Source organism: Callospermophilus lateralis, chromosome 9, assembly GCF_048772815.1.
Source record: "Callospermophilus lateralis isolate mCalLat2 chromosome 9, mCalLat2.hap1, whole genome shotgun sequence".
In the NCBI taxonomy this organism is placed as follows: Eukaryota; Metazoa; Chordata; class Mammalia; order Rodentia; family Sciuridae; genus Callospermophilus; species Callospermophilus lateralis.
In genome coordinates, this window is record NC_135313.1 from 68,539,413 (window position 1) to 68,683,591 (window position 144,179).

A 144,179-nucleotide genomic window follows, 5' to 3' on the forward strand; every position below is an offset into this window, starting at 1 on the left:
AGGGGCCTGCTCAAATCCCCCCATTCCAAACCCTCCAGTTTAAAACATTTGCTTCATGAAGGCTTAAATTTCTATTTGAGAGCTGCAAATCAATGTTTGCTTCATAAAATGGAAGCTATGCCTCATATATTTTTAAAAACCAGGGGAAAAGATAAATCCCCAATGCAAGAATCATAGGGAAGAAAAAGGAAAGGAAGCCTTATTTTAAACAATTTTGCAGAATTCTGAATTTGGTATCCGCTCTTTCAAATGTCTTCCAGTGGCCATCAATCAGGCTGCTAACAATGAATAACAATTTTCTCAACAAGAATGTTAACGTTTCTAATCTAAATTAATCTAAGTTAATAAATATGGATAGTCCTCACAGGCTTTTATATTTGCTCCCATTAAAAGCAAATGTTTCTTTAGATATTCAGTTTGAAAATGATTTTAAAATTCAAAGTGATGTACCATTGTAATACATGCCATTGTATGCGGTCATCACCCTTCTATCAGGCTAATAAAGAGAAAACAGGATTTTTATAAACTTCCCACAAATATGACTTATTTATTTATTTACCTCAGGAACAAAGAACACTTTAATGATCATAACATAAGTAACTCTTTTAATATTTAATTCATTTCATCATATAGGTATACACAGCAAAAATTAAAAACCACATATGTTATTAGAAATAATCTAAAGTGTTTAAATAATTATCACTGGGCATCGAATTTCTTGGATTTAGTATTAGATTTTTATTTTGTCTGCTATCCTCTTACAGATTTACTTAAAAGAAATTACTTGTAGTATAAATAATGTAATATTTTAAATGAAAACAAAACAAAATCCCTTAAGATTTACAACATTTTCAAACTCAATAGCTCTCACTAGAAATTCAAGCAATAAGCTCAGACATTTGATATAACATAAATTATGATTTTACAACTTTGTTAGCCACATCACTTTGAATTGTGGTAATAATACTGTAAACATGAATACAATGAATTGGTTTTTTTACAAGATGATCTTTTAAAAGATAATAAAAGTTACAAAATAAGTTTAGAAAAAAATTCAAATAGCTGTGATATTAGATTTTTCTATAAATGATTCTGAATTTAATTTACAATCAAGTATTTGTAGTATTAATAACTCCAAATCATCACACAACTTGACATATCTGTTTTTAAGTGTGCCTTAAGTTTCCCCATTAAAGTGTGAATTAAGATGCCGGAGGAAATCCCCCCTGGATGTAATGGATGGTGGGAAAACTGCTTGACAGAATTCACATACTCGGGGTATATGCAGTTCTGAGTCTGAGCCACTTAGTACCATTAAGTCAATGTCTTGATTAGGAAAGGGCTTCCAAAGGGGCTGCAGGAAACAAACAAAAACATCTTCTGTTACTTGTACTCAAATCAACTTGCATTGAATTTCAAATTTAAGTATTTGAATGATTATGTATGAGATTATATACACAATTCCCTAATATAAAAGCAAATTACCTTTCCATGGAGTTAGCACAAGGACATGACTCAATTCTTTTTCATAAAGATAACCAAACTCTGATTAAAAATCACTTGGGCTGGGGGTGTAGCTCTATGATAGAGTGGGCTCCATCCCCAGTACCGCAAAAAACAAAACAAACAAACAACAACAACAACAAAAAAAACAGAACTGGGAACACACTTCCAAATTTTATCTTATTTAAAAACACTGCAACTGTAGCATGAGCAAATTTTAATACTCAATTACGTCAACAGTAGTAGTTTAGGAATAAGTCAATATTTAATAGGACATTTTAATTAAATTAATTCTATTGTATTTTATAACAGAAATCTTAAGTAATAGGGCTTTTATTAACACATGGCACACTGCACATGTGATTACACTGCTTAATCCAAAGCAATGTAAATTTCCCTACTTTGATAAGCAAATACTTAATATATACATACATACATATATATACATACATATATATGAGAAACAGCATTTTGATTTTTAAAAAGAAAATTTTTCTTTTTAACTACTAAGCAGATTCTTTGGGTTCAGTATTTTGGGAAAAACTTAAATATTTGAATTAATATTCAACAAAATCTACCATCAGATACATTCTTTCTTCTTATTTTGCTTCTGTTAGTTAATAGTTTGGTTTTATTCTTTCTGAATAAAGTGAAACTTGTCAACATTTGTCCAGTTAAAGAATTATGGAAAAAATATAATTTAATAGAACAACCTCTATTACAACTACCAGCAAATAAATGCCTTTCAAAAACTGCATTTATCTCAAAAAACAAAACAAAACAAAACAAAACAAAAAACTTCTAGAAAGAGGAGATATATCATTTAGCTTAATAGTAGGTGCCTTCAGGTGTTGATGGAAAAATTTCTTACTATCCTTAACTGTATAGATTATTTAAAAAAAATCTTTCTTACCTTGACATACATAAATTACCTGGACATAGCTAAATTCTGGTATTTTGAGGAGAATCATCCCATGAAGCCAATTTAAAAAGAATTCTTTATGCTCCTATTACTAATATGTTTGTAAAGGAAGACAGCATAGTCTAGCATCTGACAGTTTTCATTCCCTTAACTTCCTTCATTTCAGTTAAACAATTATTTACATAAATAGTATATCACTAATTGAAAAAAAGCATGGCCTGTTTTCTTATAAACATCTTACTGGACAGATATACACTCTGTAAATACATAAAATCTGTCTATGCAGCAAGATTCAGTATAAAGGGCTTATAATAACATGGACTCAATTCTTTTCATAAGAAATATAGTAATATTTAAAATGGAGATTATGTAAAATTTGGGGCAAAATAATTTTTTTTAGAAAAATATTTTCTATGAAAAAAATTGTCATGAGTATATAAACAAAAATTTAGTTGAGCTAATTAAGAAACAAATTTTCCTATCTGCATTTTAAACAAAAAAAGGTTTAATGAAAAATTGATATGGCTACAGATAGAAGATTTAAAAAATTTAACCTAGAAATAATTTAGTTTCCAAATTTGATAAACCAATCTTCCACTGCCAATTTATCTTCAAAAATCCTTCTCCAGTAGGATCTATAGTAGGAACTATCTAATAGTTCAGATTTAGTCTCTTCATAGAGTTTAGTTAGGAGCCCAATCACTGACTCAACAAAAGTTAGAAATATCACATGGAACAAAAATAAGCTGATTCTTTTAAAATCTTTGCTATGATAACTGCATGTATAAAATAGGTGTTTAGTAGTACTGATTGATATAAAGTAAAAACTTGTAATATGTAACCAAAATCACTTCTATTACTATGAACAACTCAAGAATTTTTTAAAAATATTTTTATTAGTTGTTGATGAAATTTTTAAATTATTTATTTGTATGTGGTGCTGAGAATTGAACCCAGTGCCTCACACATGCTAGGCAAGTGCTGTACCACTGAGCCACAATCCCAGCCCCACAACTCAAGAATTTTGTATTCATCATATGAACTTTATTTTTTTAAAAAATTTTTGATGGACCTTTATTTTTATTTATTTATATGCGGTGCTGAGAATCAAACCTAGTGCCCCCCCCCCCACGAGACAAGTGCTCTACCACTGAGCTACAACCCCAGCCCTGAACTTTATTAATACGAATAAAATACTAAAATGTTTTTAAAACCCATTTTAAGAACTATTCTTTCAATCCGAAACTGTAACATGGCCTTCAAATCATACTAATTTTTTTTTTTTGCTTTTTCTGCTAAAATATCAATTGTCTAACCTTATGCCCCATGTCTTGTGATAGCTCAACACCAATTCTCCTGCATTTTTTAAGTTGAATACTTTTCCATCAAGTTGTAATCACATACCAGCTGTTTCCCTTGCTGCAGTATAGAAAGCAAATGTACAATACAGGGTGCCATCTACTGAAACATGCATGCACAGACTAACTAGTCAAAGAACAGGCAAGAGAGATAAAGGAGAAAAAAGTAACAAGCATTAGAACTGATACAGTTCACAGCTCTGCAGGAATTCTACTTGCAATAAATGAAATTGTTTAATTTGTTTCATTTAGTAACAACTATAACTGAGACTGATGTGAAATAAGGTACAATGTAGAACATAAGTGAGTTTAAAATTAAGGCTTGTCAGCAATGCCTAGTTTTTCGTTACTAAAATACACTACTGCTTGACTACTGCCTTCTTTGCATGTTGATGAAAAAGTCTATAACCTATAGGAGTACTTAAAGCCAAAGGATATTTAATCAAGTGTTTAAAAAAATTAAATATCTCAAAGCAGAGACCATCAAACAAATGTTTGCAAGTTATATAGATATTTATGTCAATCTGTATTTTTATAAGCTTCTGTTTACTGTAATAATTATGTATTTTTAATTTGCCCTCAGGCATTATAACTTTTTTTTTTTTTTTTTTTAAACAAATAGAATCATTCTGTGGTAGAATCTGAACCTACAAGGGAGAGTAAAAGTGGACTGGTAGGTATAAGTAGTTTTCAGGCTTGTTGGAAACATTAAATATTTGATTAAAACCATACATATGCAGACACTATTTAAAAAATGTATTAGGTGGTGATATTAGTGACAGATTAGCAACCAAAACAAACATTAAACCTTACAGATCTATGTACTGTAAAACTGAGAATATAATAGAAGTATTAAATGATAATTTATTTTGATAAATAGGAATATATTATGCAATAATTTACTTATAGATAACTGTGTTCCTATGAAGATTCAGTATGATATATACAAACTTTTTAATAGATAAACACCATTTATTTCACATTATGAAATTTAATGATGAATTCTGTTAGTACAAGTAAACAAGCTTTGAATAAGAGACTAAGAAACTGGTACCATGCTAGATATGGATAAGGTTTACATGCATTTTAAAATCTGTCATAAATTTTATGATAGAGCTTTAGCATATTCATCTTTTAAAATTTCGTGTCCTTTATCACAGGACTTGCATGTTTTACTGAAAGCTTTTTAACTTTGGCTAATTATTAATTTCAAAAGGATGTCCGATAATATAAAAGAGAGGCATATCTGTGCACGTGTGGCAAAATGTGTGTTCACACATAATAAAATATGTTAATGCAAAACAGTTACCTGCTGTGGTCCTCGGATAGCTTTTCCTGGGGAATCCAGTGAGGAAAAAGGTGCATCTGTTGGGTCCTGAAGTGGGAATGTTTTTACATATAACGCATTTTGGTCTCCAGGAGGAAAGCATGGAGCTCTATCCAGAGTTGTCCTGATACAAGTGTTCACAAGATTTGAGGGTTTTGTTATGTCAGTTGTTTTAAGGTTTTGTATAGCTGAAGCTATGGGGTCAATTCCCTGAATTTTGAACAGAGTTTCTTCTGTCTTAAGAAAGTTTCCTGTGTTGTCTCTGAGCTCCATATTAAATTTGTCCTGGCACGTTGCCTCGGATGTGCTAGGACCAAAGATGTTGGGTCTCTCTGGAGTGCTATGCAAAAAAGTAGAGTCACTGTCCGTAGGTGGAAACTTGACATTGAATTTAGAAAGTGATTCAAAAGAGGTGTCTTCCTCATCCTGGCCCAGTCCTCTTGGTGTGACAGATGTGATGCATGGTGCACCTCTATTTATATCATCTTTAGCCTGAGGCTTAAACATCGCTTCTTGTTTATCTGTTTTATCCGTACACTGTATAGGCACAGAGCACTGTGTTTCTGGGGGGGGGGGGGGGGGAAGAACACAAAAAGGAAACATTTACATTCAAATCATTCTTAAAAATTTGTTCAATCACCTTTGAACTTATAAGTATTATTTTTTCTTTTGGTTATTATGGCAACTGAAAACAACTGGGGTTTTTACATTGCTACCATCTTGCATAGGAATATTATCAGCCTGCAGCAGGTGAAGTAGAACAAGCTTATTAGTAACAGTTTAACTACTTTGTCTTTTCCTAGGTCTTTTGCTGTGAGCTTTGCATTTTTGTTCACAGTTACACTGCTCCACACTTAAAAAAACATTTGCTTATAGCGCATACATTTAAACATTTTGTCAATATCGGAAACTGCAACTGTGAGCTTGCTTAGACAACTAAGTTGTTAAAAGGGGAAATCCTTACTAAGTATATATATGTAAATTAAGTCATTTATTATTTACTACATGAATTAGATGATTTATTCCCCCCAATATCACTGTGTAACTAAGTATCTCATTAATCAGTTTAGCCTTTGTCTACTCTGAATAATCCTGCTCTCAATAATATGAGGGAGCAGTGATGGAGGCTGGGAAGAAGGAAGAGGATAGAAGCAAAAGATGCAATTTGGGGATGCATGTAAAGAAAACCGCATGTGAATGTATGATTGTCTCATACAAAAAAGGGGAAAGGGGTTGCAGATATCAAGTAGGCACCAGGGCTGACATAGTTCTAAATAAAACCCTAGTTATTCAACAAATTCAGCTATATAGGACATAGTCAAAAGCTAGAAAGAAAGAACTTCTGAGGAGTCAGAGCTTCAAGTCCATAGATAAATGAATTAAGTTCTATTCTCACTTTAGATTTATTCAAATGAGCTTGATGTTTCTTTAGCTCATAGCTGGTTTGAAATAGCAAATTAAAAGGGGGTATGAGTTGTTAAAGCAGAAAAGAAATCAATAAGAGCTGGAAGCATGGGAGGCAAGAAAAACAAAAATGCAGATGTAAGATCTCAGAAACCACTACTAATAAAATAAGATCAAAAATAGTTATATTTTGCAATACAAAAAGAAAAAAAAGATCAAAGCATTTCCCATGTTAATGATATTCAAATACTAGAAAAAGTTAACTTATGCTCCACAATGTCATTTTAAGAGGGCAGTGAGTTTGGTAATGTAAGTATTCTTATTCAGTGGATAAATAGTAAAAATTTAAAAATTAGCATCATAAAAAGATTGTTACCAGTGAAGTTGTACATCACTGAGTACAGTCACAGTGATATGGGTTTAAGTGAATAGGGTGCACTGAGCACCTTGCATGGTTTCTATCCATGTTTGTAGCCATCTAACAAATGTCAGTTCCTTTGTATTCCTCTGACTTTTGTAGTTTCATGACACCTCTCTATCCTTTGCTAAAGCACATTTCTGACACAGGATATCTTGTCTTTGGATATGATGTGCAACCAACTTCTTTAGTCATCCAGTCATATACCTACTACTTCTCTTTTGTCCATACCATCGCCTCTTACTAGATTATTACAACCTTTGAGATGCTTCTATGCTTCTAAAGTCGTCTCATATTCAATTTTTTCTCTATATTGCAACTTTCCCTTCTATCTTCTTTCTAAAAATAATTTTTCTAAAGTTCAAATCTGGTCATTTTATCTTCCTAATAAAACTCCCCAAACCCTTAGTCCTTAGAAAAGCATTTGTAACTGTTCAAAACTGGCCCCTTGTTCATCTTTTCCATCCTTACCTTTCACCATACCCACTTTACTTCATACTCCACATGTAATGAATTTTGTGCAGTTTTCCAAAATAATCATACTCTTGTCTCTGGACCTCACATGCTGTGCAAATTGCCTGATTTGTCCTGTCTTTTCCCATTCTCTTTGCCCAACTATTAATTTGCTCCTCGAATCTTAGCCTAGACATTAGTTTCTCTGGATGGTTCTCCCATGACTCTTAGATGCCCTGAGGACTGAACACTGTGTGTTATATTTCTATGAATGCCTCTCTTTCTCCCATTACAGAAGATTTTCTGAGGTCCTAAATTATGTTCTGTTTCTCACTTTCCTGTCCAGTATCCTGCCCTGTGCCTGGCACACAGTATGTCCTCAATAAATGAATTCTGAATGAATCTGTATTCTTTTCTTCACAGAGTCTAGAATAATAACCTACTTTACTACATACTCTGTGACTAAAAGTACTATAATTGAAAACAAGCTCAATTGCTTAGTTGGATTTCTCTGACTCTAAGGTTCTTGAACAGTCCATTAACTCTCAAGTAGTCATTTTTCCTGAAAGTAGACTTGAGGGTGGCAAGAAATTCTAGGAAACAATGATCAAATTCTGTAACACCTGAGAAGGAGGAAAGACTTATTAAATGATCTTCACAAGATCAGGGTGAATGCTTTAGAATCTGCTGTTGCTGCTAATGGCAACAACTATTAACATTAATTGCCCTTTCATGTGCCATGCACTGTTATAATTGTTATATGTGTCTTAATTCATTTAGTACTCAGAATAATCTCAAGGTAGGCACTATTATTATCCCCAATTCATGTGTGAACAAACCGGGAGATGGAAAGGTTAATTCCAAGGCTACACAGCTAGTGAGTGGTGTATCTGGCACTGGAACCCAAGCAGTCTTCAACTTGAGTCTGTACTAACTCGGAACCATTATGCTAAATTGAACATGTTGGTTTCTATATATAGAGAGGAGTCCTCAAATTGACAGAAATGTGCTTGGAATTACTTTCCTAGCAGTTGACCTATCCCCCTTGCAAAGAAAACATGGAGAAATCAAACAGCTGTAATAAACCTGATATTTTCTTTTAGCACAGATAGCTGGTATACAACTTCAGCCACATTAAAATAATTTGAATTAATCTGCTCATGTGATGAGAGTAAATATCTATTGAAAGGAGATTTAAACCCAGGATTCCTAAGGCTACTAGAAATCTGAGCTTAGAAAACTTAAAAGTCAAATGAGCTGCATGAAAATACTTGTCATCCTGACACCATACAGAGAACCATGTTGAGGTGAGCAAATAGTTTTTCTATTTTGTCTGTTTCAGAGAAGGAAAAGCAAGTAAGATGCAAAAAATTTCCAAATTCTGAGTACAGCTACTCATTAGATTACTTCTCAGTCTAATTACCATTAATACTGACAAAAAAATTTACCTGATTGTAATCCCTAATCCTATATATTCTTCTTTCCTAATTGCCAATGAAATAGGATCCTCCCTTTGGATCAAACAGCAATTTTTCCTTAAGATATATTTGCTAAACATACATTTCTATCTTTATCCTTTCTCAAGACTATTGCCATATGTGGGTGAATAGAAAAAATAAAGTAATAAACAGGAAATGTACAATTCTATTAACTCATCATTTTAAAACAAATAAATATTCAGTTCTTTTAAAGTAAAAATCAAATTTTAACAAAAATAACATAGGGACAATGTTGTTAAATATACTGTTTTCCAGATTTATTATACAAATCATTTTTGAAATACTTCCTCTATATTTTCATTCAAAGTAGAATACATATTTGAAAACTCTAAATAGGTATCTTTAATTCCTATTTCTTTCTTCCCATTTGATCTACTACTGTTAGGGCAAAATATTTGATGTTTTGGTTTCTATTTGGACCAAACAAAATGTCAGTGAATTTTCTAGCATAAAATATCTAAAATATTTCAAGAATAATGTTGTATTTATTATTTGTGACATAGTTATATAAAGCATAAGAATAATGCTAGGAAGCATAAGTTTTAGTAGGAAAGAAATTGAAGTTAAACACCCAGTGTTCTAGTTGACAGATACATACTCAGATTTAGACCTGTGCAATTTAAAAATGGTCAAAGTATTAAGCCATTGATAATGGGGTATGTTCTCTGTGTAGCAAAGAATATATCACCATTGCAATGTTTTGATAAGATGTTGATGTTCACAAAGCATATTTATGAATTCTAGGTACTACATCTCCATGTAGCTAGCATATTTTAAATAAAAATATTTGCTTCAGACACTATATCTTTAGTCTGTCCAAAGATCAATTTCTCATGAAAATGTCAAAAGTTAAGATGAAGAAATTGAGTTCTTTTGGGGGATGTAGGGGTAAGGAAGGGGAAGAAACAAATTATGCCTATTTATAGAGATTGTTTTGTTTCTTCCTCACTACACTGTATAGCTTTTCTGAAAACAAAATGTAGTAGTTGCAGAAAGCAAAATTTGACTGTAATATGATTTTTCAACAGCTTAGATGTTAGAGCTATAAGAAATGAAATGTGATCTTTAATTAAAGGGGTGCTAGTCAGTATTGCTGCAGTATCGTTCAGAGTGAAAACTGTAAATCACATCACTTGGGAATTATCTGCAGAATAACTCACAAGGGTAAAAGAGAATTTATCATTACAAATGATCAGTTTACTTTCCTTTTGTTTACAGAAGTGCTTGTTATCAGACTCAAACCGGTCTGGGACTTCAGGGAAGTGCAGAACTTTTAAATAATACACAGCAACACATATGTAAAATAGATATTCCTTTTAAGCTGTATTTAATACTAAGTTTATATTTTGTGCCTCCAATAGAAATGGCCCTTAGGAAATGTGCATACTACATTTTCATTCTTGAACCAAATTATCAGAAACTATCCATAGAGTTCAATGTAATTTTAGGTAGAAGTTAAAAACAAACACTACCACATATGAGCTAAGTAAAATGCTTAGCTCATATGTGGTAGTGTTTCTTCAAGGCTGCTTACTAACATATGAGTTAAAGTGCAATATGATCTCTAAATAGCAACCAAAAACTTTGAGAGGCATATTTTATACTTATTTTGTATTTTTTTAAGATGGGATTTCTAATCAAGCTGACTAGTAAATGGGTCATTCTATTCAGTCTATACATATCATGTATAATGAAGATAGAGAGGAAAAAAAGTCAATAATTACAGCACATAATACATTACAGAACTTAATACAGCACAAAATTCAAGTATAAGTGGGTGTGGGGTAAGATGGAGATCCTTAGCACTTAAGAAGCCATTCACAAATATTTCACATTCAAAACGAATTCAACCAACATAATCAAAATGACTGAAAGTTAAATCAAACCTTACCAGTTGCAATGTCTGGTATGTTAAGTTTGCTTAAGTGGTCTTTTTGTGCTTTTGCTAGAATGCATATTCTATGGAATTCTTCTTTGAGATCCCAGAAAGTCTTCTCTATACTACCCCTAAAAACAAATCAATATTTTAAAATGTAAACTAACTCCAAATATTTTTTATCATAATAAAATTTACATACCACTATTTTATGTACTACTAGATTAAAAAAATGTTAAAAGTTATTTTAAATTTGTAGAAAATGTTACCAAAAGCAACTCTAATGTTTGGAGAACCAGGCACAAAATAAGTGCTAAATTAAAAGTTCTAATACATAAATGTAGTGTAGATCAGAATATCTATTATTCACACATCACATTAATGCTGGCTTATTCACACATTAACTTCAATGTACAGACTTTTTTTCTCTGTAAACATCATAAATAGAATTATGAAATAGTCCTCACTTTGATAAGGTTCACAATAGGATTCATCCATATAAAATAATGTGACCACAATACATGGTCTATTGAAATAGTAGAACTTTAGAAAATTCAACTTTTACTTCTAGCTCTGCTATTAACTGTATGACTTATTTTAGGTCATTTTAACATGTAGGAGCCTTGGTTAGTTTCTTCCAGTTCTAAAAGAGAGTTGTTTTCTTACAACTGCTAAAATTTATATATATATAAAAATAACTGCATATTTCAAAATTTGTAATTTTTAAGAGGTGGCAAAAAAGGATGCAGAACTACCTTTCATGGAATGAAGGAATGCCAAGACTCCTTGGTGAAGTTTCTTTTCTAGGAGAAGAAACCTCTTGTCTTCTCACCTTAAAGATACAAAAAACGATCATACTTTAAATTGCTTCCAAACTCAAACGAGATTTGGTTAACAGAAAACACAAAGGAACATTTATTTATCTTCTCCATTGAAAAACAAATTGAGGGAGTGTACATATATACACAAAATATATAATAGCTTATGATGTCCAACAGAATTTTTTCTTTAAATGAGATAAAGGAGAAAGGAAAATAAAAATAAAAAGATTAAAGCATGAAGCATTTTGGTAATTTGATAGTAATTCTTCAATTATTATCTTCAGTACTGGAAATTCAAGGAATTCCACAAATTCAATTATTGATAAAAATCGCTACTGTGATACCAAGCACCTCATATGACTAGAAATTGAGTGAAACCTTTGTATTAACTCCTTTTGATAATACTAATAATGGCCTATATGTATTAATGTCTTTGTTTTTGTAGGTTCTTTGCTAAGGAATGCAGCTGTAATAAGAGGAAGAAAAAATAAAACCAAGTTACAGCTACTTATTATTTAACAAGCATTTTAAAGGTTTATAAAGATCATGTAATTATATATTTAAGCTGCTTCAATACAAGTTCTTGCCTTTCACTCCCACCCTGTGGCTTACACTGGTATTGCAATTGTTTTGATCTTTGAAAAAGTCAACACTAAAGAACATGTTGTAATGCTTTATATTCTATGGTTCAGATTTTTAAAAAGTCTTTAAATATATGTAGAAATCTTTGTGTACTTTCTGAAGCTACAAACTAACAAATTCTGAGATTTGAAGAATGGCTATTATATAATCATAATTCAGCCCAAACTATATAATTCAAATTCAAATCCAAACCAGAGGACATATCTTTGGTGACTTTTGATCTTCTTCAATTAAGGTCACTGTCACTATTAGTAAAATGACAATTTTTACTTAATTGTTTTATCACCTGAGTATCTCCCCTTTTAATTTTGCTTTTCAAAAGATTGCTTTGAATATCTTAGGAGTCTTACTTGTCCTCTAAGATGACAAAGACTTGATTTCAGTTTGTTTTTCTTAAAATTAACATGTTCTCCAGTATATATTGCTCTCATTTCCTAGCTTTTTCCTAAAAATGAATACCTACACCATATGTAAAGTATTATTTTGAAGTAGCATAGAATTAGTAAAATAAAATGTTGGCAATCTAAACAATTTGATTTTATATATTATATCATGGTATTGAGGTTAAAAAAAAAAGATCATTTTCTTGCTGCAACTCTGTCTAGCAAACATTTAGGCCACGCCTTCTGAACTAAAACTGTTTTACTGAGCTTTTTTAAAAGTAGTCAGAAGACATTTTCACAATCACAGTTTGTTTTTAAAAGTGGCAGACAAGGTTATTCTTTGGCATTAAGTACAATTACAACACTTAACAGATTTTAGTATGGACAGGAAGAGAGGTAACATTTTAAAGCTAGCCAGTCACTTAGGACACTACGACAAAACAACTTTTAAATAGATTATATTATTAAAACCACATCAAAAAGTCAGAGCAGATATAAAGAGAATAAAATTATTTGGCAATTAATATGTTAAATAATAATGAAGTGTTTATATTAAATGAAATGGCTTCCTTTGAAAAATTACTATTAAAAATTCTTAATATGTTATTTTATTAGGATCTGGAAAGAACCAAAAAGAATTACTTTGTAATTTTAGCCTAAAACTGAAGATGTATTACAGAAAGTGGTAAAGATGATATCCTAGTTTCCAATTTTGATTTTGACAGGAAATAGGAATGACTGCTTCTTTAAAGAATCATTAAAATCTAGTGGAGATGAAGACAGGTGAAAGAAAAGGCTGGAAAAGAATAATACACTTTTGTTTGGCTTAGTAAATTAACTGGTGCCAATTTACTTCTGTGATGTTTGGATTTGATAACTAGTGTGTGTGAATTTGTTGTAAAAAGATGCCCTGGGTGTTCAAGCAGTGGATAAAGGGAAGACTCACTTAGGGATTTCTATGAAGTATCTAAATTTAGTTTTTTTCTTTTTTCTTTTCTTTTCCTTTTTGGTACTGAGGAGTGAATCCTGGGGCACTTAACCAAGGAGTTACATCTCCAACCTGTTTTTGTATTTTATTTAGAGACAGGGTCTCACTGAGTTACTTAAGGCAAGGCTCTGAGTCTGGCTTTGAACTTTCAATCCTCCTGCCTTGGCCGCCTGAGCCACGAAGGTAAAGAACATAGCTCTACTTACTATTATTTTTGTTCTGTTACTTAAGAAAAGCATTACTGGTTATACTAAGCAATATCTACACCTTCTATCATTCATACTAAATTAATCTGCTCATGTATGTCAAATGAAAAATCAGAGTGGCATCCAATAAAAAAAATTTCAAAAAGGGACTTCTTAACATGCTAATTGGGAAAAAAACAAAACCAAAACCAAACCAAAAAAAAAAAAAAAAAAAAAAAAAAAGGCGAGCAGTTTCCTGACAGATGTTTTGAAGTAGGGTTTATTTAGCATGGGTATAGAATATTGATGTTATTTTCCACTGTAGAGTCTTACATAACTTTCTGAAGACAATAATTTGTTTTTCAGGGCTGGGGTTGTGTAGCTCAGTGGCAGAATTCTTGTCTAACACATGTGAGGCACTGGGTTCAATCCTCAGTACCACATAAAAATAAACAAATAAAATAAAGGCATGCTGTCCATCTATCACTACAAAAAATTATTTTTCAAAGGATTTAGGACCGATATAAGTCAATGGCGACTTGAATACTTTTCTTAGAAATCCAGACTTTCTTTTTGATGCTATTACCTTACTTAATGAAAATTTCTCTGTTTGGTGAGCATCTCAGAGTAAGTAAACAATAGAAAAAGACATTTAAAAATTTTTTTTCTATTCTCAAATATTATCTGAGTGGATCCTGTACTTCAGGAAGATGAGGTTATTTTAACTTCAAATAAGAATGCAAGAGAATTTTTGAATATTATTTTAGATTTTAAGCACTACATCATTCAACAAATGAATTTATTTTGAGATACTAAAACTTAAAATACTTAACATCATAAGCTGTTCCAACTACCAGTTTGGAAATGTGAATCTTGTAGAATGAATGCTGAAATGAGTTTTACATGTCAAATACACTTCCAGTATAGCACTGGAAAAGTCATTCAACTAAATCCATTAAGATAAACCCATCTGAAACAGTTGGAGGATGTTGTGAAATGTTTCCTTAAATTTCCTCTTATGTGAATTGAGAGAATTTTGACTTAGTGTAAATCAATTTAAACTTCAACTTTAGGTATTGTAAAAATATATGTTGTTTAATATGACATAATATTTAAAAAGGAGAAAAATGAGTAGCTAATATTTTGCTAGTCTAAAACCAGATTTATTTACTTATTATTTTGCTGCACTGGGCATCAAATCCAAGGCCTCATGCATACTACACAAGCTCTCTACTACTGAGTTATGTTTTTTAAAAATATCCTTATTTATTTATTTACTTTTATGTGGTACTGAGGATTGAATCTAGGACCTTGTACATGCTAGGCAAGTGCTCTACTGCTGAGCCACAACCCCAGGCCCTGAGTTATTGTTTTTATTTTGAGACAGGATCTCACTAAGTTGCCCAGGCTGGCCTTAAACTTTTGATCCTGTTGCCTCAGCCTTCTGAGTATCTGTGATTATAGTTGTGTGTAACCATACAGGCTCAAGTTTGTGTATTTATTTACTTGGTACTGGGGATTGAATCCAGGAGTGCTTTACCACTAAGCTATATCCTCAGTTCCCCTGCCGCCCCCCCCCCCCTTTTAATTTTGAGACAGGATCTCACTAAGTTGCCCAGCCTTGCCTCAAAAACTTGCAATCTCCCTGCATCAGCCTTCCAAGTTGTTAGGATTATAGGTGTGTGCCACTGCATACAACTACAGGTTTATTCTTAATGAAAAGACAATGGAAAATGAGCTAGGGATGTGGCTCAGAGGAAGACCACTTGCCTAGCATGTGCAAAGCCCTGGGTTTGATCCCCAACACTAAAAGGAAAAAAATGTTTTGGGTTACCTTCCAGGATTTGGTATATATCAACTTCTCAAAAAAAGAAATGTATATTTTCCCTTACAGTTATCTTTGTTATAGCTGCTACTAAAAATGAAAGTAAAATTATATAGACTTATGGAACTTTTAAAAAACGATTTGACTAAACTCTTTCACATTTTCTCATATATAAAGAACTTTACCTTGAAAAGACTACAGTTATTTATTTTTACATTGCTGGGGATTGAACCCAAGGCTTTGTGCCTGGTAGGCAAGCACTGTGTCACTGAGCTACTTTCCCTTGCCTATAGCAATGCCTATCACTTTATTCCAGAGCTCATATCAAAGACCCCCTCTTAACTTTAGTTGGGAGCCTTAAATGCAAAGAAATATTTACTTTTTGGTGGTTCGGGCAACTAAGCATAGTCAATTTTTGTTTAGTTCTGGATGATGCTCAACAGAATTATGCTCTTAAAACAGAAAAGTGAATTATGCTCTTACTTTGAATAATGTAAACCAAGAAATACACCAAGGTAATAAAGGATGGATTGGTAAAGGAAATATAAACTGTGAACACCTATGATATAAATAACTAGTTTGATATAATTTACTACAGAAAAGTTAAAATAAATAGTGAAAAAATAAACTGGAAGTAAGGACTCACTTATTATCTAGATTTTTGAAACTTAAGAATGAAATGTTAAAGGACAGACTGAGGTTGAAGATTTCCTTACCAGTTATACATACATATACACTCAGGTAAAAATGGATGATGAAGTCAAACATTGGATTTGGCTAAATTAAGGAGAACGAGAAAAGGAAAAGATTCAGGTGTAAAACAGAACTAGAAAAACATTATGAAAGGAAATTTAATAAGAATAAGTATAAAAGCATAGTAAAATAAGTTTGAAGACAAAAGATAAAAAATACAAAGAAACTGTATTTAATCTATAGGAATTCATGGACATACAAAATCTTTGGTTCTCACACCCTCCTTAACATTCCTGAAAACCTAGCAAAGCAAGAGGAACAAAATCCTCTTCTGCATGGAACAAAATCTGTTCTGCATGACACAGTGTGCTAGGCAAACCCACTGCCAGTGTGGGAACAACTCCAGGGCAAAATGGGATTCATCCCAGAGTTCTGAAGGAAGTGGCAAAAAAATAAACAATATAAAAATAAAATTAAACACCCTAATTACTTCCAAGTTTTTTTTTTTACAGAGTTCTGATTTAATGTAACCCCCCCCATCTCTATCAATTCTATGATACAACATGCTTTTTAAGAAAGGTAAAATCTTTTACCAGTACTATCTCAATTATTATAATTTCAATTCTGACATTAATCTGAAATAAGATTAATACTTTTGAAATTATGTTTTTTAAGTCTTTTACTTTTTATTAAGTACCGTCTATATATTTCTTTTTGAATTTATTTTTGTAAGAGGTAGATATTAATTGTGGGGATGCCTTTCAATAGAAATTACATAAGTCAAGACCAACTTAAGTAAGGCTTCTCATACTCCTTTCTTTGTTTCCCTAAACACTATGCTTAAACAGAACTGATTTGGGATAATCTTTTTCTTTAACCAAAAAGATTTTTTAAAAAAATTAGAGCATTACAGTTGTGCAGAATATTTGGGTTTGTTCTGACAAAATCATACACTCAAGGAATTTAATTTCAACCTTCATTACCCATAGTTTTCCACCCCTCCACCCTGCCCCCATTCTTTCCTCTATTCTACTAATCTTCCTTTCACTCATTTATTTATTTTTTTGACTGGTACTTCCTACATATGCATAATGGTGAAATCCCCTTTGGCAAATTTATCCATGTATATAACATGATTTTGTTACAATCATTTCATATTTTCCCTCTTTCCTATTCTTCTACCTTCCCTCCCATTCTTTATCTTCTACTCATCTTCCCTATATATTTATGAAAGTGCATCCCAACACCTGCTTTCCCTTATTTTGCTTTAGCTTCCACATGAGAGAAAACATCAACCCTTGATTTTCTGAATCTGGCTTATTTCACTTAGCATGATATTCCATCCATTAACTGGCAAATGCCATTATTTCATTCTTGTTTATGAATAAGTAAAATTCCATTGTGTATATACACTACAAATGCCATTATTTCATTCTTGTTTATGAGTAAGTAAAACTCCATTGTGTATATACACTACATTTTCTTAATCTATTCATCTATTGCTGGGCATCTGGGCTGACTTCATAATTTGGCTCTTGTGAATTGTGCTTCTATGAACACTGAAGCAACTATATCACTACAGTATGATGATTTTAGTTCTTTTGGATAAATAGCAAGGAATGGGACATCTGGGTCATGTGATGGTTCCATTCTTAGTTTTTTGAGGAATCTCCATACTGCTTTCCAGAGTTAAGTACAAATTTAAAGTTGTTACCATTACCATGATGAACAGAAGATATCTTCTTGAAAATAGCTATTAATTAATCTGCATGCATTTTTTAACTTAATCCACATAACCTCACATATTAAGTACTTAATGATGATTTTAAAGTTTGCTTACAAACTTAGCTTGCTTTGGAGAGATCAAATAATTTGTCTGAATTCTAGCACATAGAGTAGTTGTGACTGGAAGTTGTGCCTTTTTGCCTGTGTTTAATTACTCAGCCATAATCCTTGGCCTTGGCTGCTAGAGAAACTAAATGTTACAGTTAGTTATCCAGCATAAAGAGGGAAACAAAGAATGGTAACATTTACATATCGTACCAAGTCAAACTAGCTCTAGGATTCTAAGACTGGCCTGTCACACACAAAAAAGCACTAAAACGGGGTATCTTACTGTTAATTCTACTCTTACTCAACTATTTGCTAATAAAGAACTGAACTTAAAAGTAGTAGCTGATAAAGTTCTTTCCTGATACTCTGAATTTCAGAATCATCTCAGGATTGGCATTTGTTCTCTTGTAAATGGGTCACATTTTCTGGGCTCTTCATATATTGAGTAATTTTGGACCATATCTTAAACATTGTAATTATTATGTTACATGGTGCTGAAAGTGTTGGCATGTTTGTTTTTACAATAAAAAAAAATTGGTCAGCTGACTCCAAACTCACTTCCATGGAGAGCAGCAGTTCAGATCAGATGGTTAAACCTTAACTACAAACTGCTTTCAGTTAGTCCTGTTAGCCTTGGGAGAGCCAGAGATTTGGAATGAGTTTAAACAGAATTTAGGGTTCTCTTTCTCTAGGGTTCCTTCACTTTCTAGTAATCATGGATATTCTGGTTTCATTCTCCTTCCTGGTTCTTCTAGCAAGAATTACAGTGGGCTTTCTGCTGGAATTTAAGCTACTGCTATGCCTCCACTGCAACTATGGCCACTATCAGGACAAAACTCTGGAAAACTGGAAATTCATTTTTAGCCAATTACTTGATTCACATTTTTTATTCTCCTCCAAAATATGTCAAGTTTGGTTTCCAGAGTCTTCAGGTGGTTGATTTCTTGCATGTTGTTTGATTTATAAATGTTATAATGGAAGTTTAACTATTAAATTGTTTTTTATTCTTCCATTCTTCTGAGATTTCACCATAAAAATCTAATGGTTTTTTTTTTAAAGCTCTCATTCTGCATAATTTGGAATTTAATTTGAAAGCATTTTATATGACCAACCAGCTCCTCCTTAAAACTATTTTTGGTTCCCAGAATTATATGATATTTCTTACGTTTTGATATTTTCATTGGTCCCTCTTGTTCCTAGGTTATAAGGAACAAGTCTCTAAAAGTCTCTGAAAAGTCTCTAATGTTCAGAACTGGGTACACTGCTCTTTCCCTCTTCTACCTTTCTTTAGTTATATGATCTATTCTCATATCAACTCTACTAAACAGGCCCAATCTCTCTCTTATTAGCCATTCTAAAGTTTCAATCTGTCCAATACATCATGTTCACTTCTGGCGTCTGTTGTAGAAGCGTGTGTGTGTGTGTGAGAATAAGGACTGAATCAGGGCCTTGTACATCCTATGTTTACCACTAAGCTACATCCCTGGCTGAGGAACACCAAGTTTTAAGACACATATAACCACATTACCACCTGTTCCTCAAATCTGGTTTACACTTCCAGTTTCTACTTTTAATGTCAGGCCATTTTTCCTTGCATTAAAACGAAAACAGAAACAAAATGAAACAACAAAAACAATAATTCAGGGCAGGAGAAATCCCAAAAAATAGATTAGGTTCTTGGAAAAGTAAAGTTCAAAACAAAACTGAGGGTCTCACCAACTTTATCTTCATTTCAAAAGGAATGGACATTTATTAAAAAATAGAAAGGAGTTTTAGATTCATTTTTATATAAAAGATGTCATTTTATCCTTATAGCAATATAAGAATCAAGAGCCAGGGGCAGGAATGAGGATTCTCAGGCACAGGTAAAGAGGATGGAGGAGAAAATATTCAATTAGCAGCAATAAGAAGGAAAACAAGGAGATCTCCTATGGCCTCTTGTCCATCCAGCAGCAGTAATATTGTCCAGATGCTCTTAGTAAGGGATACAGACAAGTCAGTGGCCCCTCTGGTATTATTAGGATGAAATGTAGAGGAAAATGTGTTGTCCTTAATGCTCAATAGTGAAGAGCAATTAGGGGTAGAAGGAACAGTGGACAAATATATCAGATATGGAATTACTTAGATGAAACTGAGTTGGAAGGCAAAAATCATACTGCTATCGATAAACACAGCAGAAGAAAGAAAACAGATACCCATCTCAGATTTATGGTGTTTCCAAAAGGGACTGATTAGAGAAGAAAAAAAAAAATCACAGGTTAATGACATGGAATAGGTGGAAACTACTTTACAACAGTTTTATTATGACTCTAGAATATGGAAAGATGACTAACTGTCAAAGAAAACATCTTCCAGGGAAAAAGTCAACTTTCATAACGTAACAATTAGGTGTTTTTTTTTTTTTTTTTTTTTGTGTGTGTGTGTGTGTGTGTGGTGCTGGGGATTGAACCCAGGGCTTTATGCATGCAAAGTGAGCACTCTATCAACTGAACTATATTGCCAGCTCAACAATTAGGTTTAATCAAGGAAGAAAGTTCAGAAAGTGAAACACATTAGGTACAACTGAAAAATTAGATAAGTCTTCTTTTCTCCTACTCTCAAATTCTAGTAATGTCTTTGTAGGGATTACAAATTCAGTAAGAGGACATTAAAATACAACACTGGGAAAAGTGTTAGCTAGAGATCCTGTGATTAAATAAAGACAAGTGGCTCTCTTACTGCTGATTTCAGATTCTACATATAATTCTTATGCTTTAAAAAATTACCAGAGAGCACAGAATGCAGCATTTCACATTTCACAGGTCTATAGTTTTGTAAAACATATTAGGCAATGTACCAGGTGGATACCTGTTTCCTCTTTTTTTTTTGGTAGGTGATGCTGAGAGTCAAACCCAGGGTTTTATGCATACTAAGCAGATGCTCTACCACTAAGCTCTATCTCCAGCCTCCACATTGTCTTTTAACAGATTAGAGTCAAAATTCAGAGTTTGTTCTGGATTTAATATAATAGATACAATTAAGTTACTAAGTTAAAGTATCATAATTTAAAGTATAAATGTATAAAACAACAAATTATCCAATAAATGTGAAAAGGACTGATAAGTGAGCATTACAATCTTCTGCATCCATAAAGGTCCTGAGAAGATGCTAGGGTATTTTTAGCACATTTTTTTTTTCAGTAGGATGTAAGTAATATCTTACTGAGAAAAGGGCAACATGATTTTTCTGAGAGGAAATTATAGTTAAACCAGTGGTTCTCAAAATATAGTCCATGATCCCTGGGGGTCTCAAGATTATTTCAAGGGATCCATGATGGGAAAAGGATATCTGAGATGGGTTTAGTGTCTCTGCACATTTTTGCTTCACATATTAATAATACAAGGTTATGACTAATCTTTACCTGTACATTTCTCAGGGTTGTGCTTGCAAAGAGCAAACTTGAAAGATGAGATAATATCACCCTTGGACAAAGAATAAGCTTGTTTAGTGCTAGCTATAACATAAAGGGTTCCTCTACTACATTATAACCTACTGCATCTGCATGCATCTCTCTGGGTTAATATGTGTTATCCCAAGGTATGAGCAATGCAAATATGATGTTCTTTTGCTTGTTGTGCTGTAACTAATAAAGTCCTTTTTCTCTGATCCAGTCTGTTTTCATTCAGGATCCATAAAAGAATAGCCGATAACTTACTAGTTTTTAAGTAGGGTGAAATGAGGTTAACTACTTTCTTAATACTATTAAAATGCAATTTGCATTTATTTGTTTTTACTAAATTGATGTTTACAAGTCATTTACATGGCAAAAGCAATGGTGTATAAAACTGTGATGTCAGAGTGCTACCAAGGCCATGGTACCCAACAGTATTCACTGTGTTCTTTAATGCCACAAACTCAGTAAAAAAGAATCAACAATCAGAAAAGGCTGGTTTCACCTAAGACTGTTCTTAATAATGCAGTAAAAATTATTTCTATTGAATTTTTTATCTCAAGTTAGCAAAACTTTTAAATATTTGGTGTGAAGAAACAGGAAGGATGCACAAAAAAATGCTGCTGCATACTGAAGTACAATGGTTGTCTTGGGAAAGAGAACTTGTGCAATTCTTTGAGTTGCAAGCTGAACTAGTCACTTTTTTAATAGAATGCCGTTTTCACTTGAAAGAATGACTGACATGCAGACTATGGTTATTCAGACATTTCCCGAAAAGAAAATGAAGTTAGGAAAACAAGTGACAAGATTTGTTGCCAATGATAAAATTTGAGCTTTCAAGTGACAATTAAAATTTTGGAAAACTTGTACCTGTCACAGTAAGCTTGACAGCTGCCCAATACTTGAAGACTTTTCGGATGAGATCATTGATGATGTTACATGTGATTTTTAAATATTATACAACGAACTAAGTCGACATTTGGGAGATCTGTAATCTTTACAACTCACTAAACCAGTATGTCCCAAATGACCAGTTTATAATGTTATAAAAGAAATTCAAAGTATAAGGAAGATCAATGGTTTTTAATGTAGCGGAGACGTTCATTGACATGGTTTTAGATACCAGGCTGCAGTTAACATTTAAGAAACTACTACTGTGGCTGAGGCTGTAGTTCAGTGGCAGAGTATTTGCCTGCCACGTGTGAGGCAGTGGGTTTGATCCTTAGCACCACATATAAATGAAACAAATAAAATAAAGGCATGCTGTCCATCAACAACTACAAAAAATAAAAAATAAAAAAAGAAACTACTTCTTATCAAGTTTTGGAGTAGTATCAAAGGAAAATATCCATAATTGCTAAAAAAGCTTCCCCTTTCCAAAAACATCATTATGTGAGGCTGCATTTTTGTAGTGTAATTCAATATCAACAAAAAATCACAGCAGACTACATGCAGAAGCATTTCACAGCACTGGAAAAATAAATATATTCAAAACCAATTTTGAGAACTTTTAGGATGACAGATCATGACACAACAAGAGAAAACAGGTTGGGGAAGCTTTCCTTACCTACTGAGTTTGAGAAAACAGCTTTTCATCCCTTGGTGGAGAGAAATCAGAGCTAGATAGAATATACCAACTTTTTTTGTGGACTTTGAAAAAGTAAAAAAAAAAAAAAAAAAAAAAAAAAAGAAGAAGAAGAAGAAGAAGAAGAAGAAGAAAAAAGAAGGGAATTGTGAGAAAGGGTTTAACAGGAGGAAATAAGGGGAAAAATAACCAGTCACATCAGACACATTTAAATTTGCTTATAAGTTAGGGAAAAGAATTAAAAAAGTGACTTGATACTTCTCATTTTCATCTCTTCTCCAGAGTTACTTCCAGTATTATAATAAAGCAAAAACCCTAAAATTATGTACTGTATTAAAAACCAGAGACCTATAGAAGGAAAGGGTTAAAATGAATGAATAATACAATATAAAAACAAAATTTCTCCAAGAGAAATTGCAATGTAAATATTAAAATGCTTTGGTATCAATATTTTTTTTTTTTCGTCTTTAGTATGTCACTTTAGCAAAAACTTTAGAGACTTTACCCAAGTCAGTGGTAAAACACTTGCCTAGCTAGGCAAGATCTTGGGTTCAATCTCCAGCACTGCCAAAAAAGAAAAGAAAAAAAAAAAAAGCAAAACAACCCAACCTCTGATCTTTAGTAAGTGAGCAACTGGATGAAGATAATTTTTCTCTTCTAATTATATTCAACCAGAGAGTCTAAAAAAAAAAAAAAATAGTCTCCAAAGAGATGAATAATATACACATATAAGTGTTATATGTAAAAAGGGTAAATTTGATCCAGTTTCTAGAAACAAAACTAGGGAAAATGGGACATTTGCTTTGACTAAGAAGCCAAGGATCCTGAGGTAAAACTTACAAAAACACATTTTTCTCTAGTTCTCTATAAACCTCAGTTTAGGATAATGTATGAGATAGCTATTTCTGTCTAATACATAATGAAAAGAAAAAAACTGAGCATTAAAGAAATGTAGGGACTTAAAAAAAATTGAGTAATAAACCTAAGCTGTCAAATTATTTCAAGTTCCTCCTTTAGAAAAGGTACATACAATACTATGTGTTAAGATGATATAAATCAGACTTAACTTTCTTATGGAAATCACTTGGTTGTTAGATATCCTGTATAAGGCCTAATTTTAAACTTTTGTTCAAATGTCGAAAAACATTTATCATATACTTGTATACTATATTCTATTTTAAAGCTTTTACAATGTATATAAAACCCGGTATCTGGACAATATGCACCAACTTAAACAAATAGTCTTGCAACAGAAAAAAATGTCTAGTGTTGAGTTGTGCTGAGAGAAGCAATGGGGGCCCAAAACTCAGATGAATATCCCTAAGTGGGAGTTGTCCCAGGAGTCCAGAGGATATGAAATATGAGCAACACAAGGATGAGGATACCATCTGAGACTCAAATCTGTGAAACTAGAATTTTATAAAACACAAAAGGCTAGGAAGCAGAAAATTATTCAAGGTCACATTGCTTAATAAAATCAGCATATGTAACTGGAGGAACATACTAGGTAAATGCCTAGGAATCCATGATTATGTTGCTTAAAAATGGTTATGTATGTGTAAATGAAACTTATTAAAAACCTTCAGTTTTATCTTTTTTTTAATGTTATTAGTTGTTGATGGACATCTACTTATTTATTTATTTATATGCGGTGCTGAGTGCCTCACATATGCTAGGCAAGCATTCTACCACTGAGCTTTTTTATACAATGTTATCCAAAGTGATCTGGAATAATTCTGGTTCTTATCTAGAGATTATCCTTTTTCCATAAAAATCTTATAGAAAATTTGAACTTATGTATATATCCTTGCACACTAACCAAGATAGTTAAAGGAGAACTTTTCTTCTTTTCCCTAAACTAAGATTCAAGTGTCTACTGAAGCCTACTGTCAATTCATTGGGATAAGAGTTATTTTCCCTACATGAACTCAATTTTGAGCCACTGCTCAAGCTCACTTAGGAATTTTAATTTTTAAATTAATGTCCTCCATATGTTTTATCAGTGCCATAAAATTAGAATTTTATTTTCATTAGCCTTAATTACATGATAGAATTAAGTTATAGCATTAAACTATATAAGGCTAAATTTCCTATCATATTGTTTTATAATGCTTGCTAATTACTTTGGGTCTCTAAATCTTCAATTTGCATGTTGTTACTCTTTTTTTTTTTTTCTTTTAATATTGCTGCCAATGACTAGCAAGGCTGGGACAATGGAAGTTCAATAAATACTTCTTCTCCAAGTGACTGACAAGTGAATTTTTAGACATGAGCTTTCTCAAACATGTCAGAGTGTCTACATTTACTTGCAATTGCCAGGTACAGCACATCAGATTTCCTTAATGTTAATATTGAACAGCTCCCTAAGGACCTCATTTTTTTTTAACTAAACCTACAAAATTCTGTTTCTCAAAGCTACCTAATTCACTGATCTAATCACAATGTAGCTATATCAGAATTTGCAAACCATTTATTTAACTGGCATCTTTTAGTAAAAACTGTACTCATCCTATTTTCTTAACATATTTTTTAGTTGTTGATGGACCTTTATTTTCTTTATTTTATATGCAGTGCTGAGAATTGAACCCAGTGCTTCACACATGCTAGGCTAGTGCTCTACCACTGAGCCACAACCCTAGCCCATGTATTCATTCTATTTTTAAGCTTTTGAGAAACTCAGATGAAAAACCAAATACATATATAAAGAATAAATTAGAAATATATATATATATACACACACATATATATACACATTTCTTATACACACATATATGCATTTATAGTCAGAACTGAAGCACAAAATCAGCTATTTGGAACTAGAACACATAATCTCTTTAAATAGTTAAACATTTGAATAATACTACGTTTACTTCATGTTTTGGATTCTAGAATCCGGAATACTTTTATAACATTCAGTAATGTCAGTTTTGCTTATGAAATCAAGACTTTGGGGCTGGGACTGTGGCTCAGTGGTAGAGTTCTCGCCTAGCATGTGTGAGTCACTTGGTTCGAGCCTCAGCACCACATAAAGATAAACAAATAAAGGTATTGTCCATCTACAACTAAAAAATAAAGATAATAGTAAAAAAAAAAAAAAAAGACTTTATGGAAGAGATGGGGACAGCATTTCTTTGTTCTCCAGTGGTTGGTAGTGTCAGGTATATAACCAGAATTCAGAATTTCTGAATGAAGAAAAACAGTTTACCAATATCACCAAATTATTTTGTGTTCTTATTATTGCTCCCTAAATATTTTCTTGCATCAAAACACTGTAGAATTCTTATAATTTCCTACACAAAGTCAGATAGAAAGATGAGTGCAAAAGATTTCTGTCAAACCCTTGGACACCTAAGATAGTATTTAGTTCATTCATCAACTGAAATACCTACCAGGAGCAAACATAAAATTCTCATTTCTGAGATCATAAAAATGATGTAGTATATTAAAAAAATAAACTAAAAATAATAATCTATATTTAAAGAACAAATTTATTAAAATAATTAACTGCTATCATGTAAACAGGTTACTATTTTTGACAATAGTGTCCTGCAAACAAAACATAAATAATGCTTGTCAAGAAGAAGTGTTAGCTGGGTGCAGAGAATTACATGCCTGTAATCCTAGCAACTTGAGAGGCTGAGGCAGATTTCGAGTTCAAAGCCAGCCTTAGCAAAAGCCATTCAGTGACACTCTGTCTCAGAATAAAATACAAAATAGGGCTGGGGATGTGGCTCAGTGGTCGAATGCCCCCGAGTTCAATCCCTGCTGTCTGCTCCCCCAAAGAAGAATAAGTGTATGCATTTTATTTCTTATTTGCCAATATTTTCAATTTTTGTTTGTTTTGTTTTTTGATTTGATTGAACCCAAGGATACTTTACCACTGAGTTACATTCCCACCCCTTTTTAGAATCAGTAACAACATGAAACAGTTTCTTGGTTCTTTTAGCACTGCTCAGCTATTCTCCTTTGGAAAGTTTATATTCATAATGGAATTTTTAAAATTGTTCTTAAGATGATAGGCTATGATACTTGTTTCCTTTCAAATGAATGATAGAATTAAAAAAAATTTTTTTTTTTTAGCTGTAGATAGATACAATATCTTTTATTTATTTTTTTATATGGTGCTAAGAATCAAACCCAGGGCCCCATGCATGCAAGGCAAGTGCTCTACCACTGAGCTACAACCCCAGTCCCAAATGATAGAATTTTATTTATTTTTATTTTTTGGTAGTATTGGGGACTGAACTCAGGGTCTTACACAATAGGCAGGTGCTCTGCTAGTGAGCTACATCTCCAGTCTTCATGACAGAATTCAGAAAGCTGAATTCACTTTATGTGTATTTTTTTCTTGCTGGGGATGAATCCATGGTCTAGCATACACTTTACCACTTAAATCCCAGTTCCTGAATTTACTACAAAATTCTGCCAAATGCCTTTCCTCTCATTAACGTTTATCAGATGGTGAGTTAAATAGCAGCCCTCTCCCCTACCTTACCACTTAATCTTTGGCACCCTCTTCTATGTAACTGACAATCTATAATGCCTATAATGCTTTCAAAATATATTTATAAAACATTAATACTCTTCTCACCCTGGAGCATTTAGTAACTCCCTTCTAATAAACAGAATAAAGAAGTGAAAGATACTATAGAGAATTTCTCATTCTAAAATTTTTATTTATTGAAAAAGATGTCAAAATTGGATTTCTCAGATTTGATGTTAAATAATAACTAAGATAGTCTTAGTTGTGGGATCAGTAACTGAAAAGCCCTGACAAACAAATAAAATCTCTTGCTTTATTTAGAAGGAAAGATATAAACATCAGTTTATTTTAATTTTCTAAACTGCTTCTAAAGATAAACTTTTCTGCTCTTAATGGATGTTTAGCTTGTTTCTAACAATTGTATGTAGCAAGATAATCTTTGCATATATGTCCATGCAGATATAAGTATTTCTGTATTGCTTCAATGACAAAAACTTATGCTTATGCTTGTTAGGTGAAGTGTTTTGTTTTGTTTCTTAAACTGAGCACTGAAATTAAAGAAAAAGTAGAAAGTAATTTTCAAACCTAGTATCATCTGTATCTTACTATCTACCTTATTTTAAACTTATAGAACTTTGCTAAATGCCTATGAAAAGAAAAATAAAATATTAGAAAATATGAAATGTAAGCCTTTAGTCTACTTGAAAATAGTTCTTCTATTTAGGAACATGTCTGTCATATGTTTGTATATACTGAACTTCTGTTGAAATTCCAATGGTGGATCACCTCAGGAAAATAAATGAGGAAGATATATTGTATATCAGCATTTAAAGGCTGCTTTTTTGCAGAGCAATGTTAGGGTTGAAAAGAATCTTGTCTACTTTTTACCTACATCCTGCCCTCCCAAACCCTAATAATATACTGACTAAATAATTTGGGAAGTCTGTGGAACCTAATTTCTCATTTCTCACCTTTGACTGCTTTTCTCTTGGTATTCCAGATTTCACTTTATCAAGTGGCTGATCAAAGGTCAAATTATTCTTTCTTGTTTCGCCATCTTCAAGCAGGGGAACATAGTCATAACTGTTATCTGCAAGATAAAGACCTTTTGAACATCAGTAGAAAACTCTTATTTTTGATATCACTTGAAAAAGTAAAAATAATCACCCCCCCCAATTTTTAAAAGAATAGATTTTAAGCTTTAAGTTTTGAAAATTATTTAGATAACAGTTACCTTGAAAAGTTGCCCATTTAGTTTTTTTCTTTCCTACTAAACACAAAAAACCCTTACTCTTCCAAGGTCAGCAGTAAAACATGTTAGAATTCAGAAAGCTAGAAATATGCTTTCTGTATTATTCTCTTACCAACAAAGATCATATTTTCTTGTTTAAGAAAATTTATCATATTTTATATAATTTGTCATATTGTTGTAATTTATCATATTTTCTTGTTTAAGACAATTATTTATATAACTACTCCACGCTTATTGCAGGCAAATTAGAAAATGTGGGCATGTCATAAAGAATGAAAAATAAAAGTTACCCACAAGTTTTATCACCTGTGGATTATTTTCTTATGAGATATCCTTAGGATCTTTGAACTAACTTTTAGTTCAAAAGGCATAGATATTTAAAAACACTTCTGCTATTACTGGCAGAATATCTTCATGGAAGTTTTATCAACCTAGTCTTATCACACAGTATAATGTGAGAATCCATTTCCTCAAATTCTGTAAGTGTTCATTTAAATAATCATAATGTATAGCTGTGCTACACTTATTATATCACAACTACTGAGAGACAATGGAAAAGTAAAATTTCAACTTTCACCTTTCTTTTCTCTAAGAGGTTCAAAAACTACAAACATACCTCGACTGGAATTCACAAGAAGTAACTGTGATTTTAGCTTGTCAATAATAGTTTGTTGAAGTGACAGCTGTTCCTGTTGCTCACGTATTCTCTGCTCATAGTTCTCAGTCTGCTGACATGAAAACCAGTTAGCCTGATACTTACTGACAGACATGAACATACATTTACTGTCTACTAGGAGTTGCCCATATTGCATTTCTCAGGTACTAAGAAAATTTGATTGCAATTGGCTCCAGGAATGTATTTGTAATTGTTACAAACATCAGTGGTTTAAGATACTTAAAACACATAAAATTTTTTAAAATCATCTTATTTGAAGAGATTTCAGTCAAGATTTGACGTTACAGTCTTTTGGTATTTCAGTTACAATAAAAATTCTAATAGTAATTTGAATTTAATCCTTTAAAAAGCATGGATGATAAGACAGATGTTATATTAAAATGATTCTTTAAAAATACACACTAACTTACAAAGATTAAAATGTCAGGTCTTTCAAATAAATACTTCTGAATTTGTTTTTAGAATATAAAAACACAAAAGAAGTGCTATATAAGTATACTGGTCAGAAACTTCTTTTCTAAGTTGTAGTAATTCAACAACATGGCTAATGATTACTGTATATTTTAAGTACCATAATTTCCCTTATCTTTTTTTTTTAACATTTCTTTGGTTGTTGATATACACAATATCTTTGTTTTATTTTTATTTATTTTTATGTGGTGCTGAGGATCAAACTCAGTGCCTTATACGTGCCAGGCAAGCACTCAACCACTGAGCCACAACCCCAGCCCCTCCCTTATTTTTTTAATCTATGCATTTCACTATTTTATTGCAATAGCTATGAAAATTAAGCAATGAAAAAAGACACAAGTGTATATTAAGAAAACATATGTTGTAAACCTTCAAGAAAATTTGAAAATGTTGTATTACAATTACCAAATTAGTAGTCCTAAAAATACATTAGCAAAACATGATAGAGGATCCTTACCAATTTCTATTATTGGAGAAACAAATAAATAATTAAATTGTAAATTCCTTGAAATATGAAAGGGGTCCTAATAAACTTAAAGTGTCCTTCAGCATATACTAAATATTTGTTTTTTTAAAAAAAATTTAACTTGCTTTAATTAGTTATACATAACAGTAAAGTGCATTTATGCACTTTGATATACATAGATGGAATATAATTCCTCATTTTTCTGAATGTACATGTTGTAGAATCATATTGGTCATGTAGTCACATATATACATAAAGTAATAATGTCTGTTCATTCTACTATCCTTCCTATCCCCACATCTCCTCCTATACTAAATACTTGATTTTAAAATGACTCAATCAAAATTCACAACTAGTGAAGCTCTATTATTTTCTTTTTTTTAATATTTATTTTTTTAGTTTTAGGTGGACACAATATCTTTATTTTACATTTATGTGGTGCTGAGGATCGAATCTAGTTACTTGTGCATGCTAGGTAAGCACTCTACCACTGAGCCACAAACCCAGCCCCATGAAGCTCTATTATTTTCAGAGACCAATAAATCTGAAGTATAAATTATATGGCTGTTCCTAGATTCTCAAATACAGATTAATTCAAGAAATTAAAACAAAATAACCACATTTACCAAAATAGAAGGTGAACTTTAATAAGGATTATACTTCAAAAATGAATAACTGGCAGAGTAATCTGAGTGAAGTCTTATGTTAAGTTGACATTCCCCATAGAACTCTGCAAAGCACGTAAAACACATGCTTACTGGGGGAAAAATGAGATAAAGAATTCAAATATATTTTATCATCATGAATTAAAAGAATGAGTCTTCTAAGTATACATGGACCACATGTTCAATGACTGAGAGTCTCAGAATAGATCCTTAGGTGCTCAAGTCTAATCTAGGGCCAATCTACTCAGGATAAGGCATCTTATTCTTAAACAAATTCATATTCAAGCTGCTAGAAACACAGCTAGGGTAGATTGGCTGAAAGGATCCAAACATCTACTTCAAATTCTTAATACCTTAAAATTATCTAGACTACAACAGAGTAATCAGCATACACGTTAATCTTTTGTGCCTCCATGCATTTTGAACTTTCTCCAAAGAACTCAAAAAAGTTCTTCATAAACATCCAATAATTACCTGTTTTTGACTATATTTGGATAAGCCTTCTATTGTGCAGAGATAAGTTACCTACACAAAAAACAACCCATAACAAATGTCTAAGTTATTTAAGTCTCAGTCATTCTTACCTACTACGGGTTTTTCTCCACTTTAATGAAGAACCCAAATGATCATATATTTTCTCTTGTAATCTACTCAGAAAGCTTCTGTCAGTCAATTTTCATCATCTACTCTGACTTAAAAACATACTTTATGACATCTGCATGTAAAATTACAATAAGTGAATAATCCTGAAAATATATTTAGTATATCCTGGAAAAAATAATAGATCAACAGTAATTTCAAGTTGAAGACTTGAACTATTTCTTAAGTCCCTTGATTATGTATTATAAAGCTCAAATAAATTCTGCAATAATTAAAAAAAAATCTATCCGGAAGTTGCTAGCAGGGGAAAGAGAATAGCAATGATCTATATCCTCCACTGTACTTTTCATATACTTCCTTATAGAAGTTATAGTCTGTGTCTGATTTCCCTCTAGATTCTATAAATTCTTCATGGGCACAGTCTATTTCTTCCTGATGTCTCCAGAAGATCACAGAATGCCTGGCATATATTGAGATGCTTAGCAAAATATTAATTGAATACACTTAATTAAATTGTTAATAAAATAGAAGAGAAAAAGATATGCCTTCAGATATGAACTGAAGGAATGGAGGGAGAAATGACTTTGCCTATATTTCAATGAGGAAAAAGGAAAAATAGAAACAAGGTCAGTAGGTGAATAAGACAAAGAGAATTTAAGTTTGAAAAGTGTGGATGTAAAAGACAATGTTTGAAGGCTTTTATGTGGGTGCAGGAGAAGAAAGCTTATATTGTTAGGAAGTACTTTGAGGAGAGAAAATATATATTCAGAAAAGCATATAAAGATTTTGACCACAGACACGCTATGAAGAGTCTGGAAATAACTATTATATTAAATTGGGGGGGGGACAATAGAATTCAGTTTATTTGCTAGGTTTGGAAACAGTGAAATGAGTTTTATCTTATTTTTATTAAATTATTTTGTTTACTGAACAAATCTGAAAACATATAACCTAAAAAATCCTTAAAAGTCAAATAATTGTTGCATGGTCACAGTATTTTTAAAAAACAATACAATTACAAAGCAAGCGCATTCCAGTACTATCAAAGACCCCACAAAACAGAAAAATCACTAACAACCACATTGAAAATGTACAACAGCAATGTCTTGTCAACACTTCTGTACAGAGCACAGACATGACAGCTAAAACAGACAGAAGAGAAGATGCTTTTGACAGCCAGTGTGTGTGAATGATTCTTTGAGTCAGATGGCAGCAACAAGTTACCAACTAGGAGATCTGCATGACAACTAACCATCCATCTGTATCAAACACCATCTGGCCAAGATGACTCTGGCTTCTGTGTACTTGACACTCCTTCTAAATTCCAAAGACTAGCAAAACAAGTGGTCTACCAGCATCTACAGAGCTAAACAGGTACTCAGGTACTGTGTCATAAGATACATTGTACTCTTTCTTAGTGTTTGAAAGCAAAATTTAAAAGAATTGTGATCAAATGAGTTATACACCTTAAATTTATTAAAAATGGTTGTCCATTTACACTCTAGACTATCACAAATAAAGCAAAAAGTTTATCTTAAGAATTGCCCTTTTACCAAGACAAAATTTTAATCCTTCCTCTTCAAAACTAAGGCAACATATTTCCTGTAATTTTGGACATACAGCTGTTCAAGTTTTCATGAGTTTCATAAATATTAAAATAGAGTTCTATAAATTGAATTTTTTCCTGATTCTGACATTGAATGTTCTCATTTTTCATATATAAAGTGCTCATTTCCTAAATAGGGAAAAAAGTTCAAGTGTCCTTCAGTCATCTGTAATACCCTAAATAGATCAAATATTATTTATTCTTATTCTTAAGAACTAATTCCAATAGTCTGAAAAATACCATGGCTTTCTTCTAATGATTTACTAAAGAATTTAATAAATGATGAATGGATTAAAAAATAGTCTCAATTTAAAAACCTTTCGAACTGCTCCAAGATTAACAAAGAGAATGAAAGGTTCGTTGAAGGATCTGCTTGGCTACAAATGCTCTCAATAGGGAGCTCCACAATTCATAAGGAAGATAATAAATTATTCCCAATAAAGAAAGAAACTAATAATCTTATTTTAGATAAAACTAATAATTTAGATGCATTCTAGTCAAACATTGGTAAGCTAATCATCAACTTCAATTTTAAGTTTTTTAAAAAGTATGAGATCATATAGCCTGGCTTACACATCTCCTTCTTCAACCATTCTCTGCCTAATAGGTTGTAAGTCCTGCACACCCCTGCCCTTCAGATCAAGACTATTATATAGAGATCTGTAATTTGACAGATATCAGATTTGATTATTTACTATTATGTGATAATACCACCATCAGTTTCTCAGCATGCCAAGTAATAAACAATGTCCAACTATTTTCATTCTATGATTCTGTTTTGGTCTTGATTTATTTGCCTCTTTGAACCTTTGGCTTTTTTATCTTTGAAATGAAAATAATATTTATCTGAAGGATTAAAGGAGATGACATATAAAATAATATTTATCTGAAGGATTAAAGGAGATGACATATAAAATATCTGTTACACATTTAGCTTTTTGCAAATGTTTATTCCCTTCCTTTAATAATGAGCCAAGTACATAGAGTTACCCCTAGATCAATGTTTAAAAGAGCTTGGAGGTTTGGGCCACTTCTGAGAGCTCCTGAAAGGATAATGTCTACTGGAGTTATGGGGGCAGAGCTGCCATGAAGACTTCAAACTGTTAAGGCTACAAGTGTGCAACTCTACCCTGGGAGAACCAAAGGTATGAGACTCCAAACTGGGAAAGCTGTATCCAGCAAAGCCCGTAGGTATTGGTGCCCAGAGCCTTGAGGGCCGCTCAGACCCACTTCAGTGGACATGGACTTGAGATTATTCTCAAGCCTCGAGATTCAATATTAGCCCTTCTGGGTTTTAGATTTGGTCAGAACCTGTTGTCCCTTTCTGCTTTCCTGCTATTTCCTTTTAGAATGGGAATGTCTGTGCTATGCCTGTTCTACCACTGTATTTTGGAAGTACATCCCTTGTTTAATTTCACAAGCTTATAGCTAGAAAGGAATATGCTGCAGGAGAAATTATACCTTGTTGCACCAATAACCCATTTAGATGCTATTTAGATGAGACTTTAGACCTAGATTTTAAAATTTATACTGGAATGAGTTAAGACTTTTGGGACAGAATGAATATACACCATATATAAATATACCATGTTTTTTTTTTTTTTTTTTTTTTTTTTTTGAGAAAGACATGAATTTTGGGGGCCAGGGGCAGAATGCCATGATTTGAATTTGTGTACCCTGCAAAATTCATGTTAAAACCTAATTCCCATTGTGATGATATTAAGAGGTGGGGCCTTTTAAGAGGTGATAAGGTCATGAAGGCGCCTCCCTGATGAATGGGATTAGGATTTTAAAAGGAACTATTTGCATGGGGTTCAGTCCTTTTTGCCCTTTTATCAGGACACAGTGTTCAAACCCTTTAAATATAATAGGTGCTCAATACATTTTTTAATAAATGTCAAAATGTAAATATTTTTTACTAGGTGCTCAATACATTTTGGAATAAATGTCATAATGTAAATATTTTTTAATAACAAATACTCTTGGATATACATACTATACTGACAACCCAAATTTCTGGAAATAAAAATATGGGAAAAACATATAATTATTTAAATTCTGATGGATAAAAAGTGAATTCAGCTAAGTACTAACAATGTAGTTTAAAAGAAAAAAGACTTTAATCAGAAAGCACCTTTATCTACTACCAGTACCTTCAATAGAGAACAGAAAAGAATAAAAAAAAAAGGGGGGGGGGTGGAGATCTTGTAAAAACAAGATCAGTAAAACAGAAGCAGGGGACCAAGGGAGAAAGGAGAATTGGAGAATGAAGTTAACCAAATTATGCTATGTGCATATATGAACATTGCATAATTTATTCCTATTTTACATATAAATATAATGCATCAATTAAAAATATAGAGAAGAAAGATCAAGAGAGTGGAGGAAATGATTCAGGGGGATGGAAGAAGGGAGGGAAAGATGAAGTGATGGGAACTGATATGAAGAAAACTATGTTATATACATTTATAAAATATGTCAAAATGAACCCCACTAATATGTATAACCATAATGCACTGATAAATAAATTTAAAAACAATAAAATGCTTTATCACCACCAACACTTTACGCAGCACATATTTTGTTGGAACAAATAAAGAAAAAAATGAAGGATGGTAGACAATAATGAGGCCATTTACATCTCAAGAGAAAGTGAAAAAAAATTTTAAATGTGGTACCCACAATAAAGGTATTTTGTGCCTTTATGCATTCCTTTACAACATGTTCTAAAGCTTTTAGGGTTAACATAACCCTTCAGGATAAGAATTTATACTTCTGGTGGCTCAATAAAAGTTGTTAAATAAAGCAGTCTGACAACAAAGCAGTCCTTATTGCTTTATATTTACTGTCAGAATAACAATAAATATTAGAGAAGGTTAATGATAAAAAGAGCATAGCCAAATTTAGTCTTATTTAAAGCCTTCATCTCAACCTCACTGGTTGGTCAATAAGGCTGCTTGTTCAGCAAATTGAATGGTTTTGAATATTATGCCTTTATTACAGGTACAAATAAAAAGCAACTTATAGCACAGGACCTGAACTACTCTAGAATTAAGAAGATTGTTTCTTTCCTACATAAAAATGCTATTTTTTCTCCTTTAATCAAGACTGGGCAAGAACTGACAAATTTCACATTTCTTTTCAACAAAGAGATTTATACTTTCTGATTACATAATGCAAAGGATCTTGGGACAGCAGGAGAGGTCAGCAGCAGGAGGTTTTCTATAACCTAATCATTTATGACTTATAAATGACCATCTGTCTTTTATTTTTCATTTTTCCACTAGGGATTGAACCCAGAGGTGCTTAACCACCAAGTACAACCCCAACCTTTTTAATTTTCATTTTGAGACATGGTCTTCCTAAGTTGCTTAGGGTCTTGTTGAGTTGTTGAGGCTGGCTTTGAACTTGTGATCCTCCCCCCTCAGCCCTACCCCAAGCTTCTGGGATTACAGGTGAGCACTACTGTGCCTGGCTAATTAATGGCCATTAGTTTAAAAAATTTAATTAGTTTAATAAAATAATATTTGTATTATTTTTATTAATGATTCTTCTGGGAAAACAGTCAAAAAAGCAACAGAAGTTATTGTTTTTGTTAAATATATTTGATTTCTCTCACAGAACAGTGAATGAGTGGTATGAGTAATAAAAATGATTCTATATCATTATGGATTCTTGAGATGTTTGAAACTCCCAGGTAACTTAGCCTAGTTAGCCAAAAGATGTGGCAAGGATTGCTGATTATTTCTCATATTCACTTTCTTTCAGTAATACAGAGTTTTAGCTGGGTACCTGTACAGTCAGGTAGAGGATAGATTCACCAGCCTTCCTCATTACTAGGTGTGATCATGTGACTAAATTCTGACTAACAGGATGTGAATGGAAGTGATCTGTACAAAAACTGGACATTAGAAAGCTGCTTTTAGCTTCTTCTCTCACCTTTCTCACTGGAAGGGAAGTGGTAACAATAGAGCAGCTACTATAATTTCAGAGAGGAAAACCATATTTTAAAGATAGTAGAGTTGTCTTATTAGCCCTGTTCTACTCGCTTTTGAACTGTTACATGAGAGAGAAGTTAATTTTTCTATTATTTCAGCATTGTATTTCTTGGACCCTTTGAAACAGCAACTTATTCTGTACAAAAATTAATTCCAAGGTCAAGCCAACTCTACCATCCTATACTCCATACCCTATATAATAATCTTTTATTCTGTAAACATATTAAAAGCTGTCTAAGTCAAGGCCTACTTAGATTGCAAGATTACTTTACTTTGGGATAGACAGAAGGCCTCTTAGTGTAGGTAAAAATGAATGCTTACACACTGCAAGAAGCAGAATAAGCAACTAGATGTGGTAATGTATGCCCATAATCCCAACTACTCAGGAGGTTGAGGCGGGCCAATCGCTTGAGCCCAGGAGTTTGAGACTAGCTTAGGCAACACAGAAACAATAATAAACAAAAACAAAAACTAACAGAATAAACAGTATCAGACTATGAGCTTTTTATTCCCTACCTCCCAGTGGTGGGAATCAAAACCAGTTCCTTACATATGCTAGACAAATGCTCTACTATTGAATTACACTCCCAGCCCTTGATCTATTTTTGAAAAATTATGACTCAAAAAGGTATATACCGAATTGCTAAGAATAATTAGTCTTGGGAGAGTGAGAGAGCAATATTACTTCATATTCTGTACATCTTAAATTATCTACTTTTTGGAATAAGTATCATTAAAGCCAACATATCATAATAATTAAAATTAAAGCCAACAATATCATAACAATCACTTATTGGCCTTATTTATCTTTACCTCTCATATCATTTTGGGTGCCTTTGATTGACAGAATGCTCTTGAATGGATATAGTGTACTAACTCAAAGAGGAGACTAAAAAGTTGGTGAGTTTGTAATAGATGACAGATGAAAAGCAATAAAACACACTAGTAAGAAAATATGAACCAGACTAATGATTTAGTCTATTTTTATAATAGTTTTTAAAAAAACTGTGACATAACACAAAATTTAGCATTTTTACCATTTTTAATTATACACTTCTATGACAGTGAATACAGCTGTATTGTTGTGGGACCATCATCACCATCTATCTCCAGAACTTTTTTTTTAATCTTTCCTAATTGAAATTCTGTGCCAATTAAACATCAACTCTTCATTCCTCTCTCCCCCTCAGCCCCTGGCAACCACCCTTTTACTCTATCTTTATGAATCAGACTACTCCAGATACCTCACGTAAGTGGAATAATAGAATATTTGTCCTTTTGTTATTGGCTTATTTCACTTGGTGTAGTATTTTTAAGGTTTCATATTGTAGCATATGTAAGTATTTCCTACTATTCTGTTGATGTGCATACCACGTTTTATTTATTTACCACCGATGAACAGCTAAGTAGCTTCAACTTTTTGCCTATTGCGTTACAATGAACATGGGTGTATAAATATTTGTGTAAGTCCATACTTTCACTTCCCCGCCCATTATTGGTGACAGAACCCAGGGTCTTGTCCATACTAGGCAAGTGCTCTATCACTGAGGTATACCCCAAGTCTTCTGTTTACACTTTTTTTGGGTCATCTACTCAAGAATGAAACTGGGGGACTGTATGGCAATTTTTTTCTAAAGAATTGCCTCTCCATTTTCCACAGTGGCTATACCATTTTACATTCCCACTAGCAATGCACAGGGATTCCTATTGTTCCACCTTCTTGACAACACCTTTGTTCTGTTTCTGCATAACAGTCATACCAATGGGTAAGGAGGTATCTCTTTAATCTACTTTATTCTTTAGTTGTCTCTGCTTTTGGTACCATATCCAAAAAAATCAATGCTAATCCAGTATCATAAGAGTTTCTCTCTATGATTTATTCTAAGAATTTTATTGTTTTAGCTCTTACATTTAGTTCTTTGAACTGTTTTGAGTTAATTTTTGTAAAATGAAGAAAGGCAGTAATCTATTCCAACAACACGGGATTCCTTTTTATAGACTGGCATCTTCTTTAATTTTTTTTTAAACAATGTTTATAGTTTTCAGTATACAAGTCTGCTACCTATCTGGTTAAGGTTATTCTTAAGCTTTTATTTTTTCTAATGCTATTATAAATGTAATTTTTTCTTTTCTGACTGTTTATTGCTAATGTACTAAATTTTTCCATATTGATTTTGTATCCTGCAACTTTTCTGAATTTATTACAATAGGTTATTTATTTTTATATGTGTGCATATCTCTGTATGTGTGCATGTGTGTGTATGTTGACTCTTTTAAGATTTTCAACAGGTAATTATGTAAACAAATTTATTTATGATCTGGCTAGGAATTCCAGTACTAGGCTGAATAAGAAGTAATGCAAGTACATATCCTTATCTCATTCCCAATCTTAGATGAAAGCTTTTTAGTCTTTCATACTGAAATATGATATTAGAGTTTTTCATATATAGCTTTTATTATGTGGAAGTCATTTTCCTCTATTCCTACTTTATGTTTTTAATCATAAAAGAGTGTTAAATTTTATCAAATGCTCTCTTAACCAATTGAGATGACAATGTCATTTTTTTTTCTCTAATTCTGTTAACGTGGCTAATTTTGGATGTCCAATCATCTTAGCATTGTAGGAATCAATCCTACATGGTCTTGGTGGCTAATCTTTTCAATATGCTATTCATTTGGCATTCTAGTAATTTGTTGAGGATTTCTGCATCAATATTATTTTAATAAGCTTCTTGACTGCTGTGACCAAGAAGCCTGAAAAGAACATCATGGAGGAAAAGTTTATTTAGGGCTCATGGTTTCAGAAGTTCAATCTATATATGGATAACTCCATTGCTGTGGGCCCAAGGTGAGGCAAAACATCAAGGTGGAAGGATCTGGTGGAGGAGGAAAGCAGCTCAGGGCCAGGCAACAAGGAAGCAGAAAGGAAAAATAAAAGAGTTCTGCTCACCAGGGACAAAAAATATACCTTAAAAGCATGCTCCCAGTGACCTACTTCCTCCATACAGTTACTGCTGAGTTACCTTTATCCACGGATCAACGCACTAATTAGATTTAGGCTCTCATAAACCAATCATTTCACCTCTGCACTTTCCTGCATTGTCTCACAGATGAGCTTTTGGGAGATACCACATATTTAAACCATAAGAAATATTATCTCAGTTTGCTTTGTAAATTATCTGGTCTTAAACATTCTATTACATAACAGTTACATTATAAAATAAATTTTAACAATGAGTTTTAGAGTAGACAAATATTCAGATTATGGCGAATATTAATAGGGGATATTAGTCTGAGGTGTTTTATTCTTTTTCTTCTCAGATTCCATAATTTCAAATGATTTGCTTTCAATTTCATTGCTTCTTCTCTTTTCTGAATTTCTAGAGGTCAACTGACTACCTCCTTTTCTTCCTCTTACTGATCCTCTCTTCTGTCCTACCAATATTTGAGCACCTACATGCTAGGTACTGGGGACATAACAGTGAATGAGATATGGACTCAGGCCTTATAGGAGTTTACTTTCTTATTCAGGAGGCAAACAGATTTAAATAGATATAATGTCAAAGTAATATATGCTCTGAAGGAAAATAAGCAAGCAGGGTCAGAAGACAGAGAGTAACAGAGGCTGCTCTTGCATTTAAAAGATGATTAGGAAAAGCTTCTTTGAAGAGGTAGTATCTGAGGAGCAACATGAAAGCAATAATGAGGAAACCAAGGAAATATCCAAAGGATATCCAAACCACTCCAGAAAAATGGTATAGCAAACACAAAGGCCCTGAAGCAGGAATGTATCTGAATAATAGCAAGAAATTAATGTGTGGAAAACTGTAAAAAGCATAGAGAAAAAGACAAAGCGTTGGTCAAGGGTCAAATTTTACTCTTCCCTGGTTACCCATAGAAGGGATTTTGAATTTTATTTCATAGAAAAAATGCAAAAGTTTGAGTAGGAGACTGATAACATTCAAACAATCTTTTCTAAGAATCACTCTGGCCGTGTGTGGTGGCTTGCATCTGTAATCCCAGCTACTTGAGAGGCTGAGGTAGGAAGATCTCAAGTTTGAGCCCAGCCTGGGCAACTTAGACACTTGTCTCAAAATAAAATACAAAAAGGGATGGTGATGTAGCTCAGTGATACAGCACCCCTGGGTTCAATTGCCAGTAGTGAAGGAAAAAAAAAAATCACTCTGGCTGTTGTGTAGGGAATTGACTGTAGGAAGGCATCAATTATTTTTTCTCCTCTTCTACTTTCAAACTTTCTCTTCTGTCTACTGTATTATTCTCCAACATCATTTCACTCAACTTAAAAGAAAAAAACCCAAAAAACCTGTCAACTTACTTCTCTTCTTCACAGTCAAGCCTTTTGACTATATAGTTTATAGTGCATTTAGTCTTTCATTTCCTAATTCTTCTCAGCCTACTGCAATCTGCCTTCCATGCTCAACTTAACTGTCTTCATAAATGTCAATAATCTCAACTCAGCCAAATGAAACGTATGCTTATCAGGCATCATCTAACTAGATCTCTTAGCTATCTATTACTTCGAACTACCACATTCTTCTTGAAATTCTTTTCCAATGGCTTCTATGATATCACTCTCTTTGTTAATTTGTTTCCTTCCTTTTAGTGGTTTTTGTTAATCTCCTTAATGGTTCCCCCTTCTAAATGTCTATTTCTAAAAATATTGATGTTCTCTAGGCTTTCTTCCTATGTCTCTCAACTGCTTAATGTTCTGAATCTCTAGATTCAGAAAGCCAACTGGTTTGCCTTCTTTCCTTCCTTTTATCCTCCTCCATTTCTGTCCTTCAAATACACCTTCAACCTATATACTCTAAATGGGAAATGTTATTCACACTTAAAGCTACAAAAAACCCCATTTATTTATTACTGCAACTATTATCTCCAACTCAAAACTCTTTCTAGGCTTCCAGATCCATGTTTAAACCATCCATTTTCATCTGTATGACCCACAGGTAATGAAATTTATTAACTAAAACCTAATTATACACAGACTTATTTCACCATCCCCAAATCTACACCTTCTTCTGTACTCTTGATTTCAGTCATCAGCACCACTTTTAATCTAGTCATTGATTTTAGATTCCTAGGTATCATTCCAGTCTATGCCTTCACCCTCAGAAATGGCCTACATTCAGGTGCCACCTACTTTCCAATGTATCGCCTAAAGAAATGTTAGATCTCTTCCCTAATTCATCCCTAAAATGCTTAATTAGTTTAGGTCCTTATTTTGATTGATTGAAATGATTGTCTTTCATTTTTTCTTTTTCAAACCAAAGTATAATATGTAATACATATACTTAATACATATCAATGTATATTTTATATGTAATTGTATATTAAGATTTAATTTTGTATAAATACAATTATTAGAGTGCTTAAAGTGCAACTGATGATTGCCACATAGTTTTATATTCCTTACTCCTGGAACAATGCTTAGAATAAAATATGTTAATATTGAGCTGAATTCAACATTATATACTGTATCCTACCTATCTCTATCTCACTAATAAAGAAAAGTCTTTAAGTAATTTTTCATTAAATAGGATACAGTATAAACTAGTTAGCTATGCTCCTTATGATCAGGCCATAATCTATCCTTATAGCTTCTTTGCTTGCAATGTCCATCATTCATTTTGAAGCGAAGAGTGATACATGCAAGGCACCACACATATTGCTCCTCCAACTTGCAGGACCCTTCTACCTTAGTTTACTAAACTTAATCTTAGTCCAAATATTAACTCACATGGAGCTTATGACCTGATCTACAAAGATGAACTAGGTGCCTCTTCTCTATGCTCATATATTATCCTGCACTGATCTTTACTGTTATACTTTCATTTCAGTAATTACTACTGATCATCTTTTTATCCTTTATTATATAATAAAATATCTATTTTATTCATCACTTATTTGAACTTTTAAAAGTTCCTTAAGGGCATCAATGTTTGTTTTAGTATTTTCTTTTTTTTTTTTTTTTTAGAGAGAGAGAGAGAGAGAGAGAGAGAATTTTTAATATTTATTTACTTTTTTTAGTTTTTGGCAGACACAACATCTTTGTTTGTATGTGGTGCTGAGGATCGAACCCGGGCCGCACGCATGCCAGGCGAGCGCGCTATTGCTTGAGCCACATCCCCAGCCCTGTTTTAGTATTTTCAAAACTCCATCAAAGTCCCACTACATAGTAGGCACTCAATAATTGTTCTCTCCATTCTTCCCTCCCTCCTTCCTTTCTCTCTTTTTTTGGGACTATACCTAAGATCACTACCTTGACTTTACTATAAAAGAACAGACAGCATATTTTTTTCCTTCATTCACTATTGAGTACATGACAGACATCAATTTAAAATTTTCCCCTTTTTCTTTATTTGGGATATATGCTTAATGTGTAAACCTTCTTTCATGTATGATAAGGGATTAAATTACTAGCTGCCTACCACACTGGCCAGTGCAAGAAAAGTAGGAGTTAAAAGACAAATTTCTTTTTCTTCCTTAACCTAACAATATCTCAATGTTCTATTTTCCTAATCCTACATTTCTAAAACTTTTCTAGGGGGCTCGGGAGGTGGCTTAAGCGGTAATGCGCTTGCCTGGCATGTGCACAGCACTGGGCTCGATCCTCAGGCACCACATACAAATGAAGATGTCGTGTCCGCCGAAAACTTAAAAAATAAATAAATAAATATTTAAAAATAAATAAATAAATAAAACTTTTCTAGGACACATGTAGAATTGCTTCTTAACCCAACTGTAAAACAGAACAATAAAGGCTGTTTTTTTTTGTTGTTGTTGTTATTGCTGTTGTTTTTTGCTTATTTTTTTTTTTACAAGTGAATATTCCTTTAACTTGTGGAAAGAATCAGAAATCCAAATTCTAAACTTAATTGCAATAATTTTCAAAAGACTCATCATATCATCCCCCTCTTTCTCCTATCCACCTCTAATGAAGACCGATAGTGGGCTGGGGTTATGACTTAGTGGTAGAATGAGTGCTTGCCTATCATGTGTTAGGCAATGGGTCTGATTCTTAGCACCGCATATGAATAAATGAATAAAATAAAGTCCATCAACAACTAAAAATTACCTATATATAAAAAAAAACTGATAGTCCATAAGTCCACTTATTAATATAATGTGTATTCTTTAGTAAACCAAGAGGAGGATCAAAAAGAAAAACTTCTGAGAAATGCAAGGACATATAATATAAGCATTTACCAGTATATTATCAACTAGAAAGGAGAAAGGAAACTGTGTAGTTCTATGCTGTATTTATGAAACAAGTAAGAATTAGTGTATTTCTTAGACTTCAAAATGTTATAGGCTAGTAAAAATCATTCTTTCTTCTTATTCTATATTTATTTATTTTTTAAAAAATATTTTTTTAGATGTTGAGGAACATTTATTTTATTTCATTTATTTATATGTGGTGCTGAGAATTGAACCCAGTGCCTCACACATGCTAGGCAAGCGCTCTATCACTGAGCCACAACCCCAGCCCCATCTTCTTCTTCTTTTTTTAAATGAGTGAACCAATGTAAGAGTCCCTACTTTCAACAGCCAGTACACGCAGTTTAACATGGTAGGCCTGAGGTTGTCCTCTACCCTCTTTTTGCAGTACTGGGGATTTTTGCAGAACACAGGACTTTGCAAGTGCTCTTCCACTAAGCTACTTCTTGCACCCGTTTTATTTTGAGAGAAGGTCTTGCTAAATTGCCTAGATTGGCCTCAAACTTGTAATCTTCCTGTCTCAGCTTCCTGAATGGCTGGGATTACTACCATGCTTAGCCTCAGGATGTTATCTTCACAAAGGTGTATTTTGTAAGGTTGACCCTTGAATGGCATTGAGAACTTGAATTTTGAAAACTTTCCTAAGTGATAAGACTGTGACTATTGTGCCAGCCTAGTTCAACGTACAATGAAATTTGTGGTGAACACATACTTTTCTTTTGAATTTTGGATTTTGGCTGATACAGGGTATCTGTGTGACTAGCCCTCAATTAAAAAACAAAACCTCTGAACTCTGAATCTCAAATGGAGTTTCTTATGCTTTATAAACATAAAAGAATCTGTAAAGCTGGAGGGAAAGTGCATAGAAAGACTGACATGACTTCCTTTAGACTCCTCCTGATGTCTTTTTCCATGAATGATCTGGAGATGTATCTTTACCATGTCACTGTAGTAGATCTTAAGCTATGAGTATGACTGGACACTGTGTACTGTGAGTTCTTCTAGTGAATTACAAAATGTGTGAATGGAACTGAGGACCTCTGAAATACAACTAAGTAATGACACTAAACAAGGAAACAATCCTCCATTATCATTTCATAAGTGTATGTTAATAAAATTCTGATCTTTAATAAGACAGAAACATGGAACATAATGTCAGATTAGAGGACAGAATTTTAAGTGGAATACATTTAGCATTACAAAAAGTTCATTACATTACAATCAATTTGCTACTGATTGGTGAAAACCTTATGATAGATCAGTGACATACATGTGCTTAGGAACTACTAGCTTAAATAATTTTTGTCTTTCAAATTACTTCATTTTGATGCTGAAAGTACTAAACAGAAATGCTATGTGTACAGCAATAATTTAAAGCTTGAAATTTTTAATAAAACAGTAAAGATTTCACTGAAATAGTCTATTTTAACTGTCATAAAGAATGGAAGATTTTTTTTTTATAAATGACTAACAAATTAAGTTCCAATATATTTTAAGATTTTCAATCTTCCTGTCATCCAAATAACAAGGTAAAAGAAAAAATCAAACAAAACTAGCTGAGAGACGGTGATACTTTTAACTTCCAATCTGTCATAAAATTGTTTTTACATTTATTTACTCTTATACAAAGTAAGCACTGAAATTTAAAAATTATATATGGAAACCATTTTTTCTCTTTCCTAAACACAATCTTCTTAATACAAACCCATCAAATCAACTCGTATCACAGGTCACAATAACTTTTTTTGATGTTTATTTTTTATTTTTTTTTAAGTTTTTTTTTAAATATTTATTTTTTAGATGTAGTTAGACACAATATCTTTATTTTATTTATGTTTATGTGGTGCTGAGGATTGAACCCAGGGTCTCACATGTGATAGGCAAGTGCTCTACTGCTGAGCCACAATCCCAGCCCCCACAATAATTTTTTAAAAAGGTAACAAAAATCTCAAATTAATGTCATCAATTAATATATCCCTATGTTTCAGTAATTATAGTTTTCCAGTTTCTAACAATATAATATTTTTTCAGGTGCAAAAGACTCTCAAATTTCATTTACTGGGATTAACAACTTTCTCAAAACCAGAACCAAACAACTTCCAAAATCAGAACCACACACCTTTTGCTGAAGTTCCTTTAATGCAGAATCTCTATCCATGCATGCCTGTCGGAAGGCTTCATATGCTTTATTGAGCTGCTCGCCAATGTTTTTATCCATTCCCTCTTGTCCTGTAGCATCACTATAAAGGATGGAATAAATGGCAAGTCTGGAAAATAATTGGGATAATTTAGATAGTTATTAAGTTACACAATATCATTGTAGAAATGTATCTTAAAAGATAAGTCTTTCCTAGTTTAACATAAACCAAATGCTATAAAGGTTTATAAAAATTGAAAGTTTCATCTAAAATCCTGACCAGAAATATAAAATCTTTTTAAGTTTTAAATATTATTTACTAATGTTGCAGTTTATAAAGTGAGGTTCTAGTTCATAAAAATGCTACTTTGAGAATAATAATCTACAAATGTAACCTAAATATGTAGAGATAAAAGGAACATTTTTAAAATTAATATTTTACTATAGAAATGTACAACAGGGTAAGCAATGCAGGAAGGGATTTCTTTTCACTAAATGGACAGTTACTCCCACTTACAAGGTGAATTCTTGCTACACTGAAATTAGAGCAAAATTAAATAGATAATAAATGTTTGTGGATGGAGTTCACACTGTTGTTATCACAGAGCAATTAAAATGTGTGAAAATGCTCTTATTTTAGCACAAAATCTAGGGAGAGCTGCTGTTGAATTGTACATTAAAAAATAAAAATCACATCTCTTTTGTCCTACCCCCATTACCTATTAGTTTTCCAACTTCCCTGCTGTTTCTGAACACAGGTAATTTGCTCAAAGGAGGTAATGTGGTTTTATCATCTCAGTTTGCATAATATTTCTAACCACATTCCTTGGCTCTGTGTAGAGAGTTATCTACTGACTGATTCTTCCTGTCCAGCCTTAAAAACCACAACACAGGACTTTTGTCTTAACCATCTAAAAGCCACAGAATAGACAAAGTACTTTACTGGTTATGGAGGGTAGCAAATTATTTTGCCCTTTGGGAAATATTTTATACTCAAGTCTCTAATCTGTCACAAAATTTTTCATTTCATATGTGGGCACACATATTTTAAAAAATGTTAGCATTTTCATTTGCGATATAATTCAGATAAAATAAAACCCACTATTTTCAAGCAAGCACTTTAGTACTTTTTAATATATTTACTATATTGTACAACTATCACCATTATCTAATTTCAGAATTTTCATCACCCCCAAAAGAAACTCTGAACCTATTAAAATTTGTACCAATTCTCCTCCTCTCCTCCCATCTCCTAGCAACTACTAATCTGTTTTTGTCTCTATGGATTTGCCCGTTTTTGACATTTCATATAAATGGAATCATATACTACATGGCCTTTATGTATGGCTTCTTTCACATAAGATATTATTTCTGAGGTTCATTCATATCGTAGCATGTAACAGTATTCATTCCTTTATGTGGCTGAATAATATTCCATTGTATGGATATACAACATTTTGTTTATCCATTCCTCAGTTGATGGACATTTGAGTTGCTTTTTCTTTTTGGCTATTATAAATAAAGTTACTATGAACATTTGTGTATACATTTTTGTGTGAACATATGTTTTCAATTCTCTCAGATATATGCCTAGGAGTAGAACTACTGGGTCAGATGGTAATTCTATGTTTAACTTTTTGAGGGACTGCCAAACTGTTTCCATAGTAGCTATACCATTTTACATATCCACTAGTGATGCACAACAGTTCCAATTTCTCCACATCCTCGCCAACATTTCTTATAGTCCATTTTAAAAATCATAGCTGTCCTAGTGGGTGTGAGTGAAGTGGTACCAAATTGTGGTTTTGATTTACATTTCCCTAATGACTAATGATGTCAAGCATCTTTCTACGTGCTAGCTGGTCATTTATGTATCTTTGAGAAATGTCTATTCAAATCTTGTACCCATTTTTTAAACCAAGTTGTCTTTTTATTGTTAAGGAGTAAGAGTTCTTTATATCTTCTAGAAACTAGTTATTTGATATAACTTACAAGTATTTTCTCCCATTTTATAGATGTATTATTTTCACTTTTTTTCTATCCTTTTCTTTCTTTCTTTTTTCTTTTCTTTCTTTTTTTTTTTGTGGTGCTGGGGATCAAATAATTCAAATTCAGGGCCTCACATGTTAGGCAAATGATCCTCCATTGACCTATACCTCCAGTCCTCTTTCATTTCTTTTAAATATTCAAATGTGTTCATAGGATGGTTTCCCATCTTGATTCAGGGTGCTTTTAGAGCTGCATCCTGCTGAAGAAACATCCTTCTGCAAGCCCTGTTTCTCCTCTGTAGGTTGGCAGAAGAGAGTGGAACAACCAACACACAAAACTACCATTTGTGCTTGGCTAAAGACTGATGATTTTATAGCATCCTGGGCATTTCAGACCTGAGGCAGGAATTGGGGCTTGGCACCAGGTATTTCCTCTCCTTTTCTTCTAGAGTAGAAAAAAAGGAGTTCGTTTGTAAAGAGAGGCATGTTCTCATGGGGAGTTCTTCACTGTTGGACAAAGCTCTTTTAACGTTTTTGATACTATTCTTTAACATACATTTTAAATTTTGAGGAAGTCCAATTTACCTATATTTTTCTTTGGTTGCTTATACTCTTTTGCTGCCATTTCTAAGGAACTGTTGCTTAACCCAATGTCATAGACTTTGACATAAGGAAACATAAGTTTCCTTTAAGAGTTTTATAATCTTGGTATTTATATTAGGTCTTAGTTCCACATTGAATTAATTTTTCCTATGAATAAGGTAGGGTTCAGATTCATTCCTTTGAATGAGGCTATCCAGGTGATCTGGCACCCTTTGTTGAAAGGGTTATTTTTTTCTCCTCTTAAAGGTCTTGGCACTCTTGTCAAAACCTGACTGACCATAAATCAAAAACTTTTTTCTCTTTGGTTTTTATGCTAGAAGTTGAACCTAGGTCCCTGCATATGCAAAGTACATGGTCTACCATTGAACTACAACCTCAGCTCCTACAATGCTGTTTTAAAGACTGGCTACAAGTAACATTTCAATCATAACAAAGTCTTTCATTTTAAGATACTAAATGTGCATCTAACTTGTCTACCAGGCCTAATGAAAAAAAAAAAATTTCAAGTAATAGGTATCACTGTGTCATGACTTTCTGAAGAAGTGAAGGAATAATAATTCTTTAGTCATTCCACAGGGAAGATGGTTCCCACAGCTACCTCTGATAAGTTAAAAATAAGTATGCAAGGTGGGAAAGAAAACTGAACTACAGGTAGTAACAGGGACTGAAATATACCAAAATATGCTAATATAAAAATTAGAGGTTTGAAGTGGCTAGATTATTTATCATTTTAAAAAGCTATATATGTCATGGAAAAAGATCTATAAACCATACCTGGGTTTTAAAATCTGTGATGAATTAAAGATTGGGACTCCATCTAATTTCATACTTTATTCTATTACTAACTGACCCTTAGTTAAGGTTCACTAAATCTTCTGTGACCCAAGTTTCTTTCTCTCTAGTACAAAAAAAAAAAAAAAAAAGATGTTTGGACTTGATTTTTAAGGAATTTCCTTGTTATACAGTTCTTCAGTCTGTGAGTTAAAAATGCATGTCTGTTCCATCAAGAAGGTGCATTCTTTTTAAAAATGTAAATGCTGCATTAAATATAGCCGCATCATATGCAAGCAAATCATGTGGAATCTTCACTTCAGGTCCTTGAATTAGATCACACAAATGTCACTAAGAGGAGCTGCTGAGTAAATTCCACATGGATGCAAACTATTTCCTGAAATAAGAATGTATACTGAGGAAATAAAGTTTCAGTTGATACAAATAAATACATGATAAATTTAATTTCTATTTCACAATTGAAAAAAAAAGGTGTTAGATCAATGATACTGACCAGAAAAAAAGGAAACTCTGGGACCTAGCTAATTAAATTGGCCAAATTTCAAATATTAACACCCTGATCTTTAAAGCCACTTGTTCATTTATTTTTAAAAAACATTTGTTAGTGTAGAATTAATTTCAAAATGAAAGCAATTACATTTCAATTATATTTTGGTATTTTTCTGCAAAATCTGCCTGGCTCCAGGGCAAAATTTTTATTGATAATATACATGCTCAAATCCAAATCTCATGGCTAGTCTCTTTCCCCAACCCCAGGAAGCTGAAGCTAGAGAAATCTCTTGGAAATACTCTACTTAGTGTTTTACTTCATTTCTTGGTTTGGTTTGGTTTCCTTTTTTACTACATGGGAAAAGATTAAGACACTTTTGACATTCCAGAAGGTAGCTGGGTTAGTTGAATGCACCTCCCACTCCAGCCCCCTGACCCACCCTCTGCAATTCTCCTGAAGCTTGGATACTCAAGTCACCCACTCATCTTTTCCCCTCTAGCAAGTTACTTCTTTTCCAACCCAAAGACCAGGTGGTTTGAGCAAGAAAGCAGAACAGAGGGCATCAGATTCCCATTCCAGCTTTCCAGCTAAAGTGAGTGCCTGTTCAGGGACAAGAACCAAGAAAACCCCTAGCAACAAGCCACTTCCTTTAAGAATGGGAACAAAAAGCAGAGTAGAAAGAGTTGAAAAACTTGCAATTTGGCCTGAAAAGGAGTACATTTGAAACTGAGGCCAGAAAAGTGCAGCTGTTGAAGAGATTAGTGCCATTAAAGAAAAACCACATACTTTGCACAGAAACAATGAAAAAGATGACTTGAAGGCACCTCAGGAATCACCAAGACTCCACTCACTGAAAGTTCAGGGGTATAAAAAAAGTGTAAATTCGTTTGAAAGACTCTGAAGATAGCACAGGGGTACCCTACTCCCACAGGGCTGTCTAAGAAGTTGTTTCCCTAGGATTTAGTGCTCAGCTTCTAAGGCATCAAAGGTCACTGCAGCTGTGGTCCAAATGGTCCTGGTTACTGCTCCTATTGGTAGCAGATCTTGGTGTTATCCACATTATGCTGGTTGAGCAGGAATGAAAAAATGCTGGGGTTAGGGAGTCATGGAGGTTTCTACTGAGATTTCAAAGGAAGGCCTGTAAGGACAGACAATGCATATAGCAGGGCCAGAATCCATGTGGGCAGCCTTTGGGAGGGTGACATGTGAAGCTGTGAAAGCGAAACTGAAGCTGCAATGGCGATCCCAAGAAGTTGGAGATGCCAGGAACAATTGCCAAGGAAAGTGGCAGGCAGCAAGCAGATCTAGCCCAAGAAAGAGGCCACGTGGCTGGCAACCAAGAAGGCCCTTTGGGTCCCACATCTCATTACCACATGCTTTAGATGTCAAATGTAGATCCACAGAACATAATGTTTGCCTTGCTAGGTTTCTATCTTATTTTGGTCCCATTCCTTCTATGACTATTCTTTCCTTTTAGAATGGGACTATTTACTCTGTGCCATTTTATATTGATTTTTTGATTTTTACAGGGGCTCATAGCTAAGTGCTTTCCTGCAGTCTTGAGGAAGACTTTGGACTTGGACTTTTGAGCAAAGCTGGAACTGTTAAGAACTGTGAGTTCCTGGATATGGATTGAAAGCATTCTGCATTGTGAGATGGGTATAAGCATACAAAAGGAGCTATACTTTTGTAGGTAGAATGAAAAAAATAAAGGCTTTATATTCAGATCCTAGATCTGTAATTTTCTAGCCATTTATTTAACTTCACTGAACATTAGTTTTCATATCAGTCATCTCATAGTCTGCAGAGTTTAAATGAACCAGGTATGAAGAATATGGTATTTGTTCCACAATATTCATTCTCCTTGGCTTTTTTCTTTTTTAATTATTATTATTATTTTTTTTTAATTTGGCAGTGCTAGAGATTGAACCCAGGGTTTTGCTCATGCCGTCAGTGCTCTACCGCTGAGCTATATCCCCAGTCCTCCCTTCTGCTCTTCATGTACAAGTACTAATTATTTTTATCTGGTATGGTCATGTGGCTATATTCTGAAACTGGCAAATGAATGTAACTTCTAAAACAAACTTCCCTTTCACTTTTTAAATTTCTCAGCTGAATGGAATTTTGTAATGGTAAGTCACCTGTATTACCCTGGTGAGGGCAACATTTCAGGGATGATGAAACTGGGTTCTTGAATTTTATGGAGCTGCCTGATCAGCTCTGGACATCTTATAAAGTTTGAATTGATATATAAAACAAAACAAAATAAAAACCCCAACAAGGTCTTTCTTTTAGAAACCCACGAAAAGTGGTGTTCTAAAAGAGGAGAAGGTCTGTATCCTGGCTGATTCACTGCTGAACACATAGAAGCACTGCTTTTCTCCTGGGATGTTATGCTTTGAATGTGAGGTGTCCCCCCAATGCTCACGTGTGAGACAACGCAAGAAGGGTTGGAGGAGAAGTGATTGGGTTATAGCCTTAACGAAATCAGTTAATTAATCCCTGATGGGATTAACTGAATGGTAGCTGGAGGCAGGTGGGGTGTAGCTGAAGGAAGTGGTTCATTGGGGACATGACTATGGGATATATATTTTGTATCTGCAAAGGGGAGATCTCTCTGTCTCTCTCTGCTTTCTCATCATCATATGAGCCAGTTCCCTCTGCCACACTCTTCTGCCATAATGTTTTGCCTCACCTTGAGCCCTGAGGAATGGAGCCTGCTGTCTATAGATTGAGACTCTTGAAACCATAAGCCCCTAGATAAACTTTTCCTCTACAGTTGTGCTGGTCAAGTCATCTTGTCACAGCAGCGAAAAAGCTGACTAAAACACTGTGAAAGAGACAAATAGTCACAGTCTTTTCCCAAATTAATCAGATAGGTGGGAATGTTATCTAATGCTCTGGTCTGTTAACCTTTATACCCTGCTAAATAAGGAAATAAGGAAAAATAAGTCTTGTCAAGGTGTTTGTGGGATTTCTCTTCTACACTACCAACCTTATGACAATAAAGTTGTGTTAACTAGTGAGTTCTCAAGAGTGGAAGTGTTTGTATTTATCTTCTAGTCTTGACCAGAAAAGTAAAAAAATTTTTTTTTCAGTAATCTTAGAAAAGTCCCCCAAAACACACACACACACACACACACACACACACACACACACACAAATAAGAACTGTCACAGGCTGCAAGAGATTAATAAAAGGCAAGGCTGTTTTTGAAACAGTAGTTAAAGTCTTATAAGTTAGCAAATTAGCTGCCTCTCCAGTGTTCCTGAGTCATTTACTATATCAAAAACAATATCATGAAGGAACAGAATCTGAGAGAGTTTGTCTATAAAAAGATAGTGACGTATCAGTAGACAGAGGTTCTTTTTGCAAAAAGGCCTATTTTCTCTTTAAAGCACAATTTTAAATTACTGGGCAGTCAAGAATATTATCACTGATAAAGAGGAACAAGAAAAAGCCTCATAATTATAAAGCTGTATGTACTCCTTGCTCTTGACCACTGGCACAGCTCTTCATATCTCTGCTTTTAATTTCCCTAAGGACACCTAGAGGCTGTTGGACAAATGTTTGCAAGTCACAACTTGTTTTATTAGAAGTAATTGTGAAAACTCCAATGGACAATAAATAAGGTTGCAGAGATTTCAAGATCTCTACTTCTAGTCATTCCCAAGATGTTTAGGATGTGACTTTAAAGGCATAATGTTATTTTAAAACTAGATCTAATATTTTAATACTGTGCCATCTACTCTCTCACTGTCTTAAATATTCCTGAAATAAGGAACCCAGAATCCCTGGTAGCCTAACAAGCAAATATTCACCTGTGCCAGAAACACCCAACTTTCCACTCTTTGTAGGGCCATGCCAGTTTTTCTTAAACATTAAGACTCAAATCTGGTAAATTCAAACATTTGATATGTCATCCTGTGGGGACACAAGAGTTGACTAAAACGTTTGATATGCCGATTTATTCCCTTTGTCTCTGGAAAAAAATCTAAAAACATGTTATAAAAAAATACTCAAAACTTAATTTTTAGCTAGACTACATTTTGTGTATTGATTTCTCTGATACAACTTACAGATTAGAGTCTAATTTAAAAAGACTAGCAAAACAAAAGTAAAATCAGGTCTATGCAGAATACATGTCCAGGTTAGACATGCTATGGGTGAAAATGAACAAGTCATTTACTCTTTCTGTGGACTCTAGTTCATCAACTCCAGTTTAGAATTTGGGGGATAGAATCGTGCTACAAGATATTGGTTCCCAACTGGTCAATACATTGGAATCACCTGGGTTGCACAACTATATTTGGAATCACCTGGGTTGCACAACTATATTTGGAATCACCTGGGTTGCACAACTATATTTAAAAAATAGATCAGCAAACCCTGTCTCAGACTTCTTGGATAAAAATTTCGTGTGTGGGGACATCCAAGACATTTAAAATTATTGCCAAAGGTTGGGGAGGGTGCAATCATAATTGGGAAAGTTCTGTAATACTATACAAACATGTACCAATAAAGAAAAATAGGCTTTCATAAAATGGCTTTTTTAATAGTGGTTTGGTTTTTTTTTTTTTTAAAGAGAGAGTGAGAGAGGAGAGAGAGAGAGAGAGAGAGACAATTTTAATATTTATTTTTTAGTTATCGGCAGATACAACATCTTTGTTTGTATGTGGTGCTGAGGATCGAACCCGGGCCGCACGCATGCCAGGCGAGCGCGCTACCGCTTGAGCCATATTCCCAGCCCCGTGGTTTGGTTTTTTAATTGTTCCAGAAGACCAGGATAGAATATGGAAATAAAAACAGCAGTTGCTAAGGTAGACCTTCTCTCTTTTCGGTACTTTGGTAGAGGGCCCAGGACAACAGCCCTTTATTAATTTTGTTTCCATGGAATTCCCATAGTCATCAGTGTATATAATTTTTTTTTTTTTTTACTAATAATGATAGTCTAGTGGAAGAATTTGAGTGTGACCATAGCCCTTCTCCTACCAAGCAGCAATGATGTTTTTCTTATCAATAATTAATCATCCCAATTCCATTTAAATTCTCAAATTCAGAACTGAGAGAAGACATAGATCCCAATGGCATGCCCTCAATCCAAAGAGGCACAAAGCCACTAACCAGAACAATTTAAATCTTCTGTTTCAATAGCAAGTATCCTAAAAATGAAGAGAATGGTTCCCTACTTCCTCATGAGAAACAGGAGAGGAATGGTAGAAAGTGATGCCTAATTGCCAGGAGCTTTACATAAGCCCCCTCATATTTAATCTTCCCTCTATAGGAGCATAAGTGGTCTTTCTTTTATAGATGAGGAAACAGCACTTCAAAGGGTAAATAAGTTGACTAAGGTCCCCAAATTAGAAAATGCAAGAACCAGATAAATCCATATCCCTCTGATGTGAAATCACAATCTTTATTAGATCTTGCCCCTAGTTTTTTTTTATTTGTTCTAAGTAGTTATACATGACAGTAGAATGCACTCTGACACATCTTACACAAACAGAATAAAACTTCTCATTCTTCTGATTGTACATTATGTAGAATTACACCAATCCTATAACCATATATGCTCACAGGACCTAATTTAGTTTTTATTTTTATCAAACCTATAAATAGCTGTTTATATATATGTTTAGTACTGGGGATTGGACCCAGGGCACTCAACCACTGAGCCACATCCCCAGCCCTACTTTGTATTTTATTTAGAGACAGGGTCTCACTGAGTTGCTCAGGGCCTAGCCCTTGCTAAGGCTGCCTCAGCAACTCTCTATCCTTCTGCCTCAGCCTTCAGAGGGGCTGGGATTATAGGCGTGCACTGCACTTGGCTAAATAGCTGTATCTTAATGAGACAAATAGCTCTATAAGATTTAAGAAAAACAATAGTCCTATTTTTCCTTCCCAATTTCCTACTGCACCTTAGCAAAAACTTCTTTTGGCTGATTCTTTTTGGAATTTATCTGTGTATCTCTAAATAATACGTAGCATTTCCACTACTGATTTTTCAGTTTTACTTGTCTTTTTACCATGCAAAATAAGAATTCAGTTGTCTCTAAACACCCGCTCCTTCCATTCTCCTCATTCTCCTAATAGCTATTTATCCTATTTTAATTAGATTAACATCCAGCTTTTACTGTACTTGCTTATTACTATGCATTGCTTAAGTCTATGGCTGCTTTTCCTTTCCTGAAAACTGCCCCTACCACATTTTTTATTTGCTTTACTTCCAATTATCAGTAATATAACTTCTCAGTATATTAAGACACTTCTGATATTCTATCAACTTCGTCTTCTTTGATGAATCTCTCCTTGAATTTTCTGTTAAATCTAGATTGGTTGCTCTCTAAGTCTGATGGAAAGCCCTCTAATCTTGGGACTTACTTTCATTTTGTATTTTGGGAATTTCCTTTGCCCATCTCTCCCTCTAATCAAATCCCTCATTTTTAGTATCCTAATTCTTCTCGTATTACATTTCATTTGATGGCCCAAATCTTCAGCAGCTTCCTAAGACAGAGTGTTAGGGAAGTAAAAAAATTTGAAACTTTGCATTAACTGAAAATATCTTTACCTTCAGACCTGACAATGTGACCAGATAAAGAGTTCTAGGTTGGAAGTAATTTTTCCTCAGAATTTTGAAGGCTTTGCTATGCTGTCTTCTAGCTTCCATTTGTTTGTTTTTGGTGAAGCCCAGACCCATTTTGATTCCTGATATTGCACTTCACCTATCTTTCCCACTTTAGAAACTAGTGGGCTCCTATCCACTTCCTGTCTTTGTCCAGTATATTCTGAAATTTATATCCATTGCAATGGGTGTTTGATGGGCCCTTTCAATATGAAAACTCATTCTTCATATCTTGGGAATTTTCTTGAAACACACACACACACGTACTTCCTTATTTTTGCATCTCTTTTCAGTACTCCTATTATGTGGATACTAAATCATCTGGTACTCTTAACTCTCCCAATCTTTCCTACTTTTTAAAAAGAACTTCTCTCCTTATTTCATAAACACGGTGTCTTAAGTTCTGTTCCTTCTGAGTCAGTATTATTCTGCCAAATGACAATCAATCAATCCTAGATAAGGAAAGTAATAATCAAGGATAAGCATTGCTTCAGGAGCTCTACCAAATCTGGGGGTATAGGAGCCAAACAATGTTCCACCTCTAATAGTGCATTTCAACCAGAACAGCTGAACTTTGATCAGTTGCATGTATTGGGAGCCCAAGTTTGAAGAAAATCCCAGGCTTTAAAGAAAGGTTTCTACCATCTCTACCCCAGTATGATTTGTAATTCTTTAAGAAAATCTATTTTTTTTTCCTGTGGGCTGAGAGATCCTGTGGGTGATTTGGGAGGTGGGAAAGGCCCCTCTCCTGGGTTTTCCCCACTGCTAAGCCTATTCTACTTCTGGGTCAATGTTCTCCTAGGGTTTACACTTGTGGTGAGAGGTCAACTCAAATCTAAAGTAGTTTCAGGATGGGGAAAGGAAATCAACTTGAATAACTGCTACCCTCTCTACTCTGTCTCAGAAAAGGCATCAGCCTTTCCCAACCTCTTGGGGTATGAATAATAAGAAAAAGTCACATTCTGTACCAGAAAAGTTGGCATGTTAGCAAAGGAAGAGACAAATGAATGAGAAACATTTTTTCTTAACTATATGTCTGCCTTCTCACTTGCCAAAATCATCAGGAGCAAAAAGCAGAGAATCAGTCAATAACATAGCACATATACATATATAATACATCCTCTACATTGGATGGTAAGACAGACCTTTAAAGACCCTTGAAAATATAAGTGTGTTTTCCTTACTTGAAGAAAGAAAATGGAAGAGAATGTCACCTCTAACATGTATTTATTATCATTTCCCACTTTAAGAGAGTTATATACCATGATTCCTCAAACAACAGTTTACCTTTATTTCTACTTTCCAGGCTATATACTTTGGTTATGAATAGACCCATAGCCCACTGCGCTAAACGGTATTCCAATTAGGCAGATGCTATAATAAAATACTTAATTATCATAGATCTGGCAGTGTCACAATTGTGTGTGTGTGTGTGTGGGGGGATTTGGTACCAAGGATTGAACCCAAGGGTCAAACATAACCCCTGAGTCACATCCCTGACCCTTTTTATTTCTTATTTTGAGACAGGGCCTCCCTAAGTTACTGAGGCTGGCTTTGAACTTGTGATCCTCCTACCTCAGCCTCCTAAACTGCTGGGATTAAAGGCATGAGCCACTATGTCCAGCCTGTGTTTTATATTTTTTCATAAGCTGGTTGGCTACATTTATCAGGATAAACAAGACAATTCCACTGATCAAATGCAAAACTACTGAACCCAGTCAAGGTTTTCTATTTTTCTGAATGTTAGAACTTGGTGAAACTTTCTATTCTATCTCTCAAGAGATAAATGATTTCAGCATCAAAGACCTCACCCATGAGTCTTAACTTTGCTTCACTTCCTTGTTTCCATTGTATAGGCATGGGTTGCCAAACCATGGGGATGGCATTCTGAGAAATGTGTCATGAGGTGATTTTGTCATTGTATAAACATTATAGATTGCACTTCCACAAACCTAGATGGCATACCATCTAGGTTGGATGGTATAACCAAAGTAGCACAAGTGGTCCATCACTAACCAAAATTTCATATGGGCACGACTGTACTTCTTTCTCTTAAGATGTTTATCAAATGTTACTGGTAGAAGTGCACAACTAGAAGGAAACTGGGCATGTGATGTTCTGTCCTTCTTATGTTAACATAAATGTGGCACTGCTCAGTTAGTTGTGCTCAGACATGAGTGATTTTTCTTTTCATGTGTGTGTGTGTGTGTGTGTGTGTGTGTGTGTAGTCAGGATTGAACCCAGGAGTTTTTACCAATGAGCTACATCCCCAGTCCTTTTTAAAAAAATTTCAATTTTAAAAAATTCTTACTACATGGCCAGCCACATGAGTGATCTTTAAGGGAAATCTTCCCCTATGAATAGGGGCCGTGAGATGAAAAAGAAAGGACATGCAACTTAAAATGGTGAATATTAATCTGTTTCCATAAATCATCTAAATCAGAGCTCTGTAGAATATTGGTGAATGAGAAAACTAGAGAAAATTTGTATTTGGATAGAATGGAGGAATAGAACTATGTGGGAAAAAGAAGTAGACTCTTCTGACTCAAGAGATTTTTGTCAGGAAGAAATAATGATTTTTAAAAGTTGAGAAACATCAATATCAAAGGAAAGACATTTCTAATTTAGGGATACCAAATATATGTGCTCATGAAATTATATTACAGTAAATGCTATGGAATAAATTTTTATGGACACTAAAATCATTTTAAATATCCCACAATAACAATTGATTGCTGTCTGGTTCCAATAAATTTTCTTCACATAATTTAAAAATATATCCTTTTGCTTGAAAGGATCTAAGTAACACTCCATAATACGATTACCTAATTATGTTTGTTCTGCTTCTCAATAGAAAAATTTTCCTATCATCCTACTGGAAATATTTTAAGAACTCATATCTTCAACTTACTAAGTAACCATTAAAAATGGAACTCACATTAGTTTTCTTAGTCCACTGAACTTAAAGTAATTCCTTAATGACTAAAAAGTCAGACTTTGTTTTCACTGTTAACAATTTTCAGTAGACTGTTCTCACTTATAAAGAAGAAAATATTGGTGGTTAAGTAAAAGCTATTGCAGATTAGTCATAATCAAACTGTTTAATTACTTATTACTGATAAGTACCATTATGTAGAGTTTATATCTGAAGGTAAAATGAAGAAAAGTCAAGTTACTGTCCAGGATATTTTCCCATGAGACAATTACCATTATTTATCACCCCAAATTCTTTTCCCTTAAAAACAATCCTTTAAAAATAATTTTTCTTGTTTGCAAAACAATGTGACAGTCAATACTACTGAACTATATACTTAAAAATGGTTATGGTTGGTAAATTCTATGTGTAGCCTACCACAATTAAAAGAATTTATAGATTAGGGATTCAACTTATTTTCAGTTGCATGGATTGCATAAATTGCCTGTGAATAGCTGTCAAATACAGCATCTGGTTCAAACAACTTTGACTACCTACCTTCTTAAAGATAATTCATGATCTTGATTGAAAAGAGATTTTCATTACCTATTCTAAGTAATAGTCTCCTCTCTACATTTACTCATGATTCAAAATCATGGCAGCAAGCAGAGGAGACAGCAGGGGAGAAGTGGCAGCCACAGCATAAACCCTATAAGAAATAGAAACTAAAACTTGATTTAGCATAATTGAACACAAATGGGTTAAATTACATAATAACATATGTTTATAAAGTGTAGGAAAACAAAAAAGGCAAAATGGCCAATAAGATCATGTACTGTATAAGAATAAAGAAGTTTTGTATCAAAGTCTATCATCTACCTTTGGGTAACGGATATGATTTTAAAAACACACAATCTTTCTTTGTTACAGGACAATCCCCTCCTCTCACCCGTCATGTCAGCTTGGCTATTACTTGTTACATTAATAGACCATAAAGTAAAATAAATATATAAGCATTCACATACTGCCTGCACCCTACTGAAAATAACCTGAGTGTTGTAAAGTAGCTTTCATATTTCAGATACATATTGTTAAATTATACTACCTGCCTAAGTTCATATTCTTGAAAGTGACCAAAAAGTATTTGGAATCATCATTTTAAAAAAGTTAATAATTCTACCAAATATTACTTAACAATATTAATTATGTATTAAAAACGAGCTACTCCTTTAGCAAAGAGGTGGGCTTTTATTAGATGGTTGGCTTGTATTCTTTAGAAGTCTCCTGCTCTGTGTACACACACCATACACATCCTAAACTATCCCAATGGTTTTCACTTCATATCAAAAAAAATAAAGCAGGTTAAGCTTATGTATTTTCTTTTCTGCTTATTTTGAAATCATCTGTGGGATTTGGCTAGAGTAGAATGTAAGCATGGCTATTACTTTTTTTTTTTAAGTTGTAGATGGACACAAGATTTTTATTTATTTATGTGGTGCTGAGGACCAAACCCAGTGCCTCACATTTGTGAGGCAAGTGCTCCACCATTGAGCTACAGCCCCAGCCCCATGCCTATTACTTTTAAAGCAAGAAATTTCCTGGCAAAATCAGGAAGCTAGTGACAACAAAGTGAAACTAATTGTATCCCAATTGTTTCACTCCTGATTTATCTCATGGTATGGAAGAACTTGCCCATGTAGAAGCAGTACTCTTTCTTTCATTGTGAAACTGGAGAAGAAGAAAAAAAGAATAGTAATGCATCTTACTCATCAGTCTGTCTACCTATAGCATTTTTCCTTGACAATTAAAAAAAAAAAGTTGTGTGTGTGGTTTTGATCAAGATCAGTAAAACAGCTCTTTTCTCTTGACAGTATTGGTGTCTGACCTTTTCATTTATTTGGATTTACTCTAAGGAGTTTTTTGTTTAAGTTCTGGACCACTTTGCTGAATGTTGTTGATATCTTAAGAACAACATATTCCCAGATGCTGGTGGTTTTATGAATGAATACTTTTAGATCTTAAAAGAGGAGAGTTCTTATGCTACTTAAAACTCCTTTGGAGCACAGGAAGGAAATCTTCCAAGTTCTTTTTAGGAAGCCAGCATTGCCTTAATTATTAAAATATGGCACAGGTAACACAGAAAAAGAAACTTAATAACTGATTTTAAATTAAAAATTACCAAAAGGATTCAGTATATACTTAAATATTTTACTACTATGACCAGGTGTAAACTGGTTCAAAACTGAAAATATGCTAAATTATTCTAGCAAACTAAGAGGCAAATAAGAAAAACACAGGTTATGATAGATGCCAAAAAGCCATTTTAAGAAATTCAACTTTCATTTGTGATTAAAAATATTTATTTAAGGAGTAATAAAGACATTGTCTTAATGCAATAAAAAAATTATACACCAAATGAGCACCCAACAACTATTATTTAAAACTGTTCTCAAAGTGCTAGCCAATGCAGACTCCCATGCCTGCCAAAAAATGATTTTGGCCATAATCCAAAATCTGTTCTCTGTAAAAATTCTAATAAACTGGAAATATTAAAGGAAAATTCCTTGATAAATAGTTATTAGAAATTAATAGTATATCTCATATTTAATGGTGACAGAATAAAATCACTAAACCAAGAAACAAGGTAAGGACAACCAGAATTTTTATTATTTATCACTTTTCTAGAGAGGGTAGCAATTCTTTAAAGGAAAGAAATACAAAGGAAGAGATAAGATTACTATATTTAAATGATTGTTTTCTTAAAAATTTAAGAGCATGTATCAAAATTAACAAATTTAGAAAGTTGGCCAGATATATAAACATAATGGCTAAAATCCCCTAAAGATTATTTTAGTGGAATGTGAATGCAATAATATTCAAGACAATTTTGAAAAAGAAAAATGAAGAGGGACTTGCCCTATGAATTACTAAAAAAATGTCATAATCAAAGCAGACAGGTATTTATACAGGTAGTAACAAACAGATCAAGGCAACAGGTGAATCTTTTTAAAAAAGACATTGACACATGGGAATTTACTATATTAAGAAGATATTCTAGCCAGTTGGTAAAGAACTGATTTTCAACAAATTATTTCAGGAAAAATGATTATTCATTCATGAAAACATAGAAAAAATTAAATCCCTATATTATACAACGTACAAAAATAATTTTTAGATTTCAAAAGAGTAAAGCTTAAAAAGGAATTAACACACAATATAGAAGATTTGAGTGAGACTTTCTTATAAGAGATTAAAAAAAAATGGGGAATTTTAAACCAAAAGACTGATAGGTCTTTAAAATATTCACCACATATTTCACGAAGGGTTAATATATCTGTATCTTAATGAGAAACAGAAAAATAATTGCGAAAAATGGGCAAAATACATGGATAGGGCCTATTAAGTGATGGTTAACTACATTATGGTACATCTAGACAAAGGAATAGCACTGTGATATTACAATAAACAGAGCTACATATTGCAAGACTTCTGCTACACATTTTTTCTCTGAAACAGCAGATTATATAATTATATGCATAGAAAATCTCATTTTCATAAGAAAGTAAAATAACAAATGCACAAATGAGATGTGGAAGGCTTTGGATTACACACGGTTGGGAAAAGCGCTTAAAAGGGTTTGACTTTCTGTACACGGCTGTATCATTTGAGGGTTCACCACTCCTTTCAAAGTGGGGAACAAAACAATTCTTCAACAGAATACAGCTCTTGCATCTCTGCTACCTTTCCTTTTAAAAACGTGTATTCCAACCCCGGTAAGAAGGCAGATCACTTTCTTTTTCTTCTATTTCACATCACTTCACTTCCTTTACACCATTTCTCCCTTACACCTTGTCAAAAGCTTTCTCCCATGAGCTAAATGACAGAAAGGCTGCTTTACTTTTGCTTGATATAAGGTCTTGATATAACATCAAGAGCACAATTGAGTATCATCCCTCCTCCTACTTCTTGACGAGTGCAGTCTTTTGCTTTTGTAGCTCCTTACTAGTCCGATTTCACCCGTGCGAGGACTTCACCTAACGTCAGGGTCCCACTGCGGACGGGGATTGCTTCTGCTCTTTCCGCGTCAGCCAACCAATCTCTCTGTGACCCTCTGGCAAGTTACCCAACTTCTCATTGACAAGACTATGATGACACCCCACAGGAAGGTAGAGCGCAAAATTGTGCAACTACCTTGGGAAAAACAACAGAAGGAACCTATTAAGACGCTTTCAAAAGGGTGACCACCCTCGTACTTGCTTCTGGGAGGCAGTCCCTCTCCCGATAGGTGGGGGAGACCCTCTGGATAGGGTCACTGCTCACCCCGCATGCATACCCTGCAGTCCCCACCTCCCGGTCCAAAGAGCGGGGCCATGTTTCTCCCCAGCAGCATTGGCCGCGGGGGCGTTGCTGCGCCGACGTCGTGGGCCCGGAAAGTCCCTCGGGTCGGCTCCGGAAAGCCAACTGGCGTGGTTTCTCTCGCACAAAATCCCTCCCCACTCTCGCGAATTGGTTGCCTCCGCAACTCCAGCTTTTCTCATTGCTGCGCCCAAACTGTCAGCGCCCCCCTCTAGCTCACACAAAGTTCTCCGTCGGCTTGCTCGACGGATCCGGACATACCAATTCGCTCACGAACTTTTTACTCACAGTTCAGGGTTTTCCGCCACGCTCTCTCACGCTACAGGTCGCCGGTACCTGATCTAGAGACCGCAACCGGAAGTTGTTTTCCGTTCCAGTTCAGAGGGCAGCGCCTGCGCGGAGCCTTTAATGCAGCACCCTCTACCCTTGCCCGGCCAGGCCAACCCCCCCTCCGGCTCCTCCCCGCCACCCGGCCCCGCCCGGCCCCGCCCACCGCGGCTCCGCTGGGTCTCCCCTACAGGAAACGCAGCAGCCACGGAAGAGATCCCAATGTCAAGTTTCAAGGTCTCCCTAGGGGCTTGCTAAAATTTTGGTTAAAATAAGTAACCAGGTCTAATACCCTGTATATGAGAGTACACAAGAATCACCCGAGAAGCTTAACGTGTAGATCCACCGACGAACCCCTAGAGATTGTGGTTCAGAGGAAGCCTGGTGAAGCCAAGGAACTTGCATTTTCAATAGATCTTCACGTGAATGTGATTCAGGGAGTTAAAGACAGCAGTTTGAGAAATGCTATCTATTTGTTTGAGAAACATGCATCCATGTGTTTTTTGCCCAATTAGTAATACTTTTCAATAAATGCACTTGCTAAGGTTGAATGGTTGGTGAACGGAAGTAAAACTTTAATAGAATATTTCTCATGAATTAAAATGTCCTCATTATTCCATTTTCTAGCTATGCTTAAAGATAGAAATTATAGGCAGATACCGGGAGATAAGTTTCCTAGTTGGAGGAAGAGGATCAGGTGGTGGCTACCTCATTTATACTTGTTTTCTTAGGCCAATAAATTCAAGGATTTAAAAATCTGCCTAATTGCTGCATATTCTGGTTAGCTTGAATATTGGGCTCATTTTTGAAAGTCAAAGCCAAACCATAGTTAACAGGATTTTGTTGTTGTTGTTGTTGTTTTGCTGGGCGTCGTGGTGCATGCCTGTTAATCCCAGCGCCCCAAGATGCTGAGGCAGAAAGTGCGAGTTCAAAGCCAGTCTTGGCAATTTATGGAGGCACTTAGCAACTCAGCCAGACCCTGTTTCTAAATAAACTATTTTAAAAGGGCTGGGGATATGGCTCAGTGGTTAAGCACCCCTGGGTTCAATTCTCAGTACCAATAAACAAACATTTTTTTTGTTTTGTTTTTTTATGTTTTGTTTTTTAATAAACAGAAATTTCTCGTGTATATAGCATTTGGACTAATTGAAGTTTCTTGTAGTGTACAATTGAGTTAAACATGACAATACACCATTGCTTTAAATTAAAAATAAAAGAACAAACACGTGGCTTTTTCTAGAGCAGTTTTAGGCTAACACAAAAACTGAGAGGAAGGAGCAGAAATTTTCCATATGCTCTCTGACCTCACACATTTAGGCCTACCCATAATCAATATCCTTCACCAGAGTGATGCTATAAAGCTGCTATAAACAATGATGTGCTGACTTTCCCGAGAAATACATTTTCAAATCCTTTACGTAAATGAAAAGGAGTATAGGGGCTGGGGATGTGGCTCAAGCGGTAGCGCGCTCGCCTGGCATGCGTGCGGCCCGGTTTCCATCCTCAGCACCACATTCAAACAAAGATGTTGTATCCGCCGATAACTAAAAAATAAATATTAAAAAAAATTCTCTCTCTCTCTCCTCTCTCACTCTCTCTTTAAAAAAAAAAGGAGTATGATTGCTAGATGCTCTGGTAAAGTTATGTTTAGTTTTGTAAGAATCTGCCAAACTATCTTCTAAGGTAGTTGCACCATTTTATATCCCCCATCAGCAAATGATGAGAGTCCTTGTTACTCCTAATCTTTGCCTGCATTTGGTGTTGTCACTGTTGTATATTTTGGTCATTCTAACAAGTATTAGATGGTATCTAATTGTTTTTCTTATTTGCAAATTCCTGATGACATATGAGGTGGAGAGCATCTTTTCATATGCTTATTTGTCATCTGTATATCTTCTTTGGGCAAGTACCTATAAAGTCTTTGGTTCATTTTTTAATTTGGTGGTTTCCCCCCCTCCCTCCCTCCCTCCCTTCCTCCCTTCCTTGGCTTCTCCTTCTCCTTCTCCTTCCTCTTCTGTTCTCCTCCTCCTCCTCCTCCCCTCTCCTCCTTCTTTGTCAAGACATTGGTTTTATTTGTCCTTGTTTCCTTAGCACCTAGTTGGTGTCTGACATATAGCTGGCATTTGACAATTGCTTACTGAATGAATTAAAGATAAACAGTATTAAATCATAGTTGTATCTAGAGCTTGCTGAATACTTTTTCTTATAATAAAATCATGATTCTTTTTTATTTGTTCTTTTTAGTAACATATGATATTAGGGTCTATTTTGACATATTTGTATGAACATGGAATATGCATTCTTAATGCTGAATTTTAGGTATTCTTTGTGTATTTCGGATAACACTCCTTTATCAGTTATGTGACTTATTTTTCCAGTCTCTAGACAATATGTTTTGCAACAGAAAATTTTAATTTTGATGAAGTCTAGACTATTCAGTACTAAGTCTGAATAAATTTGGGGAAGGATTTTGAAGATTTCTGATTTAAATTATAGAATTTAATAATCCACTCAGAAGCTAAGGCTGAATGCATAGGCATTTTGAAATATAAGGGTGCTAAAGCTTTTAATAAGGAAAAAAATTCTGTATGTACGCATTTCTTAAATATATATGTCTTTGCTTTTTCTATCCCCATGATGTTATCACAAAGAGAAGAGAGTGCATATATGAAATATGCATGAATGCTGGTAGAATTATTTTAGGTGGGTGAATTTGGGGTTGAAATGGTGTCATCTATTTTTCTTTTCTGAAAATGGTGTTATTTATTTATTTATTTATTTAGAGTGGACATACAATGTGTTTAATGAAGCCTGGGGAGTTCAGACATTTATTCAAGGAATAATTCCTTAAAAGAGAGACATAATTTTATTTCAGTTTTTCATCACTCATTAGTATATGTAACTCTTGTTAGTAAGCAGAGATGTGGCATCAATGTTGGAGTGGTTGGGATGAAAATGGGAAACTGTAAGCTTATTAAAAATATTTTGTGGGGCTAGGGTTCTGGCTCAGTTGTAGAGCGCTTGCTTCACATGTGTGAGGCTCTGGGTTTGATTCTCAGCACTGCATATAAACAAATGATTAAAATAAAGGTCCATCAACAACAAAAATATTTAAAAAAATATTTTGGAGCTGGATGCAGTGGTGCACACCTGTAATCACAGTAGCTCAGGAGGCTGAGACAGGAGGATCACAAGTTCAAAGCCAGGTTCAACAACTTTGGGAGAGTTTAGGCAACTCAGGGAGACCCTGTCTCAGAATAAAATACACAAAAGGGCTAAAAGAACAAACAAGGTTCAACATCGTTGCAAATGCCCCTTTATTGAGGAATAGCTCTGCATATTTATAGAGTCGGGAGTGGTTTGACAATTGGCATGGGGTGCTTTTTTATTGGTGGGTAAGGATCAGGTGAGCCAGCAGGGCTAGTCTGATTGGTGGGTAAGGATCAGGTGAGCCAGCAGGGCTCACCATTGGACGGCTCTTCTTGGGGGATGAGGAAGTTAGTCTTTGGAGCTGGGCAACTCCCAACAACTGGGGATGTGGCTCAGTGGTTAATTGCCCCTGGGTTCAATTCTCGGTACCAAAAAACAAAGGAACAAACAAAAAGATTATGCTGCATAAAGGAGAGTCCTCAAAATACAAAGAAAGTGAACACTTTGGAAAATGATTTACTAGAAGCAGAGATAAATAAAAAGAAGCTGTTTTGTGTTTTCCATGAAAAAGAGATGAAATATAAGATAAGGTATTAGACTAAAATAAGGAGAGAACTAGATGTTGGGAAAAATAAAAACAAAGTTGGATAAGTTAGGTTTTAAGGACACAGAACATGGAATAGCAAAATTTGAATATTTCTTAGACATAAGGATGCAAATTAATACTGCATAATATTTAATCAAAGACTAGAGTAAAAGCTTGAAAAATTCTCCCAGAAAGGGAATGGAAAGGAAACAGATGCTAACCACTAAATGAAATAATGGCAAGATCACGTTCCAACTTATTTCTGAAGAAGATGTCAGGATAAGTGGAACAGAAGAAATAGCAACCACAGATATGTCAGAAGAGATGTGAAATAATACTTTGATCCAATGTAATAATTTCATTAGAAAAGAAAATAACTCAATGAAAAGAGGCTAAACATCTTGGTTTATCCTGATAAAAATTCAATATTAAATGTAATATCATTTATTCAGCAAATATTTTGTGAATGCTTGCTATTTGCTAAGATTTAGGGATAGAAAGATGAACAAGACACAGCCCTACCTTAAAGGAATTTAGAGTTTATTATGAATTACATATATATAAGAATCAGACAGTTACTACACAGTGGCATTACAATATACAAGTATTAAGATATAAGATAAAATAATTATTTAATAAATAATTTGATAATAATAATATGGTATGAACTTTCCAATTATAACAACAAAACTCAAGTGGGTGACAGGGAAGTATCAAAATGTAAAAGTATTCTACTATTTACTCTTTCATATTCTCTATATCTGGAGGTAAGGAAATGAAAGAATTTCATTCTAACTATGATAACTGAAGAAGTATTATTTTAGGATTTTTAAAATGTAAAGGTAAATAACTACAAGTAGTATTAAAATTGTCTGTTTTTTTACCATTAAAAGAAAGAAGAAAAGGAAAACATTGCCTATATAACAAAGAAATAAAATTCTAATTCTCAACATTTAATCAGTCACCCAATCAGGTAAATCATGTGAGAGTACTCCTCTGCAATATTTCTTGCATGCATACTTAGATCTCTGTTGTCACAATTTGTCTCTATTACTGCTCTGTCTCCATTGCCCCCCCCCCCCCCGCCCCCTTGTTCAAGTTTCCATCAATTCCTAATTTTTGTACTGGCCTCCTAACTGTTCTCACATTGTATCTTATCTGTTTTTCTTTTGGCCAGGCTGGGGATGGAACCCAAGGTGTGGCACATGTTAGATAAATGCTCTACCACTGAACAATACCCCCAACATCCTTTTCTTGTATTTTTAATGTTATTATGTCCCTGTGTCATTTAAAAACTTTTCCCATTACCTTTGTATGATATCCAAATTCTGAGCCTGAAATGAGCCTTATTCCCACATCTCTAGATTCATATTTTGCCTCTTCCTCCTAGTGATTTTGAACCTCTTTTGAAACCTTGAATGTTCCCTCTTTTGTCCTTTTCATATGTTTGTAAATGAGATTTCCTCAGTCTTTAAGATGTTTTCCTCACATTTTGTCTGGTTTGTTTAGACCTCTGCTGAAAAGTCTAGTTCTATGTAAGGTTTCTCTTGATTTCCCTTGTAGCTTAGGACTGTGGGTTCAGCAATGGGATCCTATTTCACTGTGTTGCATCTCCTTTATGATATGCATTACACTTAAAATTCCAAGATACACATTTGGATGTTTCTGAAGTTAGAATGAATTTTACCACTGATCTTAAAGAAACTTACAGCCACTAAGCAGTGGCCTGGGTGGTCGTTGCCTTCACAAGAGCAAACTTAAGATGAGAGAGGCTAAAACATGCCTTATGAGTAAGGTTTCTGTAGAAATTGCCTCATTTGTATGTTGGATTGTCATTCACTAACCATATGACTTTACTAACCCTGTACCTCACTGCCATCAACTGTCAAGTACAGGGAATAATAATACTTTGCCTCAAAAGTTGTATTTGGACAATGAAATAATATATGAATAGGGTTTGACTTATAGGAGGAACTCAAACTATATTGGCTAACATCAGTAATTTCTATAACTTACAGGTTGTTTTGTATACAATTGATTTTTAAAATTTAATGGGTAATCATGATTAATCAATTAAAATGTCTTTCAAAGTTCACATGGAGAAAGCTCAGATAGTGAACTTACTAGAAAAAGACTTTCAATCAATTATTGTAAGAATGTTCAAAGTAAAGAAAACCCATGGACAAAGAACTAAAGGAAATCAGGAACATGATTTATTAATAAAATGAGAATATTAGAGGTAGGAATTATAAAAAAAGAACAGAATAGAAATTCTGGATCTGGAGAGGAGAATAACAAACAAAAAATTCATTAGAGAGGTCCAATAGCAGAATTTGATGAGGCAGAAAAAATAAAAAAACAGAGAATGTGAAGAAGTGACAAATGAAATCATCCCATTGGAGAAGTAGAAAAAAAGAGATAAGGAAAGTGAACATAACCCAGTAGACTTGTGGGATACCATCAAGTTTTCCAACATAGGCATTACGGAATTTTTGAAGAAGTAAGAAGGCACAGGAAAAAAATATTTAAAGAAATGGATAAAAAACTTCCAATTAGTTAAAAAACTGAAACTTCACATTTAAGGAGCTCAAAAAACTCCAAATAGGATCCACTCAAAGAGATCCATATTGAGAAATGCTATGATCTGTCAAGAGCCAAAGACAAAGAATTGAGAAATTAGCAAGATATAAGTGACACATTTGTGCACAGTGGGTCCTCAATAAGATTAACAGTCAATTCGTCTCTGAAAATATGGAAACTAGAAGAAAGTGGGATGACATATTTAAAGTGCTGGAGGAAAAAGTGTCAACCAAGAATTTTGGATCAATAAAAATTATCCTTCAAAAAATGAAGGAGAAATTAAAAAATGTTGACATTGAACAAAAGCAGAGGGAGTTTGCTGTTAATAGACTTAATCTTAGAGAATGACAAAGAGGGTCCTTAAAGCTAAAAAAAAGTGGGGGGAGCACTAGAAAATAGTTTGAAACTGTATTAAGAAATAAAGAACTTTAATAAAGGTAACTACATAGGTAATATAAATGTCAGCATGATTGTATTTTTTTTTTGCTATTCTTTTTATTTCCTACAAGACTTAGAAAAACAAATGTCTAAATAATAATTATAAATCCAATGGAATGGGCATATAATACATAATTTGTGACTACACATAAGGGAGGAATTAAACTAGGATAGAGTTTTGAATGTTACTAAAACCAAGCTGATATCAATTCAATTTAGATTGTCCTAAATTTATTCCATTAATCTTAATCCCTGTGGTGACCAAGTACCAAAGCAAATATCTTTTGAAAATACACAAGAAAAGAATGAAAAGGAAATAAAACTGTACACTGCAAGGAATTAAATGCAAAAGAAGGTAGTAATGGAGGAAGTGAGGAATAGAAAAATGGTATAAGAGCATGCAGAAGCTTTTGCTAGTTATGGAGATGGTGACTGGGTCACCAGATTTGCAAGGATTTTTCAGTTAGTATAAAGGAGCTTCTCATGGAGAAGGTGAACACTTATAAGTGTTCATGCTCACCAAACAGCAGCAAGGACAGACATGCAGCTCGAAACATGGCACTATAGGAAGGTTCTTACAGAATTGTGAGTTATGTTACTATAACCAATGTTGTTTTTATTTCTAGTGATTCAAAAGGAGATACTTATTTTATTTGTTGTACCAAATTCTTAAATAAAATTAGACAAATATTATCATGTCTGGCCAGCTGCAACCTCTTGCTTAGTACTGCAATGCTAGATTTTTTTTTTTTGTTCTTGTGACTGTTGATTAAGTGACCTTGATTCATTTTGTAATTTTGCTAATCGTGAACAAATTCACTTGTATGCGGATATTATTGTCAGATGCAAAGGCAGTCGGATTACTGTGAATGATTATAAGCCATAACCTTATGGTTATGACATGTTTTGTGAAAAGTTTAATGTTTGTTGATAGTTATATTCATTGGATTTGTTTCGTTAAATGTCATTACTATTAGTCTATCATGAAGCCTCAATAACTTTACTTTGTATGAAATAAAAAAGGAAGAAAGAAAAGTGGTACTGAAATCAAACATCAAAATGGCAAAAGTAAGTCCTTCCTTATTAGTAATTACTATAAGTATAGATAGATTTACTTCTTCAGTCAAAAGGTAGAGCTTGTCAAAATGAATAATACACCATAATTAAATGATCAAATTATATATGCTATTTAGAAGAGACTTACTTTAGAATCAAAGACACAAAGTGATGAAAGTAAAAGATGAAAAAGAAGTTTTTACATGCAAATATTTACCAAAAGAGAGATGGATGGCTATCCTAAAATTAGACTTTAAGTCAAACACTGTTTCAGGACACAAATAAGAAAAATACACACACACACACACACACACACACACACACGGGTCATTTGTCAGGGAAATATAACAATTATACTACCCACCAAACTACAGTTCCTTAAAATATGTAATCAGACACTGACAGAATTGAAGGGAGAAATGGACAGTACTAGAATAATCATTGGAAATTTCATTATGCCACATTTAACAATGGATAGAAAAAAAAAGAGAGAGAGAAGAAACAACTTGAGCAATACTGTAACCCAAGTAGACATGATAGACATAAACACAGCACTCCATCAAACTAAAGCAGAGTGCAAACCAATATCAAGTGGACATGAATCTTCTCCAGGAGAAAACAAAGTTTAAGTCACAATTTTTAATATATTTAAAAAGGTTGAAATCATACAAAGCATTTTCCTCAATCAAAATGGAATGAAGCTTGAATCAATAACTCAAGGAAAACTGGAAAATTTATAAATTTGTGAAAATTAAGGAACCTATTCTTTTTTTGTACTGGGATTGAACTCAGGGGCACTCAACCACTGAGCAACATCCTCAATCCTTTTTTGTATTTTATTTAGAGACAGGGTCTCACTCAAGTTGCTTAACACCTTGCTATGTTGCTGAGGCTGGCTTTGAACTCAAGATCCTTACCCGCGTGTGCCATCCCCAGCAAACAACACATTCTTTAAAAATGGATCAAAGAAGGAGTTACAGTAGAAATTACATTTGGTTAGGATGAATGAAAACAAAATTGCAACATACTAAAACTTATGGGATTTAGTGAAAGCAGTGCTCAGAGAGAAACTGATAACATTAAATATTTACATTAAAAAGAAGAAAGATCTGACCTCAATAACCTAACTTTATACCTCAAGGAACAAGAAAAAGAAGAGCATACCAAATCAAGTTAGTAGGAAAAGGAACTGTTAAAGAATAGAGCAGAGATAAACAAAATAAAAGCAAAAACAATCAACAAAACTAAAAGTTTTGGATTAATTATAACAAATATGCTATACTAGTGCAGATATTAATAATAAGGGATGCTATGAGTTGTGGGAGAAATTATGGTGATATATGGAAACTCTCATGAGTATTAACTTTTCTCTAAATCTAAAGCTATTTGGAAAAGTAAAAGCTATTAATAAAAAACAAAAACAAAACCCAGCCTTCATTGTCCTAATTCTTCTTCTTCTTCTTTTTTTTTTTGGTGGTACTAGGGATCAGACAGGCCCTCATGCATGCTATCAAGGGTGTTATCACTGAGTTGCATCCCAGCCCCCTAAATAACTTTTTTGGTCAAAGAGAAAATAAAACTTCAATTAAAAAATATCAAATAGAGGTTGGGGTGTAGTTGAGTGGTACAATGCATGCTTAGCCTGTGCAAGGCCTTGGGTTCAAACCTAAGCACCTAAAATGAACAAACAAACAAACAAAAACAAAGCAAACTAACAGTAACCTCCCAAGCCCCTTAAAACCAAAAATATAAAATGATAATGTAAGATGACATATCAAAAGTTATAAGATTTAATTAAAATGGTCCTAAACATTTCCTAGCCTTAAATAAAAAGCATTAAAAGTAAATAAAATAAATATTCAACCCACCAACTGAGAAGTATAAAAAGTAAATTAGTCTGAAAAGGTCTTAAAAATATTAATAAAAATTTTTAAAAATGAATTCTTTAAACATCAGCCAACTATAAGAGTGATACACCCAAGAGATTTACTTTGTGACATGTCAAAATGTGGGGCATGGGGTGGGAGGGGAATCTCCATGAAAGGATAAAATGAGCAATAACAAAGATATAGTTATGGAGATGATAAAAAAAGTACAAGACAATACCACGTATGCCAATACATTTCAAAAATTTGATAGAATAATTTCAAAGTAAAAATGAACAATTAAACTGTGTGAAAAGTAGCATAAAACTTGAACAGATCAATAAAAATAGAAGACACTGGAAATTCCCCTCCAAAATGGGGTCAAGGCTAAGCGGTGTTATGGATTTGTCCTTTAAACATTTCAAGAAACAGATAACTTTCATTAAACTTTTAAAAAACATTTTGGCAGTTTTATCATTTTAATTTACGAAGTTAGCCTAACACAGAAACCCATCAATGATACGTTCCAGAAAGTAAATATATAGATTAACTTAACATGAATATAAATGCAAAAATTCCCAGTGAAATATAAACATTTCTTTTTTAAGTATGTTTTCTTAATATGATACAAGATTAATCAATTTGACATATATTTTGCATACCATTATTAGTGGTAACTGAATTGTGGTCTGCAACTAACACTGTAATAATAAGAAGAAAACTGTTTTCACAAAGCAGAGGAACAGCTGTTTTTTTAATGTATCTGGTTGCTCTGCTTGGATAGGGTTCCTTGGCTTATGCCACATTGTTTTCATTCTTTTCTGTTAGCTTGAGTTGTGAACTGAATTGTGAAGCCAAAATAATAGAGGAGAGCCGTCTAAGTATGTGGATTGAAGAGAAAAAGAGGAAATATGTAGGTTTGGTTTTGGTTAATTTATTATTTTAATCAAAGCAATAATAAAATACAGTTTGTAGCTATAAATCTACCTTTATTACATAAGCAATCTAATAATATGATTTTGGGTAACAGAATTTTTAAAAATGCAATTACTGTTTTGTGTCACAGCAGAACACTATTTAGTTTGAAGTAGAAAAAATATACAGTTGTATAATGATTCCAGAAAGACATCAAATATACTTTAGCATAAAATATCATTTTCTTTTTAAAATACACCCTTAATAAACTAGGATATTTGATAGTTATTTGTTTTGTATAACAAATGTGTTTATTTCAAACCAACAGCCAACGTCATTCTTAATGTTAACCACGAAGGGAAATTCCCACTGAGATCAGGAACTAGACAAGGTTGACAGCTCTCTTCTCTGTTATTAAGCACCCTTTCAGAAATTCTGGCCAGTATGGTGAGGAGAAAACGGGGAGGAGATGTATTTATGTATTTCTAATCTATTTTAACATCACGTGTGAATGACTTAATTTAGAAAAAATAAGAGAGCAATAACGTGGTGGATGAAAGATTAAATTGTGAAATCAAGATGTTAGCAGTAATTAGTTAGGAAATAGAGTGGAAAGAATATCCTTTTCAAGATATCACTCCTACTACCCACACAAGAAGACAAAACAAAATATATTGGAATATGTTTTACAATAAACAAGGAACTCTAATGTTTGCTGAGGCCTTAACACATGGAAAGACAGAATATCCACAGATAGGAGGGTCCTCTACTATAAGAATGATCATTTTCCTCAAGTTAGTGGACAAGTTTAATAAAATTCCAACCAGAACTTTGTTTCAGGGAAATTTAACAGATTCACTTTGAATCATCCAGTTTGCCATCTCTTTCATGAGCACAAGTATTTAAGAGAAATAACTGGACATTGCTCTAGGGCCCCAATGACTGTTAGGCAGGAATCTCAGGCAGGTAGGGATGGGCATACAACTCCATGTCATCCCAGAGGCAGACAATGTGTCCACCTGTGCACATATGGAAATGCACCCTGGAGGGGTGAGGAGATGGGGTGGACAAGTGAGAGGAGAGTAAAGGGAGACAGCTGCTAGCAATGATGTGACTATTCTGTGACCTGGTGAAGTAACTTTCCTTTTTCTCCATCATTTTATACTTGGGTAAGACGTCCCTTAAATAGTATTTTAATATTATAAGAAGGCAGAGCAGTTGTAATAGAAATTCATTGAAATAGAAGTGATATGAATATATATTTAAGTGCTCTCTATCACTTAAGAGCTATTATAACTTATGACTATTTTCTTCCAGCAGGCACTCAATAACACGATCTTTAATATTCATTTATATTATGAAAATAAAAAGGCCAGAATAAGACTAGAATATTGTAATTCTAGAAGTTTGAATATTCTAAAATAGGCATTGTAGGTTGTATATAAGGTTAATACTTTAGTATAATGAAATATTCATTATCTTGTGATTCTTACAAAATAGAAAAGTTCTAAATGAGTTGATATTTGAATGGATATGTTGGATCAGGCTGGAGTCAATTTTTTAAAATAATAACCCAAAGAAAGTATAAATACATCTAATATTAATTGGCTTTTCAAATGAGCAAGCTATATAAAGCCCAACAACTTTCAGTCTTCCATTATGTTTTAAAAAATCACTCATTGAAGAAGGCTTTTATTCCAGATGTAAATTTTAAAAACTCATTTCAATTAGAGGCATAATAAATTCCATCTTGAAGTTAGAAAACAAAAAGATGGCAGTATTTTAAGTTTTCCTTTGGTTATGGCTTTTTAAAGGCTAAATTTCCAACTGTGACAACGAATACAAAGGCATTTTTGAATCATAATCATTTCTCAGCAAGTACAAGAGTGGAAAAAACTTGCAATACATAAGAGGACATTCAGGCCACCTGGCAAGGTTAAGAATTGATAGAAACTATTAAAATTTGGTTACCTCTTCTCCAGGTTACAAATCTTCCATCACAGCGTATTTCTCTTTAAAGATGTATGCAGTTACACATTCTGGAAGCTGTTTGCACAGGATTTACCGATGCAACTTAAACTGTTCTGAGCTCTCCCGTTGTTGAACTGGGAACTTCCACTGAGAAATCCCCTGACTTGAAGACTTCCTTATTTGTAGCTATCAACAGCCAATTGTGGCAAGATATTGAAATGAAGCAAAACTACCAGAAAATATTCTGTAAGCCACTCGTGACTGTAACTCTGACTTCCTTTGGAAGCAAAGACCCTTTACCTGAATAGTTAAGATATTTTAACAAAAAGCTAGAAATTGTAAACACAAAAATATTTTTGATAAAGCACATTTTCAGGTAAGAAATTGTAAGTTTATTTGATAATTGCCTTTTTTTAGCCTTTAAGAAGTTACTTTTTGAATACTATGTTTATAAGCAAAAAATAAAGACCAAATTTAAATATAGTTGTTTTTGTTTCATATATTGAATAAGCCTAATAAAATAAGGCTTCTACTGGATTCCACAGCCTGAGCTCAAGTACTCAGAAGAAGGGAGAAGCAAAGAAGGCTCTGCAGGCAGCTTTTCTGCTTTGAGAACTCAGGTTCACTCTTCATGTAGCAGAATGCATGTTCTAGCATACTAGGGAAATGCTTTACCAATGTGTATATTTTCTCAGGCTACTTGGAGCAGAGCAACAGGTTTTATATGCAAATGGAAGGTGACATATGCCCCACAATCATTTTTCTGTTATAAAATTTTAGAGCTGGAAATGTTCATAGACACATCTATTCCTTTTCCTTTTCATGACAGAGAGGAAACAAAAGAGGGTAAATGCTCAGTGTCACAAAGGAAGTTAGAGGCAATACTCAGATTAAAATTGGAGTCTTTTGAATGGAAATACAATTTTGTTTTTTTACTGACATTCTCAGCTCATCAAGTTATTGAACTGGAAAAAGACAAGCAATTGAGTAGTTTCCAGTTCAACTCCTGCCTGGTCCAGATAAGTCTTGTCTGAGGAGGCCTCATCCACAGTTCCAGTTAGTAAAAGGACTAGAATTTACAACTTCTGATTCTTAGTCTAGTTTCTTTTCTATTTTAAAACACTGTCCTCTCTTTGATGACATGTTAACTAAATCTGAGATATTGTTAATTATGATGGAATTATTTTGGAAGAATAATTTTGAAAGTATCTAAAATGCTGAGTAATGTTGTGATATAAAATATTTCATTTACTCATTGAATATATAATTAAGTATAATATCCTTTAGCACTTCAGCTTTATAATTATCTTACTGATGAAATATTAAATGTTAAATGTTCTCAGGTACAATAAAAATATAAAACCAGCTACTGCTGTAAATATTGCAAAACAAAACAAAAAAGTGAGATGGCCACTGATGAGAGGAAAATTTACTTCTCAAGAGTTTATGTTTTTGAATGAGCAAGATTTTAAAAGCACCATTTTTTTTTTTAAAGCAGTATTCCTGTCTTAACTGGGAAATGCCCCTTTCTTTGATCTGTTTTATCCTGAGTCCCCTCCCTGTGCTATTTGCCTTGGCAATTGGACTTGGTGGACACCCAGGCTCCCATAAGGCTAGCTGTTTCTGGGGATGTTGGCCTCAGCCTTCTGGGGCATTGCCTGAGAGAGCCTCCCGAAGCCATGACAAAGAAGCTAAAGTTAGAGATGCTTTTTGAAGGAATTCTGTCAGAGTGCATAAAATATAAAACCTATGTCACTGACCAGTTCTGCCTCTAAGCAAAGAATGTAAGGCAGTTGGAAATGTTTATTTTTGTTATTCCTATGGGTTCCCTTTCCGACTCCCTGCTCCCTACTCTACTTTTTATTTCCTCTCACATGTGGCCAGAGCTTGGCAGAAATGCAGAAATTCCTAGAGGAGAGGAAGGAGCAATGGTGCCAAGCCAGGAATGGTAAAGTGACCAGGGCAAGAGGGGGATAAAGGGTGCCAAGCCTAAGTTGGAGGCTGGAAGGCAAAAAGTCAGGTTCCCATTCAGGCAGTGATGAATGGCCAAGGGGGTTGCTAATAAAAGAATGAGGATAGCACCGCTAAGACTCAAGAAGGTTCTCGGGTGGAAGGCCTCCTAAGAAGAATCCTCCATAGCAGACTCTGGAGAAAGTGGAGGGCAAGGAAGCCCTGTCTCTTAATTGCTGACATGGGTGCAATGATGTCTATAACTCTGATCATGATGTGAATTAGTTAGGCTGCTAGGCTATATGGGGTGGGTGTTTGAGAAACTTGGTTCAGATGAGCAAAATGGGCACCCACAGGATGCATCCATGATTCACACATGATATAAGTGGAAGCTACAAAATTTTCTAGGCTCTATTTGCTGGTAGGCTGCTTTTTCTTGGCCCATGATCACAGTAGGGCTGACCCTAAGATGTAAGATCCATTCTAAATTGAGGGTTGGGATCAGCAGAAATGATGGATACTCTTTTTTCTACTACTTCCCAGCCTGTATAAACTGTGCCCTGGGAAGAGTAGCTGATATTACTAATTAGTGATTTAATGCAAATTTATGCCACACCATTGCTTCCTTAGTGGGGATACTCGCATTTTGTCTCTTAGATATAGAATTAAAGGTGTCCCCACTTAATGGAAGAAAAGAGGAAGGCAGAGTAGGGGAATCTCTATTCCTCATGTAGCCTAACATAATGATTGGTCTTATATTTGTAGGCAGATGCAGCTGGTATTCTTGTTCTATAATTTGTTTAATAAAACTTCATTACCTATTAAGTGTAGGGTGCAGGAGTTATTAAAATACTTTGCTTTCCTTGAAAAGCTCAAAATCTTAAGGAAAAGATACAGGCAAACAACATTTTACTCTGCTCATTCATGAACAGAGTAAAAGGTGCTGTGTGGGCATAGAAACAGTTCTCAGGGCTGGAGCTACCCATCAGAGATACCCAGGAACTGAATAAGCAAAAGGATCAAGAATTAAAAATTTATTTTATACCCTTTTCTGTATTCTTAATGAATTAATTCTGATTTTTAAAGCCTGAACATATGGCTTTTTTCTTGTTTCCATAATTTTATAAGTAAATTTTTTTCTAAAAATCTCAATTTGCGTTTTTTAAAAAAGAAACACATTTCTTCTTCTTCTTTTTTTAATTGTAGTTGAACACAATATCTTACTTTTATTTATTTATTTTTCTATGTGGTGCTGAAGATCAAACCCAGGCGCCTCGCACATGAGGCGAGTGCTCTACCGCTGAGCCACAACCCCAGTCCCTCAACTTGCTTTTAAACATTGCAGATGATTATTTATATTCTTGATAATACACACCATTTTAAGGTCATCAGCATCTATTCCTAAAAAATAAATCTAAATATATGAGGTACACAGATAGACTGAACAATTAAGAAGTACCTTAAGTTTATTACTTTTGAGAATAGAATCAAAGTTGAATACTGGATTCCCCAGTACTCTGTCCTCCTCATTATATGACAACTATGTGTTTTTGGTGATCAAAAGGAAAAAAAGACACTTTGTGATATACGGTGAAACAAAGGTTGGTAGAATCAAAATCCAAACATATTTTTATTTATTTATTTATTTTTATTTATTTATTTTTTCCAAAAATATTTTGACAAACTCAAATAATTGGCTGATGCCAACATGGAATTTAATGGAGATAATTATAAAGTTGTTTTGTTACTTCTTCTCTCCTCCCTACCACTATCCCACAACAAACAAAAACCAGAAAATAATTTGAGAGCCCAGAATATGTTGATGAGATTCAATTTAGTAGCAGTCATATAAAATTAACTTGCATTTTGCTTGAGGCAGTAATATGGGTATTGTAAAAAAAGAAATTTTCAAACCAACAGTGCCTTAGAATTCCCTCTAGAATGAGGGAAGCACTACTCTTGTTTTCTGATCCATCTTTTCTGGATTCTATTATGTAAAACCAAAGACAAAGGGCTGGAGTTGTGGCTCAGTGGTAGAGCACTCGCCTAGCATGTGTGAGGCGCTGGGTTGGATTTTCAGCACCACATATAAATAAAATAAAGGTCATTGACAACTAAAAAAGTATTAAAAAGAAACCATAGACAAGTATTAGTAAATACTCATCCATGTTGTATGTATGTGTCTCCAGGAATAGAGAATATGTAGCTTAGACCAATTGGAATGAAATAACTATATTCAGATATCAATTGCATTCTTTATAACTTCAAGGTAAGCCTCAGACCAGCAAGCAGGAACAATAAGGAAGACAAATTTTGGTTCATTATAGAATGCACCAAATTCTATTTCATCTAAAAGGTGAGATATATCACCTTGGGAAGTAATGAGTTTCCTCTTCCTGGAGTGTAGGACAAATATGATGAATGATCATTGTTTGGGAACTTTGAAAGACAAAGTCTCAGATGAGGTAGCAATGACTAATGCCTGTATAGCACAGGTTCTATTATTTTTTTAGTACAACTTTATTACCTATTATGTGTAGGGTACAGGAGTTATTAAAATACTTTGCTTTCCTTGAAGAGCTCACAATCTTAAGGAAAAGACACAGCCAAACAACATGTTACTCTGCTCATTGATTAACAGAATAAATGGTGCTGTGAGGGTAGAGAAACAGTTCTCTCCTGGCACAATTCTAAGTATTTTACATGTATTCTTTCATTTAATCTTTATAAGTACCATATTAACGGTAGAGCTCTTTTATGGATATAAAACGCCCTGGCATCTGTCTCCAAGATTCATGTTCTTTTTTTCTGGTGAGGGTGCTGGGGATTGAACTCTGGGACACCACTGAGCTACATCCCCAGCCCTATTTTGTATTTTATTTAGAGATGGGTCTCACTGAGTTGCTTAAAGCCTTGCTTTTGCTGAGGCTGGCTTTGAACTCGCGATCCTCCTGTCTCAGCCTCCAGAGAAACTGGGATTATAGGCGTGGCTGCTGTGCCCAGCAAGATTCACGCTCTTTACAACTTTACTACAGTGCATCTGGGATGTTTACTATTATTATGCATTTGAGTGCAGGGTCTCATTCACTGATAGCATAGAATTTTAGGGGAGTTGATAGGAAGTTCAAATATTTTCTTTACTATTTTGATTACTTCTTATGCACAGTTTTAGATGTTTCCAGTCTGACAAGAAATTAATTAACTGAGGATATACCACTATAGAACAACTGGAGACAGCAAGGGGATGATAAGGGAGAAGGAGTGGGATGCCGAAGAGGTGCTCATTGAAAACTGGAGGAGCAGATTAGACTTGCTGCCTCTGATCAAGTGTCAATTTTGGAAAATATGACAGCCTTGGAGCAGATTTCTTCCTGTTTGTTAAGGAAGACAACAGTGCACATTTTGTTTCTGCAGATTTACTCATACTTCAATCTTTTCCTTTCTAGTCTATTATGTATAGCTCAGTAAGTCTTATAAAAAAAACCCGTAATACTTTCTATAGGATACAAAGTGAACTATCTAAATTTCCATAAAAATTCTCTAAGTTGGGGCTGGGGATGTGGCTCAAGTGGTAGCACGCTCGCCTAGCATGCATGAGGCACTGGGTTCGATTCTCAGCAACACATAAAAATAAAATAAAGATATTATGTCCCCCTGAAACTAAAAAATAAATATTTAAAAAAATTCTCTAAGTTGACAGAATTTCATCAGGGAATGAGACATCTCACGATAGAATGGTCTGTTTCAGGCATTACAAATTCTGCTTTTCTCTTTTAGTGGCCAAGATAGCAATACCTTCAGTTTATTGCCAAATAGTCCCTTTATTTTGATCTATGTACTGAGATTTCTCCTGTCTAATGTTAATGAGAACCACCAACCAAAATAATATGTCTCATAGGCATTTTCATTCTAAACTGAGAAACCTAGAAAAGTGGTTTAGATATATGGGTGAAATAGAAATTACTGAACTCCCTTTACAGAGTTTCAGCACTTATGAAAGATAGAAAAAAAATCTGTGTTACCTGAAATATATTTCTTCTGGATTTATAAATTCATAAAATTGAAATTGTTGTGAGATTTCTAAGGTCATCAATAATTTTCTATGTGAGCACACACAGTATAGTGATTTAGTATGGATACAATTTCTAATATTAGTAGGATTAATAGTTCATACTTGTAATTCTCCATAAATGGGGAGATAAAAAAATACATTAGCTATCCTGTAACCTCTAGGGCAAAGTGATAGTGAGGCAGAAATTAGGAAAAGAGAAAAGTGGAAGAGACAGAAAGGATAATCCATGAACTCAGGTTTTTTCTATGACTTTAATAAAATAAGTCAGACTCTCAATGAGATCTGACCTTTGAAAATTGTTTAGCTTGACTCCATGGGGATGTTGAGAGGATTAACTAGCTGAGGCTTGCAGAGTGATTTCAAGGTTCTTTGTGTGTTATTTATTTCTTGGTTCACCAGTTAAGTTCCCTTTTAATTTGATCATATTTAACAGGATGCCAGATCCACAATGGGAGATTCAATAAACATGGGTTCCAAGTAAAACCAGAAGCTATGGGTTAAGGGGGAAAAATTGAGATAATGTTAGATGTGTAGGAGCAATTTTTTATGGGGGCATGCTATTCTGTAGATAACCAGGTTGAATTCTTTTACTTTGAAAAGAAAGAAACTGAGATTAATTGATTTCCTCAATATCAAACAGTTGATTGATAGTGTTCACAGATTTCCAGTGGCATGAAAGACCCCAGTTCCAAAGTACTTGGTCATCTCTGGTTTTAAAATCTAAAGACATTGTTAAGGTTTAAAAGCTGAGTGGGATGTGACTAGAGAATGTTTTCTAATTATTCTGTTGGTGAAAGTCCTGGGTGCTTTGTCTCTCTTGTCATTGAATTTCAGATTTTAAAATATTGTTCAAATGGGGGGAAAAAAAACCTTTCTAGGAACACCTCTTTTCAATGTCATTTATTTAATCATTAATCTTTTTTAAAATATTTATTTTTAAATTTTTGGTGGCTACAATATCTTTATGTTATTTTTATGCGAAGTTGAGTATCGAACCCAGTGCCTCATACATGCTAGGCAAGCACTCTACCGCTGAGCCACAACCCCAGCTCTCATTAATCCTTTTTTCATCAGTTGCTATATGTTGATCAGTTAGGGGAAATGAAGCCAGAGATCTGAGTTCTGTGTCACTTTCTGTAGCATGTCAGAGGGATTAAAAATTACCTCTTTGTTGAGAGAGAGTCTTGCAGAAATCTTAGGTACACAGGTGCAGGTACTTAGGTACACATAGTGTGTAAGATTCAAATCCTGAGTCCACCCTTGACTAAATTGCCTAAATCTTTGGTAGTTTTATGAACTGAATGAATTAATATGTATAAAGAATTTAAAACCCTAAGCACATGGTGAAACCACATAAATGGTTTGTTGTTGTTGTTGTTGTTGTTGTTTATTCCTTGCTATATTTTTCTTCACTGTAAAATCATATGGTGAATTCATGCAAGTTCTGCAGGAGAATGAAGTGGAGGGAAATTAAGTTATTTAGATGATTTTTTTTTGTTTGTCTACATAATCTCCATACTGCCTCTATCTACTTTCTTTCATTGACTATGTTCAGTTTAGAAAGCTAGTTTCACCTACTATCTATGGGTGGGCAGGACTGGCTTTGTTCACTTGCATTTTCTATTATAGGCAGCTGCAATCTTCTTGTCATAATACTCAATTATAATGAAAAAGAAGTCATGAATACAACAGGAATCCTAATAAACAGTGTTTATGGAGAAGTTGCTACATGTCAAGCACTGGTCTAAGTATTGAAATTTACAACAATCATGTGAGACTGGCATTATGATTCTCATTCCTAACATTTATGTGTGGGACTTTGCATACAATGTGCGAAGTATCATGACTGAAGACATAAGACTTCCAACATCTTTTATGTGGCTTATTTTTTGTGCTAATATTATTGCAGAAAGCAAATGCTCTTTTTTCCTTCTTTCCTCAGATATTTTTTGTATGTGTGTCTTTATACATGTACTTGATGTCCATCTCATTCCACCATCTTCCCTACCCCCATGCCCACTCCCCCTCCCCCTTTGTTCTGTCTAGAATTTGTCTAATCCTCCCATGCTCCTCCCAACAACCCCATTATGAATCAGCATCCTTATATCAGAGAAAACATTCGGCATTTGTTTTTTGGGATTAGCTAACTTCATTTAGCATTCTATTCTCCAACTCCATTTATTTACCTGCAAATGCCATGATTTTATTCTCTTTTAATGCTGAATAGTATTCCATTGTGTATATATACTACATTTTCTTTATCCATTCATCAACTCATGAGCATCTAGATTGGTTCTAGATTAGCTATTGTGAATTGTGCTGCTATAAACATTGATGTGACATTCCTCATAGAAATAGAAAAAGAATTCATGAAGTTCATCTGGAAAAATAAGAGACCCAGAATAACTAAAGCAATCCTTAGCAGGAAGAGTGAAGCAGGTGGCCTCACTGTACCAGACCTGAAACTATACTACAGAGCAATAGTAACAAAAACAACATTGTATTGGCACCAAAATAGACTTGTAGACCAATGGTACAGAGTAGAGGACACAGAGAATAACCCACATAACTACAGTTATCTTATATTAGACAAAGGTGCCAAGAATATATATTGGAGAAAAGATAGCCTCTTCAACAACTGTTGCTGGGAAAACTGGAAATCCATATGCAATAAAATAAAATTAAACCCCTATTTCTTACCATGCACAAATCTCAACTCAAAGTGGATCAAGGACATAGGAATTAAACCAGAGACCCTGTGTCTAATAGAAGAAAAAGTAGGCCCAAATCTCCATCATGTCAGATTAGGCCCCAACTTCCTTAATAAGACTCCTATTGTGCAAGAGTTAAAATCAAGAATCAATAAGTGGGTTGTATTCAAAATAAAAACTTCTTCTCAGCAAAAAACAAAAACAAAAATAAAACCAAACCAAAACAAAACAAAACAACCAATCAGTGCAGTAATAGAGAACCTTCATCCTGGGAGCAAAGTTTTACCACTCACAAATCAGATAGAGCACTAATCTCTAGGGTATATGAAGAACTCAAAAAGCTAAGCACCAAAAAAAAAAAAAAAAAAAAAAAAAAAACCAACAACAAACAAACAAACAAACAAACAACCCAATCAACAAATGGGCCAAGGAACTGAACAGACACTTCTCAGAAGATGATATACAATCAATCAACAAATATATAAAAAATGTTTATTAACACTAGCAATTAGAGAAATGCAAATCAAAACTACTCTCCCCAGATACTTTTTAAAACTAAATGCAGAAGGTATTCATTTGGGCATAGCAAAATTTAAACTTGACAGTTGTTTAAGGCTTTTGTATACTTAGATTTGAATTTTTAGTTTGATTGAGGGTTTTATTTTGTTTTTGTTTAGATTTAATGACAGCTATCTTTTCAGAATTTGAATGCTTACTGCTTTTTTACAAAATTTATTGTGATCAGATATTAAGCTCATTTAAGGAGGTAACTCTGGCAGACTGTCAAACTATATTTCTAGTTCTTTTCACACTTCAGTTTTTTTAAATAAATGAATTAAGAGCCTATTCTTGACACGATCAAAGCATGATATATACACACATGGAAATGTCACACTGAAATCCATACATTTTGACAATTAATAAACCTTAATAATTATAATTACTCACATCAGGTAAGGTTCAATCAAGAGGCAAAAACCATATTATTACTTGAATAGGAAAAGTTTAATGTAAATAATTATTAAGTATATCAGATAGTGTTGTATAAAAAAAGGTAAAGATAACTCAAAAGAATATTCTTGAACCCTGAGTAGATATCCAAGTAAGGAACAAATGTAAGAAAAGAGCCCTTCTCCTCAAGACTGGAATTCAAATCACTCTGGAAAAGACATGGTTGTGGACCATTAGATTGCAAAGTTTCTGTCCTGGTTGCCCAGAACAGAACTGGTCCACAGAGCCTGAGCAAGCAGTAAATACCACTCTAAGGTGCAGCGGCTCAAGATGAGGCAGAACATCATGGCAGAGGTGTGTGGTGGAGGGAAGCAGTTCATATGATGATCAGAAGGCAGAGAAAACAACTCCCCTGGCCAGATACAAAATATATATATCTCACAGGCATGCCCCCAATGACCCACCTTCTCCAGCCACACCCTACCCACCTTCAGGTACCACCCAGTAAATCCCATTAGGGGATTAATTCACTGATTGGGTTAAGGGTCCCATAACCCAATCATTTCTTCTATAAACTTTCTTGCATTGTTTCACAACAAGCTTTTGGGGAACACCTCACATCCAAAGCGTAACAATATATGTTCAAATACATGTACTGCATTCAAGACTTTAACTGTATTTGTGTGGCTAGAAGAGAGTAGTCTTCTGGAAGTTCATCAAAATGGTTTGATACGACGTGTTCTAAGTTTCAAAAGGGAATAGTGAGTAAGATGTCCATTAAAGACTTCTCAGTCTCTGGGAAGGATTTGCTATCTTCAATCACCTTAAAGTTTAATGGTCAATAAGTATAATAGTTATCTTTCATGAAGCAGTTACATTTTAACTGGGGTCAAATTCTTCTCTCCCACCAATTAACCTGCTTATTAGATGTTTTAGTTTGGTAGTGCTGATGTAACAAAATACCACAGGCAAGGTAGCTCAAACAACATGAATTTATTTCTCATAGTTCTAGAGCCTGGAAATCTAAAGTCTAGGTGCCAGAAGGTTGGTTTCCACAGAAGGCTGTAAAGGAAGAACTTCTCCAGGCTTCTTACCTTGGCCTGCAGATGAATGTTCATCTTTTTTCTGCCTCTGTGCAGGCACACCCTTACCTCTGCATGTGTCTAAATTTATTCTTCTTATGAAGACACCAGTCTTATTGGATTATAGCCACCCAAATGAACTCATTTTAACTTGATCACCTCTTTAAAAGCCCTTTCTTTACAGTCATAGTCTGAGGTAGTAGGGGTTAGGACTTCAACTCATGAAATTGGTTGGGACACAATTCAACCCATTAGATTAGATGAACTAAACTAGTCATAGTATGAGCAGAAAACAGCTTAGTTTCTTTTCTCACCAATGCCTTTCATCTTTGCGCTTTAATTTTTTTCCTTTATCCTGGATGACATCTAGATAAATACTAACAATTCTGTCCCCTTAGCATTTATTCTAATTTGCCAAATATGATAGCAGAATACAATTCAATTCATACTACACATATAGAGCACAGCTTTTCATGTCTCTGGTTGTACACAAAGTAGAGTCACACCATTCGTGTCTTCATACATGTACTTAGGGTAATGATGTCCATCTCATTCCACCATCTTTGCTACCCCCATGACCCCTTCCTTCCCCATTTTTTAAAAAATACATATTGTTTAAGTTGTAGTTGGACACAATACTTTTATTTTTATTTGTTTATTTTTATGTGTCACTGAGAATCAAACCCAGTGCGTCACACGTGTTGGTGAGCACTCTACCACTGAGCTACAATCTCAGCGCCTTCCCTTCCCCATTTTTAATCCACAGTCTCATTTCAGGTTTAAAAAAGGTTTGTCCAATCTAAATCAAGATTTTGTTCTCCCTGCCAGTGGAAAAGGGAAAGAAAGAGACATGGTGGACCATCTTTATTTTTTTTCTGACTTATTCTTTTACTTTTTAATCCCCTATTTCATATGTTAATGTCTGGAATTTCCAGGCTTGGGATGCAGTTATGAAGGAGAAGAGGTTTGGGTTGGAAAATGTAGTACTAAGGAGCTGAAATGGTAATCTGACTTTGGAGACCTCCATGTAGGACAGATGTTCAGTTGTTTGTCAATGCTTGTCCTGTCCCTGGCATGAGAAATGGAATCTCTCTGGCTTCTTGCTATTGCTCTTCAGTCCCAGCTTCTGCCGCATACACCATCCAGACTCTTTGGTACCTGAACTTAGATCTATTGCTGTGATCTCAATGTTTGTATCCTCTAAAAATTCTCTGTTAAAATCTAACCTCCAGGGTGATGTTATTAAGAGGTGAGGCCCTAAGGACTAGGGGTGGGATTTAGTGGTAGAGCATTTGTCTAGAATGCATGAAGCCCTGCTTTTAAAATCTAGCACTGGAGAGTTGGGGAGTGGCTAAAGAGGTGAGGTCTTTGGGAAGCAAAGAGATCCTGAGATTTATGCCCTTGTTTTAGGAGCCTGTTTACCCCTTCTCCCCTTTTTGTCCTGCCATGGGAAGACTCAGTAAGAAAGTGCCATCTATGAGGGATAGGCCATCACCAGAGATGGAATTATCTGGCATCCTGATCTGGGACTTCCCCAGTGTCTGGAATTGTAAGCAATAAATTTGTATTATTTACAAATTACCCTACCAAAGGTATTTTATTATGGAAGCCCAAACAGGGTAACTGGACCTGGTTACTATCCATTTTTGGACTACCAGAAAATCTGTGTTAATTTGCTCTGTTGCACTCAAAACTGTGGGTCACTTCTGTGATTACCTGCCCCCCCCCGCCCCCCGCCCCCCACCTTTGCTCTGTTTTCAGCTCCAGGCCAGCTTCTTGTCTTTTAACTTTTCTAAGTAAGAGTCTCTATACCCCACTGACTTCAGTGGACAGCACATATTAATTAGAGGTTCTTGTAGCCCTCCCTTTCATCTGACTGATGGGTTCTGTGTGTGTTGAATACTCTCCTGAAACCTAGCCTGAGACAGATAGGGAAAATGTGCTGTGTTCTCTCTGAACAACCCCAATCCCCATGATAGTCTCGTTGGATTTATCACTTTGCCTCCTTTTATTTTTTTGGTTGAATTTCTGGGTGAGCTTTTGTGGGTGATCTCTTTGAAAACTCATGGACAATTTGGGTTCTTAATACTGTTCTCTGCTCTAGGCCTTCAGATGATAACCAGAAGCAACAGGAAAATCCTGCTAATACTGTTATACACATCAATAATTTTATTATTGAGTCAATTTGAAAACAAAGTTTAGATTTTGGCTATGTATACAAGTAGAACAAGATAGTTTGATATATGGACTTGTTTGCTCAAAGTATTGCTTTGATTAATATTGTTGGACTAGTTTGGTGAATATGTCTCAAAGTATTTCTTTGATTAATATTGTTGGACCAGTTTGGTGAATATGTCTCAGATTTTCATTATTTTTTAGGGTGTTTCTCACAGGCAGGCAAATGGATAGAATGGGGAAATGAGAGTTATTTTGCAGGTTAGGACAGAGAAGATTTCCAAATGATCTGTTTAAGGCCATTTAAGTTTTCTTTCCAGAGAAATCCTAAATCAAAGGGCTCTCCTTAGCATCCATCTACCTCTAATCTTTTGTGTTCTTGGTTCTCAAAGAATGGCCTCATTCTGATCTACTGTCTTCCTGATTTTGGTGTGGGTTGCAGACTCAAACAGCCTATGGTCCTGAGCTTTACTCCTGATTTCAATGATCATGTTTCTGATCATGGAGGTATCATCTGGGCTTGATTCTTGCTCCTCTCTTGCTTGAGTTGTGTAGTTTGTGGCCTTGCAATTGCTTGACTCTTTGATTCAACTCACCATCATGACTCAGCAGGAAGAAGGACCCTGCCTCTGGTTTCACAGCTTGCCTAACAGTAAACAATTCAGAAGTTAATATATAAATTTAATTCCCAAAGACTCTTCTTTAGTTTAATTTCTACTGTTATTGAAGCAATTTTAAAGCATGAGGGGAAAAAAAAACAGTTTTGCCTTCTCTACGAAGTCAAGATAGCATCTTAAAAGATGGCAGAATTAGATCTGATAGAGACTCAGAAATTTGCTCTTCTTCTAGGTGCTTCTACTGTGTGGGCTGCTTATAAATGCAGCCTACACTGCATAAAGCTGTCTGTAGCAACTTGATAGAGATCAGAGATTCATATTCTAGAAAAATGGAAAAAATGAAAAACTCTTTTTGTGTAGTTTGGCATTTCCTCAACAGATAGGAGAGAGGACTGGCATAACTTGGACATAACAAAACCTATCAATGTTGACCAGAGGTAGGAGAAAGGAGATGGGATGGTGTAAAGACAGAAACTGGCCTTCCAGACACCTGCGTATCTACTGCACTGAGCTCAAAAAGGAAGGTATGCATACGATGGTTTAGATAGGTACCAATTTTCAAACTTGGTACTATAGTTTGGATCTTGAGTAGCCCCAAAGACCCATGTATAAAAGCTTTGTCCCCAGGGTGGCATTATTGGGAGGTAGTGGGATCTTTGGGAGATGGACCCTAACAGGAGGTTCTCAGGTCAATGAGGGCATGCCCTCAGAGAGGATGGTGGGGCTCTGGTCAATTTCTCTTCTTTGCTTCCTAGTCATGAGGTGAATGGCTTTGCCTTGCCACATACCTCTGCCATGATGTGCTGCTTTAAGCATCAGCATTTAAAAATTTTCCTCTGCTCATTGTTATGTACAGTCAGCATTGCAAAATTCTGGCATTTTATTTCTTTTAAGATATGAAGGAAAAATTAGCATTTACAATATACGAAAAGCATTTCTATTATCACATAAGTATGATATGCTATATAAACGAATATGAAAAATACAGTAAACATTTAATTAGAAATATATATTTTTTAGTGTTAGGAACTAGGATGCGGGGGAGCATAAATATGAAGGTCATATATATATTTAAAACTACAAATGAGGTATTGTGTTGTCATGTTGTTGAAATTTCCTATAGCAAACAGATACTCAGAAGTATAAATTGGGATTAAGGCCTGGATCTGCTCTGCTCTGCGACCTCCTGCTAGTGATTAACTGTTGTTGAAACTGATGAATGCGTGGGTGAAGGTGAAGAATGGGTGTTAATTAGACTGCCTTGAAGTGGAACAGCTCCACAAAAGGCTAATCTTGGAAATGTGGAGATTCTTTTTATTACCTTAACACCTAGTTTGCAAAGCCCAATGAAGGAAAGAGCAAGAAGCTAACTTTTATTGGGTGCCTATTCTGGGCTGGGCTAGACTTTCTCATTTCTTTTTCACAACTATTCTGTGAATTAGGCACTTTTCAAAAGATAAAGTAGGCTCAGAAATTTGGACATAGATAATAAAGGGCAGATGCAGGGTTTGAAGTCAGGATCCAGGGTCTATGATCTGCATATATATCTCATGAGGGCTGGTGGGTCTGCTATAGCATGAGTCATATATGAAATATATTTTAGGTAGGTGTGCAAAGCTGTATCTTACATAATCTTTTTTGGCCATCTTTGTCTCCTCTCTCTCACTTTTTCTCATCTCTCTTCATTTGTTTTCTGTTAATTCTTTGTCTATTCCCATTCTTCTTTCCCCGTGCAGCTGAGATGTCAAATGCTGGTCTGACTCCCAGATCCTTGTGGAATCTTTTTGGCTAAAGATCCTGGCCTTGTAATATCTGGAAGTTTAGGTGAAGGGTCAGATTGGTCCCAGGTCTGAATGATGCCCAAGAGAGTTGAATAGGATGCATGGTATTTTATCTTTTGTTTAAGTTAGACCTGGGTGGCACTAGAATAGAATTGTAGGCTCTTTGGGGGCTCAGAACATGATAACTCAAAATTTGTTGCCTTGGAAACTGAGATCACAGTGGGCGTAGGAAGGTCACTTGCTGATTGTATTAGTCAGGTTTCCCTAGAAGAATAGAAGTATATATGAACATAAGAGGGGATTTATTTGATTGGATTATGTGATCAGAGACTGATCACATACTCCAACCATAACGGCTGTCCATATGTAGAGCTGGGGAAATCTGTAAAGTTTATTCGAAGAAACTGAAAGCCTCAGGAAAATGAGAAAGAATGAAAAAGAAAAATTAATGATGCAGCCCAGTCCAAAGCTGAACCACTCCCATTCCCTGAGAGTTGCTGGTACAAGTCAATGTTCAGAGGTTGAAGAATCTAGAGTTTGATGTCGAAAGACAAAGGGTAGCAACAACAAACAAATGTACCTGCTTGAGAAGGGTTGAGCAAATGTGAATGAGTGAGCTTCCCCTTCTTTCACCTTTTGTTCAATCCAGGCTCCCAGACTGTTGGATGCTGCTGCCCACATTCTGGGCGGGTCTTCCTCACTCAGTTTGCTGACTCATATGCTAAATATCTCTGGAAACACCCTTACAGACACACCCGGAAATGTTCTTTACCAAATTTCTAGGTTATCTTCCAATCCAGGCAATATTAACTATCATGCTAACTTTCTCCTGCCTTCTTCCTCTAAGAGCTGATCATAAAAGGATTCTCTGACCCATCTTCCCTGAAATTAGGTCAGAAAACACTCATGGGACAGGTGTCCTGCCTTATACCTGAAGGTATATATATTTCAGACAAAAAGGCCAAGAAAAATCTGAACATACAAGCATTGCTGAGTACCCCCACCTCCAGTTGATTGCCTTTAGATCAGATTCTTTGTTCTCTAACATATTTCAGCATGACTGTCCATAAAAAGACATAGATTTCCCCAGGTCTTTATTTATGAAGGCTTCTGTGTTAATAAATCTTTTATTAAAGAAATTTGAATGTTTTTTCCTTGTAAATCTGTCTCCTGTTATAGGGGTATCAGCTATGAACCTTAATGATGAATGAGAAGAGGAATCTTCTCACCTCTTTGACTTAGACGTTAGTTTAGGCTTAATCCTCAATAGTTAATGTCATGAATTCCTGAGACTCTATGTTTCTGAATTATTGATGGGATTCAATAAAACAGACCATTCTCAATAGTTTATTCTAGGGTTTCCTCTTCCCTGTGATTTGATGTATTCAAACTGCTTTAATCACTAAGGCCAGGCTCAAGGGAAAACTTTTTGACAGTGGTTCCATGAAATGGACACTAAGTATTGAATAATTAAAACAAAAGTTATAGTTTGGCTGGATGTGAACTAGAGAAAGTACTAAATATGAGAAATTCTATGAAATAGCAGTGATTAAAGATGTTGAATGGAGTCGCAAGATGGATTCAGTAATGGAAGCAGTCTTGTGGGAATCTGGGACAGCTGTGTGGACATGTGATAGTCACAAGCCATGGTTTCAATACTGAGCATGGTGTGAGCATTGGTTAATCTGGGTAAGGGTGAGAAAAGTGGAAAATACAGTTTTGTAACTAGTCTGAAGCTTAGTGCATTACTTGGGGCTCTCCCCACCTCCACCTCTTTTAATGTTTGACTTATTTCCTCTTTTTTCCCCCCTATATCAATTTTGTTTAATCTTTATGTCAACCTGAGAAATTTCGTGGTTGATTTTCCATTTTGTAGATAACACTCAGAGAAATTTATCAAATTACCCAGAGTTGCATAGCTAATGTGTTAAGAAGCAGGATTAAACCCAAGTTTTCTTCAAAGTCTCTACTTTTTTCTCTACTACCTATCAAACAGCCTGAAGAGTGCTCCAATCTCCAGATCTCTGTGGTGCTTACAGTATCCTATAGTACTGCAATTGATCACCTGTGGGCATTTTCTTGCTGTCATATATAACAAGTCCTTTTCTGTGTAAATAATGTTCATATAAGTAAGAGAAGAATATGTTTTATTATTTCTTTTGGACTACCTGGAATTCCTTGAGTATCATCCATTGTCACTAAAAAACACTTGAGTACTATCCACTCTTAGAGGGATTCTTCCTATTCATTAAAATCATTTGCCTTCATCTATTACTTTCATAGCTCCCTGTGGCTGTAGTGGTGGTCTCTATCTTCTCATAGTTCTTGACACACACAAAAATCAGGACCAATTCTCTATAGCCAGTGCTGAACAAAGTCCCTTCAATAGAGCAGAATCTCAAGAAGGGTTTGGTGACATTGTCACCAGTCTTGAAAATTAGGAATCAGGATCGGGTCTTTATTGCTCCCACCACCCTAGAAGATTAAATACCCAAGAAAAGCCAAGGCAAGAGTAGAAAGCAAATTTTATTTAAAAAAACAGAAGAGAGAGGAGAGAGGAGAGAGAGAGAGAGAGAGAGAGAGAGAGAGTGAGAACTGCCAGGGACCCAGAGTTGGTGTCGCTGGGAGTATGGGTATCTTGCATTTTTACAGACCCCCCACTTACTTTCTTCCCTGCAGAAATGCCCAAAAGACAGGAAAGAATGGTGGTGGTGGGGAATCACTTGTGTTGGAAATTATGATCCTTCCCCTCCCCGAGAGGTGTTAGTAATCTTAGCAACCTGTTGATGGGGAAGTGCTATCTACCCATTTCCTTTTTCTTGGATAATCTGCTTCCTGTCCTTTGCCCCAGTCTCAATATTGTTACTGGTGACACTTCATCCAATTAGAGCCCAAAAGATAAAAATCTGATAAAAAGCAAGATCATCCCTAACTTAGGAACTCAGAAAGATGAAAGTTGGCTAGAAAGGGTTGGGAGTGATCAGGGCCCTGTTTTTTGTTTTATTTTGTTTTATTGATTTTATTTTTTTTAAATACATGACAGCAGAATGCATTATAATTCTTATTACATATAGAGCACAATTTTTCCTATCTTTGCATATAAAGTATGTTCACACCAATTCATGCCTTTCTATATGTACTTTTTTTGCATTACAATTCTTATTACACATATATACCACAATTTTTCATATCTCTGTTTATAAATAAAGTATGTTGACACCCAATTTGAGTCTTCATGCATGTACTTTGAATAATGATATCCATCACATTCCACTGCAAGGCCCTGTTGATGAGAAAATTTTTGTCTCTTGTTCCACAGTGGCAGAAAATATGTTTATTTTATAACTTGCTTCTTTAGTCCCATAGTTATTTTCCTTTCAGATGTATTGAAATAAATGACTGCAAAATTGTGTCATCATAATTGTCGACTTCTTTTTTTCACCTATCGTTTTCTTTCATTGGTGCATTGTAATTATACATCATAGTGAGATTCATCGATTTGCTCTTTATTCAGAGTTTACCTGAAACAATAATTATGACAATAATAATGTTTGTGATTCATTAGATACACAAATGTTCTAGGTATTGTGTTAGGTTCTGGTATACATTAGCTCTGAAGTTTAAAGCTCATTAAAAAATGACTTTTTGTAACCTCATAGTGTCAACCTATATCCTTTACTTTATATACTGAAGCAGATATGCCATTTCCAGAGACACTAACATCATTATTGTCAGGCTTCCCCAGAATTGTGCTTGGGTAGGACGGTTACTGAAGTTGAAGATGTGACCCTTGAATGGGGAAATACAAGCCATACTCTGTTCAGGAGTCTATTTGCACTGAAAAAACTAAGTACTACTAGAAGTCTTGGCAGGGTCTGGCCCAGTTCCTTTGCTTCCCAGTATAGTCAAAAAAGCATGTGCACACATGTGTACACACACACACACACACACACACACACACACCAAAAAAAAAAAAAAAAGAACCAATTACAGATTCACAGATCATTTGTCATATTGATGCATTTTCTGAGCAGGCATTTTTGATGGGGGGAATATCATATAATCAAGAACTTTAAAAATAGACAAACTAATAGTAGACTTTTTTTCTCCCAACAAGGGAATCTATATCCCTTCCAGGTGTTACATCAACAAAGGAATAGATATAGTAAGCAAAGTTCCAGCTGGGTATTGGCCACAACTCAGTTTTTTGTGTGGCACACCTCATGAACAACGGTTCCTGGCATTCTGGACACAAGGCACAGCACTGTTTATAAGATAAAGGTGAAATAAGATGAAATACACTTTCATCTTAAGAGTCTCTCTATTGGATGTTGCAACTTATAAGTAGAAGTAAAAAGTTCTCTCTTTCTAATGTGAAACCCTAAGTAGAGCAACAACTACAACAAATCTATGTCCAATTTTGATAGGTTAACCAGAGACTTTTGCACTGCAGAGCAAAATTTATTGTGAATTCTAAGATTTGGCCAGATGACCTTTGGGTTTTCAAAGAGTGAAAGTGCAGCCCTGGGGAAAGTGAATGGCAGATGCATGTATTGGAGGACAGTAGGGGAAGGAAAAGGAAAGATGGTGATCTCTGGTCTGAGAAGTGTGTTAAGAAATCTTGAAAAGTGATTGAATATGAGGTCATGAGAAATGAAAAGATCTTAACATATTAATGTGAAATCTATACTGGATCATAAAACAGAGTAAACAGAATTAGTTATCTTCACATATTCTCTTGTTTCATGATGCTTACAAAATAATGTTGTTAATCTACTTAGTGGATTGTCAGGCAGAGGCTGCAGCTAGGACTCCCAAGCTCTGTAAAAGTCTATTTCTTTAGCTTAAAGTGTAGAGAAACACAACATTAAATATGTTTTTGAAAAAAAGGTGAGGGATGGGGAGGGGATTCACCTATAATCTTATAACTCCAATATTTTCTTTATTAGCTTTCCCCCAATACAAAATATATTCAGTTGCAATTATGTACCTGTAATTTTGTGCTCTACATTTTTGTTTGTTTTTCTCACATGTCTTAATATTCTCAATAGTTTCTGTAAATATTACTTATAACAACTGAAAAATATTCCTTTGAGTGACTATACTACATATTTTAGTTAACTATACATTAGTTAACTATTTTCCTATTGTTGGATATTTAATCCTTTTTGATTCTTTACCATTTATTTATTTATTTATACATACCAGATTGAACCCAGGGGTGCTCAACCACTGAGCTACATCCCCAGATTTTTTAAAAATTTTTTATTTTGAGACGGGTTCTCGCTAAGTTGCTTAGGGCCTCACCAAGTTGCTGAGGCTGGCTTTGAACTTGTGATCCTCCTGTCTCACTCAGTCTCCTGAATCACTAGGAATACAAGCTAGCACCACAATGCCCAGCTAGAGTTTTTATCTTTTAATAAAGGAAATAAGACTATCTATATATATCATTATCATTCTATTTTATTTAAAAAATACTTTTGCCCTGCCTTTCAATTAATAGCTCATGCTTTTGTCTTGTATTCTATAATTTGTAAGATGAACATAATTACTAAAATTCTATTGGTGATTAAATTTTAAGGGAGAGGTTCTCAATCCTTAGTGGCTATCGGGATCTCTTATAGTGCTTGTTAAAATGTATATTTCTAGTCTCTATTTTCAGATGTTCTGATTAACTTGACCTGGGGCATAGACCTAGGCATTCTCATGTAGGAGTTTATAGAGCACATGGAGATAATCACGTTTCAGAAAAATTTAGGGATATCTTTTAGCAAAATTGCTAATTTCTGTCTTCCATCTGAGAGCTATGAGCTCTCTTCATTCTTTCAGCCTTGACTTCCTCTCTGCTGCCTGGTGAGCTTGGACATAAAGCCAAACTAGACTTTAAGCTTTATAGAAACAAGACTCACACAACTGCACAAGTTGCCTCCAAAGGTTTACCTGAATGCAAGTAAAGACAGAAAGGATGGGGGGCCTGCCATCTATGTGTATGGGATGGCAAGGAGTGTGGGGAAGATAATATAAGCAGGACTCAGGGTCCACACCAGTATTATTTTCTAGCCATGAAGTTATATGATAAGAAAACAGCAAACCTATTTGATTTCTAAAGAAATCTAAAAAGTAGCTTCAATAAAAACAGAGTATTTAAACATATCTAATCAGATTTATAATTTGATGAAACTAATGGTTTAAACTCTCATTCAGCATTTAAAAAAATCAGTATTTCTACTTTATCAGAATAAAATATCTGTATGTTTGTCACACTTCCCCCAAAGGCATCAGAGAATAAATGTGTGATTAGAACCCAGTATGTTTGTATATGGTGTTCTCCTATTTTAGAGTGTCCATCATGAAACTCAAAGCATTTGTCAAACTGTTCTTTTCCTTTATTTCTCAAAATAAGCAATGAGTGGGCAGATATCATCCCATTTTATAATCACAGAAAGAGAAGCACTGAAAAGTGGAGTTCTTTGTTTATAGTCCCACTTTAGCTAATTGAACTCTTTTATGGAATTGTTGAGGGGTTGGTGTCTAGCTTTTTTAGCCTTTTAAGTGTTACAGCAGACTTAACTGCTGAAAGATAATTTTTATATCTCTATCATAATTCTGCATGTTTTGGGAGAGAAATTAAAACCTTCCTTTTTTTGATATTTTGCAAATATCAAAGAGGTATTTACAGAAAATGGGGCAGAAGAGATACTGACTCTCTCTGGAACAAAGGACAAGCATACTTTCTGTCCAATATAAAATATTCCAGTTCCCTAAGTTCAGGGTCCCTTTCCTCCACTGCACGTCCAGCATCTTTGTGGGCCCATCTGTATTGCCTCTGTGGGACTTGAGGACAAGGGAGAACTGACAAAAAGTATGCTATTCATGCTGTTTGCTGTGCCATCAGTTATAAAGTCCCTTGTCTTTGATCCAAGAGTCTCATATCATCAGCCAGTGTCCATGAAAATGCACCATGCTAAATTGCTAGTTCATCAACAAGGTAAAAGATCATAGTCTTTTTAGTTCTTGCAACCAATACTACTCAGTATACTCTGGGTCTTCTGACTGTAAATTTATGGTACTTGGCCTATAAAGTGCAGCCAAAGAAGAAATAAGAGAAGCCACATATTTTCTGGGAGAAAAAGATATCTTCTTGAGTTACCTGCTAATGAATATGGTTAATCTGCTTTGTATTTGAAACTGTAAATTTGGAATCATAAACTTGTGTGAATAACAAATGTCTTATTACTTTATTTTCTGCAAGTTACTGAGGTGGTGATTCTCTGACTTTGTCTTCACTGTTTTCCTTACAGAGATTTCAATTTTCTCAGGAAGTGAGGGCAGAGCCAATGTGGTCCATTATGGTCCTTTCTGGTGTGCCTTTGTCTAAAACAGTGTGGTCCCCTTGAAGTAGCCAACCCTGATGCTTCCATGATAATCTTGGCCATGGACTTTTTTAACTGAGGAGCTACCCCAGCAAGATACCCACTGTTTTCAGATTAGGGGGAGCCCTCTTTCACTTCCATGGCTTATTTCTTCCTCATCATCCCTGTAGCACAATATTTTCAAGGGGCTCACAATTTTTTGGAAAAAAAGTCAGGAAGGAATACCCTGGAGCAGAGGAGTTTAAAGCATTTGGATTTTTTTTTTTCTGTAAAGGAGCTGAAAAGGGAAAATAATTTGAGAGGAAAGCACAATTTAACATTTAAATAAATTATTCTATTATACTTTATTTTTATATCTCATCCATCTTTATGTTCTCTTTGGATCCTGATCCCTAATAGAAATGGGTGACCAATTTTAGAGTGCTACATGGACCATTTTAAGGATACCAGTTCCAAGAGAGTAGTTTAGTGTGGAGTTAAAGGAAAAAAGTAGTGCACAGAGAATGAGCAAAACAAATAGGAAATATGTAGGGCTCTGACCTTCTTTGTTCTATTCAGCTAGTAACCTATTCCCTATGTCAGACTCTCAAGGTAAAAGCAACCAACAAAATGCCTGCTTAACCAACACTTTTCCATTCAAAGACTATGTAAATGACAATAAAACTCTGGCAGTATGTGCAGATTCTCTTGCATACTAGATTCAGAAAAGAAAATATGGTCTGTCTTGACTCTCACTGCTGTCAAGTGTTTAAATTGTCCTTCCAGCATATATTTAAAACACATTGTCATTGCAATGTTACCAAACAGTGAGCAAGTCAATGTATTTGAGACCACACAATGATTGACATTTTATAAGTCAAACAGAGAGACATGGAACCTCATTCTGTGACTGCTGTTTCCAGCTCTGAGGACTGCCGATACAGTTTTTGACAGTGTAGAGAGATGTGTAATGTTGGTTCACAACCACAAGCTGTGGAGTCACAAGGTAGCTTCAGCTCCTTAGTTGCTTGGCACACATTTCCTTGAATGGGAGAGATCTGAGGCTAAGGACAGTGAAGTCATTAGCACATTTTCAAGTAGTTGTTCTATTTTGTGTGAATGTTGGGGTGTTTTCTGATTTTATTATTTTCTGCTATTCACTTTATTTGGTGAATGTATCTTGGAAACATGTTTATTGCAAAGTTCCAAAGCAATCCAACGGGGAGACACAGACTTTTGTGGTCACTTGGTCATACACGAGTGACCAAGGTCTTTGTCCCTCAATGCAAATCATCTACCAAGTTTTTTACATATCTTCAGAAAAATTCTACTAAGACTCAACATAGAAAATTAAACTTTTCCCCCAAATGAAAGGACAGACTAACCCTCCTCTGTTAGGATGAAGTTCTATCTGAGCAGCTGCTCCAACCACACCTCAACTGAGTTAGGGTAAAAAATTTATTTTCACCTGTAGATCATGAGCCATTGCAGAAGGCAGAACTTTTAACTTTTAAGAGTACATAGCTTAGTGTCTGGTACAAAGTACATACTAGATAAATTTTTATTAAACGAGCAAATGAATGAATTCCAATAATTGAATAAAAGTGCATGTATATGTGTGTGTATATATATATATATGCATACATATATGCATACACACACATATATATTATATATATATATATATATTTTTTTTCCTTCAGATTTCTTGGGTCTTGTATTCTTTTTTTTTTAAGAATTTTTTTTTTTAATATTTATTTTTTAGTTTTCGGTGGACACAACATCTTTGTTTGTACGTGGTGCTGAGGATCGAACCCGGGCCGCACGCATGCCAGGCGAGCACGCATGCCAGGCGAGCGGGCTACCGCTTGAGCCACATCCCCAGCGCCATGGGTCTTGTTTTCTGAGGTTACTCTTTCTATTGACTTTTTCCCCCCAGCTCTTATGACTACATTTCATTTTATTACATATTTTATTTATTTATTTTTCTAATTAAGCTTTCCATGTCACAAATCCTCAGAAAAGTGCAAGGTCATCTACTGAAGGGTGTTTCTTGACCCTCATCCTTTTAATAAGCATCTCTGGCAATGATTTTAACTTCCCCAAAGGGATGGTACATATCTCTTATATTGTTTATATGGAGAAAGAAGAGAACAACATGATCAATGAAATTAAAGCTTTTGCATAATTAGAGAAAAAATACCCTTTGCCTGGCACAACTTCAATCTTCTTTTTCACCAGCTGCTAAGTCATTTTCATATCCCTAGCTGCTTTCTCCAAGCACAAACACACCTGTTCTCCCAGCTCAGTACCCATTTTATGCTGGCTCCTTGTGAGCAGGAGATGTGAGTGTGTTTTGACTTGCATCAGGGAGCTGAATAACCATCTCTTTATTCTGAGATGACAGTAGTCCTGTATGGCAGATGTAGGCAGTTGAATACTGGTCAAGCTCAGAGTTTTTCTCCTGAGACTTTGAGGAGTTCAGTTCACTTAGCAAACCATGTGTAGGATAATTACAAGTTTGAATTTCTTTCTCTGCTCAATTTGTTGCTGCATTTATCAGTGGAAGCTCCTCTGGCCTGGTTGTACTTTATGCAATGGCCAGACATTAGTGTCTTGTGTCCAGTCTATAAACAATTAATCTTGTGCTTCCAAGTTCACTGGAGATGCAGTCACCAACAGATTGGGTGCCTGGCAGCCAACATGGCGCTTCTTGCCCTGGCATTCAAAGAAGAAACTTTATATAATGCATAAAGGCTACACTGTTAATGTGTAAATGGGAACAAAGCAAAAGCTATTGTCAGATTTTAAGATTAAGGGAAGTCAACATTAAAGTACTTGGTGTGCTGATTGGCAGTATTTGGCAAATGTAGGGTCTGTTCCCATCTTTGCTATACTTTTATACTTCCATCAGGTACAGATCAATTATATGGAGTTCAGTGGCTTTTGCATGCAACATCCTTAATACTTTTTACCACAGAATGCTCAGGAGCCACCAACTCATTTTTATGGAAATTGCTTATAGGTCCCCAACCCCAGCTGATTTATAATAGTTTCCAAAATAATGGTGTCATTCTGAAGATTTCTTTTCATTGTTCCACTCTATATTTCTCCCATCTGGTTAGTTCACCACTCATCTTAATTAGTAAAATGCCATCCTGTCTGGTTCTCCCTTGCCAGCAAGTCATTCAGTTCCCAAATTGCTTCTTCACCTCTATCATATAGTTTAGTATTTTACAACAGGAAAACTGTAACATAGCACATTCTTCCCTTAACAGGGAAAAGTGAAATCCTCTACAGCAATGCTAATTAAGCAGAGTTTAACATTAGCTTTAATTTAAATCACCTCTCCTGAGACTTCCTAGCATATACCCAGGGTGTCATAAAATATGAAGCCACACTCCCTCTCAATTAGCATCCATTTATTTGGGAACAACACCAAGCAGCAATAAACAGGCACAACCTGTTCTTTTCCCTCATATTCTGCCCAGCAGCAGCCTGCTCATTGGATGCTTGCTTCAGAAGCAGCATCCTTTTCTACACGACCGGGTTAAACCAAATTGGAGCCAAGTAAAGTGTCTTCCGAGGCATTTTCCTCTCCAATCTTACATGTATTCTTTATTGTTGAGCTGTATCATTGCAGTGGGTTAACTATAGAAATAACCTGCACTAAATGGAAGAGTAAATCACCCTCAGAATGGAATTGGTTTGGCTAGAGGTGATTGTAAGCAGAAAGTAAGCTGATGGTGAAGGACGTTGGGTATGGGATTGAGATTCTATTAGGTCTGTGAATCAGATCTTTCCTTTTTTAAAAAAATTATCCCTGCAGTAATATCTCCATCTTCCCTATCTAAAACCTCCAAACTCTTCTGTCTCCTGCTGGCCAGTGCACCCATTTTTGGCCTTCCTGATCTCCTTTTATCAATGGACTATAAATGACTGGTATATATCTGGAACTACTAGTTTTCTAGTTTTGTCTCAAGGGTTTGTGTTAGACATCCCAGATAAATATTTGTGTATGAGTAGCACTTACAATTTGTGTCCCATTTAAAAAAAATTTTAGTTGTAGATGGACACATACCTTTATTTATTTATTTTTTGGTCCTGAGCATCAAACCCAGTGCCTCACACATTGTAGGCAAGCGTCCCACCTCTGAGCCCCAATCCCAGCCCCAATTTTTGTCCCATTTTTATTGCACAAACATCAAACATCAAAAAGAACATATATTTATTTTTAACTGACAGATAAAATTATATGTATTTATCATGTAAAACATGATATTTTGAAGAACATATACATTGTGGAATACTTAAACCTAGTTCATTAACAAATTTTTACTTCACATGGTTATTTTTGCAGTGAGAACACTCTATTTTTCAAGAGCACAATGTATACATTATACTATATATTGTAGTTCTTGAACTTATTCCTTGTATCTAACTGTAATTATATAGCCTTTGATCAGTATTTACTCCTTCTCCTCTCCCAACTACACCAGCCTCTGGTAACCTCCATCTATTTTCTACTTCCATGAGATCAACTTTGTATTCAACATGAAATGAGATAATTGGGATATTAGTCTTTCTATACCTATCTTATTTTATTCAACATAATGACCTCCAGATTCATCAATATCACAAATGACAAGATTTCATTCTTTTGTGACTGGTGAATATTTCATTGTGAAATATGTCACATTTTCTTGATCTAAGCACAATTTGGTTGATTGCATATCTTGGCTATTGTGAATAATGCTTGCAATAAACACGGGAGTACAGAGGTCTCTTCAATATATTGACTTCATTTCCTTTGGGTATACACCCAGAAATGGGATTATTGGATCATATGGTAGTTCTATTTTTAATATTTTGAAGAACCTGCATGCTTTTTCTGTAATGGCTGTACTAATTTACATTCCCATCAGCAGTATTTAGGGGTTCCCTTTTCTCTACACCCTTGCCAATTCTGAAACAGAATGTTTTTAAATTAAATTAACTTACAATCTATCTCCTCACCTATATAAAATCCTAGCACACTTGTAATTGCTTAATTCAACTGTGTCAGTTATTCCAATAGTTAAGACATTGTGCATTTACAAATGCATAGAAGGAAAAATTTATTTTAAACTGTTGGGATAAGGTAATCTTGGCAAATTCAGCCCAAACACAGAAGCCTTCTGTTTTTTGTTGTTATGTAGATCGGAGATAAATTTTTAATAAATAATAAATAAGAGAGGTGGGAAGAAAAAAAAACCCAAAGGAGATATCAATAATATTAAACCTCTTCTAGGTACCATCTGTTGCATAATCCATTAGCTGAAAAATTGCAGAGAGCCCTAATAATAGCATTTGAGATTTAAATAGCACCTTTCAAACAAAGAGTTCTGCTGTCACTAATCTCATCTGTCTTTGCAACATCCTTTTAGGGTAAGTGACTGGGATAACTGTTATTATCTATACTTCACAAAGAGCAACACCTTGGCCCAGGGTTCAATAATTTAAGCAAGGTCATATTCCTAGCCAGTGTGGCTTAGGGATGTGCATTAAGTAATGTTAAGCATGGGACACTTTTTCAATAGCTATGTTGTTCAGATCTAAGGGGAAATAGTCCCAGATATAATTTAAAGACTTAAAAAGCATTGTCCCTAATCTTATGAGCAAAGATCAGATCATCTTGCTCAAGGGAATGATGGTCACATATGTAATCTAAGTTCTTTGTAAATGCATTAAATTATCCTTTGCTTTGGTGAAAATACTTAAAGGTCTATCTCTAGCACATATAGATCCTTTTGATGCAAATATTTGTTTATAATTGTCAGGGTCAGTCACATATATGTGTGTGTGTATGTAATGCATGTATGTATGTGTGCTCACGTGTGTGTGCATGTATACATTTAGGAGTGGAACTTTCTGATATTCTGGTTGAATCAGAGCTAAGCTACTATTATTGGAACAAATTTAGACAAAAAGCAGCAGTTAAGTGTGATTGGAGGCAAACATGCAACCTATATTTTGTGAGATTTTTGATGCACTCCAGCGAGTTTCCCTCAAGTCTGGAGCTGGGCATCATCTTCCACTGATGGAAAATACTCTCAGTGCAGGTCGAGGTAGATTTGGCTGTGGGCAAGACCATGGTACTTCACAAGAAAAACCACAGTGAGAACTGAGGCTCCTTTAATATTTAAGAAGTGTTTAGTAGGTCAGAAAAGAAGGTCAAATGCATTTAAAAAAAAAACAATTCTCTAGATTTCTCAGTTTTGCTCATTTTACAGCTCTGGAAGAAAGTATTTAATATACTTATTCAGTTCATTTAATCAATAGATATTAATTAAGCTTCTACTATATGTGAGGTCTTTGTCTAAGTTCTAGGGACAGAGTACTTAACAAGACTTTCTGGTCCTTGGCAACAAAGAGGTAGCAAATACAGAAAATAAACATATAGAAACAAAAGAAATAAGTCTCTGTGAGAGTGTGTGTGTGTGTGTGTGTGTGTGTGTGTGTGACTGGGGCTTGAACCCAGGGCCTCACATGTGCTAGGCAAGTGCTGCTCTACCACTAGCTACATATATCCCCCGCCCTAGAGCTTTTTAAAAAAGTGCCTGAAGGAAGTAGGAGGAAAAGGCATGGAAGGAGGGAGTGGGAAAGAAAGAGAAACAGACCCTCCCCCTTTGGATGAAGTGATCAAGGAAGTTTAAAAAAATATTTATTTATTTATTTTTAGGTGTAGATAGACACAACACAATACCTTTATTTTTATGTGGTGCTGAGGATCAAACCCAGGCCCCGCCCATGAGAGGCTAGCGCTCTACTGCTGAGCCACAATCCCAGCCCTCAAGGAAGATTTTTGAGAGAATAATCTTGAAGCTGAGGTCTAAAGCTACTATTAATATGATATCTGTGCTATTTATGTGCTCCTTAATCTCTTCTGGGACCCATATGCTGTAAAAGGATAGTATTTTATTACCAATTCCTTTGGAATAAAGCTTGCTATACAACACACATTTAAGTTCTTATAAGCATCAGTCTCAGACTTTGGTAGCAGAATATGTTCTTAACAATTGTTGAGGCTCTCCCCAAATCTGTGATTTATGTTGGTTCTATTAATATTTGCCATATTAGAAATTAGAGAAATATAAACATACATAACTTATTAGATTAGCTTAGTAACATAGTTATATTTCTTATAGATTCATATATAAATATACTTTTAAACAAAATAATTAGTGAGGAGAGTGGCATTGTTTCACATTTATTTTGGAAACTCTCTTTAATGTCGGGCTTTAATAGAAGACAGCTGGATTCGCATGTCTGCTCCTGCATTCAATCTGTTGTGAAATGTTGTTTTGGTTGAAGTGTATATTTTTAAAAATCCAGCTTCACACAGCTATGTAGTTGGAAAAGAGAGGACCTCATGTCCTTTCTGAGAACCCTCTACCATAGAGTAGCTTTCAGCTCAATAGACATATACAGTAATTCCAGGAAAAATGAAAAATAATCACAGGAAGCTGAATATCTGGTGATCTTAACCATCTTCACATATGTTACTTTCAAGTGGTTTTCCTCTCTCATTGTTATGGGCATGCATTGGGTTAAATTCATATAGCAACAGAACTCAAATATGACTCCCAGCAGTTCATTCCTTTTGTGCAACTTGCAAAGTGACTCTTACATCCCTGAATGTAGAAAATGTAGCAGGTGGTAGAAATTTATACACTAAGTCTCATATTTTCACTTTATTTTCTACAACTGATTCCAGTGTACTCTTGAGACCTCATTCTCACTGATGGCAGAATGCACTGGCTTTGCCAATACCACATAGCTTCATTTCTACTGTTCAAAACAGTCTTTTTTCAGTAATGATTCAATTTTTCAAGGTCTCTTTCTGTCAGTAGACTGACGAGAAGCTTCTGGGCCCCTCTCTTGCCTAGGCCCCTTTTAAGGCTTGGAAGAATTCATAGCAATTTCTATGTTTATTTTGCATCCTTTTTTCTTAAAGAGGACTGCTAAAACTGCAAGATTTAGGCAGTATGAAACCTGGCTTTGACTCTCATTTCCTCTTCTCAATGTATTCCTTTCCCTCTCCTTCTCAAGATGCATCTAGTTGAAAGAAGAGGTTAGTTATCCTTTTGGCAATTGTAGAGGGATGTCTGCTTTGTATTGAACTCTAGGTTCTTGCTAAATGAGCTACAGAAGTGTCCTTGGCCCTGTGAACGCTTGTGGATCACTGTTCTTTGCTTACTTGACCCTCAACTTGATAGTTGCAGTGAGACAAATCTGAGTTCCGATTGTGGTCCCTGGCTTCGGAATTTCTTTGTGGTCGTTTGCTGAGGAAGTCACCATACCCACACTATTGATGAACCTTTCAGATTGAGAGAGCTAATACTCTGAACTATTTTCTGTGACCACTCTAGTCCCATGCTTCTTAGGGAACAGGATGCTTTCCTGGACCTAGTTGGTCATGATCCTCATTGGTTATTTCTTCTCTAATGCTCAGGTGCCATGTGGGATGATGCTCCATGACACTGTGGGGGTTCTGAGAGATTTGCAGATTGACCAGAAGACAACCTCCTGCTTTGGGATCCTATTCTCCTAATTCAGTGTGGGTGCTGCTACAACAAAGCACATGGAAATTTAATCCTAAGAGGGTAAGAGAGAAGTGAGTACATTTGTGTGTTTTTTTGCCTTTCATTCTTTTTCTCTCTTTATTGTCTTGACTACTTTTTGCATATAGAGTTCAATAGTGTTAAGTATATTCACACTGTTGTGAAAGTGGTTTCCAGAACTTTCTCATCTATAGTCTTCCATTGGTTTTTTCATGTTTGGTGTTCATCATTTCAGCTATATTGTTCTCTATTGCTAGAATGCTATTTATAAAATATGATTTTCATAATTACTCATTGTTTAGAACTTTTCAATCATTCTCCTTGCCTATAATATAAAGTCCAGATTCCTAGAGGAAATATATAAGGTTGCTTATCACTCAAACTTTGACAACTGATTTGTGTCTCCACCAGGCCCAGAGTACCATTTTTCCCCCTTATAACACTTAATTCCTTCTCCTCCCACAGTAAACCCCTTGAGAGAAGGGCCCTATGTTATAGGTTGAGCATCTGAAAATCTGAAATCTGAAATTTTCCAAAAATCTGAAAATTTTTGAGTACCCATATAACTCTCAGAAAGTTTCAGATTTGGGGGAATTTTTGGACTTCAGATTTTCAGATTGGGGGGAAGCTCAGCCAGTAAAGTCTATGCAAATATTCCAAAATCTGAAAAATTCAGATCTGAAAAACTCTGTCATAAGCATTTCTGATAATCAGTAACCAAACTGTACTCATCTTTGCATCCTTATATTTTATATAGTTTCTATATAAGATAGGTACTTAATAAATATTTGCTAAGGTAAATAATCACTCCTAATTATTGATTTAATTATTTTGAATTTTATTACATTATCTTTCCCTTAAACTGGAATACATATGTATATAACTAAGTTGGCTTTTCCTAAAGTGTGCGTGTACGTATAGTGTATATATATGTATATAATTAAATATTTAGTATATATCATATTAAAATATTAGTATAGAGATACATAACATTTTGAGAAAGTTCTCCTATCCTTAAAATCAACTTTAAAAACTAGTAAAATTTATGACTAAAAAGAAATTATGTAGTTTGAACCCAAAAGATATTTACAGTCTGCTAACAATTCCATAGCAGAGTTGTATGATCCAGGGGTTTAATCTTACAGGGATTTTTAATCTTCTTAGTATTTAAGGGACATTCTCCCTCATTTTAATATGACTGAACAAAATATGGCAGACTCAAACAACACCATTGTGAACTATGTTTTGGAAGTGATTTCTTTGCTGAGTTAAGTATCTCTTTTGGACCTTAGTTCAATCCACTATTGTGACTGACTGTCAGGAAGCATCACAGTTGCTGAGGTACATAAAACCCATGTGGCTACACTCCATGTGTTCTTTCCCACAGTGTTTCCAAGCCTCAGTATTTCTCAAAGTATCTACCTAACAAAGAAATGTGTCTCATCTCTTCCCTGTGGCTGCAGCAAGTGCTGCACAATCATAAGGTGATCTCATTCTTCTGTTCTCTGCCCTGAATTTGGGACCTTGACAGCTGGCTCCTGATGGGCCTAGGAATCATTTGTAGATGTTTATGTACCTTAGGACTCAATTTGAATACTGACAGACTTCTCTCTTTGTTAGCCAGGGATAGATATTTCTCATATTTGCTTTCTTTCCTGCATTCTTCCTGTTCAGTCACATGCTTTTCAGAATCACCGTTTATGTTGGTTAAGCCTCCCCCCTCCCCCGCAGCTTCCTCTTGTAAATTAAGAATCTAAAGATTGAAGATCCTTAGAACTTGAGTCTTGGCCTTAAACTTGGAGAACCTGGGAATCTGTGCAGGCTCTGATTCTAATTGAGTAAATTTGCATAAGTCACATGACAGGAGTCTCTTTTTCTTCATCTATCATTTGGGTTTATTGTTACCTGATACTTGAATTCATTAACATTTCAATGAGATTATTTGTGAGTGAATGCTTTGAAAGGTTTAAAGTGTCATACAATGTTGACTCGGTATAATAATGATGTATTTTAAAATCCATGTTGATTAAATTTCTATGGACGCTGTGTGGATGTATTTCTGCTTTGTTATAGTGACCAGTCATTTCAGCTAATTTGGTCAAACATCTAGTCAAATCCATTGTTTTTACTGAACTGATTAATAGGCCTGTAGAGAGAAAGTCCAAAATAGCCTGGAAATTTAACTTTGCTGTTTAATAAAGAAGCTTCCTGTTTGTCTTGTTAATGGCACCTGGATGACTCACTTCTGAGCCAGATGTTGTACTTCATCATTTCATAATGTGTCATTTCTGCACACTGGCTTTCTTTTCATAGTTTCAGAAGCAAAGTCTATTTCGTCCCATCACCAGGATATTGTTGATGACAGCTGCAACACCTGAATGGGTAGCTTTAGCTTTCACATGGGCATAGAGATAGAAAATTTTCTCAGCATCAAGCCAGCAGGGAATGAAGCATATGGCGGGAAGAGGAAGAAGTGAAGACTAGTTTCTATAACAAACCCTCTGAGTTTTGACAAGGCTCTTTGATATACTGTCAAACTACCCCAGGGCTGAGAGGCAGGTAACTCTTCTCTATCTCTAGTCTGAGCACTAAGATTTGCCTGAGGAAAGAACTTCCTTACGTTGTTAGGAAAAAAAAAAAAAATGAACCTGTTGTAAGTTCTTTCTTATTAGACATGATAAGGAATAATTTGTATTTCTCCATGCTCATCAGGTTTACCTGAAGAGATGTTTAGACTCCCACCCATTCCTAGGATATTTTAATTCAGTAGTTAAGGGATGAAACTCAGGCATCTATTTCTTAATGTATTAAGAAATAGTTCTTTTGATATTTCTGATGTGCATAATGTGTTAGAGAATCGAATTATGTAATGAATGATTGTTCTAGAAGATGTACTTATAGACTTCCCCTAATGTTGAGTTTATATGAGACAATATGAAGATAGGTCTTCACTGGCGGGGCCAGTATCTGAAATACACACAGGAGCTAATAGGCAAGGTAGAATGTGTAATGTGACCTGTGGAATATAGTAGGTAGTGGTGGGGATTGTGGCTCTTGAAAGGCACTTAATTTAACAGCAGTATCTGTGGACTAATCTGGCCTTTGGTCTCCACTTTTACAGGAGTATAAAAAGTCTTTCAGGGAGGTTGGCGGGGGCTGGAGGAAGGGGGGATTTTTCTTATGCTTAAGTTTTCTTCAGCTTCTCCAGTGTGAAATACACAGTGCTATTTTCTTTTTAAGGTTTATAAAACAATGTTAAAACATTAAATGTAAGAAATGTGTCTCGTAAATTGCCTTTCACAAAGAGGGAGGAGAGGAATATGATGAAAAGGGATCCATTTCCTTCTCTGGTTTTATCCCTCAGCTTATTCCATCTGACTACATATCTGGAGCACGTGTGAGTAGATAAGGCTAAGCAGGGAACAAGTAAATGTGACATTCAGTGTATCTTGATTTCTTCTCTTCTTGAATCCACTCCTAATCCTGTGGGACAGTGGTAAGAAAATGTTACTAAAACAAGAGAAATATGAAAGGAAGATAAAGTACTTCAAGAAAATTTGAAGAACTGTTTTAAAGTTAGAAGTATTTTAGGGGCATCTGCTGAAAATGTTGCCTAACTGTGGTATTCATTTTTTTTTTTTTTTTTTTTTTTACTTTAGGGCAATGAAATTTTATGAGTCACTAAATACATATTTTGACATCTGGCTTCACTGTTTTTTTTTTTTCCCCTTTCTTGAATTCTGTAAATTCTCATCATGAGAGTTTCCTCCTTGTCAGTCTTTTGATACTACATTTTCAATCATTTTCTGTGTGATTTGCAGATGGTGATACCTAATTGCCTTAGGCCTTAGGCCTGAATTTTCTAGCTAGAGTAAGGCATGAGGACAAAAAAATGGGAATGTTAAATTTTGTGTGAAGACAGGGTAAATTTTGGCCTTCCTTCACTGTATAATTTTTATCCTTTTCCCATTTTATTTGTTAATGTAAATTCTTATATTTAGCATTATTTAGACATGATTTCTCACAGATTCAAAGATTCTCTTGACAAAATTTCATTCTGACACCTCTAGTTTTGGAACTCTGATCAATGTGAGATTCTGAGATGTTTTAATTTTGAATTTTTTGACTTTATTTGTAGAGAAATTAATTTTACATTGACGTAAGGTAATGACTGCTCTTTTATATGAGTAAAATTTTTTAAAATTTAAACTGGTATTTACAATCATCAGAGAGAGCTTTAATTTCTAAAACCAATGAAGTATGTTTGTGCTATATGATAGGGAGGAAATATGGATTAGCAATAGGACTAGTAATTTTCATGGCTATGAAATGAAGATTAAAATGTGATTTTCCATTTTAGGTTGTTGGCTGGAAGGCAAAGAAAGGACTAGATCATAGTTCTCTGTTTCTGATCATTACCTTGTAAGGAGGTTATCTTGGGATTCTGGGGTGAGTCTGATATCATGTGGTAGGAAATTTAAGATAATGTGAAGTTCCTGCTCTCTGTTAGCTATCTTAGTGGTGCAGGGAAAATGTGATCAGATTCCTGCTTATGTACTTACACTTTTAGGAAATTAGCTTTCAGGATTCCTCATGTATACCTTAACATCTGAAAGGTCAACATTGAACCCTACCTGGACATGTCCATTCCTTAACTGATACTGCCTACTCTTAGGTATTGCTACCAGAGTACTGTTTTGCTTGAGTTACTTTGCATGTACCAGGAATACTTCTTGGAGTACTTCTGGAGGCACAGGGGTTAGTTGCTGAAGAACATTTAGGACTGCAACATTCTTAGGACTGTACTAAGACTTGGAATGGGGATAACCCTGAGTTACTGACATTTCCCAGTTACTGTGAACAAGGAGCTATTTATTTTAGAATCTCTGGAGTGGCTTTCACTTATGGAGTTGGTGAGGAAGATTTTTTTAGCCATCAAGAGGATACTGAGGCTCTGGAATTCTAGTGAGTTGTTGTGAGGAAGATATTCAACCCATTTGCCTGAGTGTTAAAGAAGTTTTGTTTTCCTGACTTTCCTAAAGAGAACTGCTTCATTAGGTAGCCTATCATTGGTCAGGTCTAGAAGTCAAGAAAACTGAGGCCCAAATTGGAGAGCAATGCTTAAGAAAATCAAAATAAGTTTTATTTTTGGTTTCATAGGCTGCTTCCATGGCACTCACTGATTTCCACTCTCACTAATATAACATTCATCAGTCCTATAAAATTTGATTAAAATATTAGAGTCGTTTTTTATTTTATTGCCTCTGTTTTTTATTTTATATGCATCTGTGCATCTTACCCTGACAGCCACATTACAATGAGCCCAGTATTTATTATTCATGAAGACAGCAGAGGCATTGCAATTATTAGTTCTTTTTTAAATTAAATAGACCTTATGATAACAGAAAGATTAATAGGAGCAGGGGCAGCAAGTGAAGAAATGGGAAGGCCAACTTGCAAATCTGATTTAAATGTCTGGTATATTGAAATTGAGGGGAAGATGTAAAATTAAGAAAGTTACAAGCAGGAAATGGCAAACACCAGCTGAGGCGATGGAGAGTGCCATATGTTATATGTTCTTCATGCTTTTTTTTCCTCCTGCTTTTTTTCAAAAAAGACTATATATAAAATACACACATTATATATATACATGCATACATTACCCTGGCACATGTATCATTAAGGATCTCCTTGGAAAGACAAGTTGATATATTTATTTTTTGGAAACAAAAATTCAAAGTTATTTTCTGCAGCATCAGGTTTGCATTTATACCAGTAATCCCATGACTCTATTCATTGTTGAAGATTTAAAATTCTAGTCAGTTTCTTTTGGTTTTCCTGTTGGATTTTATCTGTCCAAGTTCTGAGCTCGGCTGTCTCTCTGTGTTTCTGTTGATGAGCATCCAAGGAATAGTTTTGAAGCCTGTTCCAATCTATTCTTCCCACAATATTTGTTTAACACGGGATAAACAATTGATCACAAAGAATAAACAACGATAAAATGTTCTTAATCTTAGTATATTGGGGCTAGGCAAATCTGGGCAGCATTTGTTACATGGAGGCAAATGTGAATTTCATGTGATTTTATACTGTGGAATTAATTTTGAATGTCAAAATGACTTATCTCATTTATTATTCTCTGTTTAGATTTATTTTTAAAATTTGACATTTCCCCTGCAATTCGCTGTTCAAAACCTGTCTGCACATTTATATCCTTTCATCATATGCTGCTATAAACAATAATCAATAAAGCATCCAATAAAAAGTCTAGCATTGCTAGTTGTTAAGAAAGTCAGCAGCTTTTGAAAAAGGAGCAGCTATTCATCCTATCAACTCATCTATATTTCTCTAGGTCTTAGATGTCTTTGACCTCCTTAGTTTGCCTTCCAGATGGCAGTAGCAACTGAATTTCCTCTACATGTTCTGTATTCTTGATTCATAGAGGAAAAAAACCCCTCTCATCCTTGATTAATAATTTATTATCATTTAGCATATTTGTAAAATTTATATCTAGAATTTTCTTCCTCCCAATTATAGCACAAATAGCAATGATGTCTTCTATTTTAGATAGGAGCTTGCCTTGTTCCATACTTAATTCTCTGCTATTTTGTAGCCTGGAAACTGTAGGGGCTATTCTCTTTGGTAGACAGTGGAAGTGGGCTTATCATCAAATATGTTATTCTAGATGTGACATTCTCTTCTAGAAGATCCATTTGAAGAAGGAAAAGTTTCCAAGTTAGTAAAAAATTGGCAGTGACCTGGTATGTCAACTTATGTTAGAAATGAGATTGATCAAATTATGTTATGTGCAGGTGTAAATATGGCATAATGAATCCAACTATTAAGTATAATTATGATGCACCAATAAAAATAGACTTTAAACATTTTCTACATGATGATGACTTTAAGCATAGTTACTTAGTCCAACATTTTAAAGGTAGCTTAGTGGTATAGAGACAAGCATTACAATAATTACTACTTCAAAATGCCAAAAAGGTCTAGGATCTAGGGATTTTATATGAGATTGAGGATTAGAAAAAAGCTATGTCTACAATGACAGTGATAATTTTTGGATTATTTTATAAAACTCTGAGATACTGAATATTTTAGAAAAGTATCACCTCCTCCTGTTCCTCCTCTTTCTGTTTTTTAAAATTAGTAAATGATGTGCCTAAGTCTTGATTGTCTGTTGTGTTTTGTGATAGTGGTAGGTTAGAAAAATGGAAACTGGAAGAAGGGAAACAAAGTTTCCTCTTTTATATCATAAGTGAAACAGTAGTTATAAATATAAAATCCAATGGTAATTTGACTGAGAGATATATCAGACCTAGCCAATTCTTTGTTTCAATCTTCACAGTGAGAAATTCCGAACAGCTGCCAGGAAGCAACACACTCTCTGTTTCTCAGGGGAGGAAGAAGGAAAACTAAAGGAACAAAGGACCGTGCCTGGACAGATGATGAAGCAATTAGACTATTGTGAAATCTAAAAGAACCACAGTATCAGAACAATTGAATGAGAAAGCAAGTTACTGAATGTAAAGCACTGCATATACTTTGGAAAGATTTGGAGTATATAAGAAAGAAAGAAGCCATTTTGGAAATTTAATGTAAGATAGGGAGTAAAATAAACCTGTACTTTTTTTTCTGTCAATCTCTTTCCTCATTTCCTTGCTTCCCATCATTCTGCAGGTCAGTGAGAAGAGTCAACATGGACCATTTTTCATGAAGGTGACCACTAGTCACCCAGAATGTCACTATATTTTATTCAGTACTTTGAAAATGTACTTAAATAAATAAATGAACACCCCATTTCAATTGAGTCATTTAGTGGGAATCGCAAGGTGAGAGGCCACAATATAGACTAAGCCACATCACTGGTCCCTTGAAAAAGTAAGAGTGAAATTTTTATGCTTATCAATACTAGTAAATAATAAATGTTTTTATTTCTCATCTTTTACAATATTTGCCTTCAGTGTGATGTTGAGGTACTGAGTATTCCAAGGTTATAAAGATTGATGAATGGACAGACAAGAAAAGTGAAAGACAGGAAAACCATTTTACAGTTCTGTAACATTTCTAGGCTATTGGTGCCTACTAATTCCTTCCTGTTGTACATCTTCTAAAAACAGCTTTCCTTATGAGTGACATGTCATATTTATGATAGGCTTTAAGTGTTATTGGGAGAGTCCTATTTCTTCCAAGATATTTTTGTTTCTTACTCTTTCAGTCTTTATGGTTTAACCATGAAGGATTAATTTCTTGAGATCTTCTAAACTATCCCACTGAAATGTAAGTGTCCTTGGAAAGATAACACCTTGCATTTCCCTCAAGGATAACACCTTGCATTTCCTTGAAGCCTGGTTGGATAGGCGGGTAGACTAACTTTAGTGAGATAAACCCTGCTTGAATATAACATAGGCTAAGTGTAAGGATGGAGGAAAGGACAGCCATGTTCCAAGAGGATAGCTGAGCAGGGAGGTGAGGAACTGTTACTTAGTTGGAGAGTGTTATGAGTTACTCTCAAGAGAACTAGTTAGCAGTTGAATATAGCTTCCATTCTAGAATTGAACAGATGAGTTACTTAAAATGGTTGCTTTGGGGAGCAGGTTGAAGAATTTTGTTGTTCATCATCTTCCTGAGAGTCACATATAAACAGGCTTACTTTCTATTTTAAGACAAAGAAAACAGAGTGCTATGACAGAAGTACCCTGTAATTGTGACCATGTGTGAATCCCAAATATAGGCCATAACAATATTTCTACCTGCCCCTGCAGGAACTAAGACATTTGTTGAACTACTTTCTAAAATTTCAAATAAATTATAAAAAATTCAAAAAACATGGGAAAGTCAAAGAAAAAATGTTTTATCTTCCAAAGACAACTGCATATAAATTCTAGTTTTTTTCCTTTAAATTAATACGTTTCCAACTATTGTCCTGTAAAGGAATAGCCATTGCAAGAAAGTTTAAATTCAGAAGGTATAAAGAGAAGAAGTCTTCCAAAACTGTACTAACTTAAGAAATGGCCACTAAGAACATTTGTGTATTTCCTTTCTGTATTTATAAAAATCTGTATATATGGGTTATTGCAAATGACTTGTTCCCAAAATTGATTCTGCTTTTTTTTTTTTCTTGAATCTCTCCACATTTATTTCTATTGGCTTTTACTTATAGTGTCATTTTAATTTTATTTAATTTTTTTATTGGTTGTTCAAAATATTACAAATCTCTTGACATATCATATTTCATACATTAGATTCAAGTGGATTATGAACTCCCATTTTTACCCCAAATACAGATTGCAGAATCACATCGATTACACATCCACATTTTTACATAATGCCCTATTAGTAACTGTTGTATTCTGCTACCTTTCCTATCCTCTACTATCCCCCCTCCCCTCCCCTCCCCTCCCATCTTCTCTCTCTATCCCATCTACTGTAATTCATTTCCCTCCTTGTTTATTTTCCCCATTCCCCTCACAACCTCTTATATGTAATTTTGTATAACATTGAGGGTCTCCCTCCATTTCCATGCAATTTCCCTTTTCTCTCCCTTTCCCTCCCACCTCATGTCTCTGTTTAATGTTAATCTTTTCTTCCTGCTCTTTCTCCCTGTTCTGTTCTTAGTTGCTCTCCTTATATCAAAGAAGACATTTGGCATTTGTTTTTTAGGGATTGGCTAGCTTCACTTAGCATAATCTGCTCTAATGCCATCCATTTCCCCGCAAATTCAATGATTTTGTCATTTTTTAGTGCTGCGTAATACTCCATGGTGTATAAATGCCACATTTTTTTTTTATCCATTTATCTATTGAAGGGCATCTGGATTGGTTCCACAGTCTAGCAATTGTGAATTGGGCTTCTATGAACATAAATCTTTCACCTCTTTTGTTAGGTTGATTCCCAAGTATTTTATTTTTTTTGAGGATATTGTGAATGGAGTGTTTTTCCTCATTTCCGTTTCAGAAGTTTTGTCGCTGATATACAGAAATGCCTTTGATTTATACGTGTCGATTTTATATCCTGCCACTTTGCTGAATTCATTTATTAGTTCTAGTAGTTTTTTTGTAGACCCTTTTGGGTTTTCTAGGTATAGAATCATGTCATCTGCAAACAGTGATAATTTAAGTTCTTCTTTTCCTATTTTTATGCCTTTAATTTCTTTCGTCTGTCTAATTGCTCTGGCCAGTGTTTCGAGAACTATATTGAATAGAAGTGGAGATAGAGGGCATCCCTGTCTTGTTCCAGATTTTAGAGGGAATGCCTTCAATTTTTCTCCATTCAGAATGATGCTAGCCTGAGGCTTAGCATAGATAGCTTTTACAATGTCGAGGAAAGTTCCTGTTATCCCTAGTTTTTCTAATGTTTTGAACATAAAGGGATGCTGTACTTTGTCGAATGCTTTTTCTGCGTCTATCGAGATGATCATATGGTTCTTATCTTTAAGTCTATTTATGTGGTGAATAACATTTATTGATTTCCATATATTGAACCATCCTTGCATCCCAGGGATGAATCCTACTTGATCATGGTGCACAATTTTTTTGATGTGCCTTTGTATCCGATTCACCAGAATTTTATTGAGGATTTTTGCATCTAGGTTCATCAGAGATATTGGTCTGTAGTTTTCTTTCTTTGAGGTGTCTTTGTCTGGTTTTGGAATCAGGGTGATGTTGGCCTCATAGAATGAATTTGGTAGAGCTCCCTCTTTTTCTATTTCCTGAAATAACTTGAAAAGTATTGGTATTAATTCTTCTTTAAAGGTTTTGTAAAACTCTGCTGTATACCCATCCGATCCTGGGCTTTTCTTGGTTGGTAGTCTTTTGATTGCTTCTTCTATTTCATCCATTGAAATTGGTCTGTTTAAATTGTGTGTACCCTCCTGACTCAGTCTGGGAAAATCATATGACTTAAGAAATTTATCGATGTCTTCACTATCTTCTATTTTATTGGAATATAGGTTTTCAAAATAATTTCTAATTGTCTTCTGTATTTCTGTAGCATCTGTTGTGATATTGCCTTTTTCATCCCGTATGTTAGTAATTTGAGTTCTCTCTTCTTCTCTTCGTTAGCATCGCTAAGGGTCTGTCGATCTTATTTATTTTTTCGAAGAACCAACTTTTAGTTTTGTTTATTTTTTCAATGGTTTCTTTTGTTTCAATATCATTAATTTCCACTCTGATTTTAATTATTTCTTGCCTTCTGCTACATTTGCTGTTGTTTTGCTCTTCCTTTTCTAGGGCTTTGAGATGAAGTGTGAGCTCATTTATTTGTTGGTTTTTCCTTTTTTTGAGGAATGACCTCCAGGCGATGAATTTCCCTCTTAAAACTGCTTTCATTGTGTCCCATAGATTCCTATATGTTGTGTCTGTATTTTCATTTATCTCTAAGAATTTTTTGATTTCCTCTTTTATGTCTTCTGTAACCCATTGATCATTCAGTACCACATTGTTCGTTTTCCATGTGATGTAGGATTTTTCCTTCCTTCTTTTATCATTGATTTCCAGTTTCATTCCATTATGATCCGATAAAATGCATGGTATTATCTCCAGCCCTTTATATTTACTGAGGGTTGCCCTATGGCATAATATATGGCCTATTTTTGAGAAGGATCCATGTGCTGCTGAGAAAAAAGTATATCCACTTGATGATGGTTGATATATTCTATATATGTCAGTTAAGTCTAGGTTATTGATTGTGATATTGAGTTCTATAGTTTCTTTATTCAACTTTTGTTTGGAGGATCTGTCCAATGGTGAGAGAGGTGTGTTGAAGTCACCCATAATTATTGTGTTGTGGTCTATTTGATTCTTGCACTTGAGGAGAATTTGTTTTATGAACGTCGCAGCACCATTATTTGGTGCATAAATATTGATAATTGTTATGTCTTGTTGGTGAATGGTTCCTTTTAATAGTATATAATGTCCTTCCTTATCCCTTTGGATTAACTTAGTCTTGAAGTTGATTTTATTCGATATGAGGATGACCACTCCTGCTTGCTTCCAAGGACCGTGTGCGTGGTATATTTTTTCCCACCCTTTCACCTTCAGCCTGTGTATGTCTTTTTCAATCAGATGTGTCTCCTGGAGGCAACATATTGTTGGATTTGTTTTTTTAATCCATGTTACCAGCCTATGTTGCTTTATTGGAGAGTTTAAGCCATTAACGTTTAGAGTTACTATTGATATATGGTTTGTACTGTCAGCCATGTTTGATTATTTATCCTTTTTTTTTTTTAAATTTAGTTTGTTTCTCCATGGTTAGCTTTCCCCCCTGCCCTCTGTCTTTACTGAGGCACTTCCCACTGATGGTTTTGGTTGTTGTTTTTCATTTCTTCCTCGTGTAGGGCTTTGCTCAAGATGCTTTGTAATGCTGGTTTTCTGGCTGCAAATTCTTTTAGCTTTTGTTTATCATGAAAGATTTTTATTTCATTGTTGTACCTGAATCTTAATTTTGCTGGATACAGAATTCTTGGTTGGCATCCATTGTCTTTCAGTGTTTGAAATATGTTATTCCAGGATCTTCTCGCTTTTAGGGTCTGTGATGAAAAATCCGTTGTTAACCTTATTGGTTTACCCCTGAATGTAACCTGCCTCCTTTCTCTTGTAGCTTTTATATTTTCTCTTTGTTCTGTATATTGGCTATCTTCATAACAATGTGTCTTGGCTTTGGTCTACTGTGATTTTGTGTGCTCGGTGTCCTGTATGCATCTACAATTTGTATATCTGTTTCCTTTTTTATTTCTGGAAAATTTTCTGTAATTATTCCATTCAGAAGGTTACTCATTCCCTTGGTTCAAATCTCTGTACCTTCCTCTATCCCGATGACTTGTAGGTTTGGTTTTTTTAAATTGTCCCATATTTCTTGGATGTTTTTCTCGTGATTTTTTACCAGCCTTTCTGAGTTGGCTAGACTCTTTTCCAAATGATATATTTTGTCTTCATTGTCTGACGTTCTGGCTTCTACATGCTCCACTCTGTTAGTGATACTCTCAATTGAGTTTTTAATTTGATTTATCGTTTCCTTCATTTCTAGAATTATTGTTTGATTTTTTTTTATAATCTCTATCTCCTGATAAAGATGCTTTACTTCTTCTTTTATCTGTTTATGTAATTCATTTTCAATGTGTTCCTTCATTGTTTGGATTTGTTGTCTCGTATCCTCTTTAAGGTTCCATTCCATCTGTCTAAGGTGTTCCTTGAGTTCTTTATATGACCATTTTTCTGGTGACTCTAGGTCCTCCTGAGTATTTAGGCTGTCCTTCATTGTTTGTACTCCCTTTCTTCCTTGCTTTTTTATGCTGCTCATATTACTTCTTGTTCTGTTTGATTGCTGGGTTACTGTTTACTCTTATAAATTTATTTGATGCTTGGGAGGAAAGATATTAGAAGGGAGGGGAAGAAGTCACTAAAGAGAATGAGGGTAGGCAGGTAGAATTCAAGGAAGGGGGAATAAGAAAATTGAAAAGAAATGAAAAGACAAAAGAAAAAAAAATAGAAAATAAGGGAAGAAAGAAAAATTAAAAAAAAAGAAAATAATGATAATAAAAAAATGAAAATTAAAAATTTTTTAAAGAAAATAATAAGAATAAAATAAAAAATTAAAAGCATTTAAAAAGTTAAAGAACAACAACAACAAAAAAATGAAAATGAAAGAAAAAAAACAATAAAAAAAAAAATAATAATAAATGCAGTCATAGAGATCGATTAACTTCTCTTCCAGTAGGTGGAGCTGTGCCCACTAGGTCAAGCTTCTCCTCTCAATAGGTGGGAACCAATCACTGTGCAGCAGCTCTTCCTCCCAGACTGGGCGGGTCTCCAATCCTGAGTGTCTAGGGCCTTCTCTTGTGTTTCCTCGAGCCAGGCCCCGCTCCCCTGTGAGGCTCACCACAATACTGGCTACACGCCAGGTCTGCTGCTCCTGGGAGCCCTGTTTTCATTAGCGCCTGGGCACACTCTCCCTGTTTGCCTCCCTCAGACCCTAAGTTTGTAGAGCTTGGGGCTGAGAACCCCAGCGAATTTGCTTACCTTCCGGTAGCCACGCCCCCGGTATCTGGTGCAAGAGACCTCAGTTGTCAGCACTGGTGGGAGCGGTAGCCAGGAGTTCCGTGCCGTGAGTCTCATGCCACTCCTGATTCCCTAGGTCTGGCTATCGCGCTCACGGGAGAGCTGGGAGGGGCCCTTAAGGTTTCCCTGCTGAGTGGAGAGGGATGGCTAGGGGATTACACACCTGTTGTCGCTGGTTTCAGTGAAGTTATCTCCTCCGCCCGTGACGTCAGTTCTCTGTCATGGTGGTATCCCATGCAAATGGTGACCGTTCGTTCCCTTTGCCGGGTGACCAATGCAACGGGTGGGTCCTGAGTGTCTCTCTCCCAAGCCCTGTTTCAATCCTGTGGCCACTGCCTATGAAGGCTCGGTTGGCTTTTACCTCTGTAAGTTAGAAGGGCCGCGGGATCGTTAGTGCTGAGTCACGAAAAGCAGGCGAACCTGAGCTTGAATGCAGCCAATCCGGGCTCGGTGTGTGTTCTCCGCGGGTTCTTTAGCACTGAGCCTGAGTACTTTGTCTGCGAGACGCAGGCGAGTGGCAGTTTCCGCGGGTTCTTTAGCCCTGGGTCAGAGCAGTTCCAGGAGCTGGAATTCGGCCGCTTCGGGCTCGGTGTATGTTCTGCTAGGAGCAGGCTCCAAGAAGCAGTTTCCGTGGGTTCTTTATCACTGAGCCTGAGGAATTTGTCTGCGAGAAGCAGGCAAATTGCAGCCTGAAATTACCTGTTCTATAGCTGAAAGCTTGATTCTGCTTTTCTTCCGGGGCACACAATGACTCAATTAAAAACTACATTTCCCAGATTCCATTGTGGCTAGGTGTGACCACATGACAAAATTTTCACCAATGAGACATGAGAAGAAGTCACATGTACAATTTCTGGTCATTTTCTGTAAAATGGTTGTCCTTGACCTATTCTTCCTTTTCCTTTCCACTCATAGGGACTGATTGTTAGGAGGGAATAGGAGTTCCAGGCTGATCAATAAATGGCACAAATACCTACCCCAATCTTTGTCCTGTTGTACTTTTTATCTTGGATTACCCATTTGCCATCTTGGAGAATCGAAATTTTAGCAGAAGGAATCCTACATTTATGATTCCGAAGTCCAGAGCTAAAGATCCCTTGGATATAGTGCCTTCCTTACAAATAAGCTGATGTGATTTGGAAAAATTCGAATTTTATATTACTATTTTATAAATTTAAAAATACTCTGTAAATATTTTAACAAATACTCTATATATTCATTTTGGGACATATCCCTATATCATTACCTATTCTTGGAATACATGATCTTTCAAGAGTTGTATAATTGTCACATGGATAAATATTACTTATTAGAAATTTTTTCTGTTTTTAATTTTATTATAAAATTTCTCTAGGGGACTGAGATTGTGGTTCAGTGGTAGAACACTCGCCTAGCATGTGCGAAGCCCTGGGTTTGATCCTTAGCACCACATTAAAAAAAAAAAAAAAAAAAGAATAAATAAAATAAAGGCATTGTGTCCAACTACAACTAAAAAAATAAATATTAAACTTCTGTTATAGAAATAGATATGAAATCATACATATTAAATATATACATATATTTAAATTTAAATACACAAATATTTAAATTTATTTTACTTTGAGTTACTATTTTGTACTTTAGATTAAATGCTGAAAGTGGAATTACTACATCATGGGGCATGTATATTTTAAAGACTCTTGACATATTTTGGGGTTAATAAACTGTGACCACAACTATGAAGTACTAGGAAAGGATTTGTGAGTCTCTTCCCAAAAGATTAATTATACATATGGCAGGAAGGGAAGGGATCATGGAATGCTTGTGTAAGTATCATGAAAAGTTGCTCATTATCAAGAAATTATGCTTGTTTACTCTCTAATGATTCTGTGACAGAATAGAGAAGTACTTGATTTTCAGTGTATTAAATAAACTAAGAAATTTGAGATTAGATATCACCATGCATCTTGACTTAAATAACTTCAGACCTCTGCAAGCTCCTGATTTCTGCTTTAGGTGACAAAAGGGAATAGAATATTTCTCAATTTGAAACAATTAACTACGTGCCACCTTAAAGTTTGGCTATATAGCCTGAGAGCTAATTCTTCCTTGGTAACCATTCCTTAAATGAGAGGCAGTGTGGAAGAGGATTCTAGATGGTCTGTATTCCATCTTCAACAGAGGCCTAGATGTTGTGAGGTGTTATTGGAATGCTACTTAGCATTGTCTTTATTAGGGAATAAAGGCATAAAAGAATCATTTGGTTAGTACCTTCTGTTTCACTGTCATAAGAAAACCTAAGTAAAACTTAGCTCAGTGCAGGGAAAGGTGCCCTAGGTCTGGTAGCTTATAACAACACCAGTTACTGAAGGTTTCAGTTTTGCATGAAATCAGTATCCTGGGGAAGGCCTTCTGAACCCCAATTCACAGATATACTATTTTCCCCTACTCTGAAATTTTTTCTTCTATTTTAGATTAAAATTTGAAGGATTACCTTGATATGAATTTCATAAAAGGATTTTCTGACTATACAAAAAATCAAATTTTATATCTATATTTTTTTAAAAATTTTGGCTAGTGAGACTGTCCTATTCCAATTACTGTAAATGCTATTCATAGAAAGAAAGGAAATAACTTTCTAGCATAGGGAACGTACACCAGATCTACATTGTAGTATGCAAATCAACTTCTTCACATCCGTGGTTTTTACTATTCTGAATCCATAGGATAGCTCATCTACTTTATTCTTTGCTATAGGAAGCAAGGACATAATTTTGGTTTCTTTTCCTGGAAATAAGAACAGAAATATAGTTTCTCTTAATACTGTGTTTCTTCAGTGGCAAATGTAGTTTCTGTTGACTGTTCCTTCTCATGTCCACATATGCTATCCACCAGCATCGTAGTGGCAGGAGCAATATACTCAGACTTTCCTCTGCATGCCGTTCAGCCAAGACCTAACTTCATTATGATTGCCTTGCTTACTAATAATTGAAGGAACAGTTATATCTATGCTGGAAGTAGTGAATGTATAATCAGCCAGGTTCAATTCTGAATGCCAGTCCTACTATTCTACAGAAACCATATTGGCAGACATTAGTCTCTCATATTCTATACTGCTGTATTCCTGAGGTCAAACATCATACAAGATGATACACAGGGTAAGTGTGCAGAAAAATCTAATTGTGAATCAGAAGAGTAATAATGGAGAACAACCACACTAAAAATAAATTAAAAGGTTATTTTGATTAAGAATTTTTGAAACTAGACAGACCAATGAAATAGAAACAAGAGTCCAGAAGTAGACTCAGTGTGTAAGAAATTTAATATTTAGCATTTCAAATCAGAGGAGTAAATGCCTACTATTTAGCAAATATTTTGAGGTTCTGGCTAGCCATTTAATAAATACAAAGTTGTATTAATAACTTCCTCTATAGATGAAATAAATTTGGACAAATCAAAACTTGATTTAAAAATGAAATAGTAAAAATCACTCAACAAAAACATGGGCAATTTAAAAAAAATCTTAGAGGAGGGAAGGCTTTTCTAAACATGACACAAAATCTAGAAATCATAAAAGAGTTGACTAGTAATGAAGTAAAACTTCTGTATAGAACAGAAGTTGAAAAAGTTAAGAAGCAAATGCTAGGAAAAAATGACTTCAACAAATGTGAGAAATAATTTCTTTATAAAAGGGTATTTACAAATCAATAAGTAAAACATAAATAGGAAACTAGGCAATGTATAAGAACAGCTGAAGGCTAGTAAAAGTGGAAGAGGAGTGTGTGGAAGAGGACTTTGAAATAGGTTGGAGGAATCTTATGAAGAGTAGGAGAGTTGCCATTTTAAGATAGCAGATATTGTCAGGTAGCATGGAGCCCCAGAAGCCCAGCCAGTGCAGACCACTTCTTGTTGTATAGAGAATATTGCCCATTGCCTATATTGAGAAGCCATGTGGCTATTTCTGAACTCTCAGTATGGCGAGGATCTTAACATTGAATGTTGCCTGCACATGGTTTGTGGTTTGTTCAACAGAAGCCGACCCTTAGCTTTGACCTGATATTTTGTCCAGCCTCTTCTGTTTGCCCATGTGATTTTTTCTCCTCCTAGAAATATAGTAGAGTTGTTGCTGTTCAGAGGGATTTTGGCAATAAGGAAAGTAAAACCTAGCAGATGTATTTCAGCAGGTATGGCCAGTGATTCTGAACCCTTGGTTATGTATATTGCAAATACACTTTCTGGAAGGGTACTTGGAGAGTGAACTAAAGTAGAAGAATTCTAGATTTATTTAAAAGTAACAAAAATACATTATTTTATAGCAAAATAGTTAAAACAACAATGTCCCTCTTCCTCCAAGTGCACTTTAATAAATTTCTGGAACTGTCACAGCAATATGTATTATCTGTCATCAGATGATCCTAATTATTTAGGTGTTTTGAAGTCTTGACAATGTTTCAAGGTCATGAGGTTGAAGCTACCATACAGGTTACCTTACATTGAAGCCATTTCATATTTTTTGCAAAGTTGAAACAGTCATACATTCTTCAAGATCAGCTGCCTAGTAAATAGAACCAGGGTGAGTGCCTCGCTGACAGCTCCACATCCTGCTAGTTGAATGATTCTGTGACCCAGCCTTTCTTCAGACTAGTTTTCCTCACCTGCGGGAGAATAATAATGACACCTATTTCTTGCAGTTCCTATGAGGGTTAAAGGAGATAATATAATATTAGGTAAGTTGTAAATTTATACTTAACTACCAATCATTAATAGCAATAATGCCACAGGGATTACACAAGTGGAAGTTTTTCTTTTTATTTAGATCAATAGTGCAGGAAATTGTACTGTGGCTTCATTATATGACTAAGATGAATTATTCAAGAGAAAAAGAATGCTCTCTTCACAGGTGCATGCCCAGTATGAGTCAAGTCCAAGGATAACAGTTGGAGTAAACATCAAGGATAAAGTATCAAGCCCAGGAACTAGAGTTTGGGTCCAGGTTGAGGTTATGGAAGCAAGAATCTGGGGACCCAGGTGAAAAGATATTAAAAGTGATTATACACGATGTGGAGTTTCACTGGTTGTGTATTCATATGTGAACACAGGAAAGTCATGTCTGATTAATTCTACTGTCTTTCCTCTTCTCATCCCCCCTCCCTTCCCTTCATTCCCTTTTGTCTAATCCAATGAACTTCTATTTTTCCCCTCCCTATCCTCCTGTATTGTGGGTTAGCATCCACATTTCAGAGAGAACATTCAGCCTTTGGTTTTTGGGGACTGGCTCACTTCACTTAGGTTGTTTCCGTAGCTTAGCTTTTGTGAAGTTCCTGTTCAGTGACTTGAGCTGCTATAAACATTGATGTGACTATGTCCCTGTGGTATGCTGATTTTAAGTCCTTTGAGTATATACCGAGGAGTGGGATAACTGGGTCCATTGGTGGTTCCATTCCAAGTTTTCTGAGGAATCTCCTTACTGTTTCCAGAGTGGTTGCAGCAATTTGCAGTCCCACCAGCAATGTATGAGTGAACATTTTCCTCCCACATCCTCTCCAACATTTATTGTTACTAGTATTCTTGATAACTGCCAATTTGACTGAGTGAGATGGAATCTCAGTGTAGTTTTAATTTGCATTTCTCTAATTGCTAGAGATGTTGAATGATTTTTCATGTATTTGTTAACTGATCACATTTCTTCTTCTGTGAAGTGCTTGTTCAGTTCCTTTGCTCAATTATCGATTGGGTTATTTGGTGTTAAGTTTTTTGAGTTCTTTGTATATCTTGGAGATCAATGCTCTATCTGAAGTGCAGATGGTAAAGATTTTCTCCCATTCTGTAGGCTCTCTTTTCAAGTTCTTGATAGTTTCTTTTGCCGTGAAGAACCTTTTTAGTTTGAATTCACCCCGTTTATTGATTCTTAATTTTAATTCTTGCATTTTAGTTTTGTTTGGTTCTTATGCCAACATGATGGAGATTTGGACCTACTTTTTCTTCTTGTAAGCACAGGGTCTCTGGTCAAATGCCTAGGTCCTTGATCTACTTTGAGTCAAGTTTTGTTCAGGTTAAGATTTAGGGGTTAAATTTCATCCTATTACATATGGATTTCCAGTTTTCCCCGCATCATTTGTTAAAGAGGCTATCTTTTCTCCAATATATGTATATGGTGCCTTTGTCTACTATGAAATAACTATATTTATGTGAGTTTGTCTCTGTGTCTTCTATTTTTTTCCATTGGTGTTTATGTCTTTTTTGTGCCAATACCATGTTGTTTTTGATACCATAGTTCTGTAGTATAATTTGAGTCTGGCATTGCGATGCCTCCTACTTCACTTTCCTTGCTAAGAATTGCTTTAGCTATTCTGGGCCTCTTGCTTTTCCAAATGCATTTCATGACTGCTTTTTCTATGTAAAACCACAAGAATGGGATTCTATCTAGGATGAGTTATACACCATGTACATATAACATGTCAAAATACACTCTACTGTCATGTATATATAAAAAGAATGAATAATTAAAATCCATTTTATAGATTTTATCATTGTTGGAATTTGAAGTTTTATTAATTCATAATTTACTATTATGAAAAATGTTCACATCTCTGTTTCTGATAAAAATCATACTTGACTCAGCCAATTCTTTTGTGTTATAAACTTTTTATCAAGTTACTGAGCAAGATTTGTGACAATTATAAAACATTGTAATTTTTGATGATTTTTACAGGTCTTTATAATGTAATTTGGTTGACTTCACACATTGAAAAAACTTAGAAATAAGGAAAAGAAAATATATTGAAGTGAAAGCAGACAAAGCAAAGTAGTGGGGGAAGTGGGTGGGGGAGGTGATTTCCTACACTAGCAAGAAGTTTCCATTGCTACAGGCAAAACACAAAAGCTGCTTGTGAAGGGACTGACTCACACAACTAGGAAATAGTGTCAGAGGTTCTGTGCCTTTAAGTCTTTAGGTGTTGTTAGGAGCACTGTGGTCTCAAATCGGGCATTCATCCTGGATGGGTGGTTTGGAGAATTCATGAAGACTATCAAGTCCACTAGCAAAAGGATCCTAAGGAGGGCCCCCAGGACTCCAGGCAAGATGCAGCAGTTTCAGTGATGGTTCAGATGAGTAAACATTAGAGTATGAGCAAGTGCAAGCTCTCAGGGCTTCTGTATCTTTTTCTTTTTAACTTACAAAAAATGGAAACAAAATATTGGGATTTTTCATTCTTTAAAAAAATTAAGCCCTGGCTTATGAAGAATTTTTGGCCAATGGTCTAAACATTCCTGCAATTTCACATGACCAATGTGACATCATGTGATGTCACTGAACATGTATTTGGAAAGAGATGTGCACAATGATGTATGTGAATGGTTGAAAGTGAACGGTATAGTCCTCGGATAGATCTCAAGTCATTATGTTAAGCCAAAGAAGCCAGAGTGCATACTGCACTATCCCAGAAGTACACTCCCTTTTATTGCTGAGTAATATTCTTTTGTATGAATATGCCACATGATGTTTATCCCTTCATCTACAGATGCACATTTGGCTTATTTCTGTTTTCTAGTTATTTTAAATAAAATTACTATGAACACTTCTGCACAAAAATGGTCATGAGCATTCCCACATGTCTTTTTGTAGACCCCTATTTTATTTCTCTCAGTTAAATATCTAGAAATGGATTTTTTTGGTCATAGGGTAGGTATATATACTTTAGAGGAAATTTTATATCATTTTGGATATTAAACTGAAAAAAGATATTTGAACCTATAGATATTCAGCATTTTTTTTCTTAGACTCTGATCTCTGCTACTAATATTCACCCTACCCAAGATTAAAAGAGAAACCCATGCTATGATCTGAAGGTTTGTATTCTTACAAAATTCATATATTGCAACCTAACTCCACTGTGATAGTTTTAAGATGAGGGGTCCCTAGCAGGTTATTAGGTCACAAGGGGTTTGCTCTCATAATGGGATTATTGCCCTTTATAAAGGGGCCCCAAAGATCTCCCCTTATCTTTCTCCATGTGAGGACATAGCAAAAAGTCATTGTCTATGAGGAATGGGACCACACCAGATGTTGAATTTGTTGGTGCCTTGATCTTGGACTTCCTGGTTTATAGAACTGTGGGAAAAGAAATATCTATTGCCGCCAGGCACTGTGGCTCATTCATGTAATCCAAACAGTTTGGGAGACTGAGGCAGAAGGATCATTAGTTCAAAGCCAGCCTCAACAAAAGTGAGGTGATAAGCAACTCAGTGAGACTCTGTCTCTAAATAAAATACAAAATAGAGCAGGGGATGTGGCTCAGTGGTTGATGCCCCTGAATTCAAATCCCCAGTACCAAAAAAAAAAAAGAAATACCTATTGCTTATAAAGTCACTCTTTATATGGTATTTTGTTATAGAAGCCCAAATGGACTAAGACATAGAGACAGTTTTGTTCATCCAACCATTAATCAGTTTATTCAAAAATATTTATTGTACATTTGCTATGTGTCAAGTGCTGCGGTATGCATAGGGAATACAGTGGTAAAAAAAAAGCACATATGAATACAATTTACATTGTAATGAGTATCAGACCTCCTCTGAACTTATTTCTATCACATTGTTTATCCATTAAAGAGTCAATTATAGGGACACACTATTAGCTACTGGGATAGAGAGATTCATGGAGAATAATTTTTGATTACAAAATCCATTCAGAATTGAGAATCATCAAGAATGGTAAATCAGATGTGTTTAAGGTCACTTTTGCTTTATTATCTGATCAGTAAACAGATGTGTACCTAAAGTTTGGTGCTCTCATAATCCAGGCAGAGTAAAGACCCTGTAAAATTAAAGTAGACCAGAACTGCAGGTTCTCTGTCCTAATTTAAGAAGACATTGATGGAGTGACCTTATGAAGGCCCTTACATTTCTACTCTATTCCCACATAAAGCTAAGTCTCCTTTTGCCACAGTTATCTATTTCTGTGCTTTACTTCTTGCTGGGTCACTGAGCCTACAAAAAATTTCAGTGAAGGAGACATGGTCTTCATGTTGGATGTGCCAGCATGAGAACAATGTTTGTTCCTTTTGAAACCCACTCACTGTCTTTTGGAGAGAAAGAGTTTGATGAGTGCTATGCCCTCTTTCTGGATAGAGGAGAATAAATGGGGGAGAAAATGGCCCCCCAAAATCATGTTGCTGTTACAAAATGATCACCTCCATTTTGAAGATAGCTGAGGCTTAGCTGCATGAACAACTAATATGATTTAAACATGAGTCTAAGTGGTTCCAAAGTTATGAATCCTCCTGACTCCTCTGTGGATAAAATAACGAGTCCTGAGAAGGTGGGAATAACTCTTTGTCTTCTGGAAATCCTTGTGGCTAACATTAAGTGTCTGCTTATAATATTAGGCAACAGGCACAAGAAAGCACAAAGAGCCTCTGGAAATGTTTCCTCACTAGGTGGTCATTTGCTAAAGGCTAACCTTTTCTTTGAGTTCTGTCAGCAAAATGGAGACAAACCTACTTGCCTATTCTACTTGACAATGCTGTAGAGGGCTGGTCCTTGTTACAGACTGCCAGCACACACCTCAGCTTGTGGGACTCCAAGGTATGAATGGGTTAATTCAACATATTGCTGGAGTTTTCATCTTGAGGAGGTTCCATGTGGTTGCCTGTGTGTGAAGAGAGGAGAGCTTTGGGTAGTGCATACAGCATGGAGAAAGAAAGGTGTCTTGATAGGAAAACTATGCTTTAAGGCATAGCTCATCGTGCCAGCATTTCCTGCCAATGTGTTGTTGGGTGAAAAAGCTGTATGATTTCTTCTGCTTTTTTTTCTTTTTTTCTTAAACAAAGCTTTATCTATAATCACAAAACCAGCTGGAGGAAAGAAAAAGCCCCGAAGAATTGAGTTCAAACACTAGCAGTTATTTTGAAGACAAACGGATTGACTGAACTTTTTCCTGCATCAACAAGTGCCAGTATGAAGATGAGACCTCAGAGAAGATCATCATGTTCAAGCAGCATACAGGAAAAAAAAAAAAAAAAAACTACTTTGACTTGGACGATTGTAATTATCAGTTCAGGTTGTTATTGTATGCAGCTTTAAACATTTAATATCTTGTTATATGATCTAAACAAGGACCAAAAATAAGAATTTGTATTTAAAATATGAAATATGTCGATCTACCTAATATATCACTACTAGAAAGAGCTTTTCTTGCTCTTCAGCTTTTTCTGTGAAGACTCAGCTGGACATAAACACACAAGGCATAGATTGACCACTTTTATTCCATTGAACAGAAAGTATCTTGCTTTTTTACTTAGTAGGTCTACAAAAAATTCCATGATTTTATGTCTCATTTCTTCCTTGGTAATTAGCATATTTTTTCTTAGAGGAGCATATGGCAGCTTTACTTGTAAACAAACCCTGCAAACTTCTTTCCATGTTGAGATCTGAACTGAGCTGTAATTTTATCAAGTCATAATCATGGAAGCACAGGCGGTCCCAGAAATAATGACATTTAACACACAGGCACAATGGACACATTGTCAGAAACTGGACTAACTTGGTCTTCTATTTCTTGAAGATTCAGGGTATGTGCAGTGTCTAGAATTAAGGGATAAAGCAAGGAGACCCAAATTGCAGCAACTTCAGCCTGTTAACGGGATAAAAGAAAACCCAGACAGAAATAGAGAGCTGCTCAGTTTCAATTACAAATATGGGCTCAGTGACTGAGGAATCTAAAGTTGTTCTTAAAGCAAAACAGTTTTGCTAAGATTCCCATTGTCAGAGATACAGAGAGACAGGAGTGAAGCATGGTTCTTAACTACCTGCTTTGTCAAGACTCAGTGGGAACAAAGGTAGTCATATATGTTCACATTTGGAAGTCTGTGGTCTAAAATTGCATTTGGAAATTTTGTTTGACAATCATTGTATCAATATGCTCATCACAACTGCAGCACACAAGCAACATTTGTCTGCTTTCTATATGTGTAGGTGTAGCTGTAGTCATTCGAAGTCAAAAAATAACCCACAACATTTTTTTTTTCCTGGCTTTGAATTTGGGAGGCTAGTTGGGAAGAATAATGGTGAATACTTATAAATTGTTCATAAGGAAAATTCTAACAGGATAATTCAAGTATGCAATATGTTATATACCTATGTACATCCAAGGAGAAAGTGTAGGTGATGGAGGATTTGCCAAGGGACTCATTCTAGCACTTTGAAACTGTGTTTTAATGGCACTACATATGATATATATTAAGATATATATTTTCTATGTGTTAGATAGAGAAAGGTTAATTGTCCATATCAAAGAATGGGGAAAGGAAGGAGATGAAGATTGAGGAGGATCTGGAGGGTTTCCCTTGTTAACTCCTAACCCATGTCATTCCTTGATGCTGCCATATCCCAGGAAGTAAAAGAACTCAGAAAATTCATGTCCATTTACATCTATCTACCTTAGCTGACTTTAGTGTCTCAGGGGAAGGTGATAGCACAGGGCTCTCTCAGGAATTCTAAGTGTTTTGGCAGTAAGCTGAAATAAAGATAAAAGATGCCATGAGATGTTTCACAACCCCTGGAGTAACCTCAGAACTCCCAAGCAGGGAACTGAGGATTCAGGTTGCAATATGACAAACACTAGAACTGATAGCCCGTGAAGAAGGTAAGAGGCAAAAGAGATGGGTTTCCCCAGAGGGAGTAATGTTAATAATGATTTCCATAATTTCTGATTCTATGTAGGTCAAATAAGCACATTAAACTGAAATGTATAATTACCTGAGTTAAATTTTATACTTACCTGGGTTAAATTTTATACTGTGGGCCTCAGCTTTGGCTATATATTGTTAACTCCTGGGGAGCATTAAAAATAGCCAATGCTTGATTCCTACTCTTAGAAACACTGATTTAATTGTTTAGGAATTCTGTCTGTCAATTGTTTTGGAATTGAGTCAGTCAGCTGTTCATTGCTGTGACAAAAATACATGACAAGATCAATATACAGGAAGAAAAATTTATTTTGGGTTTACAGTTTCAGAGGTTCAGTCCATGGTTGGTTAACTCCATTGCTCTGGGGCTGAATGAGACAGAATATCATGGTGGAAGGGCATGGTGAAAGAAAGCTGCTCAACTCATGGCAGTCAGGAAGCAGAAAGAGAGCAAAGAGCTAGGGATAAAATATAATTCCCAAGGGCATACCCCACCCCACCTACTTCCTCTAGCCATGCCCCACCTTCCTACTGCTACCACCCAGTAGTCCATTTAAATGATTAATTCATCAAATGTGTTAATACACACTAAGTAGGTTACACCATTAATCATCTAATAATTTTACTTCTGAACATTGGTGCAGTATAATCTGAGTTTTTTGGAGGATACCTTATATGAAAAACGTAATGGGGATGCAGGGCCAGTTTGGGGATTTTTGAGAGTTTTCCAGGTGATTCCAGTAGATAGTCAAGGCTGAGCAACACTGCTAATGACCTTCCTTGAGTATTTAGGTAATAAATAACATTACAATTCACTTTCACTATGAAAGTTGGGGAAAAAAAAGATTTTTAACCTAGTACTACTATTTCAGAATTAAACAACTACTAAGATTTGAGTTAAGCATAGACATCGGAGATGTAGTAGTATCCCAGGATCAGGTTGTCTCATGATCCAGTCTGGGGAGCCTCAACAGGATGATGTTTACCTGTCCTTGACCTCAAATTCTTTTTGTGTTCTCTCATAGGAGTCATAAGAGACTTTGTGATGACATATCTGCTTGCTTATCATGAGTTAATAAAGGTTAAGGCAGAACCAAAGATCTCTTATACCTTCCTATGTGTAGGATCATTTGAGATATCATTAGATTATTGGTGTGTATTATTAATACTTGGCTCTTCTTTTTCCAGAAGAAAAATATGTATGAAATTTCTCAAATAAACATAACTGAGATATGTTGCTCAACAGATATTGCCTTTTAGATTTAAATGGGGGACAAGCTCAAGGCTTGAAAATTTGGCAAGATTAAAAATGTCTGAAAACCACTGACATTTTGCTTCTTCACCTCTGACATTTTGCTTTTTCAGTACACCATATTCAGCATTTTGAGAGCACCCTACTGGTCAAATCTTCGTTATTTAATGAGATGTTACATATACTCAGCAAAACAAAAATAAATAAAATGAGAAATGAGAGCAAAAATAAAAATATGTTCTTGAGGCATATTTAAAGATACAGAAAGATGATCATTATAAAAGACAAAAATCATGTTTACAAAATATTACTTAGGGCATAGTCTCAAATTTGTAAGAAAACCATGTATTTTATAGACACAGAAAGAAGATTATAAAGATACCAAAATATTAATCATTGTTGTCTGAGTGGTAGCATTATGATTCCATTTTAATTTTCTGTGTTTTCCAAATTTCTACATGGAATTTTAGAACATAAATATGCAAAGCAACCATATTACTGAAAATATATTTTGGGGGTGCTGGGGATGTGACTCAATGGTTAAAGCATTTGCCTAGTGTGCACAAGATTCTAGGTTCAATTTCAACATCAGAAAAAAAATATGTTTTTTGGATGGGCCATCGAAATAATTTATATCCATATTCTTCAGACCGAAACCTTTGTCTTAAGTGGAGAATAAGAGCTAAACTCTGCTCTTTTGGAGGAGCTTGAACATAGGGACAAAGGGCCTTGTTAAAAAGGATCAACTTGCCAGAAACAACTTAAGCCCAATGAGAATGAGCCTTCTGGGACCCAAAGAAGAAGTGTAGATATCTTTAAACTGCTTAGGGGTGCAGATGTCTGAGACAAAGACAGAAAGCAAAGTTGGGAAAGGATTAAGTTTAGATGCTAAGCATTATTTCTAAATGACTAGTCTTGGTGTCTAAGGCTACACATTTCTGAAGTTTACAGAGAGCCTTTAAATGTCAGCATCATTTTTAGCCCAGAGCTTTTTTCTTACACAACATCTAAAAATATCTATTAGTTTAAATTGTCAGCATGTAAAACATTTGCTATGACTTTTTCTCATCGTATCACTCAAATCATGTCAGAGCTAGAAAAGAAAAAAATGCTTGGATATTCTGGCAATCACTAATATTATTTGCTGAGATTTTCATGAAGATATTTAACACCAATTTAATAGTGTTGATAATAATCATAAGTAGCCTAAAAAAACAACAAAAAAAGAGTTCTATTTATTGTGCATATCTACTGAGATGGCCAATCAGAAAATTCAAATTCTCAGTGTCCCAAACTACACTCTGTGTGAACTACCCATATTCATTCAGTTGCCCAAGCTATAAACTTGCTTGTTTGTTTTGCAGTACACAGAGGACTAGAGCAGGAAAGATTGCCCACCTAACACTCATACCACATGGACCTCCTTGTTCCCTCCATTGCCCCTTCCTTTTGCACAGCTGAGCCATATTGTGTACACATATCCATCCTCCAAGTGTTTCAGGGGAAGATGACCCCAAGCTGATTTGTCCATGACTATTATGTAAATTCACTTCTGCTTGACAGCAATGGTTTAAGAAGGACCACATGACCTAGTTCTGGCCAAAGAAATTTGAGAAACCTGATGGGAGCTTCCTGGCTTCTAAGAAGGAATCACAGGGAGAGATGATCTATTTTAGTCCTCTTGACATTCTTATAACTAAAACCTTTTTGTTCCAAGAAAGGGAACCAAACTGGGAATAAAACTGACATATTAACAATGCCTGAGTGGAGAGGTGAAAGGACTTAGGCCCCTTTTGGCATAATCGAGCCACTGAGCATGCCACTTGGAGTCCATCCAAAGCTCCAGGCTTCTTATGTGCAACAACAAATTTCATCATTGCTCAATAGATTTGAGTCGGGGAATCTCTGTTGTTTGCAAGCCAAATACCTATGAAATTATGCAAAGATGTACTATAAATAGGCCTTGTTTTATTGAAAATTATTATCCTGGCAGAAAACATTAGGCTTTTTTCTTGCTTAGAAATATAACACTAGGCTTAATATAATTGTTCAATAATCAGAACTGGAGTGGCAAATTACTATACACTCTTGTTGGGTTGTTTGTGACATGCAGTATTTAAAGACAATTATGACATGCGATTTTTTTTGGAATTTGAAGTAGCAGAGAAATCTGACTTTGCATTTGAAGTGGCTGAAATCACTATCAACAGAATTGGTTAACTATAAATTAGCTATAAAAATGAAATAAAGTAAACCTGTTTTAAATTTATTCTTTTCTTTTGTTGAGGTAAAGGTCACACAAAGTCTCTTAGATGCCAATAATTACAGAAAAATTGGAAAATATAAACTAACATAAAAAGTAAAGTAAAAAGTAACACAATTCGGGGCTGAGGTTGTGTCTCAGTGGTAGAGTGCTTGCCTAGCATGTATGAGGCACTGGGTTTGATTCTCAGCACCACATGTAAATGACTAAAATAAAGGTCCATTGACAATTAAAAAATATATTTTAAAAAGTAACACAATTATACGTAGACAGCTAATCTAATATTTTAATTTTAATACTTTGTTTTTCTTTTAAATAACTATAGAGATATAAAAATATATAAGTACTTAATCTTTAATCATGTAATTTTTTTCACTTAATACTTTTTCATGAACATTTTCTCATATAATTTTTTTTCAATACTATGCTCTTAAATATTTATAAATTGCTTCATTACTTGCCTAACTGGATCATCCTTGATTAACCATTGTCTTTGGTTGGCTATTTCAGAGGTTTATTAAGATATTTACTGCAATGAAATAATAAATATTCCTGGGTGCAAAATGTGGATTATGTTCTTAGGATGAATTTTGTTTTGTACTGGTCTGTCATTGGGCCATCTACTTTATTTCATTGACCTAGTCAGCATTACTTTTTGAAAATTAATATAGTTTTATAATATGTGTCAGTTTCTAATAGGGAAAATTGCTCCAAACAAATTATCTGTAGAACAACTTTATTATCTTTATGTTTATTCACCTTGATAATGTATTTCAAAATTGTTCAGCAACTCCAAATAATCTAACAGAACTTTTGATTATATTATATTAATCACATATATATTGACTTGATAATAATTGACATCATCCTACTGAATCTTACGTTGTTTCCTCATATATATCTGCATTTATTAAGACTTCCTTTTTGTTTCTCAGAAAAAAAATTGTAGTTTCCTCTGCTGTTTCTTTTAAAGCAGTTTCCTCTCTGCTTTTCTTTAATTGTCGTTGCTATTGCAATGTGGGGGCAAAATTCTTAAAAGTTGTGCCTTTTAGTAGTGGGCTATTTTTTTTAAGATGTTCGCTTTGGCATTTTCTGGTAACAGAGCGTAACTTCCAGGAGGTATGAGGCAGGAATGACAGCACTCTCCAATTCCCAGCTCTGTGATAAAAGCTAATAATTTAGAAAATGGCAATTTCTTTCTATCACATTTTTTAAATCTAAGAATAAATATTTAAGATATGCTTTAAGCATATGCCATTAAAAAATTTTGATCATTTTCTTTTAGAAAATTAAACCTATAAGGGAGGTAAATTTTAAGACAATATTTTTTTCCTTTTCTTTTTTATATGTAAAACAATATAAGACCAGTTGCATTTGGATTTAGAGACTTGATGTCTCACATAATTATGCAGAACTAATTAATTCAAAATCTGTTTATCAACAGTAGTCTGTAGCTACAGCATTTTCTCCCAGAGGCATTAACAAAGGCTTATCACCTGCTTTCTTGTTGCAGTTTGTCTCAAAGGCAAATCAATATGAAAAATATAAAAATGCTATTCCCAGAACTAACACTTTCAACAACTTACAAGAACTTTTAGTATCTGATACCAATTAGTTTTCTTAGCTTAAATTAAAAACAGTTTTATTTAGCAATGAAATGTGTCAAAATACTAAGGGTTCAAAAAGCATAATAAAATTTTCCTCAATTTTTAAAAATTTAGGTTATATACATTTATTTATGCATAAAATTTTAATTATTATGCTTTTTCAGATAAATAACTATAACAGATGGTAGAGAACAAGAGGCCATAAAAGAAAGTGCTACATACTTCGTAGATTCAACAATATAATATACATTGCATATACCCAAATATAGTACATGTGTACAAAAATTAAGTATCCCCATCATGGGCAATAACTTCCTTTGTAAAATATCAGTGAAATAGCAGAAATGAATTATTGGTGAATGTATGTGTCTGATTTTTGATAGATTTTCTTGATCAGTTAGATTCCCTCAAATTTATTCCATTACTACATTTCTGGAAGTTCATTTGGTAGAAAATTAAATAAAATGAAACTGTTTTCAGTTAGGCAATCAATATATTTTTTTAAGTCTTTGTGAAAAAGAAAATGAATTTTAGAAATTTCAACAGAGTGAATTAAGAGTTGGTGAAGTCTTTTGTGTCTCATGAGTTGTATTATTTACGATGAGCCCAATGGGAGTAGAGTAGGCATTACAAAGGCAAATTACCATAGAAAGAAATTCTCCTCTGTATTCTACCTTAATCTTTCTACCCTCAATCTCCAAATCCCAAAGTATCAACAAAGAGGAAAAACCTACTTAATGGGTAGGTAGATCCTTGTTATAACTTAACATTAATGTCCCTTCTGGAATTAGCTCAGCAACTTTGAATACCAAATTGTCATTGACTTTAGTGATTTTCTGAAATGACAGAAAAAGAAAGAGAAAAAGAAAGAGGTATAGAAAACAGAGAGCGGTGCTGAGTGTGTTGGCACATGTCTGTAATCCCAACTATCAGGAGACTGAGGCAGGGGGATCACAAGTTTGAAGCCAGACTAAGGAACTTGACAAGACCCTTTCTCAAAATAAAAAGGGCTGTGGTAGAGTGCTTGCCTCGCATTCATGGGGCTCTGGCTCTAATCCCCAGTCCCACAAAACAAAATATAGAACAACACACATTGCACCAGCGGAAAAAGAAGTTGAAGTCCATGATTAATGGCATATAATTAATTATCAGTCTCCGATGTAGTTTCTCCCAGTCTCCCAATTAACATGTCTATGAAATATTGACAAATGTTTCTCATACGAAAAACTAAAACCAATGCATAACCTAATGCATCAACTTCTGAGAAACTTACCCATTTTCTGAAGATAAATAAAATTAGATTAAGAAAAAAGAATTTGAAGCCTAAATAATCTGTGTCTCCTGTAATGGAATAGGCCAGCTACCCTGAAACAAGCCAAAAAGCCCTGGATGCTTCTGCTGACCCCTGCTGAATCGGCCCAGGGTTTAGAACAATTGGGAAAAAACAAACAAACAACAACAACAATAAAACCAAAATCAGCATGAAAAGTGTTCTGTCCTGCTTTACTCCTACTCTCTACATCAGTTCATAAACTCCCTGGCAGGAGGTGTCACTGGTGGTAGGTCATTGTATCTAGGGAGATTCTGCCCCTCAAAATAAAATACTATAATTGAGTTCAAGACCTAAGAATCAGGTTGGCTTGCTACTTACAGCTGAATGCCTGTAAGTAGGTTATCCAACCTTTATTCATTTCCTCATCTGGCATTGCTATTAGTATTAAATGAGAGAGTGAATATAGACTACAAACTACAGTACTTTACAGAACCCTGCTTTCTTTAGTAAATGGTAGACACCACTTTTATTATGACAAAGAAGTGCAGAAAATGGGAAAGTTCTAACAGTTCTAGCAGTGGGTGTGTAGACTGCCACTTTGTTTTATGCCCTTCTATGTTGACTGTGTCAGAGAAGCCATCTGTGGAGTGGGAATGGCCTCTCCCTGTCTTCTACTGTCAGATAAGATGGATGTCTATTAGAGGCTTGGGCATGGTCAGGAACTTTCCCCATGAGCCAGGTATCCAGCTGCCTAGTCAATGAGAAATCACACCAACACCAAAACTACAGAGTTGGGCCAGCCACAAATCCTGTCATTCGGGGACAAAAGCTAATACTATAACAGAAAAATAATATAGAACTTTCCATGGTTCTATGGAAAAAAATGCAGCAAAAAGAAAATGGTTTGGAATCCTAAATAATATGCAAGGAGACGTGGCCTTCGAGAAACAGCAGAAAGCTGGTTAGACCTTAGTCACTGAAGAGTCTGGTACTGCATTCACCTTCCTTGACTCTACTCTGTGTTCTATCATTGTTCTAGGTCCCCTACATCTTGTTGTGGAGGACCCATCTCTTGTGGGTTGAATTGTGTTCCGCAAAACTCATGTTGAAGTCCTAAACTCTGGTGCCTTAGAATGTGACTGTATTTGTAGATAGACTCTTTAAAGAGGTAACTGAATTCAAATGTGATCATTGGGCTTTAGCCCTCATTGAATATGACTGATGTCCTTATGTGAGAAGGTTAGTTTACAGACACATTATGTGATAGAAAGACCATATGAAGACACAAGGAAAACGTGATTCCTTACAAGCCAAGGAGAAAGCCAACCTTATTGATACCTTGAAGAGGAAGTATATCTCTGTAGTTTAAGCCTCCCTGTGAGTGGTATTTTATTATGGAAGCTATCATGGTTTGGATAGGAGATGTCCCCCCAAAGCTTCTCTTCATGCCGGGATATTCATAGGTGAAATGAGTAGATTATGAAAGGTGTGACCTAATCAGTCTACCCTGGTTTGAATGGACTGACTGATGGTAACTGGAGGCAGTGGGGTTGCTGGAAGAGGTGGGTCACCGGTAGCTTGTCCTGGAAGTGTACAGCTTCCCTGTGACCCGACTTTCCTTAGTTGCTTTGCTTCTTGGCCACCACGAGAAGAGCCGTGCTCCTCTGCTGGGCCCTTCCCCCATGACATGCTGCCTCAGCTGGGCTCAGAGCAGTGGAGTCAGCAAACCAGACTGACACCTCTAAAATCACAAGCCCCAAATAAACATTTCCTTCTTTCTTTTGTAAAATGATTTTTTTAATTTGTTCTTTTTAGATATATATGACAGTAGAGTATATTTTGACATACACACATGGAGTATAGCTTATTCTAATTAGGATCCCATTCTTGTGGTTGTACATGCTGTGGAGTTACACTGGTCACATATTCATCTACAAACATAGGGAAGTTATGTTCAGTTCATTCTACTGTCTTTCCTGTTCCCATTTCCCCTCCCTTCCCTTCATTCCCTTTGGTCCAATTTGATAAACTTCTATTCTTCCCTCCTGGCAACTTATTGTGTGTTAGCATCCACACATCAGAGAGAACATTCAGCCTTTGTTTTTTAGGGGATTGACTTATTTTACTTAGCATGATAGTCTCCAGTTCTGTCCATTTACCAGCAAATGCCATAATTTCATTCTTCTTTATGGCTGAGTACTATTCCATTGCTTATATTACCACATTTTCTTTATCAGTTCATCTGTTGAAGGGCACCTAGTTTGGTTCCATAGCTTAGCTATTGGGAATTGAGCTGCTATAAACATTGGCGTGGCTGTGTCATTATAGTATGCTGATTTTACGTCCTTTTGTTATGTACCCAGAAGTGGAATAACTGAGCCTAATTCCATTCCAAGTTTTCTGAGAAACCTCTACAGTGCTTTCCATAGTGGTTGCACCAATTTGCAGTCCCACCAACGAAAACATTTCCTTTAAGTTGTTCTCATCAGGTGTTTTGGGTACAGAGATTAAAAAGCTGACTAAAACAGAAGCCCTCTCAAACTAATGCACTGTCTAGTTGCCTCATCTCTCTAATTCTTCTTCTCCAGGGACCTTCACTTTTTCTTCTTCTGCTTGTCGCCCAGAGTAGACTCTGATGTTGTCATAATGATCTGCTGCCTTCTAAAATATCACATTCCAATCTGCACTGTGTACCAATCTCTTGCCATAGTTGCCCTGTTTTGCCATGACAGGACACATTAGGCAACTCTCATCTTCTCTCTCCCAGATCTCCAGATTTCTCCTACTTCCTTCCTTCCAATTCCGCACGTTCTTCCTTCTCATCTGAGTCCAGATGCTATGGTTTATCACTTCATCCTCTGCCTTGTTAAGATCTTAAAACTTCTATTTCCTTCCATTTAACAGCCTCCCAAGCCCCAACCCCCTGTCTCTTCCCTGCACTCACAGAGCATTTCTGAGCACTGCTGAAGGAAACCACACAGTCACGTCACATGCATGGCACCAGAGTCAACTCAGGCTCTCGGTGCTGTCCCAGCCTCTCTACTACAGCTACTATTTCAAACTTCCTCTATTCTCTTCTTCAAAGCCCAGATCTCATCACGTCCACTCTCACTACCAGCAAATGACTTCACTTCCTATTTGTAGGGAAAACTGAAATCATTAATGAGAAATTTCCAGAAAGTCTGTCAGCAAACATGTAAATTTAGCTATATTTTCACCCCATCATTCTCTCCATTTCTTTGTTACCCTGTGTTACAAATGGGAATTTTCTCTTGTTCCTTTTTAAAGTTAATTCCTTGGAATTCTGTTTCTTATACTTCCTCCAACTCCTCAAATTCCCCCATCCTACATTTTTGGTTCTCTC

The 144,179-nt window shown here is 35.0% G+C and overlaps 1 protein-coding gene across 2 annotated transcripts; it reads right to left on the minus strand.

Annotated features, from left to right (window-relative positions):
• Window positions 1–569: 569 nt before the first annotated feature.
• Tank (TRAF family member associated NFKB activator) lies at window positions 570–77,499 on the minus strand. 2 transcript variants are annotated; one of them, XM_076865731.1, is made up of 8 exons: window positions 77,395–77,499; window positions 46,724–46,871; window positions 29,497–29,605; window positions 28,600–28,718; window positions 11,516–11,592; window positions 10,776–10,891; window positions 5,093–5,673; window positions 570–1,354 (listed from the first exon to the last, which is right to left on the minus strand). In XM_076865731.1, the coding sequence occupies exons 2-8, from the start codon at window positions 46,820–46,822 to the stop codon at window positions 1,178–1,180; spliced, it is 1,278 nt and encodes a 425-aa protein (XP_076721846.1). In that variant the 5' UTR covers window positions 46,823–46,871; window positions 77,395–77,499; the 3' UTR covers window positions 570–1,177. The 2 variants fall into 2 exon arrangements, with proteins under 2 accessions (XP_076721846.1, XP_076721845.1); XM_076865730.1 differs by lacking the exon at window positions 77,395–77,499 and adding an exon at window positions 64,795–64,895.
• Between the last annotated feature and the right edge of the window lie 66,680 nt (window positions 77,500–144,179).

Coding starts and splice junctions, on each gene's coding strand:
- Tank (XM_076865731.1), bottom strand. CDS start 46,822: ATGGATAAAAACATTGGCGAGCAGCTCAATAAAGCATATGAAGCCTTC. Junction 10,892..11,515: donor ATTCCTTCATTCCATGAAAG/GTAGTTCTGCAT, acceptor ATTTGTTTTTAG/GGGTAGTATAGAGAAGACTT. Junction 5,674..10,775: donor CATACCAGACATTGCAACTG/GTAAGGTTTGAT, acceptor CCCCCCCCCCAG/AAACACAGTGCTCTGTGCCT.